This window comes from Xiphias gladius, chromosome 22, assembly GCF_016859285.1.
Source record: "Xiphias gladius isolate SHS-SW01 ecotype Sanya breed wild chromosome 22, ASM1685928v1, whole genome shotgun sequence".
Lineage (NCBI taxonomy): Eukaryota > Metazoa > Chordata > Actinopteri > Istiophoriformes > Xiphiidae > Xiphias > Xiphias gladius.
This window is the reverse complement of record NC_053421.1, coordinates 10,233,773-10,377,951: the sequence shown is the minus strand read 5'-3', so window position 1 is coordinate 10,377,951 and position 144,179 is coordinate 10,233,773. Positions and strand designations below refer to the sequence as shown.

The 144,179-nt window shown below is 40.0% G+C and overlaps 3 protein-coding genes across 3 annotated transcripts; all 3 read right to left on the bottom strand.

The window, feature by feature from the left end:
- Positions 1-37,573: 37,573 nt before the first annotated feature.
- LOC120784592 (eukaryotic translation initiation factor 3 subunit H) lies at positions 37,574-91,061 on the bottom strand. Its single transcript, XM_040118514.1, has 8 exons — positions 90,862-91,061; positions 83,319-83,475; positions 59,145-59,312; positions 55,371-55,470; positions 52,639-52,788; positions 44,274-44,394; positions 38,345-38,477; positions 37,574-37,873 (listed from the first exon to the last, which is right to left on the bottom strand). The coding sequence occupies exons 1-8, from the start codon at positions 90,961-90,963 to the stop codon at positions 37,779-37,781; spliced, it is 1,026 nt and encodes a 341-aa protein (XP_039974448.1). The 5' UTR covers positions 90,964-91,061; the 3' UTR covers positions 37,574-37,778.
- A 590-nt stretch (positions 91,062-91,651) lies between these two features.
- LOC120784728 (double-strand-break repair protein rad21 homolog A-like) lies at positions 91,652-99,619 on the bottom strand. Its single transcript, XM_040118769.1, has 14 exons — positions 99,491-99,619; positions 97,892-98,082; positions 97,350-97,479; positions 96,870-96,969; positions 96,559-96,665; positions 96,118-96,315; positions 95,864-95,989; positions 95,462-95,587; positions 94,743-94,966; positions 94,069-94,222; positions 93,748-93,893; positions 93,123-93,305; positions 92,761-92,844; positions 91,652-92,449 (listed from the first exon to the last, which is right to left on the bottom strand). The coding sequence occupies exons 2-14, from the start codon at positions 98,033-98,035 to the stop codon at positions 92,258-92,260; spliced, it is 1,914 nt and encodes a 637-aa protein (XP_039974703.1). The 5' UTR covers positions 98,036-98,082; positions 99,491-99,619; the 3' UTR covers positions 91,652-92,257.
- Positions 99,620-102,855: 3,236 nt separating this feature from the next.
- On the bottom strand, positions 102,856-142,763 carry LOC120784183 (exostosin-1a-like). Its single transcript, XM_040117725.1, has 11 exons — positions 140,700-142,763; positions 117,514-117,607; positions 113,383-113,490; positions 112,681-112,800; positions 110,548-110,680; positions 109,789-109,907; positions 108,637-108,732; positions 107,113-107,202; positions 106,738-106,898; positions 106,440-106,611; positions 102,856-106,256 (listed from the first exon to the last, which is right to left on the bottom strand). Exons 1-11 carry the CDS (start codon positions 141,650-141,652, stop codon positions 106,071-106,073), a joined length of 2,232 nt encoding a protein of 743 aa, XP_039973659.1. The 5' UTR covers positions 141,653-142,763; the 3' UTR covers positions 102,856-106,070.
- Positions 142,764-144,179: the final 1,416 nt, after the last annotated feature.

Here is a 144,179-nt window from a genome sequence, read left to right as displayed (position 1 = left end):
GTTGGCTATTTACACCAACAGGGAATGGCCAATGGCTCCCTAAGAGCTTTGTTTTTTCCCCCTCATCAGGCGTTTTTTTTGTTAAAAAACAGCGTACAGGACAGCACAAATTGTTGCATTGTGCCGTTTAAAAAACGCCTTACACCAGGTGGCGTTCTAAACATCTGCGGCTGTCAGGTGCATTTTAGCGCTGCTTTCTAGCAGAAAGGCTTTAGGAAGTCAAGAGTGACAAAGTCCATATAGGGAAGAGGTTATGGTGGAGGAATGGGTCAGACACAGGACTTTCACCCAGGAGACTGGGGTTGACTCCTGTGTGAATTTTTTGATCATATTCAGTTTTCAGTCACAGTTTGGAATAGTAACTAATACATATTACATATTAAAGTCAAATTACATTTTACTCCTGTTGGTTCACTGGTTTTACACTGAATATTAGATATTGAATTGTGGATAAGGTTGAAACAGTCTAAAATTGAATGGAATGGCATTTTCAGCCAATATTGAGCATGTCTGAATAATATTTGCATTTTAAATGCAAGCAACTATCAACACTGACATCCACAATAGTGAAATTACATTTTAATATACTGTATTACTTTGAAATGATTACATTGCACATTTCAGTACCTCCAGATTAGTATATAATGGCCTGTTAGAAGCTTGAGAAAATTTTTCATGGCCCAGTAATCTGGTTCTTTTTTACCGTAGCCATTAGAAATTGATATTGACTCCCCTTAATCCTGTGTCACGGCTCTCCTCTACAGTAGCCGCGCTGGAGGATGCTGGTGAAATAAGTTTGATGGAGACCTCCAAGCTACAATTTGTTCAGTTCATGTTGTCCATGTACCGAGTGATACTCACTGTATACAGGAGGAATTTGTCCAGCGGCAGCACTTTTCCTTTCTTGCTGATTGTGCTACCTGGAGAAAGTCTCAGGACAGATGCCATAACACAAGCCTAGATGCAAGCAAATAAACATTCACCATGAGTCCTGCACACACTACGACAAGAAAACACACTCACTGTATTTGTTATTCACATAGAATATTTTATTTCCCCAAAAATATGCTCCCCTGACTGCTATTACTTTAGGAAACTTTAGACCTAATGAAAATGTTATTATATTTGCAGTTTCCTGAATCAGGATGTTGAATGACAAAATTAATTTACATTGTGACATTTTACCAAGCGAATTATTTGAATGACAGGGATTTAATGGGATCTACCAGATAAACCACAATTATGTAAAATATGAACAAATAATACAAGCATATGTGGAGGTTTGGTAAGATTTTAAAGAATTTACCAAGCAGCAGCTTCCGAAGCCTCTTGTCTCATACCAAACAGAACCGTAGGGTCTGGTCTGGACTAATGACCTCAGCAGTCCTAAGATCCTGGCTGTGGCCTGATACTAAAATGTTTAAGTGCCAAAATCAACTAACATGGAGAAAATAGACTTTCTAAATATGCACAATTAGTAAACCTGTGTTCTGTACAATGGACCACCTCTCTGAATTTGAATCAAGAATAGATGGTGTCATATGCTGTACAGAATGTTTGTCCCTATTCTATTGTTTTATGTCTAGTCATATCTGCATGTGTGTATACAAGAGCACTTTCATATTAATTAGATTTAGTAGAACCATCTGTGACTGCACTGACTCTACACCTGTGCAGAGAGAGCTGAGGAGTGTGTGTGTGTGTGTGTGTGGGGGGGGGGGGGGGGGTTCAAAGAGGTGTTACAGAGAAATGGGAATGAGAGTGAGAGACAGACGGACAGAGTGGGAATGTGCAAAGGAGGAAAAAAGGAAAATGAGAGAGAGAGACAGGCAGAAACAGCGATAAAAAGAAGGGAAGTGAGAGCAAGACTGTCAGACACTGCTCAGGGCCATTGTAATTCACTTTGTAGCTGCAAGATAAAAGTCAAAGACAAATCAAGTGGGAAATTCCACTCATAGCTCTTATATTTTATTTGTGGTCACAGTGGAGCTGATGAAAACACTGTTCTGTCCACTGTTGATAGAAAATGGACAAAAGTTTCCTACTGTGGTGTTTTTTACTGCAGCATTGACAAGAGGGTAGGAGGAATATGCAGAGAAATGGACATTTTCCTCCCACTTCAGCTCATTGAAAGGAGCATTACACACATCTACCAGCATACAGAGGACACTCAGTCGACTGTTGATAGATTTTTTTTCCTCTTTGTGTTTGAGGGGGGGGGCAAGCATATTTTCAGTGAGCTGCTGTCTGAAACAGCCCTTCTCTACCTGAGCTGGCAGGAACAGATGCTTCATTGTACACAGAGAATCACTGAAATAAATCTCCTCTGTAAATAGCGCACAGACTCTGGGAGACAGATTGTTCCTCAGATCAAAAGAGGACCGTCTTCCCGGTGAAACAACAGCACCTCAAAAATGTTTGTTAGTCTCAGGCAGTTAAGCCAACCATACCTTTTGAACAGTATAGTTCAGGCCTAGATAATAGATAACGGCTTTGCATAGGTACTGAACAAACTCAGAACGGGACGGCATTTTGATAAAGAAAAATGAAAAACTGTACTTGATGTAAATTTAATAAACTTCCACTGTTGTGTGGCTGGTAAAGCCCCACAGTAGTCTCTGATGGGCTGACAAACATGTTACTGAAACTGTGTAATAATAACAGCCAATTAAAAAAAAAAAAAGAGACAATTACGTTGTTGGAACCATCTCACACCTGCCGTGGTTTACTTATTGATCACTTCGATTTGAGTAACCATAAACAAGTGAAGTCTTCTGGCAGAACTGCTGCAGTGATTTTTAGAGCAATCGTTGTGAGAGAGAACATGCTTCTGGCGATACTTTTTTTTATATTTCCCTGCCAGTGATCACATAGCAAGCTAGCCAGGATAACAAAACACACCATGCCGGCAATTTTTGTCACCTGCAGGGCCGGAGTGTGGGACTTTGGTGTTTAAACTGTTGAGGCAACACACACTCAAACACACACAAACAAGCTAATAAGCTCAACCAGTCCACCATTACAGAGTCACATTCCTCTAACGATATTCTGATGAGTCCCTCTCTCTTATTGCACCTATTTTTGTACTAAGACAAATACGCTGATGTTCTGAATTAATGAAGCTCTGCACTGTCTACAACCCAAGAGAAAAGGTAAACAATAGTGTTTTCACTGACTTTATAATATAGGCTACAATTTATATGCAAAAACATATCATTGCAATTTTCAAAAAATTATGGAACTCATCTGACAACCTAATTAGAATAATGTAGCCAAAAGTCTTTTCTTTGCTATAATGGCTCTCATTTTACATTGTAGCGAAATTCTGGATTCCAGTATTGTCTGCCTCCACAGCCCATCTGAAGAAGCCAAACACTGGATGATTTTGGCAGTTAACCACCCTTCTTTCTCTGCTGTATGTGCTGCTTCAGGGTATAGAAGACTGAGATCTAACAGCACTGTGATAGTTGCTGTTTTACAGAAGCAAACACAATAACACTGTGAAAGAATGGAGCTTGGATTATTAGTAGTAGTCATGTTGTTATTAATGTGACCTTTCATCTACTCAGGCTCAGCATATGTAAATGTGGCGAAAAAACAAAGCAAAAGTTGCCAGGAGATAAGCAAATGATGTTCCACCACTCCGCTGTGGATCTTGAAATGGACAGAAAGTGGGGGGGCGGTTCGGCATAATGATGACCTTCGAGTTAGCACTTGTTAGGGAATAATTGGAGTGAAGTGGACAGGGAAGCGTTGTGAGAACCTGGGTGCCATCTAATGAATCATCTGCATGAGAGGCTACAGAAGAGGAGGTACCTGCTCTCACACACAGACAACTCACTGATGTGAATTCTTATATTCCTATATGCATAAGGGCATGTGGCATGTTGTTAGAGCAACTTGTTTTCAGGCCATAGCAGCAACAAATCTCATTATTAACCAACTGTTATCGAAGAGTTATTAAAGGTGTTTCATTAAATGTGTAATATGTTAGGATATACAGTATCACTCAATGTGATCCTAGGAATGTGAACATAAAGATTTTCTAAAGTTGAATCATGATGTGTTCGGCTCATTGTGTATTAACTGAATAAAATTTGGATTTTGGGAATTATGACCTCTTCGAAAACATTTCCACCAAGGCTAACCAACATTTTGACATCCAGGTGATGGTATTATAACAGCCTCTTAAGCCACTATGTGAAAATGACATTCATCTGCAAAATATTCCATTTTGTCTGAAGCTGCTGAAAATAACAGCTAACACGCTAGCCAGCCAGGAACATGCTAATGCCAGTTAGTCACAATAGCTACCCAAGCCTCCTCTTATTTTCTCAGTATTATGCCTTTAACTCTCCTCTGGCAGTCTGTTCACAAGATTGTACATCATTTTATTCAATAGAAGATTCGATTTAAGAGGGGACAGAATCTTTCCAATTTAAAGAACTTGCTAATTGCTTGCTAACTGTCAACTGGCATTGGTACAGTTCATACAGTTAATTAAAAATATGGATTTCTACAACTCCTGCCTCATAACCATTCCAGTTTTGTGGAGTTTATACTCTGACAGAGAAGTGTACAGTAAAGGTTTATGGTCCAACACAACTAATGCGACACATAGCTTCCTCCATTTTGGCCTCTCCAGTTCTCGGTTTCCTCAAAGGTCAACACTTTCAATATGCAACAATCTTTCGTTTTCAGTGCTGGTGTGACCAGGCCTTTACAGAGAAGTTCTGCAATGTTTTAGCACAGTTAATTATTTTCTTAAATTCAGGCACCACTTTTTAATAAGGTACCTTTTATAAGGGTTTATAGGTTGAAATTGGGGATACATCATTTACACTGTATTCATATAACTGTTATTAACTTTTAACTGATCTTAATAATAATAATAATAATACAGTCAGTCAGAGGGATTTTTCTGAAGCTGGCAACCCAAGCTTTGCTCTTATTAATGGCTTATAGCTCATCTATAAAGCATTGCTAAATATTAATCAACCATTAATAAAGCAATAAATTACTATTTTTAAACCATTTATAAAGGATTCCTTGATCAAAACTGATACCATAATATCTAATTCAAAAATTCCTTTAGCAGTTCAGTTATTCCCATCACCACTAAAAACACTCTTCAGTTGGTGCACTGCCCTTAACTGCTGCCTGTTTATGATGAACCTTATAAATGTGACCCACCAAGGCAAGCCATGCTGGCAGGATATCACACCCTGACCTGAGCAAACATGCGACTACTGGTGTTAATCTCCCATCTGTGTGACAACACCAATCATGACAGCCTGACTCCATCTTCCAATGAGGAACAGTCAGCTCCTGTCTCAATCCTGCCTGAATGTCTGTGGAGTCTCATCATCGTGTCAATGGACTGTGCTGCTCCCACATGATTACAGGTGTGACCTTAGCCATCTCTCTACGTCTCCACCAGGGAGAAGTATGAGGCGGTTATCGACTTTCCTCATCCAAACCATAATTGCATGATTCAGCAATGTCCTCAGGTGCAAAGGCAGCGAGCTGTGTGGCAATTAATACTTTTAGGGTCTCCTCAGTGCAAGCATGATGGTCTCACGCTAGGGCTGGTGTTATCACTGAACTTAAGCATTTGATTAAACTCAGAATATGTCCACTTTGCTCCTCTCATTTAAAGTGCTTGAAATATTGACTTGCAAATGTTGGGACAAATTGTTGTTTAGTGGAAGAGATGAGAAACACTGTGAAATATAATATATTTGACACATGCACAAAAGCATAACTTGTGAGGATGTGATGAAATCCTGTGCAATCTATCATTATCACAGGCCAGCATTTTGAAGCACATGTATCAGGTCAATATCCTTCAAGTGTTTAAGGCTATATCTCATGACCGATGTTGTTGACATTTAGACAGGTTTTCTCTTGAAAAGGAACTCATTAGTAAAGCGATTCGAGAAACTCTTAACTGCTGTGTGCTGCACCCACAACATGGGAACAACTTTAAATTTTTCAGAACTCACAAATGTCTCAAACATCCCAACAAAACAAGTCTTGATAAAAAGAAAGCCTCAGGGATATTAAGTTAATGATTGGTCACTGCGTGCCGACCTTACACCTCTACACTCAAAACAAAGCCTATCAAGCTTGACATAGCTTAAGGTGGTGCAGTCAAAGGAAGATTTTATGCTCCAAAATTCACAAGTGCATGAATATAAAATAACATTGGGATGTAGATATTCATATATACAGTACGTGAATGATTGAGAATAACATATCCTGACAATGTCTGTGCTTCCTTCATGGATGTCAAGTCAGTGGGTATGAGTTTAAGGGCATGTGCACTGCAATCTTTCACATGTAAATTACAGCACTTTACTTAGCTGCAAGAATTTTTATGAAAACTAACAAAAGGTCTGCCAAATGGCACAAGGTCTTTATTATTCACTAACCTCCTGTGTGCTGTGTTATATCACAACTATGCTCTGTTGACAGTAAGCTGCTACAGTATTAAGAGCAACAACGTCAGATGACAAATCTTTCATCCAGTATTTCCATACAACCATAGAAAAACAAACTTCTTTAGACATTGTTAACCTAGAGCCATACGATTACAGGCGACAGCTGTTTAAAAGCAAGATATGCTAATGTATTCCGCTGGCATAGGGTGAGTAAAAGGTAGTGAACATGCCCAGTGCTGGTGGTGTCTTATGGTGATCAAAGCATTACACAGACAGGGAGCATTACTCCCCTGTAGGCCAAGTAAATTCGCCATTACTGGTTTCACATATGCAATCAGTTGAAGTCAGTCCAACTTAGGTCCTTTTGTAAAGCATTTTATGGAACAAACGTCTGTGCACCCAGAGTCCAGGCTGATTCTGGTGACTGGTAGAGAAAAGTTTCTCTTTTCTTGTGGAGTCTACACAAGAAAGGAGATATTTGTCTTGTGCTCCTTTTCGCTCAGAGGTTCAGTAATGTCCACAATAACAACAACCATTTCGACAAAAGCCCTTTTTTATACACTGCTCCACATTAGTGAAAAGTGATTAGCTGGCGCTCCAAAGACATACAGTATTAGACATTAGCTGGTCAGAGAAGCTATGGTGGGACACAGTCTCAAAAAACTGTGGTTTTCAGAATGCAGTGGTTATGGATGGTAGCGGTTGCCAGTAAGATTAGGGTAGCCCTTGTTGCCACTGACGACCAGACAAATAACAACTGATGATTAGCACTGGAGAGCAAAGTAACTGACAGGCTGGACTAAAATAAAAACCAGACAATTAAATGTGAAAATTATGAAAAATCTGACATAATTCAGTCACTAAAACTAAGTGTGAATAGGTAAAATAAAAAAAGCTCCACGTACAGGAATTCATAGGAACCACAGTTAGGGCTGTGTTTAGTTGGAAAAGCAGCTGTAGGTGGCAGAATGTGTGTTATAGTAGCTGAAGCTGCAATTTGGATGGATTTGACCACTTCTACAGGTTTTTGTTACTCAGTTTTGTCAGGCTGGGCAGACTAAGTGGTAGGGAGAAATTGTGGTATTTGTTTCTATGCGTTGTAAGAGCAGGTTACAGAGCAGAGTTTTGCAGAATGGTTGAGGTTTCAAAATGAAAAGAAAGCCAAAAGGAGTTTTTGTAGAAATGACTGAAAGCCAATGAGGGTTAAGATTGCCACTCGATGATGAGCAACAAGTGGGAATTATTGGTCATAATCTGAGTTATAACAGAGTAGTAGAGAATATCTTACCTTTTCAGAGCAGTGTGTGTGCATTTTCAGACAGGAAATCAGCTCTATACAGCATGTAGAAGACGATAATTCAGTTTTGGATCAGAGATGGAAGTGAAATGATTGATTGCGTATGCACTGAGTATGATTGAGCATGAATATTTCCATCTCTGAGCCATCAATAGAGCCTGCCAATCTGAGGTCATGTTTATTTATGGAAATTATACAATATGTATGACTCAAAGTTACTATGGTAATGTTTTATCAGGGTTAAAATCTTACACTGTAAAAATCTGTGCTCACCATGAGGGATGCAAAATGGCTTTTGAAATAGCTGAAGAAATTTCTAAAATAAAAGAACCAAGGGGGCATCAGGGTTATTGATTTGGAGGGGAAGAGAAACTGCAACACATAATTACAAGTCATGGACTTCACTTCCATAACTTAGCCTTTATGTTGATGTCTACTCGTCTTGAAATTGTGTTCAGCCTGCAGTTTGTGCTCTTATTTGCCAGTCCCAGCTTGTATTGCAGTGTCCCTGGTGGTGCAGTGCTACACAGTGCTAAAGGAAATTGGAAATGAAGAAGAAAAGAGAGTAACCAACTAGAGGCTTGCTTGACCTGAATTACTACTTTTACTGTACAAATGCAAGCTAAGTGACTTCTTCAGAGGGAGTTGGGTATCGTATTCAAGGAACATCTGCCTAGTTTTGTCATGATTTATTCACAGTATTTGTTTGACATGGCATAACAGTGATTAAAGACATTTTGCAGTGACATTGTACGCCAGGACATTAATTACAGACACAAACTGCCAGATAGAGTGTGACACTGAGTACCAAGATTCACTCCACAGTGAGGAGTCTGAATATGAAGGTTGGGAACACAGGAAGCCAGATTTATTGTTGTTTGAATGAAATATTTTAAAAAGAAGTTGGAAGTTAATTTGCTGTAGTGTGAGTGTTTATCCAACAGAGCTGAGAGGCTACACTTTTCCTCTTTTCACGTGGCCAAGCTTCTGTTGAGAGTGTCTTTCCACTTTGTGCAGAAGCAAAGGTGGGGAAGCAGAGAACACACAAATGTCATGCACCCTCATAAGATCATGATGGATGGGTGAATGTACTAAACCATTCACGACAAGGGCACACAAAGTATGTCCCATGATGCCACTTGTTGCCTCTGGCACAACACTCTGAAAGGCTATTCAACAGCTGCTCGAAGTGAACAAAACCTACTTTTAAAGTATCATGCACTGCTAAAAAAAAAAATTCAGATACAGAGATACTGTAGTAGAGGTTATAAAAAGATGGAGGAAGGCACTGAGATCTTCCCACAGTCGACTGGTAGAATGTCAGAAAGTAAACTGCGTCAATAACACAGATTGTTCCAGAGATAATAGAGAGACAGAGAGACAGAAAGCTAAGGGAGCAGAGAGAGATGCTCTAAATTTAACAGTCTAACAATGTCAGCAGGTCTAGTCTAGATAGATAGATAGATAAATAGATAGATAGAGAGATAGATAGAGCACATGTACTATTTTAGTTGCACTACTTTGTATCTCCAAGTGAATCAAATTAAATGTCCATTTCTTATGAAAGCATGTGAGATTGCAGCAGTGACATCAAATGAATGTAAAATAATACCACCTTTTCTGAATGATATGCCCTTTCAAAGGCCAAAGTCAGTGTGCAACAATGATCTTTTGTGCTACAAACCGAGAACAAATTATCATGCAAAAATTGAAATTGGTTGGAGGTGTACTAAAGCTTCAGGGTGCCGCACAGGCTATGACTACACAAAGTAAAAGGTGTGGGCAGAGGGGACAATCAATTCTGCCCACAGCTAACATTTTGAATAAAGACGTCCAGGATCTCAAACATAGCACAGAGAAGGACAGGGCCTAATAATAATAATAATAAATTCTATACTTTCATTTCCCCCTAATCCTTAATCCTATGATGGACTGCTGCTGTTTACAGATGTTTACAAATTCAGATTACTGATGACTGGTGCATTTTGTAATTGAAGGGAAACCTCAAATTGCTATAATGATCATTTTCTATTCTGTTCTGTCTTCCTCTGCAGCATTTGATATAATATTGTGGAAAACATTATTCTGATTGATACTGCCGTGGGTGTGGGTGCCCTTTAGAATAACATAACAAGTAGGGTGTGAGTGATGATTTCTAACGGAGTTGTTTGATGCTATTTAGTAGATTAATTTTTTTAACACCGTATAACATAAGAGTCAAAAAACATGACCACAAGAGTCTTATCTGGCTCAAAAAGAGCCTCATGGTGCCTTTAAACTGAATTGGGGCTGGCAATCAGTGTTCTTCAGTCAAAAGCTACCTGAAACAAGTGCTTCAAATTACCTTTTAAAAAATAAAATATCTCCCATAGGCACAAAGCCCTCCAAGCCCTTTGGCGTTTCATGGGATACGCTTTCATGTTAGGTTTTTACTCGTGTCCCTAAGAGTCTTTGCACAAAACTGTTGTAAAGAGTCCGACTCTGCTGATGAACCTCGTTCTCCATAAAAGATTCATGAAGAGTAAGAACAAAAGTTTTTGACTGAAAAAGGGGGAAAAAACACTTACTCATACCCCCTCCAAATCACTGTAAGTTCCATCATCTGGTTTGGATTTTTTTTTTACTTTTTCCATCAACAAGCAAAACTTAAATGAACAAAGAGTGATGAGTGATGGTGAAGAACAAAAAATCAAAAGGGGTAGGGAGTGATATTTCATCACCATGTTGGATAACGATTGATATACCGCAGTAATTAGTGTGAATTGTAATGCAAAGCAGAGCTAATCAGGGTTTTCTAACCCAGCCAAAAACCTGTCCAATATACCAGGACTGATAGGAAAAGGGGATCTCTATTATCCTGAGTATCTATTTCCCTGAGGAGCTATTACAGTCGTTAGTCTTATCTTATCTTTAAACAAGGGGAACTAAACGGTGCTCCCTCCAGTCCTATTCAGCCTGAGAGGAGGAAACTTCGGCTCTGTGCTGAGGCGACTTCAGTCACCAGAGACAGGGCCGGTGTCAGTAAGCCTGACGCACCTGGCTCATCTTGCCTGCTGTGGCTGGACAAAAGTGATGACTTTCAGTATAGCGGATTGGGGCTGAGTCATAATGGGCAGCGCAGTGGAAGGATCACAGGAAACACAGGGCTTAGCCACATCTTTCTCTGGGCATAGTGAAATGTATCCACCTACCAGCCTAATTACCACTGACTCCAGCTGCTGGAGTCATACTTCCCATCATATAGCAGCAGTCCACTACAGTATGGATCATCCCTCAGTTCTTGCCCCAAAATATGGATTTATGCCATTTTACACCAACATGTGCTATCCATTCTTTCAGCCTTGATTCTGATTGCATGTGAAGTGATGATTGTAATCAAAACATTGCTTTGGCAACTTATGGTAGTACTGCGCTTTCATGAAGTTGGTTTTTACAAGAAATAGATTTTTTAAAAAGAATGGTAAAAATTGATGCAAAAATTTTCCTTGGACCCTCTGTTAGTGGTTAACACCCATGTCTTTTAAACTGAAATGCAGTTAATAAAACAGGCTTTCAATCAAGTAATTGTCTCACACTTGACAAAACTCCTCCCGCAGTTTTGTCAAGACGCTATACAGCTATTTGAATCTTATGGGTATAATGGGGGGTGAGCTACTTTAAACCTGTGTTAATGAATCTTTTTGGACGCTTGATGCCAGTAAAACGAGCTATAAACCCAACATTGACATATTATCCCCTTAAATTGTTATAGCAAACGTTAGCAAACAGTTCCCTATTTATTTTCCAGCCAATATGGAGCAACATTAACCTTTATTTTGGGTTGTGTTTGACTGTTTGGTCATGCTTACTAGTGAAGCATGAGATCACCACTGAAGATACCTTTCCCAGTTTTGCAAGAAGGTCCAATTTCATGGGCTCTTTACAGTAATTCACATGGAGTATTAAGATGACCAGTGAGTTTCACTTAACGCGTTTCTCCGCTTTCTTGTCTATTCAGCAAAATATCAGTTAACTCTAATCTGATACAGCAATCCCATTTTTTCATGCACAAACTATATTGTGGCAGAATGAAATGTTAAGCACAGAGAAAGCAACATTTCCGCTGCACTAATGACTCTGACGTTAAAATGCAAACAAAAAAAAACATATTTACTCCAAAAAAGAAGCTAAAGGTCAAGTTGAAATCAAGTGTGAGGCAATCTCAGCCAGTTAAACTGTTCACTTGCTCTTGACCATCCCTCAATACCTTGGTAGGGTAAGAGAGCATAGTGCCACAGGGTAGGAATAAGACCCTAGGCTATCATCTGTAGCCCTCTCAGTGCTGTCAGTGGTGGCACTTGTGAGTACTTAATCCAAAGTAATGAGATGTCAGTTGCCTGAAATTTCTTTGTAAAATGAAGGTGTTTTGAAGTTTTAAAGTGCTCTCTGCAGCCACCAGCAGAAAGAGCCAGAGACAGTTTCCGCATGGAAAGAATGTAACATCGGTAAGAAAGCAAAATACAAGCATTAAACGTGGTTTTGGTTGCCCGCCAATGAATTATATTCTCCTTTCAATGTGCGCAGCAAGTGGGAAGTTCATTTGAATAATCTTAAATCAATACTGGTAAAATTTCTCCAAAAAATCATTTTGTATTGCCTCTGACTCATCATTTGGAGCCTTGGATGCATTTAGTGTAAGTATAGAAATGACACACAGCTCTAAATTTGGCAACCTATTCATCTTGTTAGGCTGTTTGTACGCCACCACACTGATCTTTGCTTTGTGCCAAGCATTAGAAACACCTTTTACTACTAAACAAATTCACTGAGCACAGCTACATTGCATTAGTACAATTAACTCCTGCACTCTAGCACACACTCATGTATTTGCACACATACCCACACACTAGCGTGAGCGGCTGATGTGATGGACAAATATCAAAGAAGCAAGTAGGGAATGGAAATGGCTGGGCTGCAGCAGCTCGAGCTGAGCCGCAAGGTGAGGGACAGAGTGAGACTAATGCAATGGGACGTGCTAAATGTGAGCTTAAGCAGTGGCAGGACGTGGAGCAAGACGGCTTCAAAGCGCAAGGTGGGGGTTGTTGAGCAGTGGAGGCTCTAATCCAGACTGACATTGTGTGAACTACAGTAACTAAACCACACATCAATATACAGCCCACTGACTCACTTCAAAAGGTGATCTTATCCTTTAAGACAGGCCAACATACACAGAGACAAAAAGAGACCTGGCATTTTAATATCCTCTCAATAACCATTTAATGCCCAGTTACATGAGGAATAAAAGATCTGTTATGAATTATTCAAATTCAAAATTCACATGTGACAAACAAAATCATTTCAACTCAAATGTCCAGTTTGAGTTGCCCTCAGCAAATTAGGATACTGTTCTCTTTGCTAACGCAAAACAGAGAAAACTAGCTAGCAGTGCACACTGTGACATTAAGAAGTAATGTGTGTAAGTGTAGCAGTTGTATACAAAGTGGAAAATGTATTCCTTTTAACATCTGAGTGATATTAAGTCCCCAACAGCCACCTTCATGGTAACAAGCTCCGAAAACATTTTAAAATTGAAGAAAAATAATTTAGCTAACTGCTGGTTAGCGAGCTACACCACAGAGATTCCTTGTCAAGCCACATGAGTCATGGAAACAATTAAGCTAGCGAAGTCACTTATGCTGTGCTCGACAAATTACTCAACAAGAAACACCCAGCCAACATTGTGACAACATGATCTCAGAGGCTTTTATTGTGGTATTTGTAAGCCCTTTTTATCATACAACATATATGAAACAATGATTTACCAACAAAAATAAAATAATTGCTGTGTACATACATCTACTGATGCCTCTGGACACATCATCAATGATGTTCCTGGAACCATCAAGTTATTTATTTCTTTCAGCATCATACACCCTCCTGCAGGTGACATAGCCAGGGCTGATCAGACCCCAGTTTGTGTCCAGATGGCTAGCTACTTACCTGACTACACAGCTCTCCTCTTTTGAGCCACGGCCATCTTGAAGCCCTCTCTGCTGCATTGGTGGTATCGTCCTCTCTCCCTCAAAGCCCAAATTGCTGAAGGCTCTGGCTAAAGATCAGGCTGCAAATCCCCTGCATCAAACCTCCACTGAGAGACACGTCAGTCTTCATTCAGCCTGCTGACAGTTGCTCAACTGTCCTGCATACTTGGAGAGCTTCCCTACTAAGGCCTCTTCCAAGTGATTTTCCCAGCTCCCGCTGCAGTAGCAAAGGTTGCTTGGTGGACTCAGACACAGTACTTGGGAACTTCAGCATTCAAGGTCCACCAACATTTGCCGGTCCCTTGCTGAGGTCAGGATGCGTGCGTCGCCTTTAATCCCCTCTGATGGTGTTCATTTGGGGAGTTGAAAAGGATCCTAGCCCACCTTGGCCTCCTGTGACGCAACCTTGCTTCTGCTTCCTTGTCCTCCCTTCCTGCCCTGCTTTAGCCACCTTCAGATCACTTGAGTCTCTGTAATGTACCACTTCTTGGCTTCTCTTACCTTGAATTCCTCCTCCAAGGATTTGAAGGGCAGTCGTAGATTGTTGTGTTGTCCATATAGTGCAATGCTGCTCTGGCTCTTTGGCAGCCCCAGCCATCTCCTGAGGTGTTTGCCTCTGAAAAGACCCTCCTCCTGAAGTTGCTTTAGTAATCGGTGTTGAGGTCTCTGATTCTGCTGGGGACAAAATATTTGGTCAGTGTGAAGTACACCAGCTTGTGTGGAATGGAGCCATATGCATTTGCCAGGTTGAGCCACAACACTGACAGGTTGCCCTTGTTCTCTCTGACCTCCCTGATGAGCTGTATCCCCACACAAGCTGGTGGGGACTAGTCCCTACTTCCTACACCCCTACTTCCAGCACCCTTGACCACACCCACCTTCAAACTCCTTAATTTTGATCTCAACAACACAACTATGAAGTTTGGTGACTGTATCTTCCAGAGTTGTGACACTATTGTGTTGACAAAATCTGTCCACAGATAGACAGACATATAAATACCTGCCAAAGTACCCCAAACTGCCTATGTTGTAGTTCCATCTACAGTAGGTGTCTCCATTTTGCCATAATCCCACATACACACACACACACACACACACACACACACACACACACACACACACACACACACACACACACACACACACAGGCTCACAAGGTGAAAACAATACCAGCCCCGCTGTTGTGGCTGGTAACAATAATCTCTGCTACAGAAGCATTTTGGTACCATTTTGATACCATAGATGGAAATGTCATGGATAAAGGTAAGGCTGTCTGACTTTGTCAAATCCAGCTACCTTATGGTAATATTACCACAACAAAAAAGCTGACCTCAACTGTTAGCTTGTCATCTGTGTCAGCGGAGGCACCACAATACCATTCAGGATTAGGCTATGTGTGTTGTCTTTGAAATCATTTGAATAAATTACATATGAGTTATCATTCTTTCAAGCTTTATTTTTTTCATTTAATTTTTAACCAAATGATTGTGTTACCTAACAGTGACGGGCACAATAGTTTTTAGCAAATGTTTAGTAGAAGGAGTAAATAGTGCATTGGTTGGGGACTATTTTCAGCTGCAGATAAACATACTTTAACTAAACTGCAAAGACCCTATTTATCATGATGAAGGAACGTGTCACCCAGTGCAACAGCATTGCTCACTGATGTGTTTTTAAAGTTTTTTGGACAACAACAGAGCTCTATAGCACAGAGGAATAAGATATAAAAGGCTTTGGCTTCACAGGCAATTCTTGTTAGTATGATTAGTTCATTGCTGTTTTTGGATTTTTCATGGAATTAGTTGACAATAAGAGAAATATAGAATATCCGCATTCTTATCCTTTAAAACTAAAATGCTGAGCCCATAGATGTTGAGAACAACAGGCAGAATTGGCTCTTGTTCAGTCCAGTCTTATTCAGGCCAATGCTACTCTGACATGCGGGAACACCCAAGAACCCAACCTGTTCACACACAATCTGCAGTGGCACAATCCCATTACTCAGGTTGTTATTGGCCCCTTTCACACAGTGCAGCACAGCACTGGATCAGTCAGCGACAGCCAGTCTCACTGCCTCTCTGGGGAATAGACTGGCTGCTTGATTTTCTAAGGTGCTCGTCTCACATTCTCTCCCTCCCTTACCCTCCATTGTCCTTACTGCTCCGTGCAGGCCGTCTGTCTTCCCTTGGTCCCTCTCCCTCCCCACCTCCCTGCCTCTCCATCGTTTTCAATCATTCTGTTCTGCTCTATGTTGCCCTTGGTCCTCCTCAGTATCCCTTGTCCCATCTCTCTTTCCCTCTCTCTCTCTCTCCCCCCTTGCCAGAGTTCCAGCTCTTTCTCTGAACAACAGAAGACCTTATTTAGCAGTCTGCTCAACACAGCCATGGCAAAGCTGCCAATTCACCTGCTAAAATTGCTGTACTCTCTACCCTATCTCCACAACTCATTGCAATTACAATCCCCGCATTAGTAAACACCTGGTAGACATCCATGTCTGATCAGCACCCTGTATCATATACACACCTTTCCCAAATGCTTTATTCTACCTGGTTTCACTACCAACAAACGCTGCTTTTAAAAAGCAGCCATTATATGACATCTGTTATTGAATCTCAGTGTGAAAGAAGACTGCACATTACAAGAAAGCAAGCTATTCTGAGCAAGACCTCCTGGTCAAAATTTCCCTGTGTATTGTCAGATTTTACATCCTTTACAATGCTGTTCTGTGCTTTGCTTTGAAACCTTTCTAGGTAGAGATGGGACTATCATCCTGAATTACAATGCAAGCATGGGCTATCTAATGTCACACATTTGCTTTACCAAGTACATTTTTGTTGCACTAAATGACAATGTTTCAATATTTTGAAAAAAAATGCCACTTAACAAAGAACAGGACAGAACAGTGTGCAAATGGCCAAGACTAAAGTTTTCAGGTTTTTTTAAAAATTATATTCTATTGATTATGAGACTGAGTAGTGCTTAGCTGCTGGGGGGTATGAAAAGATTTGAGGAGTGAGCCTATACCGGCTTTCCCCCGTGGAAGAGAATCACTGAAACATATATTTAATTCATGTGTTGAATTACAGCCTCAGTTAAAAAATCAGAGAGCTGTTTGTACAGTACATGTCTGCAGTGAGGATCTTGTACATTCTTCTGTTTTCCATTGTACGCCTTTACATTTAACATAATAAGCACCGTATTTCCTTTATTCTTGGCTCTGTGCAGTGTAAGAGTGTCTAGGTTCATTCCCAAGCCTCAGGGATTGCTCTGAGGTTCTCTTTCTGTAAAACAACATTCAAGGTTTGTGAGGAAATTGCATCACAGCCATTTAATGTAAGACAATTTAACTATGAAGACCCTTTCAAGTAGGAAAAAAAATAGGTGAGAATATTTTAACAGGTGGAATAAATTTCACAAACTGTTCGAAAACAGACCTTTTTTTCACAATTCGTGACTCTCAGGTCCAACCAGATTCAATGAATAATTGAAGGGGGCTGAAAAGAATTCTAATCTCACAGTGGTTGAAAAGGTGTTTAACATAAAAGCAATTTGATTGGAAGATTCGTCAGTTGATCAAAACCCCTCAAAACCTGCTATCACAGCCAGGTTCTGCAGAATGTACAACAAGCTCGACCAAGTCAAGCAACATGTAGCCACTAACACCATGGATTGAGACTGCTGTATTTCTGCTCAGTCTGCAAAAAAGTTGTTGAAGCGTAAAGACAGTAAGCCGAACTGGTCCTGCCTGTGCTGCATCATAGTTATTTTCAACATTACAAAACATCTAACTCATCAGAGTTTTATTATGGGTCTTTGAGGGGCTTTGACTTAAGAAAATAATGTTGAATATAGCTTTACAAATTAGGTCATACACAGGTTTAGGTTACACACATAAAAAGTACAATACTGGGATACAAGTGTGTTCCGTACAAGTGATATATACTGAGCAAATTCTGTCTCCCTGGGTGTGTCCATTTTAATACAGACTATGTTCATAATTTGGTCATTATGTTCTTAATCTAAATTTGCCTGCTTGAATATGAAAAAAAACAAAACCTTATGAGATTAGTTTTGACCTAAGACCTTCCATATCAAATTCCAAGATGTCTTTCTTGATTAAGAAGCCTCACTTTGGTGTCGATCATATAAGAGAAAAGCTTTCTGAAACATGAGCAGAATGCACGAATACCAGTAAGTATTAAATAGCATAGGCAGCCTTGTTCTGAAGACCACACTCATTGTACTCTAATTTTCAACAACTACAGATGCCTCTGTTTAACATAAGGACTTTGACTGACTCTCCATATTCAGAGCGATGAAGGCCAATTTACAGTGTCTCAACAATGCTGCTAACAGCCACCAACACAACTAATAACTTTCACACTCCTACAACATGTCAGAGAGATGAAAAGGACCTTTTCTAATACAGAAAATAAATTTTATTTGCAGAAGAAAATAACCCCACTGAAGGAGTGTTAATGATTTTAATGATTTTAATAATTTAATCATTTTAAGTTAACAATTTTCATGACAGTGTATGCAGCATGTGTGTATTCTGAAGCAGTTGTGTTGTCTGTGCCTAAACATGCATGTGGTTAATGCCTGCAGTTCGCTTATCAGTTTGTGTGTGTGTGTGTGTGTGTGTGTGTGTGTGTGTGTGTGTGTGTGTGTGTGTGTGTGTGTGTGTGTGTGTGTGTGTGTGTGTGTGTGTGTGTGTGTGTATGTGAACTGTCAATTGTCTGAGCAATTGAGTCTGTCTTTGATGTCCGCTTTGCTGCCATGCTGACCTTCACAGGGCTTGCTGGGAAACTGTGCAAACAGATCGGGGCAACTGTCATTAGAATGCACACAAATTACAACGTCTGCGCTTCCATTAGACTGTTTGTCTACTGGCCCTGGGAGGACAGGGACTCAACCTGAGGTAAATTAAACAAAAACATTCCACAAAGTTTATTTTAAAATATCTTGAAATGCCAGAAGAGCTGGCTAAATTCTTTGAAAATTAAAAGACCTGACAACTTGTTTTCTCTATAAGCTTCTATCATAAATAATGGTGTGAGTATGAGTCTGCGGTGTTCTGCCAAACAGTTTGGGTTATTACTTCACTATTTATTCTTCCTGTATTGGTGTTTTTGTCTCTGTTTTTACTCATTTCAAGTGGGTGGGTCTGAATTGGAAAGAGGTGATGCCACACACTTCGATGTACCAATCAGCACTAAACAACATTTGAATCAAAAAGTGATGACACCTGCGGGGTTGTTTGTTTATGTTACCATGCAGACCACTGTCAATCAAATCTGAACAAACCACACCCATATAGTCCTGATGGAGCAGACTGTGTTTTTAACTGTTAAACCTTTAATAAATAATACCGGAGGATGTCTTTGATTGTTGCTTATTTAACCATGGATATTAAATATTATAGAGAAACACTAATAAAATTCAAATTGTGATGGGTCAAAATAGTTCAAGTGGCCAATTAAATTAACTAAGTTTCCAACTTAAATTTGATGAACTTTAAAGTAGCTGGTGTCAGATCACATCTCATTCTGCAGGACAGAAAGAGATGAGTTAATTACAATGTCTACTGAGAGACTAAGCAGGCACTCAGGCTTGATGAACTGACAAACTCACAGGGATGAAAAGAACCACCTGAGGACAGTTGGAATTAGAATTTGCAATGGTGGGAGGGGAGAAAGAGCAAAAGGGAGCAGGTGAAAGAAGCAAACAAAAAGAGAAAGGACGAACAAGAACAGGATGACATGACACACAGCAAAATGGCAGTGATGACCGAGCCAAAGAAAGAAAAAGCCAACATCTGTGTCAGTGTGATACTGCTAATGAGGTGGCGCTGTGTTGTTCTGGATCTGAATCAGCATCTATGTTGTGGTCACCTCTGCCGCAACCGTCGGCTTCAGGCGAGTATTCATAGAGCATGTTGAAACATGCATAGGTCTGTAGTTGCAGTGAAGGTACAGGTGTGCAGAATAGCCATTTGAGTTAGAGGGGGCCTGTTCACAGACCAAAGCTGGTTCCCAATGTAACAGCGGAGTCAATTTGTTCTGTGTTGCAGAGGAGAGGAAAATGATGAGGTGAGGGTGGAAAGGATCAGAGTTGCAAATTAGTCTTTCTATCAATTCTGGCTTTTCCTTCCTGATTATTCTTTGTTTGATGGTGTATTGCAGACCTAAAAACTGTTCTGTGGCACTGCACGTTCAAATGATGTCAAGTAATACTAAAATAATAATAATCTTCATAGAATATCATATGTTGCAGTATATAGTCTGCTTACTAGGTCACTTACCATTAGCATTAAATGCACAATGGTTCACATAAACCCACAGGAGTCGACTTGTTAAGAATTTCAGTGTTGTGATTTGTTTCTCTACTTCTTTTTCCATTTCCTGAAATAGTTGAGGCTGAGGTTGAGGCAATGTGTTCATTTTCTTCTCTCATTCTTCACTCTTCACAAAATGGATCCGAAGTGGATGATGCTATTGTGTGCTTTCTTTTCCTCCCCGCTGAAGCCCTGGTGGAAGATTACTAGTCTTTCTGTACTCTGCAGAGTTCAGGTAGAGTATGCTTTGTGCTTTATCTCGCAGGGAGTGCGAAGCCCAGGAGATAACTTTTGACAATTTTCAAATTTCCATTCTACGCATTTAGCGGATACACTGATCCAACACAAGCATTTAATAAGCAGAATGCAAGTCGGACAAACAACAGTTCATGCCTCAATAGATGTATTTATTTTTTATTTTTCCAATTAAAGGATTAAATTCATTGTCCCTGTCTAAGGTTCAGACGAAGATTTTTATGCATGAGCCTTAAGGGATTTCATAAAGAATGGCAGTCACAATAGGTCAAACTAATCAATCTGTCATAAACAACACTCTTTATGAGAAGCTCTGATATAAAGCTTCTAATGATTATGGTAATTTGGAGCAGCAAAATGTCAAAGTTGATAACTCAAACTTTGGCTCAAACTCTGGGTATTGGCCACCGGAATTCAGCCAAAAGATTTCTGGCCAAACAGATGGAAGACATACTGTACTTAACAAACTCAGCCTAATTAGAACATGCACATCATTTTGATATGCTTTGAGTTGAGTTTCATTTCCCCATTGCTAATGGCTTTGGGCATTTGTGTATTTATCAAATTGTACCATCATAACTGGAGACATTTTTGGCAGAGCCTCGCAAACCTTTGATCAAAAGTGAAAAGTGCCTTTAATCTTGAAGAAGCTGAGCTCGGCGAATCACGTCCCCGAGGTAACAGGTGAGGGCGGCAAATGACTGAGTGGCAGTAAAGCCAGTGTCATCAATGCAGAACTGGGGCTCACTGATTCCTGGTCTTATAATACTCCATCCTGCAAGGCCTCAGCTGCGCTTGTTTTCCCCTCTCATCTTGTCCATCTGTGTCTGGGACTATGAGGGCACTCCAGTCCTCTACCTTCAGCTCTCTCTCAATCACTCTCTCTATCTCCACATCCACACCCTCCATCATTAGAGTCAATCCTAAAATAAAAATGAGCCCAGTCTCTGAGTAGATTATTAGAGATGTGTTTGAACTTGCTCAGGTGAGACATGCAAGAGTGTTATCGTGTCTGCACGTGATGTTATACCCATAAACTAACTCCATAATAGAAAAGTCACTGACAATAATAAGAATCAATCGTAAGAATCAAGGACCTGAAAATCCCTTTTTTCTGAGTCTCACTAAAATTTCAAAGCATCATAAACAAGCCATTGTATAGGGAACCATCCAGCTCCACAGCACTTTGCTTGGAGCTGTAACAGGTTATCAGTGGAGATTTTGAGCCTTGGCTGAGTTGGCAAGTGAAAAAGAGGTTAGTACGAGAGGATTATGACACAGGCACACTGCAGCCTGATATGTTGGCTGGCTTATCACGAAAGAAAAAAAAAGAAAACACTCGGCTCTGAATTTATCCTCGGGTAAACTCAGATAAATCAGAATAGTTAATTTAAAGACTTAAGACTCAAAAGTATATTAACTTATTTCACTTCACTGTGAGTAAAAGAAGAAGGCGTGTTTTATCATGAAATCAATGACAGTTAATGCTTTGTGTCATGTTTGTACTTTGATTTCAGCAAACGTGAATAAACTGTTAAAAGAAGTGAAACAGTGAATAATATAAAAATCCTGCCTGACTTTCCACCCACACATCACTCACCTCTCCAGATCAAATATTCACATAACTAGTTCAAATATTGGATCAGCTTGAACACCATCCTGTCTTAGCTTTCAATTCAAATTTTAAATCTCCCTCACCATAACAGGAGCATGATTCAAGAACATACATCTCTTTATTATTGAAATGAATTCCTATATCATTAGTGTGTGAGGATATGGTTCACGTTTCAAGTGCTCACCTCTGCTCATTAAGCTCACTTTTTTTATTAACTACCCATTAGCAGGGCTTGTTCTGAACGTGACCAATGTTAAGAACAGATACAGCAGTGTAATCATTTTCACTGTATCTCTACATGAATACCTATCCGTGCTCTGTGATAATTGAGCTCACAATATCCAACTCGGCTTAATTGCTGCATAACTTTTCAAGTGTCCGTGGTAATTACATTCAATGAACCGAGCACTGTAATGAGAATTTTTGCTTCATGTCTCTCTAATATTTGCCTTCTAGGTGATCAATGTGGTACTTGGTGTGTTGGCAAAAAGTCAGCTCGGTGCTGTTACGATATTGAAGGACCAAGGCAGCTAAGAGCAAATAATGGACTTGAACTTGGATTCCAGAGCTTGATTAAAAATGAAGAAGAAATACTTTAAGAATAATTTTAGGTGCTTATCGGGATTCCATCTTTACCTTTAGGATAAGGCTGAGTGCAGTTTTATTGCTTGGACCCTGAAGCCAATGGGTCCAGGACTGGCACGAACCAGCTATTCATAAATCCATTACTTAGTATGTGTGTGAAACCTATTGATTTACTGAGTTGGGTTGCACCACTAAAACTTAATAAATCTCTTAGCAAGTAAATACTACGAAGTAATTTATAAATTGGTTGCTAGGAAATATATGTTCTGAAGCACCGTCCAACCAACAGCAATCAACTATGTAACCAGGGTCACTGTAGCATAAGCTGAGACATGACTGCCAAAAACAACAGGCTAGCAAGCTAAGGTTAGTTTTGTCAGCTAGTTCTGTTAACTACACAACAGTTACACCTCACAGTTAATGGGTGTAAATATGTAGGAACAACTCATCTCCACGTACAAACTACTTTGTGCGATTCCACCCATTTTTATTTAGTGACACGTGTACACACTCAGTAAACACTTACCTTATAACTAAGCTAAATCTGAACCCAGGAAGAGCAAAAAATGCAACCAGCTGCAGGCACTGAAAGCTCCCAAAATGTCTAAGGATTAATTAACACCAACGACATCTGAGGCCTCTTCATTTCATCTGACAACGTCTGGCTGCAGCAGTGATGTATCTGAAGAATATACTTTGCTTCTAAATCATTATAAATTCTTTCTCTTGCTGGGTCATGTGGGTAGACTGTGGGTGGGGGAGGGGGAGGGTCATTATACTCAACGTAATGAAGGGATCTGTGTTAATGTCCTTTTGTTGGAGCATTACATTTTACCTCGTCCTCCTCCAGGACTCTATTCAGGTCCATTAAAGAGAATGGTAATTTCTTTTTCATGTCCTAATTGTCTTTCTTTTTGTATGCTTTTTATCAGAGACATACAGTCTCTGCTGCTCTAGTGAATTTTTGCCAGTGGCATAAGGTTCTATTACGTGTTGATCATGGCATTTTAATGCATCACTTGTGGGAGGTATGCACAGAATAATGCATTCAAATGAGGTAATTTCAGTTTGTCTGCCATTGAAAGGTAATTCTAGATGTCCTTTAGATAACTGATAGATGTTCTGAGTAAACTATCAACATAAGGAGTAAATAAAGGTTGTTTTGAATATGCTGAGCGATTTCCCTGATCGGTTGCTCTGTAATGGCTGCTCTTTCTGCCGTCCGCTGCTCCACTCTAGGGGCAAGGTCAATGTTTTTCATCACTACCATCATAATTTTGAGTAACCACCTGGAAACTCCGTTTTTATGTTGGCCAGTAAAAGCTTAAATGGGATAATATCTGGGTATTAAGGAGGGTGAGTGTAATGCTCTCACCTCATGATCAAGCAGTACAAACCATGTGTGAAATGTGGCAATGATATCTTGCAATATACCAGCCCTGATCTAGCATCAAATCTAATGTGGCTTTTGCAGGCATTTTCTACATCTGATTCCTGACGCTCCTGCACAGCAGCAAAATGAGAGCAACTGTAGTTGGATAAATGAGGCCCAGCTGTTAATTTAGCACTGTGTACAAACCACTGACTATTCATACATCATACAATCATGTACAATTATGCACATTTAGAGACTCTAGGGACATAAAACATTGCTTGCAGCACCAAAATTTGAAATCTGACATGCAAAAACCATCGCATCTTTGAGTCTTTAATTGAATCTCTGATGCAGCAGTTAACAATAATCATAAAGTAATGTATTTTAATTGGTAAATAGCAAGTCAGATAAAAATATCTATGGAATTCTATTTTTATTGATAAGAAAATAATGACTTGACATTTGTAATTTACCTTACAAATTATTGATAGCCTACACATACTTTAATCCCTTGTCAAAGCGTCTTATGTTCGGTTTCATGGCTGTGTGATCAGACTGATTAAATGCAGGGTGTATGTATGAATCAGATTCCTGAGTGTCCATGGGAGACTAAAATAATGAAGTGACTACGGCATCAATTAGCAACAACCATGAGGCAGTCTCAGATAATGCTTAGCAATGCATTCTGAAAAGTCAGCCAAACTAATGGAACTGAGCTTTTGTGTGTGTGTGGGGGGGGGGGATCCCCCACTATACTTGTGGGGTCTGACAGCTTTGTGGGGAGCAAAATGCTAGACCCCACAGGTTTAAATGGCTGTTTGAGTGTTAAGACTTGGTTTTAGGGTAAGGGGTAGAATTATATTTAGATAAGGGTAGGGGGTTAGGGAATGCATAATGTCAGTGAGTGTCCCCACAGCGATAGTGGAACCAGTCTGTATGTATAGAATTGGGTGTGTGTGTGTGTGTGTGTGTGTGTGTGTGTGTGTGTGTGTGCTGTGTGTGTGTGTGTGTTTTCGTGTGTATGATTAAAAATGAAACAATAAAATTAATTCTGAAAAGAGTTATATCTGAGTGAGTTCTGACTGAGTCTTGAATCTCACAGCAGAACTGAAAGTAATATTTTTCTTCTGGTAAATGGGCCTGTAGCTTGATGGATTTCCTGGCTTGTGATCGGTACCTAAAGGAAACTTCCTCAGGGAACTTAAAGCAACTGCCATTGTCACGTCAGAGGTAAGAAGCATGTAATAAAATTCATGGTGTGTCTGCAAGGTCGTGGCAACAAGGATGTGAGGGACTAACAGATTAAAAGCACCCTATTGCTGACCCCAGAGGAGCCTTCAAGGTGAGCTGCAATGACTTGTGCACAGTCTCTGTGGATGCTATATGTGCTCATTTTCTAAATGTTGCGACGCTTCCCCTGCTTGTAGCAATGACTTCACTGTGAATGAAGATGCTGCCTTTAGGATGGTTACAGGTATTTGAGCTTAAACATTCTCTGTTTTGGGCTCTTTGAGTTAGGAATTACACACACAGAAATTTTTTTTTTTTTAAAAAGGGATTCAATTAGTCATGACCTGTCAGGTTTTTTTTTTTTTTTAATGTGTGCTTCACATTTACCTTTTGTGTTTCTTGATTTAAACATTATTTAATGCAGAGAGATTTTTTTACTAAGCTGCTCAAATTCTAATAAATACCACACAGCGGTATACATTATAAAAATGATACCTCTGATTCATCTTACATTTGCACTGCAGTATTTCCCACACAGAAATCTTACCGGGATCAAGCAACAGTGAATTTTCAGGGCAGCAAACCCATTAAAACTCTGACTTTTAGCTATATTTGTCTGTAAATTTTTTTAGAGATTTCATTTGAAAAAGATTCTCAGACACCAAATCTGATTAGAAAATATATCAGTGTAGTAAATCAACTTGTGATAAGATGAAAACCCCATCTCTTTTTCCAATCTCAATCCTTTTTAGAAGACCATTCTAGACACAATGAACCTGCTTTTTGATCAGAGAATCACATCTATTTCATCTCCCCATGCTGCTCCAATTGCACTGTTACCAACAAATGTTATTTTCTCCTTCAGCTCTAAACTACTTCTGTTCAATGTAATATCCAATTAACTAACTCTCACCCTCGTCTGTGCGGTCTCCGATCCCTCTGCAGTCAATGAAGAGACTGCCTACAGGCAGACTGCATTGTTGGCTTTCTGGCTCTGATGTTGACTCAGGTTAATCAGCGGGGTTTTGTTTTTTCTGCACCAGTCCTGTCGGGCTTTGCAACAAGGAACTATATCAAAATGTGATCTGCTTCGTAGAGGAGCCGGCTTTGGAGGAGGTGGTGTGGTGGGACAGTGACTTGACGCTTCTCACTGCGAGCAAACCAACAGGAAACTGGCTACTAAGTGGCAGGGTGGGTTGGCGGTGGGTGTATGGCAGAGTCTGACCCCTATCTCAGGCATCAGCAATGAACTGCCAACAGCAGACTGCCACAGCGCCAATCACCCAGCCGTCTGGCAGTAAAAGAATGGGCTAAAGCCCAGGCATGATTCACTGAGCCAGCCAAATGACAGCGTGGTGGAGAGGAAATAAGTGCTTTCAGATCAGTATCACTCATATCAGTCGATAAACATTATAGGTTTTCATCCGCACTTATGCCATCAAATTTTCTACCACACCATAAAAGCACTTCTGAGCAGCTTGGTTCAAGATGGGGTTTTTTTTGTAGTTGACTGTTGGCAAGCAACAAACTTAAGGAAAAACAAATCATAGTGTACCACGGTGCCAGATGACAGTAGAAGTTAAATGAAAGTCAGGTGTCAGATTGCTTGACACTGTCAAAACAGCAAACGCCAACAAACCAGCAAGTAGGCTAAAGGGCTGTGCAAACTGTATCTGCTAATCACATGAAATGGTGCTAACCACAGCAGCTGCCGTAACCTGCACCAAATGTATTGACAAAGAAAGACATTGTTACAGCAGATATTAAAATTTTATATACTACTTTTAACTTTAACTCTTAAGGACACGGCACCGGCAAAGACTGACCACCACAATGATCTCATCTTATAGGTCATTAACCACTAACTGCATAACCTTTACCTGAGTCAAGACCATTATCAGTGCATTCAAAGAAGTTACCAACAGTTGAGCCATCAAATTCAAATATTTATTTGTCATTTTACAGGTGGATTAAACAAACACGAAACAATGTGTTAATTAGTGAGCTTTGAGGTGCTCGTAGGTCGGTTTTGTTACCTTTGGACAGAGAGGGGCTTGCACTTTACCGCTGTCCCAGGCTTTATACTAAGGGAAGCTCAATGGCTGCCAGCTCCAGCTACATGTTTACTGGACAGATGTGAGAGTGGTATCAATCGACTTATCAAACTCTTGGCAAGAAGGGAAATAAGCGTATTTTCGGAACTGTTAAACAACTCCTTTAAGAAGTCTAATTGTTGCTAGAGCATTTTGAAAAAGAGCTCCCAGCTTCAAAGTATTTTTAGATCTGCAGTTTACATTAGTAAACTGCAGATGTGTGCTTGGTGTCCAAATCATGTGCATGGAGTTTAAGACAGATTCAAGATTTCTTTTTCTACCATTCCATCCCCTGATGGACTCAATAGATATGCAATGTCAGTAGCAAGGAAATGAATGTGTAATGATAAACTCTGATAAGTGGTCAGTAATTCACGTGTGTAAATTGTATAAAATGGGCTTAAACATAGGCAACCAGTGTTATGGTACTTTTAGACGTTTTCATTATGCATAACAGTACAGACCATCCAGACAGTCAATCTTCTCAGTCAATATAAAGACTAAGCTGCCATCTTTTCCCTCTCATTCCTGTTACGAGTGATTTAAAGTCAGAGATGACTGGCCTTCATGTCAGGGCCAGTGTTAATGCAGATCTAACTGTCAAAGGAACACATGTCAAAATGTGATGAGCATTGACCCGCGGAGCAGCTAACTCTCACCCCCACACGTAACCCATAGCGTTCTCTGCACGGGCTCTTTCAGAAAAAAACCTTGTCCATATTCCCCTTTCAAATCTGAAATAATTGGAGACACAGGGGGGCACATCCTTGTTCTGAAAGGAAAGTGGTGCAATTGAAGCTTTTTTATGTGATCCTATACTTTTCCCCAAGTTATTGAACTCATAAGTTGTCATTCCAATCCACCCTTAGACTTGAAAATCTAACATGTCTCACATAACATTTAGCTTGAAATTCTTTCACTCATACAGTACAAAGGACATCCTTTTCCATGAAAGACATACAGCATTTCACTAATATTAATGTAGTGTCCATTTCTCAACACCTGTATCTTCTCTTTTTCTGTAAGGAGTTTCTTTGAGAGTTCATGTTAGATGTAATAACTGCAAGCTTTTAACAGATATTCTTCATCAGTCACTGTACCAATCATCTTTGCGTTGATTTCTACAAGGTCATAATCTGTCATTTAAATGATCCCACTTCCGACAATGGTAAATGGGATGTGAAGAATTTTAAACGTGCCCCGAGGCACATATTCTAAAATGTTACACAGGACGTGGACAGCAAGTGGAGATTTTACACCCACTTCCAGGGTACGTACAGTGGTACCCGTTTTATACATCTAGACTAGGCGTCCAGTTGCAGTGAGCCTGAACCTTTTTGTGCAGAGACCATGTCAAATCAGTTCTGTGCAGCATAACCAATTCTTACTAAATTTGGTTGAACATTCAGAAATGTCTTTTTCCTGTGTATATGGATCAGGTGAAAGGCCAAATACAGTGAGACAAGCCTATAAGCGGCATCCTCACACAATTTTTAGAGGCCCTGGAGTAAAGAGACGCACAAGGAATGACCAATTTCAGCTCTGAAAATTGTGTGAGAATTTATTCCAGCCAGGCCTAAGGTAGGCGATGTGGAAAATGCTGACACTTTGAGAAAATTTACAACTGCTTGGCCTTGGCCCATGCCTCTTTGGCAGAGGGTTTAGAGAGCATCAACCTGATTTTCTCTAAATCACTTACCTGCAGGCCATCATACCCTTACAAAAGCCTGTTATAGCTGCTATAAGCTTCCTCTCTATCACACTCCCACAATAACAGGCCAACAGTTGCATCCAAGTGGTGCCGCATCACCCTGCAAATGTCTTGGGAGAAATTGAACAAAGAATTGTAAAAGTGTGGTTCTGGGTGTTCACCACTGCCTGCTTTGTTTACCGATGCACCGATCATCTTTGTTACTGGTCAGGGTCTCACAATGAGATTTAGTCAGGCATCTGTGTATATGTGTCCTGGTGGTTTGATTTACACAGCACTTGTCATACATTGTGTTATGTGTGGTTCAGGTCACAGGTGGAGGCAGCGAATCAGTGTGCCAAAATAATGTGATTGAATGTCAGTGGGCATACTGCATCCCTCAAAGGAAATAAATGGACACCAAATGACGAGGTTCAGGGCCCAGGCATCAACATTTGTTACAGTCAAAATACGACAAAAATAAAGCTGAAGGGGAAAACTGCACTAAATCTAGAAAAATGAGTTTCTATTCATTTAATGTTTGTTGTAATCTGTCTTGCCAGATGGGAGATTATGTGATAGTTCATACTGCTAAAAGGTCAGTGACAGCTGCTATGTGTGCCTCTCCGACGGTTTGCACCTGCATTTAACAGTGTGAAACACATTTAGACACAGTTCAGTAGGCATAAATTTCATTTCTTCAGTGCTGGTGTATTTGAAATATTAAAAGCCAACTGTGTAGTTGTTTTTTGCTTCAGATAGAGGAGAGTTCAGAAAAATGGCTTCTGAGTGATTGCTCATGTTGCTTGTATAATAAACTGAACCCTAGTGTGATTAGAGTCAAAAATAGATAATAAGCTGAGGGAGAAAAAGACGGATTCAAGAATGGAGGAGGGGGGGTATGTACAAAACTGAACAGTTACAAGACTTTTACACTGAGTCTTGTAACTTCTTCAAGTCTTTTGGGGAATATCCACTTTTATTACCTCTTTGAAACAATTATCATCATTGACAGTGTCCTTTTTGAGTGGTTTGGCTGCAGTCTCAGAAAGTACCAGAGTTGATTCGGAAAGCTGTATTGCTGAAAGCTGAAGCTGAGACCTACAGTAGTTGCCCACAGAAAGTCTGGTGCAAACAAAAATAACCAAGGTGGCAGAGAAACATCTTGTGGCTGAACATGTGTCCTGAGACCAGAACAAATGGCAAGCAGTGTTCACAGGCTTATGTCCCAATGGACATCAAAGACAAACAAGTAAGTTGAGGTGGCTGTATGTGTGTGGCTACCAAGATATGATATCTGGGACAGAGCCAAATGAGAAGAATAAAAAACAAAAAGCAGGCAGAGAAGGAAATAAAGAAAACATTTTCCATTTTTCCCATATCAACTGCTGAATAATTCCAAAATAAAAGCATGATCAGTACATTGGTCCTACTGGTACACAGCATGAAAATAAACACACTTAAATTGGGTGGTGGTTTTCTCTGAGAAAGTCTGTGAAACAGACAGACTACACGGAACCTAGGGCGACGAGGAGTGACTGAATAAGTGAACTGAATGTTAATGTTTACCTGCGAGAAAGAAATATTCAAATGCACATCAGTCATTCTAAAGACACAAGCTGAGACCAAGGCATGGAGTGCATGATTGAATATCAAAGGGGAGGGTGCTATCAACATTTATCTTTGAGATTCACAGCTGGGAGATAAGGCATGCTTTAATTGTGGGTCTGTCTATTGTGGGTCACAAGCATCCCATCAATCACTGTACCCGGGGCAACCTGGCATCTCCAGACATAAAAGAGGGAGGCTGATCATGAATTATAATAAATGACTCTGCTTGGCATTTTCACATTTTCTCCATTAGGGGGAAAATATGATAAGCCAGCAAAAAAATGGAAAAAGGGCAGAGTCTGAAATTCAAGGTTTCACACAAAGATGATGGATAACAATACTTACAGTACTGAATACAAAGCAAAAAGCCCATTAAATCATCATAGGGAGAAACTGGAGGTCACAAACTGTATGTATGCATCGAAAAAACAAATTACTGCAAGTGCGGTTATCAACAAGAGGATGGCCAGTATATTTTCCCTAGTTATACAGCTGGGGTCTGATGTACAACCCCTGTTGAAAATGTTGAACAAGGAGCAGATCAATACTGTAGAGTCTCTAAACCCTGGGGACAGAATCCATATGACATTGACTCATATGTAGGTGCTTTAGAGGTGCTGGTAGGTGTATTTTTGAACTCTGGAGAGAAAAAGGCTACCTGTTAGCTGCTAAGCTAAGATAAGCTAATTGACTCCCGGCTTCACCTCAATATTTACTGAACGGGCAAGAAAGTGGTATTGATCTTGTCACCAAACTCTGTATTTCCCAAAATGTCAAAATACTAAAATCACACCAAAATCTACGTGACGACTTGGGCCAGAGAACGTTGGGGGGAGTTTATAAGAAGCAAATATACATACAGATTAGGTCAAGTTCTAGCAGCAAACATCTTTGAATCCCAAACAAACAAATAACTAATACACTACATAAATGGGCCAAAGGGCAGTTCTTTTACAAATCCATCTCGACCTGCAAAATAAGGATAAGGATTTTATTGATAAGGACATCAATAAAAACCCGATTTATTATTTGCAACAGCCAAGGCAAAATCTGAGTATCATTAGCAAAGAGACAAAGCCTAGAAGAAGATTACATGCAACATGTCATTGATCTTCAGAAGGACATCCTTTTCATTTGTCTCAGTGGCTTGGGGTTGAGTTAAGACATTAGTGATGGAGTGGGATCACAACAATGCACTGTAGCCTTGCCTGAAGCCCACGGATGCATGTGACAGACAGGGTATCATGCTCCGAAACCCTTCTTGAAAGGCTTCTGTTGCTGCTGTTGTGGGGATTAAACCAGATTCATAATGGCCTGTGGGATTTGTGCCACTGCAGACTGACAGCCGTCGAATTGGGTGGCAGGGAGAGACGTATTGCAGCTAGAACGCAACGCTAAAGCTATACAATGGCCAATCACAGTGCAGATCTATTGACAACGAGAAAAAGAGAGATAAGGCAAATATAGAACTCCTTTAATGACAGGTAGAGCATTGTTATGTGAAGAAATGTATCCAGACATTGTGTTGGACTCCTGTGTATAATCCCATAAATGCTAAATTCCCTAACCATACCCACACCTCTTCCTACAACTGCATCTGCCTTCCTTTCTGCTCTTGTTTTGGGGATTTGCAAGATTATTTTTCCACAGGAACAACTTTACATCCTTAACAGCTACTCCATACAGGATCCACAGTTGCCATGGCAATATCTGTGGCAGGAAAAAAAAAGAGAGAGAGAGAGAGAGAGAGAGAGAGAGAGAGAGAGAGAAAGAGCAAAAAAAAGGAAAAAACATTCAGAGTTGACAGGGAAATAACTGGTTTCATTATATTCAGCCAGCTGATTCTCTCTATCACCAATGACAGGGCGACGGCAGGCACGGTGAAAGAGCTTGTGTTTGTGTTTGAGCGGTAATAAATTACTGCTGGGGTCAAGGCTGTGCAGGCCGCACTCACTGATTAAATGAGACTAAACTTATATCCCTCTGACATCTCATAGCCTCCTTCTCAGGAATCTGAAGGTGCAGAGACAAATCCGATAATCCTAATTAAGTATTTCCTCGTATTGCAGCGTACAAAATGCCTGGCTGTTTACACAGCTAAAGCCCTTATTCGGTTCCCATGCTGAGTTCAAACACATAGTTTAGGGTAATCTTTGCAAATGCTGAAGAGAAAAGCGACATCGCAGAAAGTTACACAAAAAAAAATAATTGTGAGAGCAAATGAAATCACTGGAGGAAGAGGTGGAAAGTTTAATCGCAAGTGTTGCGTCAGCAGGCCACAGGCTCAGCTTCTTAACTGTCTGTGGGTGAAAAAAATTGTCTTGTATTCTAAGATGTCATTCTCATTTTCACTGACTCACACTAGTCTCACGGTCAATTTAGCAGGATGGCGTGGGAGAGAAAATCGCAAATGCAGCTGCTGCTGGTGGGTTCTGTGTGCCTCTTTTTTCTGAACGCTAACATTTCAAAACAAGTAGCACAATGAAGTAAAGACACTCTGCACCTCTAAATGCACATCAATACTTTCAGTGGGAACAAAAGGTGAACTGTCTGGACATATAGATTCTGTTTCAGCAGAATCTCTCTGTTGCGTTTCCACAGCACACCCTCAAGATGACATGTTGAATGTGCTCCAAAGAATAACTCTCTCACTTCTGTTGTGTGGCAACTATCATAAATAACAATTACTTTCAAATTAAATAAGTAACACTGAACTGCAACCCCCCATTTCTAAGAAGAATATAAAGAATTACAAAATATATTGCCCACTATAGTGTAGCTGTAAGTGAATATAATATTTTAAACTCGCCCTCCACACAAAACTGTATGTGGTTCATTGTTACTTCACTTGGATGTTTGAGCTTCACTGTGCAGAGTGATGTCTGCCCACCTCTCTCGTTTGACACTAGAAAACCTATTTTCACATCCATCTCACGAAGTGGGAAATTTCTCTTTGCTCACTGCAAAGTCTAAGTACGTACAGGTATGATTTGGTGGCATCACAGTGGGTCTGGAAGCCAATTGTGGTCCAATATGCAACAAATAATAAAACGCCGTTATAATTAAACAAAATGTTTTTGTATTCTATAGGAAGTTTTAATTGATCGCCCATTATTTATATTAATCATTCTAATATAACCGTGATTTATATTTAGTTCTTAATTCATTAATCAAGTGCTTACACTCATATTTATTAATGAGATATTTATTTCCTCACTTGCAAGACAACTAAGCAAAGTCAACCCACTGATGAAGGCCATGAGGTGCGGCTAAAATCTGTGGCAGATATCTAGAGATTGACCTTGAGTGAAGAATATTGTGTCTACTATTTCCAAGGTGAGGAGTTGAACCTTTAAGCTCAACATGACTTCATGAGTTTCGAACACAATTATGAAAGGTTTTAAACTTGCCTGTGACTGGTCTGCACATGTGCAAAGTGTTTAATGTTTAAGGACACACTGTACAGATTGGTTCATGTGTTTATGCGTATGTCATTAAATATGAGTCCAGCACAAAGTGTTCCCAGTAAACTAGTGACTGTTTATACAGTAATTACAAAGGCTTCATAGAAGTTATAAAATGTCCATATATCTGCTTAAAATAGCATTAAAGTGTGTTTAAAGCCGTTTATTATTCTTAAGTAAGCCACGAAACCGACTTTTAATCTTTTTATCTTTGCATACAACGACAGTCACCCGTAATGTCAGATGGATTTTTATGCCTGCGGAGTCACGTGGAAGCCCAACACCAGTTTGACTCCCATGCACCTCCAACTCCATTGCCCTTGAGCCCTTTCAGTCCCGCCTGCTCTCCGCTGCGACCCCGAACACTGTGACTTCAAATACCGGTGGGCCGAGCGCGGTGCCTCGGCGGTGCCTCGCACGGCGTCCGGAGCAGGGACAGGGGAGGCTGCGCCCCAGTCGGCACCCTACGGCGCTAGCTTCGAAATGACAAAACAACACAGATTCACCTTTTTGGCAGAAGCCCACTGCGCGAGAGCCAATCGACGCGCGCGAGGAGGAAGCGCCTCACGCCATAGGAACCATCCATCAGGAGCACAGGTGTGCCTGTCAAAGCGGCGGATGTCTTCATTAGTGAATATCAAGCGAGCCCTCTGTGCCGAATTAATACTTCCCGTCCCGCCAACATGTCAGGGAAACAGGTTTTGATTTGGGGAAGGAATCATTTCCGGCTCGAGTGTCGCTGCACCAGTACACGTTTGTCACGTCGGTTGACGTCTAACTATTGCTGGTGGCGATTCTGTCGACGACGAGCAGGAGCGCCACAAGTTATCAGTGGACTTGGCAAAGTTCATGACGAGCTGAATGACACCCTGCGCTGAATTAGAGCGAGCCGTTTAGCCACGGGTCGAGGAGGAAGGGACGGAGCGCGCGGCGAGGATGGAGCCGCAGAGCAGTTACCACACAGCGACCCGCACGCCGGCGGCGAGGAGAGCCGTGCCCCAGCCGACACACGAGCTGCGCTCCCGTGGCTTGAGGAGGCCGCCCCCCGAGACGCGTGATGCTCAGCAGGGGATCGACACCCGCACGCGCGGCCGTCGGTCGCATGTGAGGCATTTAGCTGACACCGTCACGCAGAGGGACTTCGCGGGGAGTGAGCTGGGAGGGTTTCAGTGCAGCCCGGAGAGCCACTTCGCATTAATGGCTCCTGATGGACGCACGCTGGGTGCTAATGTTGTGGTTAGGGATGAGTAAACGTTTGCTCAGGATCACGCTTTTCATCTCTTGGCTGAAGGGTACGGGATGACCAGAATTAAAATGATGTTATTGTTTCATGTTTCCTTTTTATCAGTTCATTTTAAATTTTAATTTCACTTCACCTTCGTCTGATTTACAGGGGGGCAGAGGGTGATGGCATAATGTCCACTGGGGATTAGGGGACTCACTTTTCACAATCCTCTTTTTTCCCCCCTATTATTTAGCCCGAGAAAAAGACCTGCAGACACTGCTCGGGGCTGTAAAACACCTAAAACTTCTTTTAATTATAGTATTTAATAAATAATTAAATGTATAAAAGTGGCTCCAAAAAGTCTTCATACCCCTTCACCTTTTACACCCTTTATTGTGTTGATTTAATTCTAAATGGATAAAACTGCCTTTTTTTGCCCATCAATCTACAATGAGCAACCCAGAGTGATAAATGGGAAACATCATTTTAGATAATTTTGCAAATTAATTAAAAATCAAAAAACTTTGGGTCCTCTTGGGTAAGTCTCTACGAGCTTTGGTCGCCTGGATTTGGGAAGTTTATCCCATTCTCCTGTTCTGTGGGGTTTAAGCCATGGCTTTGGCTGGGCCACTCAAGGACAGTCAGAGACTTGTCCCGAAGCCACGACCATGCTCTGGGTCACTGTTGTGCTGAAAGGTGAACCTTTTAAGTGGCGTTATTGTCTTGATAATACCGCAATATGCATTTTAAAAAAAATCAGACCACTATTGATTTGAAGAGCATGAAAGCTAATTCCACAACATGTTTGTTGGACTGATCTTAATATAGAAGGGCAGGCAATAGCATTCACATATATACGTTGTTTTTAGTACTCAAATGTTGACATGCTAACATACTATATTAAGATGGTGAACGTGGTGATTAAAACACCTGCTAAACATCAACGTGATAGCACTGGCAACTGTGAGTATATTAGCATATTGACGGTAGCATTTAGCACCACTATGACTAAAAACAGTCTCACAGGGTTGCTAGCATGGCGGTAGAAATTAAGATATTTACCCAGTACACTCCGGGCAGCAGTACTGATACTGATTGGATTATCCCATTGAAATAAAGTAAAACTCAAACGAACTGAACTAATGAAGCCGTACAAAAGCATAAATGTGAACTACGAAGAATTGAGAAGTTTACAGCAGAAATTACTTTTACAGATAAGTAGAGCATAGCAGTGCCCTGAAGGCAGCGGTGAGAATCTTTATTCCTCTGATGTGGTCACGTAGGTTCAATATGCTCGTTGCTTTCCTTATGATTTATCGGTCACAAAAAGAAACTCTTTTTGACTTCGATAATTATTGAATATATATTAACAATACTGATCAGGCTGTTTCGTTCCTTCTCCATTAAACCAGCAAATAAAATAAGAGATCAGGAGACTCAATAAAAGAACTGGCTGAGTTAAGTTTTCACAGTCTTGACAGTCTTCTCTGTGCCCAAGTTTCTTGTAAGAGCTGAAAATTCAAGGCTCTCATCATGTATAATGTTCTCTGTGATGTTTGTCTTAAACCATGACTCACACTCATTACCAGCAAAACAGCTTTGATTTATATCTCAATCTATCTTGCTGTGTGTTTTTATGAATAAACTTCAAAAACAATTAAATGGTTCCCCTCTTGGAAACGTCTCTAAAATTTTGTAGGATAATTTCTCGGTTGTGGCAATTACAGAAATAACTAAATGACAGTTTCTCTCTTTCTGTTATCTGGCACACCTGCAGTTCCTTCTTCAAATGTTGTCTTGAAAAGTCACAATTCTTTGTTGCCAAATTTCACTACTGGGACTCCCAAAAATAAACAGGTGCTAATTGCTACCTTTGTGGAGGACAGGCAAATTCTGCTGTATCATGTAATTTCACAAATTCTACTTAGTGCAGTGAGGCAGTGGGGGCCGAGTCATGTAGCTGGCATTTCATTTAACGCTCAACTTTAACTGTTACTTCTGTTGCAGTTCTGTTTACAAGGACATCATTGTTCCCACCATGTGAACCGGCACTTGAGCAAATCCACTAATAATTGGTTCCACCTGCTTGGTGTTTGAACTGCAAGACGAAAAGCATGTAGCAATAAAATTATGTCTTAGTACCATTCTAGCGTATAATTATTTTGTATTATGTGCAGGTTCCATTTCAGCATATTAATATTCTGAGCAAAACTAGCCATTTTTGTACAGCTAAGCACCAAAGCCTTGCCCAAGTCTAGAGTACTTTGAACTGCAGTCACCATCTAAAGGAGAATACAGTTCAACTGTGAAAACATACAAGGAGCCGGAGAAGATGTAGAGATGCAGTTCTTTTATTTAAATAAAAATCAATTGATCTTCAATGATAATTTTGTATAAAGGTGGAGTTAGGCATAAAAACAATGAATAAATTCTTCCAAAACAAACTCCAGCGCAGTTGTTGCCAAGGTGGTTTTGCATCTCTGTTATTTTTCTTTCTCTCCCTCATCCCCGTGCTCTCTCTTTCCTGCTGTCTCTCCTCTAGTTGTGGCCTTGGAGAGCCTCTGCCATGAACAGCTTCCCGAGGTTCTGCGAGGTGAATTCCTTCACGTTCTGGCAGTAGTTGTTAATTTGCCCTGTTGGATGGTAGCCACACGAATCCATGCACCCCCACACAAAAACACGCCCACAGAGACATACGTACATATGTGCATTCGCACGCAGGCATGCACGCACACAGGTGGAGGCGGGAGAGAGGGGTGGGGAATAAAACAGCAGCACAGTGGTACATCAAATTAGTGGAGAATTGAATAAACGGAAGGATCAAAATGTTGTCAGAAGGCGGAGGAGAGCTGAACAGCATGAAACAGCAGGGAAAGGGGCGTTAGAGTTGGAGATTGAGTCAATAAACTTTAAATGAATGTAATTTCAAGATAATGGTGTAGATAATTACAAAACAGAACCTGAGCTCCTGTGAGGGGAGCAGAGGCGGCTGATGGAGTGTGGCTGGGGTTCTCTGCTTGGAGATGTTGAGTGCTGTCTGTGCGTGGAGGTGGTGTGTTTGTGTCAGAGTGTGTGTGTGTGTGTATGTGTATGTGACTGCGTACCTGCAATAAGCAGCGTGTCCATGCGTGGTGGAGGCTGGGGGGGCTTGAACATTTTGCTGATGTCCTCCTCAGGCAGCGGGGGCTCCCCTCTGCTCTGTCGCTGGGCGTTCTCCTGCTGGCGCCTCTGGAGGTACTGGAGGAAGGGACGCAGAGAGAAAGGGGGTTGGCATTAGTGGAGGGGGGAGGCAAGAGAAAAACAAATATAAATAGCACTGACAGAAAGGAATGTGGAAAGGGAATAGATGGTAAAAGAAAGAATGGACAAGGACAAAAGGAGACGAGGAAGGCATGGGGGATGGAGGCGAGAAGAGAGATTGAGAATATGAAGAGAAAAAGGGTGAAACAAAGATGACAGGAAGGTGAGGAGTGGGAGTAAAAGTGAGAAAAAGGTATCAAGTTCGAAGTAAGTCGGGAACAGGAAAAGACAAGTAACAGGAAGGAGAGAGATACAGTGATGCAGAGAGCAGAGCAGCAGCGGCTAGTACGAAGAGTAAAAAAAACGGAAGAGGAAGCAGAAAGAGCCATGGGAACAGTAACAAGAGGAGTGAGATGTAAAGAGGCATGGTGATGAAAAAAGAGATGGGAGAGACAGAGAGAAAGAAGAGTTATAAGTGCTGACAGCAATGGAGTGATTGGTGGAAGGCTGACAGTCGGTAAATCAGTGAAGTGCCGGGTCTCTGGAGATCCTAAAAGCCTTGTTAATTTGGCAAGATGGAGGAGAGACTGACACAGACCGGTGGAAGGGGAAGTTGCGGGAGACGAGGAGGAAAAACGGCGTGGGAGCAACTTCAGTGCTTTCAACCAAACATCCCACAATGCACCTGTACGGGTGACTGAAGCTGACAAATATTGCTAAGATACATTAACAATAAAATAAAAATATTCAAATGAATCGTTACTCCTCCATTCAGAATGTTTTTTTCCTGTCAATGTGTCACAGCATGACTGTGCATAATCAGAATGCGAATGTAGAACTGTATGCAAATTGTAGAAACAAGCACTAGTTTCACTCTTGTGCATTTTCTACTGTATGTACACTACCAAAAGTCAAAAGTTTTAGAACACCCCCATTTTACCAGCTGTTCTTTAAATTTACATAATTCAATGTCTCAGTGTTTCTGAAATTAAAGCATAGAACAAATAAACTATTGGAAAAATTTTTTTAAACAAGGAATCGTTGAATCTTCTTGAATCTTAATTTAATGTAATTTTTTTGACTCATCAAGCAGCCGAACACACTAGTGGTGTTCGTTCTACAATGGAAATCAAATGTTGCTCAGAAAGTTGCACTTGTAGTTTGCTTTGCTTTCACCTTAAGTCCAGCTCATCCCAAACCAGCTTCATGGGGTCTAGGTCTGGAGACTGTGCTGGTCTTTCATCAAGTGAAGCAACCGTCTGGTTCTTTTCTTCTAATGTTTTGGGTCATTATCTTGCTGTAGGATGAGCCCCTGACCAGCCAGTCTGTCTTCCTTTGTTACCTGCCTTTTCCTCACCATTCTGAAAGCAATATACAGGACTACTTTCTGCAGTACAGTATCACCCTAATAATGCATCAGAAGGTGTAGTAACACAGTTTGTTCCAACACTGTGTTTGTACAGACAGAGGGCTTGTAAGTAATCATCAAAAGTAGGGGCTCTTGTAGGAATCGTTTGCATTAACTTTCAAGACTCGATTTACTTACACTGCTGCGGGAAAGATATGAGTTCACCAATTTCTTAATCCCTGAAAAAGGCCTGTTTTCTATTAAATTTAGATGATTCAGTTTTTGGAGACCTTAACTTGGGCAGTTTGTCACTTACCTTTGAACCATTTAAGGTTATTCACTGAATTGAGCTGCTTACATTTCATTAAAACTAGAAAAATAGAGGTGTTTTAAAACTTTTGACCGGTACTGTATAAATATAGACATACGATGCCTAAAGAGTATTCACCCCCCCTTTGGAGGTAAATGTCAAAAATCTAATTGATCCAAATTAAGTACGAATATAAAAGACCCTCCTTCAAGTCGGGATTTAGAAGAGGCACCTTTTGCTGCTATTTTTTTAGTTATTCTTTCCAATCTACTCAGGCACTGCCAAGTTGCATGGGGACTGTGAGGGAACAGCTGTTTAAGTCCTTCCACAAAGTCTGAATAGAACTGAGGTCTGGGCTCCTGTGTAGCTTCAGCTTTATGTTTGAGGTTGTTATCTGGCGGAAAATAATCCTGCCCCACGTCGCAGTTCTCTTACAGACTGCAGCATGATTTCTCTGTATTTTACTCGATGTATTTTATTCTCGACCCTCACAAGCCTTCCAGGGCCTGCTGCAGAGAAGCATCCCCACAGCATGCTACTGGAACCACCATGCTTCATGCTGGGAATGGTGTGTTCCTGGCACTGTGCTGGTCTGGCTGTAGTTTGATGGCTAAAAACTACCATTTTGGTATCTAGACTAGAGGTCTTCACAGGACCACTCTGTTCTGAAGAAGTGACACCCCAGCTGGGACCACACTCAGACTGGGTCCAAATTGTACTCCATCTAACTGGGTTAGGTCTCGTTTTATTGCTAAGTGTCAGGCCTGTGTCAATATGTCTAATATGTGAATGGATCAGAGCATGTTCAGTATCAGTTCTGGTCATGTGGTGCATCATGATTGCCATGGGAGAATATATTTTAGGAAATCAATACCCTGTGTAAAAAATGTATGCTATTAAATGATAATTACATTTTGGAATTCGATTCACAGATATTAAAAATAAGTTAGAGAATTATTATCTTCTGTCCTTCTATTATCCAGTTGGCTACAGATTGTTTTATTGTTGGTCCAGAAGGTGAAAATGGGGCTTCTAGTATTTTGAAGCATATAAACAGATCATTCTGGGAATATGTTTCTACAACTTTACATTCATCCTCAGCCGATCATTATTATATTGCGTTTTGTTTTCTTTTTTAACCACAACGGCTTGTTAATTGATAGTGCATCATGTTGCTGATTGTGTTGGTGTTCTATCACTACTATGGTCTTTTTTTTTCCTCGGGTCCACGAGTGTATAAATAAATCCCTTAAGATCTATTTATGCATGTCAGGTTCGAGTAGGTTTTCCGTGGGCCGGTTTTGGATTTGGTCCAAAAAAAAGACCTTTTTGTCAGACCATTAAAACTTCATACTCTTTCAGCTTCCTCAATGCCTTTTGGCACACTAGTCCAGATGTTGTATGAGCTTGTGGAGTTCAATAACCACAAAATTCTCAATGGCTATGTATCTATTTACCTTTAATGTGTTTATTTTTTTATTATTTTCTGTTTAATTTTTTATTATTTTCTGTTTAATATGTTATTGAAAATAATGGTTGGCTCGGAATTAATGACTTATTTCTGAATCATCTACTTTTATCTGATTTGTGTCATTAACCATAAATCATGATTCCTCGATTCATGAGATTAACACACCACTACTGGAGAAAAGAAGAAAATAGAAAATGAATTAATAGGGGGTAGTGAGACATAAATTTCCTAGTACAAAGACTAACTTGGCCAGAGATTGTGTCTTGGAACCTGCTATTTACCAAATTCAGAGAGCTATAAATGAAAAATGGAGCCCTCTCAGCAAGCCGTCTTTTTGCAACTTTCTATGATGATTAATAATGTTCCATTTGTCCGGGAAGCAGCAGGGTCAATAGCACAAGATTGCATGGAGCAAGTACTGTCTGAAAGGTGTAATAGAGGCTCAGTTTCTTTTTCTCTGTGTGCACTGTTTGTTCATTGTAGAAAATCCCATGAAACATGAAAAAAGTAGCCACCATTAAAGGGGCTGTCTGTATGATATTGTGTATGACATGAGTGTGTATGTGTGTGTGCGTCAGGGGTAAGGCTTGGGGGTTGTGATGATGAGAAAGTCGGTAGTGAAGGATGATGGATCATAATGGCTGCAGTGTGGGTGACTGGCCTGGGGATGTGTGGCTATGTAGGTGTGTGTTTCTTGCGGGCCAGGTTGTGAATGCCTTGTGTACATATGGAGGACTACCTGTAGTCACAGATGCAGGTTTGTTGTTAAGTCCGCTTAATGTGTGTGAACATAGCATTGGCTTTATCTGCTGTTGGCCGAGATGACGATGACTCAGCTGGGATCAACATTAATACTTCAGACGTTTCCTCATTTCCACTTGCAGAGAATAATGACAGAATAATGTAGCTGTTTGAACACAGGTGTGAGTTTGTGCGCACACTCACCACGCACATCAATGAGTCACCTTGTGCCTCTTTAATTCCATTTTCCTGACTATTGTGTGTGCGCGCACGAGTCTGTGACCGTTTTTGCTTTTTATGTGTTTTGCCGGATGTTTACGATGCTCTGGCCAAGGTTGTAGTTGCAGATGTTATGTGGCAAACTGTTTATCTGTGTATGTCTGTACGTTTTTGTTCTGGTCTTTTTGGTGCTTCTGGCTCAGTTTGTGCTTTTATGAGCTACAAAGAGTGTGTGTGTGTTTTACAAACTGCTGCTGCTGCTCCTTTTAAGTGAAGAGTGAGGTTGTGATGTGTCTCACTAGTACAGAAAAGAATAAAAACAGTCTTTTTCACTTACTCATTAAAACAAAAGAGAGACTTCATTTATTAATACCAGCTTTGTGTTCATATGTATCAGCTGCCCCTCTGTACCAACGGTAACTGAAGATTGTCTGAGCATGGCTCATGGTATTTAACCTTCTGAACCAAGTTTTCTTTACATAAGGATAAATGAATGACTGTATTGCAGAAGTAGCCCTTGTAGTGATGAAAACGAACAGTTCTTTAACAGGTAAAATAATGCAGCAGATGTAGGAGAGGCGTGTTTGAAATTCAAGTGCTGCTGATCTGCAGTGGGCGCGTGTCAGCAGCTGCAGTGAAGTGAGGGATGATAACACTACAACAGATATTTGAAGGTTAACATTAGTCATTCCTATCTCATTAGTGTCTGCTCAAAACAACCGAAATGACTTTTAAACCTGTGTCTGTCTTTGGTTGAAGTTACTAGAACTCATTTTGATGGTGGTGATTTGCTTGCTGCCCACTAATTTACATTTTGAAGTTAATAAGGCTTCTATTGTAAAATTATCAAGCAAAGCAGCGTTTGTGTTACTGTGTGTTTTTTGGCAGTTGTTTTACAGTGAGCATGTTTTTTTTTTGGTGGTACATTAATTAAGCGAGTGAAAAGCCAGCCAAGTGTCCAGATTAGAGGTCTTCAGAGAGATCTGATGCACAGACCTGAAACCTGCAGCAATACAACTGATCCCTACCAGACCCAGTAAGACTGAATAGAATTTGGAGCCGGCCCAATTTGGGTCCCCTATCCAATTAACTTGCCATTCACATCACTATCCCAATCATTATCAGATCTTTAAAAAAACTTAAACTGAAGTGAAGAACTCAATGTGCATTCGATCATCTGTAGTTTTGCGCTGTATTGACATAGTACTGAATGATTTCCTTTACTTAGCTAATGTCGGTTTCAGCTGTTTCTTACATTACAGAGTAGTATGTCAATGTATCAATGTGAATATAATTGTTACGGATATATATCCTATGCATATAGATGTTACTAAATGTTTATATATCTAACTTTTGCTGTTTACTGTGGTTACAGCTGAGGATTCTCAGCGGGTGTGTGTACATTAATGTGTGAACCTGGTGGACCCTATTTCTGTGTGTTTGTGCTACCTGGTGGTTCTGCTGCTTGCCTGCTGTGATTATAGCAATTGCATGTGTCCAGGTCTGAAAGAAATATGCCTGCTGTTTTCCTGCAAAGTTTGGAGCTGTAGGTGTATCTGCGTGTGAATGCCCCAGTATGTGTGTGTGCGCTTGTGCCTTTCTCCCTTCTATGCATGGTGGTGAGTTGATGTTTCTGCTGCTGCCTGCTTGTTGTTTTTGTAAGTGTAGTGTGCGCTTCGGTTCATGAAAGCTTGTGTGAGTTACCTGGTGCTTCTGCTGCTGTTGCTTACTCAGGTTACGGCTGTAGGTGTTGTATTTGACGATGTCTTGGCTCATGTCATCCACTCTGTCCATCAGAAGCTGAAGGCTCTTCTCCAAGTGATTGCTGGAAGAAAAATGTCAGCATGTCACTCATGTTTTTGTACTGCCATTAACAATTGTGAGCAGCAATGATATGCATTATTTTATTCACCCATGTGCCTAATCTTCTAAATACTGTACACCAAAATAACATTTTTTTTTTTTTAAGAATAAGGTAAAGATTGAACACACAATGGGCACCATGTATTAAGTGGTTTGTGTCTCATTCACACACACACACACCGATGGCAGCAGACTACCATGAAAGGCACTGGTCTGACCATCCTGATCAGTTTGGGGTCCACGGAAACTTTGACATGTGGACAGTAGAAGCCAGGCATTTAACCGCAAACCCTAAAGTCAGTGGACAATCGCCCCACCTTTGTCTTTACATCCCTGATCTGTTGCTCTTACTGAGGTTGTCGTTCTCCAAACTGAGGGTCTAAGACCTGTTGCATGGTTCTCGCAGCAGCCCGATCTGTCTGTGGCCACACAAACTGCACACAGCTCCTTTTTTGATGACTGGCTCCTTTGTCTCTGGTATCAATGAGATAATCACTCCCTCCTCTGCTTCCTCCCAAAACATGCTGTTGTTCAGATAAGCAAGGTATTTATAAAGACAAGAAGAACCAAAAAAAGCGTAAAAACAACTATGACATACAGTCACGTGAAATATTTTAACAAAGAACCATCACATCCAGCTTTTCCTGCTTCCTCTTCTATGGTGGCCTTTAAAAGCCTACAGAATGCCTTCTGGTCAGCCAAACCATATCACAATGTGGCAGTCTCATGTTGCCACCAGACTTTTTAGCCAGGTGCAAATGCAATATGTACAGTTTGATCACCTTCTAATGAAAAACTTCCACCAAACAAGTTAAAACTTCACATTACTCCCCCAATCTCAAACAAATCTAACAAAAATCTACAAACAACCCCATTCAATGTAAGGGAAAGCTTAGTAGAGCCCAGAGAGCAGCATCACTTGGCTTCACTTAGAACATGCAATATTTGTTGACAAGTCCGCCAGCTCTACCTTAAATACTAAAATCTCAATGAGGGAAGAACTGAGATAACAAGAAAGCTTAATAATGCCAGGTGTAAATACAAAAGCCTGTGATCAGATGTTATTACACAGATCAAGTGTTAATACCAGGTGTCGATGTTGTGGAGTCGAATCTCTTCATGAAACCCACTCTGATTCCCAGATAATGTCAAAAATGCCATCTTAGTTAGATTCTTCTTCCTCTGCCACTAAACCGCAAGACTCTCCTTTCCATCAAGTAGCAACCACCATGAATGGAAGACATTCTAAGCTTTAAGGTATTCCCTCAGAGACCTGTGGTTGCAGTATACATTGCTACAGCCACACTTTTCAACACTCAATGTTTGTCATCTACACTGACCTAATCTTTGACTTCACCTCCTACCAGATGTGTTGCTCTTATGTATCCTGAAAGATATCTTATATGAAACTTCTCTTCTGGGGTTTAACAGTACCCTGACCTGAGGACCCTTCCTCTTGTCACTCTGCTGAATCTCTGCTCTGCTCACATCCCCCATCTTTTCCCCAACACTGCTATGCTGACTATGTTGACAACACTCAACACACAACTCTATCAGCATTCCTCTTCTCTCTCCTCCCATGAGCCCAGTTTCTACTGCCTTAGGTTCAACCTTGGCAAGGCTACAATGCTCTACTTCAAGTCTTCTCCCTCTTGTACATTCCTCTGCAGAAAGGGTGCCAAATAATGCAGCATGTACTGTGGGAAAACAGATTCTGACTGTTTATTTAAATGACAATTGCACCCGCAAGGACTGCCAGCACTGTGTATGTTTTGGCCGTGCGTGCATTTGTGCTGATGTAACTGTTTTGTGCGTGTGTGTGTGTGTTTAATTGTTACTATGATTGTGTGGAGGCAGAGTGGAGGGAGTAGTGGGTGATTTTAGTTTACTTTTTTCTGTGCTGTGAGATTTTTCATCATGAATTTTATAAATCAATATTCCTCTCTCTCTCTCCCCTGGCTCTTCATGCTCTCAATTTTCTGTTGCAAGCTAAAAAAAAATCATCTTGTCAAGAAATAATTTACCCACCCTCAATTTCGTAGACTCTACAAAGTCTTAAATGAAAAAGAAATTCCTACCATCCATCTCCACAGCTGTTACCTCTTTACTTAGAAAGTATCGATTGGAATTATCTTTCTTACAGTATATTGATAAGCAGGAAAACCAAGATGAGCTACATGCATGCAGATAACTTTATGAACATTGCTGATGAACCGCTGTTGATTTGTTACACTATTCTCTCATGCTTTACAATCTGTTAACACTCCCATCCGCCTCACTGTCCGGTACCTGCGTTTTGTGTTTGTCAATGGAAGTGATGAAATCATCTACCACAATGCCTGTGTACAAATATTGCAAATGGGCTTTCGTCTACATTCCTTACTTACTTAACTGCTGGGAATACAAAAACAATTTTGAAAAAAAAATTGAAATATCTAGTGAATGGTGCATGATTTTCCATAGGTTACACTGCCTAAACCACTACCCGTACCGTCATGTTTGCCAACAATGACTGTTGTGTCATCTGTTTGTCAACCCTGCAGTGCAGTGTCAGAGCTGTAAACATGAAAACTGATGGCCCAGGACCAAATCTCTCACCATATCACTTCCCCACGGTGTCTCTCTGACTGTGTCGAAATTGATTTTCACTGACGAAAGCCCATATATAACCCTTTCATCAGGCAATGTGGAAGATAATTTATTTGGTGTGCATTTACAATATATGTAATGTAATTAAATCGAAACAGGATCCTTGAAGACATCTGTCGCGTGCATCAAGTGTTTGAGCTAGTGACTGAAGTGTGCGTGTCTGTGTGTGTTTCAGGGTACTGGATATTATTTTATTTTGTTATCAGTTTGTATTCCAAAATTTCTTTGGTAGTTGATCGTGACTTTATTAGATTTGGTGGGCTTGTTCACGTTAAGGCCTTGACACATGCTTGGTAATGAAAGGTTATATAAATATACTTGACCTAGTCATAATGTAATATTTTGGTCTAGCAAAATTGAACACAACTTTGATTGAAAAGTAAAAGGAAAATAAAGAAAATCTTAAATCAAGGTCCTCTTACTAACTATTACCTGTGCTTTCAACCGCATCTCGATGACTTCATCAGTAAAAGTGTTTGCTCTGTTGTTTATTGTGTTTGTTCATGTTTTGTGAGCATGTTGATTTGTTAATGTACGTTTAAAAAGTCTGATACTCCAAAGGTTTATAGAAAATTTTATGTTACCAGTAATACATGGTTGGTAAAATTGCACGCTAAATAATGTATTCTACAATACACAGCGTCTGGCCATACACATGGCCAGACACTAAACATAAAAGGGTTAAATTATTCAGACGGGTCAGCAAGCCTTCCTATCAATCCTGAATTAGAAATCAAAGTCTATTGAGGGACTTCCTATCATCACCGATTCTGTTTTAAAGTCAGGTTCAATGGCAACCTTCACTGTACAGTGGCATGAAAAGGTTTGGGCATCCCTGGTAAAAAAAATTTTTTATTGTGAATAGCTAAGTGAGTAAAAAAAGACCTGATTTCCAAAACGCATAAAGTTAAAGATGAGACATTTCTTTAATATTTTAAGCAAGATAACTTTTTTATTTCCATCTTTTCAAAATTACGAGAAAGGAAAAGGGCCCATATCAAAAGTCTGGGCTCCATGCATGGTCAATACTTAGTAACACCCCCTTTGGCAAGTAACACAGCTTATAAATGCTTTTTATAGCAGCTAAGAGTATTTCAGTTCTTGTTTGGGGGATTTTCACCCATTCTTCCTTTTAAAAGGGTTTTTATTTCTGTGAGATTCTTGGGCTGTCTCAAATGCACTGCTCTTTTGAGGTCTATCCACAGATTTCTGGTGATGTTTAGGTCAGGGACTGTGAGGGCCATGGCAAAACCTTCAGCTGGCCCATTTTGAGGGAGACCATTGTGGATTTTGAGGTTGTTGTAGAAGCCATCCTCTTTTCACCTTCATTTTGTTTTTACAGAATGTGTGATGTTTGCTCTCTAAACAATGAAATGTTGCCTGTGCAACTGGCTGTAACACAAGTCCAAAGCATAATTGATCCACCCTTTCTCCAAACATACCTTTGCTCAATGGCCAAAAAGATCTATTTTACCTTCATCTGTTCAAAGGACTTGTTTCCAAAATGCATCAGGCTTGTTTAGATGTCCATTTGCAAACACCTGATACTGATTTTTGTGGTGAGGATGCAGGAAAGGTTTTCTTCTGATGACTCCTCAATGAAGGTCACATTTGTGCAATTGTCGTTGCACAGTAGAACAGTGCACCACCATTCCAGAGTCTGCTGAATCTTCCTGAATATCTTTTTGTAGTCAAATGGGGGTTTTGATTTGCCTTTCTAGCAATCCATTGAGAAGTTCACTCTGAAAGATTTCTTGGTCTTCCAGACCTCAGCTGCCATTTCTTAATTACATTACAAACTGAGGAAACGGCTACGTGAAAATGCTTTGCTATATTTTTATAGCCTTCTCGTACTTTGTGGGAATCAATTATTTTAATTTTCAGAGTGCTGGCGGGCTTCTTAGAGGAGCCCAGGGCTGCTGATTTTGGGGACAAAGTTTGAGGAGTGTTTATAAAGCTTTATATCACTTGGCCTTTCCTAACAATGACTGTGGACAAGACATAGCCCTAACAACCTAATTAAGGTCTGAGACTTTGGTAGAAATGAGAGCTCAAATCTCTTGGGATCCCCAAATGTTTGTATGGTGCTCCTTTTCCTTTTTTCCCCCACTCTAAAATTGTACAAAACAAAAATAAAACACTAATCTTCCTTACACTGTTGAAAAGAATGTTTCATGTTTAATTTTATGCCTTTTGGAGATCAGTTCATCTTCTACTCACTTAACTATTCACAGTAACAGAAATTTTGACCAGGGGTAACCAAACTTTTTAATGCCACTGTATGTCTCTGTCCTAAATACTTATGTTCACACAGGACAAGAGGACAAAGTCCAAAACTGTACTAACGTGCGAGCAAAAATGGGCTGCCATTCAGTAAACTGAAAGGTCAGAGGGGAGTTGTTTAACAAAGCTGCAAAGGAAGTGACTTCCATTTTTACAAGGAGTATTAACTGTGATTGACCCTTCTTCAGTGATGGACTGGGGCACATTATAGGTTGCTGGTTTGCTACTGTTGCAGAGTAATGTGTTTTAAAGAGGACATGAAACCTCCAAAAATTTAACATTGTCCCAACATGTGTGTATAGTGTTATCTTGGTGAAAATAAAAGACGAAAAAGTATGCATAAAACACATTACATTTTTATACTATATTTTTATACAGATTCAGACAGCTTTCAGCTTGATGCAACTGAATACCCTACAGCACAGACATCATTATTTCATTAAGGAAAAGAACAAAAACTATCATAAAGAGAGCTATTATTGACCAGTGATCAAAAACACCTCTCCTCAAAGTCCATCTCTTTGGATCAAGTTTGTCTGTCAAGGGTCATTTCCAGTTTCCAGTTATTTCTCCTCACTTTCATCACCTGTCTCATTCCTTCTATAGTTGCAGCTCAAATAAAGTCTTACAGTTCTTGTTCGCTCTCCCTGCACTCAATCTACTTCTCCCTTATATGAAATCAGTGTATTCCTATAGACTAGAAAGCTATGTTTACATAGCCTTCCATTGTCCTACAGTTTCAGTAAAGAAAGCCAATTACACCAATTAAACAGTAGGTGATAGACTGACCAAGTAGACCCTTTACACTGCAGAAAAAAAAGTAAATGAGGTTTAAAGGATGATTCACAATGAACTATGTAGGCTGCTCCACAGTGGAGAAATGTTAGGATGGATGAAGACCATGTCAGATGGCCCACACATGAAAAGCTTTGTGTCCTAACATGAATATAGGCTACTTTGTAACATTGTAAACAAAGGCATTTCAAGACTGTTTGGGGGAAAAGCTACATAAATGAATTCACATTCATGCAATCCATCACCACGATCAACATCATCATCTGTGGTAAGAACAACCCTATTTTCTGGAGTGAAACTGCATTCACTCAGCCTTAGACGTAGATGACATTGACAAATGGGGCTGCAGATTGGAAAATGAGACAAAAGGAAAAAACATTAAATAAAACCTATTATCGTTTACTTTTTTGAAAGGGTGGAAATGAGGAGAAAAGGGTGGAGCTGTCAGCAGAAGATGTAGAGAGACAGACACTACAATCCAATACAAGGACAGAGCTGTGCAGCAATCTGACAACTTCAGGAAACAATTTCATCTCGCCAGACATCCCCTCGGCAGTCATGCCAGGAAACCTATGCGGAGGGCAGGGCTGCTTCTCCCCCAATCGGGGTCATATCAAAAGCTATGCGTCAACCTCTGAGTAGTCATTTGGAAAATGAAACAATATGCAAGGGAAGTGAGGTTTTCTCCTTCAGTCTATTTGACAATTTGTAGCAAATGACCACACACATGCATTCTACAGAGCTGTGTACATAGAACAATTCATTTCATTGTTGGCCTACTTGTGTTACAGGACACAGATGAAAAGAATCACAACAACTCCTGATGTGCTACACTGCAGTGTATAACTAAACACAGTGTATTTTACGTGCTAACAGTGTGTAAACCAACACTTTGAGTCGTTATTGTGCTAATTTCTCACACCTGCCCCTGGGAAGCTTTTTGATTAGCAGCTTCACAGCTGTTGCTCCACTTGCAGCGGTTTATCTCCATAAATGATTGCTGATTAATTCTCCCGAGACTTATGCTGAGGGCCTCTGAGATCTAAACGCAAGACTTAAAGGGCCAGGCTGAGAGTTGATATGGTGGGGTAATATTTGTTCACATTATGCTCATTAGTGATGGAAGAAAAAGTTTGTCGGCAAATACTGCTTTTAGAGACATTTCTGAATAAATATGCTTTGACATTTAGATGTGGCATTTACTGTACCTTGTTTTAGACTATATACTGCAATCAAACATCCAATACTAACCCAGAGGCACACCAGTAAGCTTCTAAGTCAGTTAAGTAGTCAAAAATGAAAAAGAACTAGAATTTGTATGTGGGCTCTTAGTTCTGTGTGTGCTACAGATCTCATCCAAACAACAAATGCTTGTTAGGGTTTGCTTTGGCTATATTGTGCATCTTACAGATAGTAAGATGCATGTATAGAATATACTATTCAGCTCACTTTTGTATTGTACTGACATTGCTTGTCCACCAAATCTGACCCTCTCTTTGTAAGTGTTGTCAGATGAGTATTCAATTTATGTTTAAGCTGTTTAGAGTAAACTACACCAGGCTGTGTTCATTACAATGAAGCAATGTTTAATTCAGTGTAATAATACATCTCTTTAAATTGTTTTAATAGATTTTAAAGGACAATGCCATACAAGCGTGAGCTCTAGCTACAAAAACAGTTCTTGTTTGTAAGAATTGGATTTGGTCTTTTCAAGGGATTTTGTGATAATAATAAAAAGTTGAAATTAAACCAGTTTTCCTAAGAAGTATTTGAATACAACACTAAGACTATATATGGTGGGTGAACAGAAGACAGATTACATCAATAGCCCTCTTATTTTTTCCTCCAATCTGGTACAGTTTCGAACAGCACAGAAGACACAGATTAATGCCCAGGAGTTCCCTAATGTCAAATCAGATTTAATTTAGAAATAGTTTTAATTCATGTCGGTGAAATTAGCCTGCCAGTTTAAAGAAATACCATGACGTGCTTTTAAAGAAAGCTTGTAAGACACTTTTAATAACTGACTGCATTCTTCAGTAGATATGTATTTTCTATACTATGCTAACCAAGTGCAAATGAATCAAATTAATTAAATAACACTTTGTTACGTGTTGGATGGTTTGGTTAGTGATGTGTACATACAAAATCGAGAGAGATCCAAATCCCTCCTGAGTTATACAGCAGAGAAATCTGTTAGATCACCTACGTATTCCATGCAATGCCAGTGTTAGGTTACAAAATTTACAGCGAGATTGAAGGTCGGGGGTTTTTACGGAGGACAAATGTTGATAAACCCACACAATTCCCCACAAGACCATGCATAAGCAGCTTGTAATTGTTGATCCCTTGAGGATGACTTGTGTGAAATAGTTAAACCATATAGCAGATGTACCTGCATTCACTCTTAACATTTTTACAAACAAGGTGTCTGGCCTTAGGCCATCTTGGTAAATGGCTGCCTGAGCTCACGTCTGACCTGCTTGAGAGGCTGAGCAGTTCATGCTTGTCGGCGACTGTGGACTTCTCCTCCAACTCCCACAACAGTACGCTGATGAGGTGGGAATTCTTGATGACAATAGGCACCTCCTCAAACATATGCTCGAAGCCGATGTTAGCCTTTTTTAAGCTAGAGAGTGAGGGATGAGACAGGAGAGACAAAGGCAGAAGAAGAAAGGTTAACACAATGTGCCTTCACAGCGGGGATGTAGACATGCTATCATAAACTGCAATCTTTGAGCCATTTCCAGTAAAACTGGAAAGGATATCTGTAACTCACATTCTGAGACTCTGGAAAAATCTCCTTCATATCGTGGTATAAATTACAATCATATTGTCCAGCCTTGAGTGACAGCACTGTTCTTTCTATTGTGTTGAAAAATAGCTATAGTGTACTAAAACCCAAGGGGAACATTATTCTCTGTCTGAGTCATTGAGCGATTTTAAGGGGAAAGCTTGCTTGTTTATGCAAAAGACTGCATGCATGACACAATACATGAGAAATGACTGTGAATCAGTGGTGGAAATTAGCCTGTAACAAACAACATCCATTCCAAGAAAACCCAATCTTAGCTGATTCTTAGCCATTTTGAACATGTTGTAAGTGACCAGAGAGTGGGTCTGTTAACATTTGGTCTACCTCTATGTCTGTTTTCTTTCCTCTCAGGTCTGCTTCTGACTTATTTCGGTGTTTTACTTCTTGTAGGTGTATGCTTGTTATTACAACACAAGATGCAATGGAGTATTGTACTGTTACAACTTGCCTTGTAATTCTCAGTAAACTGAACCTCATCCATATAAAAGCAAAATGAATAATAATGTTGTGCATGTTGCACTTTGATATCTGAGAATGGTGTTATACGATAGGATGTCCATATTGCCTACCCGGAGCAATGACTCAGTAGCCCAAATGACTTTTTTATGGGTTCTGCTGATAAGCTTGGAAAGCACCGACCGATTTTCAACCACCTCTTCTTGCTCTTCAGGATCTCATTCTCTGACATGGCCTTGTTAACACAAAATTGAACTTAAACTTTGCTTAATGTCTCACATAAATCCAATAGCATTGACTGACTGCCTTTGTTCAGCCTGTCACTTGTGCACACTGCATGAGCTACAAATTAATGTCTATATATGTCTAATGTTGGCTTGTTAAATGCATTGTGCTTGTTATTGGATCAATACGCACACACTTTATTAATCCACCATGTGCACTGTGCCAGAAACTGAGATGTTTATATTGTGCTTGTCTGTGTCATAAATTCTACTAAGGTAATTTTGATAAATGTTTTTTTGTATTCAAGTAGAGCATCACCTCAGGCAAACTTTAAGAGGAGACTCTGAGGCAATGGAAGTGGGCTGTAAGTGTGGAGGAGAAAAATCAGTATGGCTAACAGCAGTCTATAAGGAAAATCTATAATGATATGAATACTGTTTGTTATACATATTGGCACAATTATGCATCTGGAGTGCTTTAAAATATTTCCTGCATATTATGACCTTTTGAAAAGCCTGCAGAGTGATATAAAAAGGCATCTATGAGGAACTAGGACAGTACACTCAAGGCAGGACAAATTGCTCAATCCTACTGGACTTTGGCACACTTAATGCCATGCTCTTTCCAAGTTGGGCACTGCTGGACAAAGCCAAAGGTTGACTCAACAGGCTGACTAATTTCATGCTTTAGATTGTGTGCTCAAGTGGAGGCTATTGACCACTGCCTTGATAGTCCGGCAGATTTGGAGGGCAGTTCAAAGGGATGGGTCTATTCAGCACTCATCTGTCCCTGCCTTTCATTTCAAAAAGGTGCACAATATATGCAAGCTTATGTAACATCAAACACACCAACATGAAAGACACTGCTTTTTCCGCACGCTGTAGTGGGGGGAAAAAATGAAACACTTTTGAAGTTTTGCATCTTTGGAAAAAAGAAACATTATTGATATTCAGATTTCTAGTCTATTCTGAAAATAGGAGGGTAGAGAAAAGTTTTTTGTAATGTGGTGATATTGTCCTTTCCTGCCCTGAGCTGCCCATTTTCAAATGTGGGCTTATTGGCAACACTGATAGCTACAGATTGGAGCCATAATAAATCATAGGAGCTAATCAAACGCTGCAGAAATGAGAAGGATCCTGACTCTGGGCCAAACACATAGGGTCAATAAAAGAGTGGCTGGTAATATAGACACAGGTGGAAAAATGCAGACAGGAAAGAAATGGGAAAGCGAAAAGAAATGATGCAGTTAAGTTGACCCTTCTCCCTACAAATATACTTGCTTTTAGTGGATTTCAAAATGTATATCTGACGTTCTGAATGGACAGCAAATTAATGCCTCTGGGACTTCTTCACTGAGCTGTTAAACTGGCATTTGTCAATACATGAGTGTGTCTCTTCATGTGTGTTTATGCATTTGTTAGTTTGTGCACTTGGATTATCCTGAACTGCCTTTTTAGCTGCAATTTAAAAGCAATTATGATAAGCCTTGAGGTCAGAAAATGTGTAAACATGGTACATTTGTTTGACGGGCAAGGACAAGCTGATAAATCATCATCATCGGCATCCATCTCCAAATGCTACTAAATGCTTCCACTGTGGATCCACAATGTGAGCTAATTTGTTTATACTTATACACACACAAACACAAGACATGCACTTCTTTGTGATCATGAAACTCATCCACATAGTGTCTTTTTTGTCTATGAGCTACTCACCCCTCAGGCGTGAAATCTTTCTCTTTGCAGATCTCCATGAGTTTCGGAGTAAGCCTGTAAGCCTTGAGGGATAGGGAGCCTTGGGCCGTCTTTATAGGGTCTAGAATGACAAGTGAGAGAGATGAAAAATGACAAAAATGATTTGAAACTGTCCTTTGAATCTTATTCTTTGAATCCAACAAACAAGACTGGTGTTCACAACATTGTTGTCACAAATTTAGAAAATGAATAAAATTTCTTGTAGCTTTCTAAAAAATGTAAGAAAATGATGGTTTCGTAGGTTTTGTCTAGTTGATCCCAAATAATCAGTACCATGTAAAATTTTATGGTCATCTGCAGACATACACTGGAGGACTTGAGTGAGCACAGTTGCTCCAGTAATATACAATCACACCTTAGTAGTAAGTTCTCTAATGGCCTTGGAGTGTACTAAAGCAGTGAGGGGTTAAGTGCCTTGCTCAAGGGCAAATTGAAGATAACTGAATGAGTTAGAACATTTGTCCTTCAGTTTTTGCTGCCCACATTTTCATAGTCAACAAGCTTCTCATTACAAGCCTAATTTTTTTTACCTTGCCGGCAACTGCTTCAAACTGAACACCTCAAATATGTTAATTTGAAGCTGGTTATCAAAGTTGTTCCCTTAAAGTAACAGAGTGTATATGAAAAAGAAGAAGTATGCAGTGTGAATATAAACCTACAAATAGTCAAAAGGTAATTTTCCACATTCTACAACATCCTTATACAATGACTTAACAAACTCATAGTGTATTAACTTCAGAGTGGAGTGAACATTTAACTTACTTAAGATTCAGCCATTTTCTTAAGATGTTGTTTAAAGAAGAGCCTGGTAATGAAGTTAGAGAGATTTTACAACTTCCATTCCCTTTCTCTTGCCAATAAGCAAAGCTAAATTTAAATACTAAATCTGCAAATGGAATTTGCAAATGGAATCCACCACAAGCCAAAATTATAATATTGTCTCTAATTAAGAATGCATGTTGTCCCTACTAAAAATGAAAGCAGTATCCTGTAATTAAGAGTCTTTGTTCAACACTATACTCAGCGTGTTTTTTTTTTTTCATTTTCACACATGTAAAAGTGTCAAGTTAGTACCATATTTCCAAAAACAGAAAGAAATCTAACTGAGGCCTGTACTACAAAGAAAGTTCAACATACCCAGGAAATCTCTTCATTATCTGGCTTCACTAGGTTTAACAACTGTAATCACACTAAGTGGTCACACGACGGTGTTCATCAACTCGGTAAGTCAACCCAGGTTTTCCCCAGTGTGTTCAAATAAAAGGGGCAGTGTTTGCAGCATATGACCAATCGCAAACATGGACAAATCTACTGGCAACAGAGCAGCATATTTTACAAACAAAGAGCAAACTATAATAGTAGACAAATAGGAAGAAGTTAAACACATAATCCAGGCTAAAAGTAACAGTTGCAGCTGGTGAATAAAGGAAGGACAGCTGGCAAAAAATCACTGTGTGAATGTGTAAGTTAATAGGCTTATATCACTGGCCCATCATTAGGGCACAGGTAGATCTGACTATAATTATATTTGTGTATTCCATTACATTAATAATGTTGCTTAAATGTATTCTTATGGTTTGTATGACATTTTTTGCATATTCTTTGAGCTGCAACCCCGGCAGTGTCAAACTGACTTGGGAGCATCTAAAATAGATACAGAAGCATAATTCCAAGTAGCAAGTAGGCTTACTTTCATACCTTGTAAATACAACAAGTACAAAGCTTCTGTGCTTAAATCACTCCCTGTTGTAGGATGATATCGGTATACAAAAGCACAATGAAATGAAGAGGAGAAGAGGGGGCCCTCCCACTCTTGCTCTCCTAAAAGATCCTCTCGTGATCCACGCACCGAGCTCCATGGTATCCTTTACGAAATGGTGATGCCATTTTTTTCCAAGACAATGTACTGGTCAGTTGGCGGTGCTTTTACACACATTGATCTGTTATCTTGAACATAACCTGCTCTAGAGCAGTTCGGATGTGCAGCATAAGTTACAACGACAGTGTACCCCGTTAAGAAGTGAACCACAGTCATAACCCTGAAAACCCAGGGTTAAACGTGCAGTTACCTCGCAAACCCCAAAGGTGCTTCCTCAGATAATCAAGCAGGATATTAATTTCTGTATGCTGTTTACAAACAGGAGTTAAAAGCTTGCTACAAATGACGTTCTGTGCCTGATCGGTCATATTACATGTCCCTGACTTGAAAGCTTGGACCTGCATGGAGCTGTTTGAAGGTTAGCTCTGTGCCTGTGTCTTTTTAACTCATCTGTTCAACTCCTGTAAAAACTGTTGTCGTGGTGAACATATCAACAATTTGCTCTAATTCTAAGCTGTCACTAGACTGCTGCTATTAACTCGCCAGTTGGCCATCTGATTGATTCATCCATTGGCATAAAATGAGCTAATGACAAAGAGGACAAAAAGGGAATCAATTTTCTTTCCCTTTGACTTTACACAGAGAGCCATTAAGCACTGCATTATTGATTGACATTAACAGGAGACCTCGTTTAGAATGAGAAAGGGCTGACTGAGTGACTGCCTGAATTAGCCTACAGGCTGCCAGGACTAGATCAGACGGGTGCATATGTCAGATGGTTAAAATTAATCTTTGTCTATCATGAATTTGTACCAATCTGAGAACATGACAACCCTGAATTGATTCCTTTACACTCACAAGCACTGAAACATTGATGAAATTTAAAGCTGGTAATAATTTTTTTAAATGACAATTGCAGTTGCCACCTGTCTCTTGACTCAAAGTGGATAAACACTGAGCTATTTTAATGAAAGATAGTGACATCAAGTCAGCGAGCTTGTAAGACTTTGTGCCACCCTGGCTATGCTTTACTGTCATTTTTCGGTTCATAAACCTGAAGGAGGTAAACTCAGCACATCATAAAGTTTGCAATACAGGTAGAAAAAAACTGTCTTGATACCATCTGACATTTTGACAATGTCTACATTTGATTGTATGTCCTTTGCTTGTAAAAGTCTGATGTGCGAGTTGCATTTCAACACCATGTATATACGGTATACACGTAAAAGCCAGCAGTACTCTCACAGAAACCAATATCAGGTTTCAATTTGCTGATACGTAGGTTTTTTAAATATTTCTTTCATTTGAAAGAAAGCTCATGCCATCTGGGATGGCAAGTTGTGGTGCAGCAATTATGGGAAGCTCTTAAAGGTTTTTACTGTTAAGCAGGTGTTGGCACATGATGTCCGTAAGTTGTACGTTTGTTGCTAGCAGCTACCTTGTTAGTCCTGTCTATTTTCCATCTTGTCACTGCCTGGGAGGGTGGCAGACAGACATAGGCCTCCTCCACAACACACTGCAACATTTTTTGCACTTGCTGTTGATGATTTACTAGGATGGAATAACTCCGGGTCTTCGCTGTGTTATGCAGGAATTTACACCATACTACCTCTACACCACCCATGCATCCTTCTACCCTGATGTTTGATATAAACTGCAGCTTGACTGGTTTGTTATGTATTTGATTTGATTCCAAACCATAGAAGGATTAGTAGATCCTAATAATAATAATAATAATAATAATAATAGAATAAAAGGTTGTATTATTAACCTAATGGTGCTAGCCTGTCTGGACACATGGCCATCCTTTTCTTTAATCTGATGACCACAGGTCCCACCCAGAAATAGTGGTATACACTAGAAGAAACATATAATCAAAACAGTCTTTACACAGTCTTCTCTGTAGGTTTACTCACCATAGATGAGAACAACTGACTCTTCAATGGCATGCTGGTAGCTGAACTGGGAGTCGAGCAGCGCTCGGCTGACAAAGGAGCCATAGTAGGTGGACTGGTACCAGCCAACATGCAGATGGTCAATGTTGACGTGACGCAGAGAACGCATCATCTCCATCTGGTACTGGACTACAGGCGGAAAGGAAGGGGTAGGCATGGAGATAGAGGGAGGACATCAGGGACAGAGAAAAGGAGAGAGAGAAAAAATTAAGTTTAGAATGAACTTCACTGAAATCACCTTTTTTTTTGTTTTGGATCTGTGAATATCTAGTTTCCATCTGGAACTAGAGGTAGGGAGGGAGAAGATGTGAGAAAAAAAAAAAGCATGGATGTGCAGGAGAGATTCATTTAAACAGAGAAAAACAAAGGCTTCATCTTCTGTTATCAAGTGGTTGTGGTGGATTTTTTTAAAACAAACATCAACTGGGATCACCAGTCCCCTTTTCCATTCTTTATGTCAGTAAATATATCCTGGTAGGGAGACAACGGCTGGATAGATACACAGACAGGCCTCAGTTACTGGAGAGAAGGCTAGATACATTACTAGCAAAGCCATTTCATTACGCCAGACACATCCTAGGGACAGAAATACAAACAACCTGCCTCGCCGGCTGTAAGTAACAACCAAAGCAAGCAAGCAAAACAGCATCTCCATGCAGGCTAGCTGGGGGAGGTTGATAAATCAGGGTGTTAATGGGCATCTGTGGCCCACAAAACCCCAGTCTGTAGAGCACATCCTTCTCTTGCCGGGGCTGTTAACAAGAATAAACTGAAGTGGTGGAAAAGACAAAAGGTGGAAAGCAGAGAGAAAAAAAAGTGTAGATGTGAAGATGGAAAGTTTGAGGACACAGGCAACAGAGGAAGAAAGGGGAATAAAAGATAACAAATAAGTAAAAGAGAACTGTTGGAGAGGAGAACAGTAACAGAAAGGAAAACATTTTTCTTTTGGCTTCTTTCTAACGGCCTTAATTTGACCCCTGGTGGTGATATTATGTAAAGCAGGGAGTGCTGTCAGTCAAAATATATTAACATTTCTGTTGGTCACTTCTAGGCATTTGACATAACAGAGTTCATGTAGCACTCACAAAAAGACTCAGAGCTTCCGTTTGGAGATCAGCAGAGTCTGGAGCATTTTACGCAATACTTTCTGGTGTATCTGCATGAACTTATCCAGTCTTTAACCAACATTAAACATTCAACTCTTGCATGACTGCTGCATGGGAAGGAAGGCAGCACCGAGATGCCTCTTCCTCCGGACAATAAAATGTTACTGAATTTTAACAACATCTGGATTGGAGCACTGGATGGGGACAGTCGGGCACAGTGGCCCAACTCATCGCCCGTCCAGCAGGAATGGAGTGCATGTACCAATCTACCCTTGTAATCTAGCCTTTTATTCAGTGAGTGACATAGTCAGGGAGACAAAAGCAAGCAAAGCAGATGGATGGGAGAACACGGGGAGGGAGGTAAGGAAGTAGAGGAACTGAGGAAGATAGGGTATATGAGGGGGAAGAGAGATTCCAGACCATGTAGCAATTCTCTGGCACTGTGTGCGTTTTTCAGCGCTGATTCTTAGGTATAGTAGCACACCAACAGGAGAAATGTACGTATAGTGTATTTCACAGGGGAAAATTAGCTGTTGTGGGGTGGTCTGTAGTGTCTGTAGTGACGAATGAGAAGTAGATGAGAATTAAAACATGGAGTAGGAGAGACAAGTAACAGAAGAAGCAAGAGAGAGAGTATGAGGAAAGAAGAGTGTGTTCGTGACAGACTGAGAGTTAGTCTGTTGGAGAGTGGCTCTGCCAAGGGGCTGCCTAGCAGCAGAGTCCAAGACACACAGAGCTGAATGGAGAGAGAAGGCAGCCTGCCACCTAACTACTGTGTCTGTCTCTGCACTTCTATGCCAATCAGTATGGGTACTTACCTGTAAGGCGCCACTGATGCGTATATCTGCCCCAACACCCTTTCATTAGCAAGCAAATTGTGCACAAAGTGATCTGTCTCCAAGGTGAAAGCTGAGGGCTGGAGAATTGACAACAGAGGCAGGAAAACCAGCTCTCTCTCTTGCCTTATCCAATCGCCAACTCTCTTCCCAGTTCTTTGTAACCTTAATGTTTGGACAATATCTTTATATGCCATGTAACATCAGTGTGTTTTGTAAAACTATGACTTTTCTTTGAGACTCATCACTTATTACTAACAAAACAGATTGGATCTGTGTGGAGTTTTTGCCTGCATAGAAACTTCCCATTCACCCTGTGTCAATCTAAGTAGATAAAACGACTTTGTAAATACTGCTGACTCCCGTTTTGCAATGTGATTATTATATTATTGTAATTATATTATTATATAATTCATTTTATAATTATATAGATCCATTTTGTTTTTGTTATGTCTTGACCAAAGTGTAATCGCCAGCTAATTCATAAATTACAGCACTAGATTAGCTAATGATTGCCTCAATAGTTACGCAACTGAGGAACCTTAACTATCTCTCAGAGTAAGGATGGGATACTGAGGTTGTTTAACAACACATCAAAAAAATACATGCAACAACTGAGCATATTTTAATCATTAAATCATGCCACTACACAAGTAACAGTTTCCCCAGCTAACTAACCCACCCCTTTATAAACCTGAGTTGTGTTTAAACCTGAGTATCAGTTAATATGGCGATGCCTTCATAAGTAGCAATATGCACAACTCACAATCACTTGCCTTGCTTTTCAATTAACCTCCTATCTACAGTGATTCGGGAATACTTCAAAGTCAGTGACTCTTCTTTCATCTGATGTTAAGTTTAGATTTCGATGGATGTTGGTGTTTTTACAGCTGTCTCCAAATTCTTCTCAATGTCCTTGAGACTTCTTTACAACTGGTCTCATTCAGAATCTCTCTGTAGAATTCAAAGACTGAACTGTGAAAAGGCACGAATCTGGGGAAGGTTACGCAATCATTTTTGAGCTGCTGAGCATTTCAAAAGCGAAGAGTTGGCGCAAAAGGAATTCAAAGGTAGGGCATCTGAGCAGCCGAGAGCAACCAAGTGACCAAGATGCCACTTAGGATGCACACAGAGATAGAAATTTTTGGCAGAAATTAAAGAACATTATTCTGGGGCAGCAACATGTAGCTCTTCACAAATCAGTTTTTAAATTTGTTAGGGAAAAAGATAATGCAGCCAAATAGTCAAATGATGATGTTCCTCTGAATTACAAATAACATATTTGATTAACCAGATTTCCAGCTGGGTATTTTGGGAAAGATTTATGCTCTAGACAATTTTCACTAGTTATGCAGCTAAAGCAGACAATGCATTGACTTCACATTAATATTCTCAACTTTCACACATGTTCCAATTAATTGTTACACTTCATATTGTTTGTATCTCGTTAATTCTAATTTATGGACAAATACAAACACACGCACACACACAAATACACAAATACACACACACACACACACACACACACACACACACACACACACACAAAACGTTTCACGAATTTTTTATAGGGAAAAAAAACAATAGGGCTTATGAAACATCTGATATTTGCCATTTTTATTTTAAGGACTGAGCAATTCATTTTCATTGCTTTTGTTAATCACTGAATTGACTGACTTAAGAGATAATATAATGAAGACTGACAACAAAGTAACAATGATTTCCAGAATCAAAGATTCAAACATTACAAGGAGAGAGAAGAAAAAAAGCTTTCGAACATTCTGTACTTAAATATGGAGAAAAAGGAGGCATGTGATGGGAACGTAGCCATCTGTGCTCTGATTAATTAATTAATAATGTTTTCCATTCTTTTGACCTACGACTGATGTGAAGGTGACCTTCAGTAAAGCACCTAAACCTGAGTTTCAATGGAGCCACTCTGACAGACTAGAGAAGAATCAAGTTGTTGGGAGGGCATCTCAGAGATGTCTGACGTGTGCACATGTGGTAAATACTGACAAATATTCCTCAGACTATTCATCTTGAAAAAAAAAAAAAAAAAAAAAAAAAAAGGATACTATCAAATGTATTAAGACCGATGTTGATCTCTAACTCAAGCAAATCATAGTTGGAGGTTAGGTGCCAATGCATAATGTATCTGTACTTCGCCTTCTCCCTCCCTCTTTAAAACTATGTTAGCAGCCACCATGGGTCCCAGACCTGTTTCAGGAAAGTCCTCCCATGATCAAATTAAAACAATACCTTTGATATCTGATATCTAGATCCTGTCCAGGAACAAGACTCAACCATCCTAGAAAATGTACAGTGAATATGAAAAGTATAAATACCCCAATTAAAATGGCAGGTTTTTGTGATGTAAAAAAAATGAAACCAAGATAAATTATTTCACAACTTTTTCCACCTTAAATGTGACCTATAACCTAAAAAAGAAAAAACAAAAAGTATTTAGAAAAAAAACAACTTACAATTATAATTTGGAGTATGGTTGTGTACAGAATCAACCAATCGCATTCAAACTCATGTTAAGAAGTAGTTAGTATACATCCAGTCATCAATTTAAGTGACACTGATTAATCCCAAATGAAGTTCAGCTGTCCCTGTAGGATTTTACTTTCATCATCTTAGTTGCAAACTACAGCAAAAGCTATGGTCCACAAAGAGCTTCCAAAGCATAAATGCAATCTAATTGTTGAAAGGTATTTATCAGGAGAGGGGTTCAAAAGAATTTCCAAGGCATTAGCTATAGCATGGAAAACAGTGAAGACAGTCATCAAAAAGTGTAGAAAATATGGCACAACAGGGACATTACCAAGAACAGGACATTCCTCCAAAATTGATGAAAAAATTATGAGAAAACTTGTAAGAGAGGCTGCCAAGAGGCCCACAGCAAAATTAAAGGTGCTGCACAAATTTCTGGGAAGTACTGGTTGCTCCCTGCATGTTACAACAATCTCTCGTATTCTTCATATGTCAGGGCTACGGGGTAGGGTGGCAAAACGTGAAGTCTTTTCTCACAAAAAACAAAAAAAACCCCAAAACAGACAAATAAATGAATAAATCCAGGCCTGGCTAATTTTGCAAAAAACAAATAAAATAAAACAAAATAAGATGAAATAAAATAAAGCCCAAATCCATGTGTTATAGTCTGATGAGACCACGTTTGAACTTTTTGGCCATAATTCCAAAAGGTATATTTGGTGCAAAGAAGATTAAAGTTTTGAAATGGCCAAGCCACAGCCCAGACCTGAATCAAATTGAAAATCTGTGGGGTGACCTGAAGAGGGATGTGCACTGGAGATGCCCTCACAATCTGACAGATCTGGAATGTTTTTGCAGGGAAGAGTTGGCAAATATTGACAAGTCAAGATGTGCCAAGCTTGTGAAGTCCTACCCTAAAAGACAAGTACTGTAATAAAATCAAAAGGTGCTTCAACAAAAGTATTATTTTAAGGATGTGCACACTTATGCAACCAGGTTATTGTAAGTTTTTTATTTTTCATTTTTCTTCCTTAATGGTTTCATTTATTTTTTCCTTGAATTTTATAGGTTATAGGTAACATTCAATTTAAGTATGTCATCAAGGCATGGGAGACGGGGGGAGCACGCACCACCGTTTCTATTCCACACTCATTTCTAATGCCCTGCCGCCTCTCTAATCACTCAATCTGGGTCCGGAGGCCAAACAGGGAATGAATCTGCCCATTCCCTTACTACTGCTTGATTGTGAGTGTGTTTGTATGAGTGTGTGAGAGTGTGTGTGAGAGTGTGTGTGAGAGTGTGTGTGTGAGACAGAGACAAAATGAATGTGCGTTTAAAAGAGTATGTGTAAAACCACGAGTTCACTAAGGGAAACTGAAAATGAGAAAGGTAACAGGACGTGATGCTGAGTGAGAGCATAAAATGTGGGAGAGCAAGAATTTTTTTTTTTTTTTTTTACAAGAACAGGTAGGTGTGCTTAAATGTGTGGAAAACACACTGAGAAGAGAAAGTGTGAGATGTGTTTAACCTAAGGATGCAATGTACTGCATGCAGTACATCTAAAGCGAGTGTGTATGTGTATGTATGGTGGAGCGGAGGTATTTATCAGCTGGGAGCTAAACTCTACACCTTGGACAGTAATGTTAAGAGTCATAATCAACAAGGCACTACCAGTGTGTATATATGTGTGTGTGTGTGTGTCTTCGCAATGAACCAGACAGATAGTCCTTACTCTAATTCTCAATGACAAAAGAGGTGAACTGCATCAGACCTTTCATTCTGCTGCAGGCCACAACATCTCAACACAGGCAGTGAGATGTGTGAGTGTGTATGCGTCTCTGAATGCGAGGATGCATGTATCTGTGTGTCACAACACATTCTAATCACCACCTTGACAGGCTGATGGGGCCTTGCCTGGAAAGTCTGTTGTGGTTTCAAAACATACACATACCCACGCACACACGTGTGGCCGCGCATTAGAAAGGCACTTTCACACATGCACTAGCTTTAGTTTATATCCACTATTGTCAAGTTGAGCAGATGAATAGAATAAAGTAAGTAAGTAAAAATTTGTTAATATAGCACGTATATAAACCTAGCTTACAAAGTGATTTACAAAAGAAAAAAAGGTTAAAAGAACAAAAGATAAGTAAAAAGAACATTACAAAAGGAGACATAGCACAGTAAAACAAAAATCATTGTTTTTACATGACAAATCAAAATAGTGTATATAATAACTCAAGTACAAAAAAACTTCGAAAAAAAGATCTTAAGCTGTGAAATACAACACCCAAGAGAGTTTGCCGACATGTCTCCCAGGTGGAGGCTGTTCCACAGCCTGGGGACCCGGGAAAGCAAATGCACAGTTCCCTCATGTCTACAGTCTTGAGTGAGGTACAACTAGCAGGGCACGCTCAGAAAACCTAAGGGGCCTAACAGAAGTAAAAGGCATTAGTATTTCACTGACATACTCAACAGCAAGATTATTTGAGGCTTTATTGAGGAGGAGAAGGATCTTCAATTGAATCCTAAATTTAATCGGAAGCCAGTCTAGGGACATCAGAACCGGGCAGGAATAAAGAACATTGCAGAAGTCTAAGCGAGAGGACACAAAAGCATGGATGACCATTTCCAACAGCTGGAAAGAGAACAGAGGGTGTATTTTTGTAATATTCCTCAGGTGAAAGTAGCTGGACTGACGTTTTTATCAAATTTTGGCTGGTAGTCAAAAACGCCGCCTAGGTTTTTGATTAAAGATTTTCTATTAGTAGCTAATGAGCCGAGGTGTTGTTTGATATTAGTAGAGACCTGATCTCGGGCGAAAACCAGAACTTCAGTTTTACTGTGATTTAATGGAAGAAAATTTTGAGACATCCAGTTAGTAATCGAGGCCAGACACTTGTGCAGGGCAGTAAAATTTGAGAGGTCACTGGACCTAACAGATTAGTAGAGCTCTGTGTCATCGGAGTAGCAATGATAAAATAACTAAATTGTCAGATCAAGTGCCCTCAGGGAAGCATATATAATGCAAATAAAATGGGTAGAGGAATTGACCCCTGAGGCAAGTGTGGGAAACAGTATCAATCAAATCACTGAAGGAGATGGGAGAGCGTTGATCTGGTAGGATGGGACAGATGTGGGATGGCTCAGTATGGGAGCTAGAGAGGCTGAGGAGCATGTTAGATGCTCCTATTCTGTTGATTTTATCTGCAAAAAAGGATTTTTAAAAAAAAGTCATAATCCTCTAAATGTAGGGACATGCTGGAGGCTGGGTTATTTAAGAGACGGTCAATAGATTTAAAAAGAAACCTAGATTTGTGTTTATTTGTATACTGTATATCAGGTCATGTGAGCTCTACTTATTGGTTATTGAAATAACCATTTCGTGCATCCTCAATTTTTTGATTCAGCAAGACAATCAAGTCTTTCATTTGAGCATAGTTGTGAAGCAGCCATTGACTTTTCACCTAGGCTCGGCTTGTCTACATTCTCTCTTAACAGAGCGGATGTCAACATTTATCCAGGGAGATGAATTGGATTTAGAAACTGATTTAGTATTAAGAGGGGCAACAGCTTCTAGAGCAGATGCACATACAGTATATCATTAAAATGGCTAACCATGTCATCAATATGCAAAGATGATGACCCACCTTGATTAAACACAGAAAAACTAGAAGAAAATGTAGTTAAAGACTGACTATTAATGAGACAGTGCGCTTCTGGGTTAATAGGGTTGAAAGTAAGATAGTATCAAACATAATACATTTGAGATCAGCTATAAAATCATCAAATTTTAGAGAGCTAAGTGTCATATCCAAGGTGAAAAGTAGGTCAAGTTTATGGCCACGGATGTGGCTGGCCCTTTACATGTTGGAAAAAAAATTAAGAGAGACAGTTATATTAAAATCACTTGCTGGGGTACTGTTGCATCATCTACATGGAAACTGACATCACCAACTATAATCATTTTGTCACAGACAACCGCAGCAGCAATAAAGTCAGAAAACTCAGATAAAAAGTTACTGTTTGTGTAAATGACAATGCAACATAAAGGAATAGTGCAGCTGATGAGAAACACGAGAGCCTCAAAGCTAGTAATTTTTTATAGCAGTAAGAACAGAGCATTAAGTTATTTTTAAAAACCACAGCTAGGCCACTACCATGGTAACTTGGATTAGGGGAGTTACTAACTAAAATTTGTGGGGCATTGCTCCAAAAGTTGACTACATTCTACTTCCTTCAAGCCAGGTTTCAGTTAAAAAGAAATCTAATTTCCAGAACAAAATGAAGTTAAGACAAATGTCTTATTAGAGAGGGCCTTATTATTTACAAAACCATATTAGAATAAGTTTTGCATACTGCATTATAACATTTGTGTGGCCTATTATTATTATAACATGGATGATAGAGAGGCTACTGAAATGTCAATAGAATTATTTGGGCTATAGTTGGAGCTGGTGGTACAAACAGGAGATGAAGAGGTTACTAGGGACGAAGTAGAGCAATTAGTGACCGGATCGAGTCCAGAGCTGTTGTGGAGAAAGCACAATCGGATAGGGGTTCAAATGACAGCAGCAACCTGTGGGGGAACTCTCATGGGAAACAGTATTCTGCAGTTGAACTGTAGAGGAAGAAGAAGCATCAGGGGGATGTGTGTGAGGTGTAAACAGTCGATCACATGGGAGGGACTGCACTGTATGCTGCAAATTCTGCTAATAGCATTTGACAACCCCGAAGTTTGGGATGGACCCTGTCTCTTTTTAAGAGAGAGAAACTATCCCAAAACAAATTAAAATTGTCAATAATAAGTATGAAGGCTGAGGTTCCTACTACTGCAAAAACAGCCAGCTCATTTTCTACAGTTCTTTAAAATGTTAAAATGGAGGATAAAATTGTTTTTGGTGTGCTCAGACTCCTACACAAAGGGTTATGTCATTTGTCCCCACATGAATTATTATTCGCTTAATAGATGTCAGGATAGATGGCAGTAGATCCATGAGTTTATCCAGTATGTCAGAGACTGTGGCTCCAGGGAAACAGAGTGTAATAAATAATGTAGTGAGAGGGAAGAGGGGACGAGGGGATGATACGTGTGGGCTGCCTGGACCTCCTGAGCGTTTGACTACAGCCTCCTTCGGCATCTCACAGCAGGAGAAAGAGGTCACATCCTGGAGAGGGGACCACTTATTTTTCTTTCCCGTGGTGGAGTGACAGGCTGCCCAATCAACGCTGGCCACAGGTAGAGAAGATGCATTGGTGACGAGAGGTGCCACAACCAGAGAGGGGTACAGGTCAGGTGAAGACTGGACGGCAGGGAAATCTCTGGGATTGACCAGAGCCTCATCCAGCAGGATTGTGTAGCGGTTGAAGAGTTAAGCGCAGTTGTGAAGAAGCCCCAGGCAAAACTCTTGGGGCCGTGGCGTATCATTTAAGTGCAGGACAGGTGGGTCCATGGATCGGCTCGATTTGGTGTGGAGCTATAAAGCGAAGCCTTGGGCCTTGTTCCAGTGCAAACCCTTGGATCTTCTGGCAGCGTTGGGGTAACCATCTATCGTGATGCAGCTTCCAGGTCGAATGCAGGAGTGGTGGTGCCTGCTGCCCTTGCCTCCAGCATTCAGAGGACTAGCCACCCTGCTTGGCTAGTAGACCCTCCGGGCAGACCGGTACAGTGCCAGTGTGCGTACAAGCCAGTCAGAGGAGCGTGGCTGTAGAATCCTTCAGTGACATGGGGGGGTGGATGATTGGGCATGCTGGAACAGCAAGAGTGGAAGACTATATATACAAAATGAGCAGCAGCTACAGAGCCGTCAAGCAACTTATCCTTTTTTTTGGCGCTCTGACTCCACTGCGGTGAATATCATCCCTTACTTCTGACCAAGCGAGTTTGTAGTCCAGGCACACAGCCATAATAATAGTTAGTTTTCAAAGTATAACTCATAAAAAATATGATTGGTAAAGCAGTAAACTTAAAACAGCAAAATAAAAGTAAACCAATGATTAGTAAAAGAATAGTTTTAAAAACAGGTTTTATTTTGTAGTAAAGATTGTACCAGTATGTCAAGCCCTGAGAAAAATGGTGTCCAATATATGAAACTTAAATAAAACTCCTCTAAGCTTAGTTTTAGAACAAAAATGTTCAGGTGCGATTGAACTGCAATCCACAGACCAGCAATAGTGTTCAGCATGGTAAAAGTCTGGAGACAGGTTTGCTCTCTTACCTTAATTATCCTGAACATAGAAAATACATTTTTACTTTTTCATCACCCATCAATATCCTCTCAAAGTTGAAACTGAAAAACACAAAAAAATGGATGATTGATGGGACTAGTAGTTTTGCTGGATGCTCTAAATGACTAATTCCTCATATTTTTCCTGTGGTGCTCAGTGGTGACAAAGCATGCTAATTTTGGCTTTCATAAATACTTCACAGCCAAGAGAAAAACAAAACAAATATTTAGGTGATTTAAAAACACCTTATTCTACCATTGTTTTGTTCTGTGAAGAAGGGTGTAGTTCCACAGCTTCTGCATTTTTTTCATCTTACCCTCAGGATTCAGCACACCAAGTTTAATTTAGTCCACACTCCTGACCCATTCATTCAACACAGATGACAGCATACTTTTACTCTGCGATCTATTATGACATCCATTTACTTCTCGACACAAACTCCAAGCTGTTGTGTAAGGTAAAAACAGAGAGTAGTTTTTACTATCACTGTGAAAACCCAGTGTTTTGTTGATGTCCAATGTATTTTGGGTCAATATAGTGATTTTTGAGGAGAAAGCTCATATATGAAATATAGTCAGGCTAGAAAGTGAAAATCTCCATAATGACCAGAAAAAGAAAAAAAAAAAAGACGCAAAGTTATTCTCAAGAACACTTAAGATCTCACATCATCAAATGCAAAGCTAAGTCTGTGCCCTGCACCCTTGAGGTGAGACATTTAAAGGTATGCAACTGAGAAAATATTTGACATTCTCAAAATGCATAATGTCTGTATCTACCCCCCACCGGCCATGGGTAACAGAGATTTAACTTGATAAAGGCACTGATGAAAATTTCTTAAAATACTGTTTCCGCCATGAAATGCCAGTGAAGAGGAAACCTTCAACAGGTTGCCAGGTTCCTTCTAAGTCTCATTTGTTAGGCTGTACTTCTTTTGTGCCATTGATACAATACAATATGCCAATTAGGCCTTGAGTTTACTGCCGTTGCCCTTGAGTGAGCTCATATGTGCTTCCTACATGAAACTTGGATTTATTTCTGTTATTTGTTCGTAATCTCTCTGTCTGTCTCTCTCAAAAAACTATTTTTGTTTCCAGCCAGCGACACACACACACACACACACACGCGCGCGCGCAGGTACAGCTGGTTTGTAAGAAAGGGCTGACTAAGCAGCTGTTCTTAAGCAGGTAGAGCAGGGTGGTGGCTTCCAGGCACCACTTACTGCAACTGATAAGAACTCCCCAAAGAACTTCCAGAGAACTGTAAGAAAACAAAATTAACAGCAGAAACGGAACCACCCAAGTTAAGAAGCGGTTTCAATTAAGGTGCAGACCAGTGATTCCCAAATAAGGGTCCTTGTACCCCGGGGGGGTACATGGAAAGACTTTAAGGATCCCAATTTGCAAAAATAAAAATTACTATAAAAACAAAAAAAAACATACCGAGTCAGCTGTAACACCCTTAAAAGTATATGTCGTATCTCAAGAGTTAAAGTAAAGTTGAAAATAACTATTAAAAAATAATGGATAGTGAAAGGTTATGATTAAGTACTGTTCCCTTAATAATGATAGCTAAAGTCATGACCTCGCCAATGTGGTATGTCCGTGCAGTATGAACAAATACCTGACAACATTTTTCTTATCATGGAATAGAGGTAATTAACAAATGATTCTTATATCATTTTAGCAGTTTAAAAGTAAATGTTTGGCCTGAATGAAGCAAACATTGAACTAAAGTTTATTGTCAAAATATGACACCTAGGTAGTTTCTCAACCATTTTCATAACTATTTTCAAATCAAGTATACACACTGTTTTAAGCTAACTTTAATGACACTGTCTATTAGCATTTCACAACAGCACAGTACACAGTGTACTCCACTATGCAGATGAAAATAACAAATTCACTGAAAATCATTACTGTTCATTTTAGAAATTGATTATTAATATCACCTTGCTCAGTAAACATATTGCCAACCTTGTCTCACTTCTTTTCCTGGTTCACATGTGCCGTACATGTTCCTACAGGCAGGCTGCATCTGGGATACTACGGTCTAAGACATTAAGTTCAGACACATTATTTCCTTAACCTCTAAAGAGAAAAGAGAACAAACACTTTTTTTCTATGCATTGTCAAGGTCAGCTGGTGCTGATGTGAGAGAGCAGGTAGCTCATCCTCTTGTCACGGTATTTTGTCTGTCGGAGTGTTCATCTGTCGGAAGGAGGGAGCAGTGATAAATGTGCGAGTTGTTGGGAAGTAAATGGTGGTATCGAGTTGTGGTCTAGTCCAGGGTGTCAGGAGAGGCACAAGGCTAATTTTCAGCAGCAAGGCTATAATGGGATGTGTGTGCCTATTTGTGAGTATGTCTGTGTGTTTATGTGAGTGCCCCCACCGCGGTCCATGTTCCACCTGGCACAGTGGATTAGGTGCAATTAATCTTAGTTAAGCAAGCCCTGTGGAGAGCTGCCTCCCTTACACGTGCTTTCACATACAAACACAGACGCTAGGCTACAAACAGGCACACAAACACCCTCAGTGATGCACTGATGCACGGTAGAGAATGAGAGCACAGTGCAGCTGCTTTGTGTGCATAACACACTGATGAGTTCACCATATGCACATTTGACAACACCGCTTGTCACAGGGCTTTGCTTTTATAGTGGGAATGGGGAGATGATGTAGAAGGGGAAATGGTTACACGTGCTTGTTTGCCTCCATGTGTGCATATCCTAGTTTGTCTTTTTTTACATTATCTCCTTGTCACCTTTATTGAACAACATGTATGCTAACAACAGGTAGGAACTGCAAAGTTTGCATGTATAGTATGGGGGGTTCCATATTTTTACAGTCCTGTTAAACTGCATAAGCCAACTGTATACAAATGTGTCAATGTGCTGCACCAAATACTTTGCAAAACAATTCAAGAGGATTTGTACATTATTGAAACAAATCACAAAGTTAAACATACTTTTAACGAATAACCTTGTTTTTTTAAATCATTCTCATCAACTCCTACATGTCTTCTCACCCTTGTCTCCCCGAGTGCAGCAGCTAAACTCACTGCATGTATTCACAGGTGTAGCTCTCTTAGCCTCTCTCATATAGGGCCTCAGTATTTACACAGAGCTAATTGTAGTGCCACCCAAATCATGAGTCTCATCCACATCCCATGTGGCCTCAACAGTTTAAAAAACACCTCTCCAACTGTCAGACTCGCATGGGTAAACACAGGACCATCGGTGATTAACACAGCCCAATGGAGGAGCAAAGTGGGAGGAAGTAGTTCAGGCATTCGGGTTTCTGCGGGTAAAAGTCCTGTTCGTTTTCTGCATACACAATATTAGGTGACTGTCTGTTGGAAGACTGGCAAGGCTTGGGTGGGCATGACACAGTTAAATCCTTAACATACAATATAAGTAACTGTATTACAATATAAACTGTTGTTTTTTTTTTTTTTTGATAAAAAGTCAAAAGGACACCCAACTTCTTGCCAGCATAGATGTTAAAGGAGGAATTAAGCTCTTACTAAACTGGTCTCCTATTGATGTTTAGTGGTCTGCCACAGTGATGGAGTCATTTCTTCATTCCTCTATTTTTATCACTAATAGTCATGAAAATGGTTTCCAGCCCTCTTTTCTTTCACTGCCCCCTCCCAATTACTCTTCTTTGCCATTCTTCTTCCTCACCATCTTGCTTCACCCTTTACCGACTATTTCTTTGCCCCAGATTCTCTTTCACAGCTGTTTACTTTGGCTGTTTATCTTTTCCTGGTTCTCTTCTCCTTTCTCCTGCCCTAACTCTCAATCTTTTGCTTGCTGCTCTAATTTTCCCTCAGTTCCTTCTGCTTTTTTTCCCCATCATCTCCTCACCCCTCCACCTCAAACCTCCCTTCGCGCCGCCTGCCATCCTCAGCCTTTTTCTCCATTTCTCTCATCCTTGTCACATCTTTCTCTCCTTCTTACCTTTTACCCTCCTCCTACTCCCTAAATCCCACCAGGATTAGCAGCAGTCTACAGTAATACATTCTGACCCCACCTCCACACACGCAAAATTTAATGTGGGGTAGAATCGTGATAGACAAAGGAGTGGATGAATAAAACAGTGGAACTGATGGCAATGGTGATGGTACCCGGGGGACCAACACTTTTGATTTATAACGCGGGGTGAGCATTCAAAAGCAGATAGAGCTCCCAGCTCGCTGCTTACAGCCAGTCGCAGATCTACACCACAGTGAGAGAGAAACAAAAAACTCAGATAGAGATATAGAGAAGGGGAGAGAGGAAAGGTGATAGATTGGGGACAAGGAAAGGCAAAAGACAATAAATTAGAGTGTTTTTGAGCTTGGGAAAGGCACCCATCAAAATACCAATACATAACATTGCACATAATAACTTTAATGTTTATTTATTTCCCTTAAAAGTTGGTTGCCAAGTAGTTTCTAATTAGCCTCACTGAAGGAGAGCAAGGAAAAATGGAGGAAATCAATTTCCCATTTGGGACAGGTAGAGTGATCTATTGAAGGGCTAACCCCAAGGAAGACCTTATCAGAACGGGAGTGAGCCAGCTTTGTACAACACACACACACACACACACACACACACACACACACACGCCTCACTGCATACTGAATAGTGTATTTACAGCGAGGAGCAAAGAGATCTTGGCAGAGGTGAATTTTAATCCCCCTGACTTCAATTACCCCAACGTGAAAATGTCTGCAACAGACGACAATTAAAGCTCCCAGAAACGATGACTAACCTTGTGAACCCTACTGGTGGAAAATGCTGATGTAATTGGCCTTATTTAGTTATGTTTGTGTTTTCACTTCCATTTCTTTGACTAGGTTTCAGAAGATTAAGATTATTTAGTTGTTTTTTTTTTTAATCCGCTCCAGTGGACACTGGAGGCATGATCTCTCTGTAGACAACAACTTTCATTATTGTTTTCCAGCAAGACTCTATAAAGACCGTTGGAAAAGATAAGACTACATACAAGAAATGTCATTTTTCAACCTGCAATGTTCTTTATGTGTAAAATCTGAATGCCTTCACAACTGCAGCACACCTTAGTTGTACTTTGAGAACACGATTCATTTGTTTTTTAATTTTGTGATCACTTCACTCTTAATCGAGAGAAAAATTCAATATATTCACTCAGGGGTAAAAGAAAAAAAAAATCCTCTCTACAGGTGAGCATTAATCAAGCCTTATGATAAAGGTGCCCCACTTCAGAAAAACAATTTTCTAAAAACAAATGTCTTTTTATTGAGTAGTACCAAATTATTAAAAGCAAACATTTCTTTCAAAATTTAAACAAACATTGTTTTCCAGCATAACGCTGACAAGCACCTTTGAACTATACATGCAGCAAAACTCTGCTGGAGCATGGGAACAGGTTAACTCTTGGCTAAATATAGTTCAGGCTGGCCTAGGGTCCATTTCAAATTTGGATAGCACAAAGAGCAAGGTAGCTGGTTCATAAATAATAAAAACATCTGCAGATCGAAGGGGTCCATAAGCAAATGAAGGGAAGTAGGATAAAAAGAAGGCAAGGAGACTGCAATCCACGAAAATCTCAAGAGAAGTAGAATGTTCAGTGGGGGTGTCAAGGACCATTGGTTGGACAATGATGGATGGAGGAGAGCCACAAGAATCCGAAGCAGGTGCTGCAGCTTTCCTGCCAGACACAATAAATGCAGAGCAGATTTCGACGATACTAAATAAGAGTTCCTTCCACCAAATGCTGTGATTTCCTCTATCAGGGCAATATCGCTATTACAACATGGACATTTACTGGAAAACTAAGGGGAAGCTGTGTTAAAATTAATTTAATTGAGGCAGATATTTAATGAAGACTATGCTTGCATGACCAAGGTATTTTGGTACATAACAGCTTTCATCAATCGACTAGGCCAGGTAATGCTTGCAAGCTAGTATAACATAAAGGTTAATTAATGTTCTTATCCTAAAATTCTCATAATATTTTAGTATTTCTCACAAGGAAATGTTTCAGCAGCTTAGATGTTAGTAAAATAACTACCTCACAAATGATAGCCAACTAGAAAAGCCTGGCAGAGGGCAATAAGCCTGTGTCTGCTAAAAAGTGCATCATAAACTCATGTCCAAGAAAAAAATAAAATTAAGAAATTTTTAATATCAATTTTTAATTTATTCTATGGCTTTGAAGTAACCTTTCCAACCAGAAAATTGCTTTTGTGTTTTCTAAGACAGAAAGGTCATGCCACTTTCACAGTGCCAATACCAAGTAATTTATTGAATAGATCAGCCAACACAAGTACCGGTGAGAGAATCACTAATAGGAATGGATACTCCCCTTACTTGAGGTGTAATTTTGTCTGCCAGTGGTGTGACGGGGTTGCTTCACCCAACACTCACTACTGTCACACATATTTTTTTGATACAAATATGGCTCATTTAAGTTTGCACCACTGGCTTGAGCCTCTGCACCACATTAATAGTTACATCTGGGGCTCAGCATAGTTGAGAAATCAGATGCTGATATTTGATAGCCACAACTGCTTTTTGTTTTTGTAAATGTTCAGTTTTTGACAATTTAGGGTAAGTAAGCATTTAAAAAGGACATGGCATGTAACATGATACATTCTGTTTTTGCAAGATATGTAAATTTTAACATTTTCAGACAGACTGCATTGTCATTATATTATGTGTGTGCACTAACATGATCCACATTGTAGCACCATCAGAAGGATACCAGTATGCAACAAAACACTTCGATGAAGCAGAGACTTAGAAAGAAAACAGAATGAAACAAAAATCACAATAGCAAAATGGATGGCTGGCAAAAAAAAAAAAAAAAGAGAATCATTTGGGAGGGAAAAACCAACATCACAAACTGTTAAAGATTGCAGTAGATTTATTATTCTTTGGAGTCATTTGGCAGACAGAGGTACATGAAGAACAGACCTTTCTCACAGCAGATATTTTGACCTGTCACAACAGGACAAGCACGGGTATAACTAATTAGTTCATAACACTAACGACTGCTCTGTTCCATTTAGGTTACAGTACACCATACCAGTGAGCCAGCATGCAAAACTGTGGCGTCTTGGACCTGGAACACCTAGAAATGGAATGCAGCTGTGATTACTGTTATTAGTTACACCTACGTTTAACAAGTCAAAATGTCTGCTTTGAGAAAGGTGTATTGTTCAGAGAGGAAAGAATTACTTAACATATCCTGGTAATTGATTTCAAAGAGTAAGGGGCTGAAACAATGTTGGATGTCGATGATCCTAAACACTCCTCCAAATCAACTGTTTCAAGTCTTGAGATAAAAAAGTAAAAAAATCTGCTAGAGCTCAAACTCACAGTGCATGTTACCTGACAACCTAAGAATGAAGTTCTTTTGAACTAAATGTGTTCTACAAGCACGAGCGGGGTTTAAAAAGAAATGATCCTAAAGTAAAAACAGAAAGACTGTATAGGTTGTGAGAAGCAAAGGCCGTGATTTTCCCTCCAAGTTGTTAAATAAACTAATTAAGAGCAACTGTGTCATGTTCATGTTTTCTGCAGAGGTTGTGTTATATTGTTTGTAAGCAAAACATACCATGTGTAATGCGGATGAATGCAAAGGTTTTACCGCAACTGGACAGATATAACTCTAACCTGATATCTTATCAGGCAAAATATGTGTAAAACCCGCTGGGCATGTAACATAGGTGTGTAGGGCCATTAAATGGAGCCGTTTCAAGGGCCTGAGACAGTTTCAAGAACACAGGCTACACAGTTCCACACATTTGTGAGTCTGGTACCTTTTCAACATTAGATATCATTAAATGAGTAAATGATTGCAAATTTTAAAAGGGCCTACTCTAGTTGTTCACTTCCTTGAAGTGTGTTAGTCTCAGCAGCCTGATTTCCATTGCAGGGAGGCACTGTCTTTATCTCACAGCCCAACCCTATTCAATTCAATCGAAAGTTGTGTGGCTAATTGGTTTGCTGAGTATTTAAAGACGTGGCAGCAGGAATGACATAAAAAACAAATAAACTGAAAAGAGGGTGTCAATCAACAAGCTCAACCTCGCTAATCACTACAGGTTGTTTATACATCAAGAGTAACTTTATATGCTCTTTTTAAGTGTCTTGTTAGGACTGGAGTAGCAACAACCTTGTTATATGTTGTCATGTCGAATATCTAAATGAAATGCTCCTCGGCTAAGAAAAGACTGTCGTGTTAATAAAATAACAAACAAACAAAAAAAAACCCAAAAAACAACCCCATCTCTAATTACTGAATCAGAAAACATCACAAAACAAGCTCCCTTAAAACTTGTTTGTTTCACCAGTGTGACAACTGTTACCATCCTCTGGGCCAATCAGTAGCATAACATGAGCCCAGGCAGGGTGCCTGGCAGCCTTTACCACCTGTGCTGGGCAGAGAGCTAGTAGCTTGGCATGAGGCAGCATGATAGCCAGAAGGAAGTGCCGTGCAGTAAAAAAAAAAATACTTTGAAGAGGAAAAAAAAACCCACACACATTCTATAGGTACACAAACGTACACATAATATATAATATGTACATCTTTTATATAACTCAAAACACTCACCAGCCTAGTAATATAATAAGGCTACAAATGACCCATAATAAAACTCTGTAAAAGGCCGTAGTTACACTGGTACTCTCCATTCAAAAAGGATATCTGTTGTAGTGAATGAATATGTAATTGTCTAGTCCTCAAATATAAGACAACACACACTTTTTTAAACCTACGTTTCAGGAGAAAAAAAAAAAAAAAAAAAAAAAGTCTTATATTAGGACCAATACAGTATCCTCTCTCTCCAGAGCGGTAGAGAACTCCCAGAATTGTTTTTTCCGTTCACTTGGCTCAGACACGCAAAAATGCTTAGGTGCTGTACCTCGATTTTATAAGGGTAGGGAAAACCCTGGTGCGTTTATCTTCACTCTAGTGGGGGGGTATTTCCTCAAAGCAGAGACTCAAAGTAATAACTCCAAATGTGCAATTCTCTTGGGTTGTCATTGATGCATTGCTCCCTTCACAAAAAGACAAGATGGCTATTTGAGTACATTATTATCATAAAATGAACACTTCATTCCCAGGACATAATTAACAACAGGACATTGGTTGGCTGCTTAGATCATTTCTGTTTCCAACAGTATGTTGCTTAATTAATCCTCCTATGGTTTTATTAGGAACGGAAGGAGGATCTGGGGGTATAGGGGGTAGATCGAGCAATGTGGGAGAAAACGTGGGAAGTGAAAGATAAAAGAAGGGATGGCGAAAAGTACTAAAGGAAGGAAGCAGCATCAGTGATTGCTGAGAAGGAAGAAGGGAAATGGTGGGAGAGAAAGTCAGAGGCAGCACTTTTACCTTACCAGTGAGTTAGAGAAAAAAGGTAGGGGAAAGAGTAAGAGATATTAGAGGGTGAAGGGAGGAAAAAAGAGCAGGCTAATTTTGTTCTACCTTCAGGATACCTTTTCCTACTGCCTAATACTGGTGACATGGGTTGAATATCAAACGTTACTTCCCAAAATTGGTATGGAGCAACAGTTAGTTTGATACATTCCTTCCTTACAAGTCAAACAGGCTAACCCAATCATGCTTTATAAGTTTGTGAATTGCACTGAGCCACATTTCATAAGTTGTTTAATGAACTGATATTAACAATTGTGTTTTTTTTTTTTTTTTTAAATTGTTCAACTACTTTTAATTATGCCATATAAAACAGAAAAAGATTTGTGATTCACTGTATTGTATGTGTTGACAGAGTACAGAGGTTGGTAAGCGCCATGGGAGTCCACCATATGTACTGGCACAGTGAAACAAAAAGCAGAGATAGGTGTTGATTCTCACACAAAGTTTAATGTTGATATCTAACTATTGCTTAATGTAGCTTTAGGCATCATACAAAAGGCTGACTTACTTCTCTTATGTAAAAAATCCTTTTTGCAACTGATGCACACAAATCCTGAGTGTGTGTGTGAGTGTGAGTGTGAGAGAGAGAGCGTGAGCGAGAGCGAGAGAGCGAGAGCGAGAGAGCGAGAGCGAGAGAGCGAGAGCGAGAGAGAGAGACACCATTACTACCTTACAAGGTGTAATGCCTAGACAATAAATACCAGTAGCTCTACACATCTCTCCCCATAAATTTTGTCAGTGAGACAAGAGACAGAATATGCAAGGACATGGGCAATGGGAGGGTTGGGGTTCAGCCAAGGTTTTTTCTTTTTTTTCTGAGGTTGATTCTGCTGTGCATGCTCGAGTACTCTTTTTCGCTATCTTTTTCTCGCTTATATTGGTCACATTTGCTGCCATGGACTGTCCTGCAAGTACAGCTCCACACTGGCACCTGTTGAGAAAAAAGCAGCATAACACACACACACACGCACGCACGATTCCACTCAAACACAGACACAAACACGCATAAAAAACACACACAGTCATGTGGCTGCCAATCCTGTCCATCTTTCCTTTAGAGATGGATTGGAGGACTAATTCTGATCTGAGGGGCCTCTAGCAGGCAATGAGTCTGTGTAAGATTTAAGTACATACACACAAACACAACATTGGTTAAGGCAAACACACAGCAGGGAGACAAATATATCCACACATGCGGACCATGGAAACTAAACGTGCTTGGGGTGTCTGATTGGAGGGAAACAGAGTACATGCTGCTCTGCTCAGTCTTTCTACACCTAAATCTCAAGCTTTATCTAGGGTGAATAACAATTAACTGATATGTATCAGAAAGTCAATACAATAGTCAGAGATACGACTACAGCGATACAAAAAACACTGATCAAACCAAATTCAGTGAAAAAAAATCTTCCAAAAATAGATACCAATGTCGAAACCTGATTCTGGCCAGATTTCCTCCTGTGACTCTAGGTGTGTCTGTGCGTGTGTATGTATGTGCGTGCGTGCGTATGTATGTATGTGCGTGCGTGCATGTGTATGTATGTGCGTGTGTGTGTGGGTGCGTGACCCTCCCCTGTCCTGCAAAGTTTCCCCATCATATACCTACATCAGGCCATCCACTTCTGGGAAAAAAAACCTAGCATGCAGAATAATAGAGGGCTCACTGAAATATTACTTCCACAAGCAGTTGAGCCCAGCACAAGTTACAACAACGCAAGTGAGTAACTACTTCCAAAGCACACTGGCAAGGACATACAACCATCTAGCAATGCTGAAAATACTGGATTTGGGAAGATGACACTGACCCTGTCCAGTCTGCAGTATTTCACTGAAAACGGGTTTCCTTTTTGGGCACTGTCCAAAACGTTACCCAGAGTATCACTGCCCATTGTTTGTCATAGTTGATGTGGCAACAGACATTTTTTAGGAAGCATGTGGTTGCTAGCCAACAAATTAAATTTGAATTGATCATCCAATTAATCAAAGTATGCATGGCATGATCTGAGAGGGGTACATACAGTATTAAGTCCATGTTTTGGCAGTTAAGCTCTGGATCTTTAGTAGAATTTCAGAGTCTCCGAGATTAAGTTTGCAGATCCTCCCATAGAGACATGACTGTTTCCAAGTCCAATTCACACTTCAACAAAACTCTGTTGTTCTATGTGCTGTTGCATTTGCAGTGGGTTGAGGCAACCCGCCCCGACATCAGCTTAGATGAAACACTAACTTTTAGTTACTGCAGGGTAGATGAGAGGGAGAGAAAAGAGTGGTCTATCTGGTCAGCTATGTGAGTGGGTAGACAATTCAGGCTGAAGTATGAGAACAAAATGACCAAATGTACATGCATAAAATCCATTTTTCAAGTTTTGCCTGCGTGGTAATTTTACTTCAAGTATCTCTCTTTCCTTAGCTGTGCTTTAGTAGATGAAATCTTGAGCGTAGCATGAACACATTTTGTGAGCAGAGCAAAAGGATTCTGCAGTTTACAGAGTTGTCTCCTCTATGCTGTACTGTTTGCGATCCAAAATAGAGTCAACAACAAACTGCAGACAACATGAATGATAACCAACACATTTCCATTTGGAATTTGGTTCCGTAGTGACAGATAACCTGAAGTCTGTCACCTTTTGCAGCTGGAGTAAAATGCCTGTTGAGAGGAATTCTGTTGTAGCTCTGTAAATTGTTCCAAGGGTTCAAGGCAACTGAAGCCCTTGTTAACTTAAAGAGAGTGACAGGCAGAAAATCCAGCGCATCAAAAGCGAACAGCACAAGAAGCCATGACACTCATCAACACAGACAAACAAACAGAGTGAGCTGTTCCTGACTCTAACGACCTTTAACCACCAGTGGCACTTGTGTGTCTTGCAGACTTTTCGACAGTTGCTCGTTTGCAGTGGACGCCTGTTAGAGCAGGATTTTCTCCCCTTCCTTCGTTCCCTGCCTCTGTTCACCTTTCCCATCCTTCAGCCTGACTGGTAACGGATTTCTGTGCGCTATCAAGGATCGGGTAACATCAAGTCTAGATAGGGCACAGGCTGAGGTTACAGGACATGGCGTCCTTTGATATGAACGCTGATGGGAGGCAGGAGGTGAAAAAAAACACGTATGTGTGGAGATTAAAAAAATAAATCAAACCCTGTGTTCGCACCGCCCATCTGAAACCCAACGCTGGTGCCATTCCATTCCTGCAATACTGCCCTCACACATCAACCCCGGCACTGAGAGTGTAGGACGCCCAGCACCTAGTTAGCTTAGTTAAAAGTCAGCATTGTCCTTAACATTGTGTCTGGGGAAATCTTTAACACGCACCACTAAGAAAACACGATGACATTCATGATTGTACCTGGACTCCTAGCCTAAATAGTCTGTTTCTTTAAGGACTGTGGAAATTTTAGTGGGCTCAGAAGAGTGTTCCCAAGCCTATCTCTCAAAAATACATCATGTGAACTAACACACAAGTTAGCATCGTACTGTATAGCTTCCCGTCAAATTTTTAGGTTGAGGTAACATTTGTTCTGAGCCACAGTTTTGGTCTATTTCAAGAACCAGTTCCGGCAGAGTTCAAGGACCCTCTGATCATACTTGTATGATCTCTTCTAAATAATAAGTTTGATACAGTGTCTGAAATTGACTTTTCAGCCCACCTGCCCAGGACAATGTCAAATTAAGTAAACCAACTAACTAAAAAAGTTCTCTCAAAACAATACAAAATTTTCCCCAAAAATGTTTCAACTTAATAGTTTTGGTGCATTTTGGTATATCAATTCAAGTACTCAGCGGGAATTAAATGTTATAAACAAAAAAAAAAAGCCATCTCTAGTGGAGTTTCAAAATATGAGAAAAGCAAATACTAAAGGCTCCCTTTTACCGAACCATTCAAATATTATCTCTTAAATCTACCAGCCATCGCTCTATCACTTAAAGACATGTTTCACTTAACAGGTATTCATTTCAGACTCTGTTGTGATGTTATATTGAGTGTGTGGGTGAGTGTTTTTTTCCAGCTGCGAGACAGATCAATAGAATAACAGAAAGGGAAGACTACTCTCAAGTTACCTTCATCGAAGTCTGCATCATCCTCGGTGTGCTGGGGGAAGGGGAAGCAGTTGGTGATCTCCAGCCGGTCGTCGACTACTAGGCCAAGCAGGACTCCCTGAACCACCTCACTGCCCTGGCCCTCTTCCTGGTAGTGCTTGATAATCTTCAGCACCACCTGTGAAAATAGAAAGAGCAATATCACTGATGTATCGAACTACCGCACCAGAACAGAGGAAGAGAGGAAGCAAAAGAGGCTTCACCTTCCTTTCAATACCAGTCTCCGAAAAATGATTTTATCTTTGAAACCGGAGTTAATTTATTTATCTTGCCTATTGTTTGTGCATTTTGTGGCTGTTACAGAATTTCCCGTTATAGTATTTTGTCATCCTTTGATTTATGTTATTCAATTCAGTTGTGTCTCTGCTCTTCGTGTTGATTTGTGTTCATTAGTTTGTGTTGGGGTTAGTTTTTACAAGCCACTTGGGTTTTTTCATTCCTCCCGCAGCACATTTGTGGCTTTTCTTACTCTGTTCTTTTACACATTATGTTTTATCACAGTACAAATACATTAAACTATTTAATTAATACCAATGGGGAAATATGTAGACAAAAATAATTTTTTTTCTCTTCTAGTGTACATTCAACTTTATACTAATGCAGAGAAAAGCATTGTAGATAAGATAATGATGTTGATTTAGAACTTGATTTTAAAAAAAATAAAAAACAAAAAAAAACAGTATACGTTCTTACAGTATGTGAACATATATAACAAGGAAACTTTTTGATCAAGAATATTTTCATCATGATTTTACTTTCCTTAACATATTGCAGAGCTTAACAGTGACAACAGGCTTTAGTAAATTTTACCACAACATACTAGAGAATAAATACAATTAAGTAGGAGATCAAATGATGACTAATGGTTTCACTACCTTTAACTTTCAGTTTGTGCAGTGGGGAGCTTCATCTCTCTTACGGAGACACCCAACACACTCCACTTTATAATCACCATTTGAATTATGAAATACTTCTGTGGCACAAACATGTTAATAGTTTGGTCTCACTATCTGGTGGCAGGTCTGTCCTGCAGTTCACAGAATAGTGATGTGGTTAATGTGCTCTGATGTTATGGCTCTTAAAGATGAACAGATGTGCAGAGGTTACATAAACACTGCTGCACTGTATTGGAAGTAATTAGATATTTCCTAGAAATGACCATTTGCCTGTGTTCAGCCTCTATAGCTTCTGATGCTTACGAGGTTCAGCCCATCCTTAGCTGGTTCACCATCTCCACTCTGGAAACCTATTATAAATTAGCTCCTACTCGACTTTTTTTTTAAAAATCCAACAATTTCAGTCACAGTTTTGTAACATTTCCTGTCTGGTGCCCGATAACACTGCAGCTGTCTGCACGGGACACTAGTAAAGTCACCAGATTGCAACCCAGTTGAACACCTATAGGAGATTTTGGATGGACATGTTAGACAGCACTCTCTACCATCATCATCAAAACGCCAAATGAGGGAATATCTTTTGAAAGTATCGTGTTCATCCCTTCAGTAGAGTTCAAGAGATTTGTAGAATCAATGCCAAGGCGCATTGAAGCTGTTCTGGCAGCAAATGGTGGCCCAACACCTTACTAAGACACTCTATGTTGGTTTTTCCTTTAATTTGTCACCCGTCTGTATATCCTTGATGTTTGTTCTGCCTCGTGTTAAAATTGTAATTACCAAATCATATAAATTTAAATTTTGTTTATGTTTTAACTTCCAGTGGGAATCAGTGCTAACATTAGCAAGCTATGCTAACCAACATCCACTTTCCAAGGGGAAGCTAATGTAGCCCGAATGATACTGATTTCTGAGGCCAATAACAAGGATAAAAATAAAAAAAAATCTCCCTCTTTTTAACATAAACACATAAAGAACAATCTTCATTCAAATATCTTTGATTTATTGAAAAGGTTTGTTATGTTAAGAGGAAATTCTGGGACAAGTTACTCAGGCAATCGCTGGCTGTGGTTGAGTGGTAAGCACCACAGTCTGCAGGCTCAAAACCTGGTGCATCACTGATCTTGACTGTGTACAAAAGGCCAGTTAGTAGTTAGCACAGCTTAGCAATTTACACTGGAAAAAGAAGAGGTGGCATACATGGAATGGTGGGAGGGTATATTTGGACTTGTAGTCTGATATCCCACATCGTCATGCCTCATCTGGACAGTATCCATGCATCATCATATGCGTTTAATTTTTAATAGCAGATAAAAATGGGCCAAAAGGACAAGCCTCCAATGATGGAGGAGTTGGGTTAAACTCTATTGCTGCGTCACCGTTACCAAGGACAGCACAATTTCTACACGCACACAATACGTAGACATGGACAAACTCACACACACCCACACAAACACCTACCCGTTATGAGACGTATTGACCAGCCAAAAAAGAAAACAGCCAAGACAAAGAGTGGAGAATAAGGCAAAGCGTCTAAATGAACAGGAGCAGGACAAGAAGCTGAAAGCACCATGTGCAGTGGGAGAGCATAAATCAAGCTGATAACGGTGAGGGCAGGTCAAAGCCAGAGGCATTAATAATACACACATACACGCGGGAGCAAGGTGGCAGTCCTGGAGCCATGCTCATAACACAACACCCATCACCACCATGAGGGAGACCTTACTGATCCTACTAGCCCACACATACACATGCATGCACACACATGCATCTGTCTTAGGAGATGATTTATTTCAATGGAGAGTGCTGGACCTGTCATGCAACAAGTAAAAGAGCTAGGGGTGGCAAAAGGGAGATGATATGGGTTGGAGTGGGGAGAAAAACAAATCTCATCCTCTGTCTGACTTCCATGTCCTCTCTGACTGAGAGGGGAGGAAGGTCTGGGGGGAGTTAGAGAAATGGAGAAAATGTAAGAGTGAGAACATGATAGGGAAGTTGGAAGGAAAGGAAAGGAGGAAAGGCAACAGTGAAAACGTGAGACAGGAGGATAAAGATAATGATGACAAAAGAGAGCATGAGGGGACCAGGTGAGAGCGAGGAGAGCAGATGGGTGAACAAATGACAGCGAGGGAGACCGAGGTGGGAAGAAAGGGGAAAAAGAGCTACAGTGGAAGTCCTCAGAATCAGCAGCGAAAGCTGTTTTACAAAGCCCACCTGCCCCCCTTTGAGCTTTGGCTCGTTTTTTTGCCAGCAAATAGCTTTTCTAGGCTCCCTCCATCAGTAGAGCAGATAGCAGAAAGCATTGTGTATCTGTGCTATCTAACTCTTGGCAATGGGTTCATCACACACTTAAATAGCATCCGTCTTGAAAAGGAAGAGGTGAGAGATGGGACAATTGGCCAAAAACAACTCCAGGAAGGTCAAATAAATGAAACGAAATTCGAGCAGGGCTTTAAGTAAAAACTCCCAAATCTACAGAAATGCTTTAAAGGAGGGGAACTGAATAAGCATCTGCACTAAAGAATGGGAAGGAAGGAAGGAGGTTTCAGTGGATTTGTTGTGCTGGCTTCCTGGTGTTGAGTAATTGCTATCAGGTAGTGTAAGCAAAGCCTGGAAAGCTCCAAGTTTGTACAAGCATTTATGAACACACACACACACACACACACACACACACACAGTACTCTCTCTCTCTCTCGCGAGAGAGTACTGTCTTTCCCTACTACTCTCTCTCGCTCTCTCTCTCTCTCACACACACGCGTACACACATTGATCTAGCTCACCAGCAGCTAGCCCAGTGAGTTCAGCTCATGTGGAGAGGCCCAGGATTGATATGTGGACAGTGCATTATAAATCAACAAGCTTAAAATTGAATTGTGCAAAATCAATTGCGGTCCAAATCCCCCACTGCCTGCCTTTAATTCTTATCATAAATCTTCTCTTTTACTCACACAAAAGGGCTCATATTCCCGACACAACGGGGCTCAAGTTATGAGAAAGTACAGCAAGAGAGACAATACTGTAATGAGTTTTCTTTCTTGTGCAGCTGATGTGTAGACAAAATCTACACTCAACGTTGGCTGTAGTATACTTGACGGAGAAAATACTTTTGTGTGGCATGAGTCATCTGTTGGGTTACGCCATGGATGAGGACCACTGCAGATTCCCACTTCATCTGCCAGGTTTTTCCTGCTGGCCCGATGATCTTTTGAAACGTGTGTAATTTTGCTGGGCCAGGTCAGACTCGTAGTGTTAAGTCCAACACTGATATATGATAGTCAGTGACTCTGACAATGGGAGGTGTTATTACAATGCAGGGAAGGAAATAATCAAGAAGTAAAGTGACATTTAACGACAGCACCTGCTCACAGAAAATATTCACAACTCTGCTTACTCTTCTCTTTATTAGCTGCTACTCAATTTAAGTTGCAGCAATAATTCTCCCATTACACATAAGATGATTCGTTTGGATTAGTCCACGTAAGTATGCACTGACCAGTTAAGTCAAAGATTTTTCATATAAAATTCACTATTAATGTTTTCCATCTAAAAGTTAATTTATAATAATTCTAAAAGAGTTTCATGAAAACATCAATTTTTAGTTATTAGTTATCATTGTTAATGGTGGAGTTTGCCATTACAGCATTGGATTAAAAACTGCCTTTGTTTCTTCAAAGGAAACAGTGCAGCATATAATATAAGCACAATTAGTGTTTGTAATTTCATCTCATTAATAGCAGCCTCATTGTTTACTCCTCAGTCTCCTATAGCCATATCAGAGCTGTATTTAGTTGATGTTAATGCAAAAAATATTCCTACTGCTGCTGTTGCTTCACATTAAAAACATTCAACTGGTGAAACTTGGGGTGACTTTTATTGTGGGCACAGCATACACAAACCGCGAAAAAGTCATTTTCTTGTTTTGTTTTTTTCTCTATCGGTAAATAATTTTTAATATTTTCAAGGCAGTAATTGAACAAGAAGAAGCAGCCACAGCGAGGTAACCAACTTTACTGTGACCTGCTGTTGTGTGGAACTTCTTGCAGCATGAAATCAGATTTCGGCTGCAATTATTTTTGACTGACTTATTTATTGAAATAACACAAGTTTGTTTGGCTGTGCTGTAAAAGCATATACCAGTTGGTCTTCTGTTGTATTTTTGCCAAAGTATCTGCTCAAGGAGTGTCTAATGTAGTATTAAAACACACTTGCTGATACCTACTACCCAGTGTTGCCAAATCAACCAAAACTTAAATCCTGAGGATTACAACTTTAAGATACCAAGGAAACATAAATTGTAGATTCTGTATTATGAAGAAGTGATAGAACAGACACAGTATAGAGTAACTGTACTGGACAGATGGAAACATATCTTTCAACAGTGGGTAGCAAGTTATCTCTTGCGTCTGTGTGTTACAGATGATCTGCGTCACATGACATAGTGTGAAAGCCTTCCTGATGAGCCCAGGCTTATGGACCTGAGTGTTAGTGGGAAAACCTCAGAAGGGAGAAAGGGATTGTTCGGCCACAGTGTTTTACTCACTCATATATTCTCTGGGGGGAAAAAAACAAACAAAAACAAAAAACAAAAAACAGAAAATATCTGCCACTGCTAAAAAGGAATGTTAAAATTAAACTAATTTTGACATATTTATTGTCTTTTTTATGCACCTGAGCTCTCTTATCACAATGCCAAAATGTGCTGCACAATGCACTCTAACTTTCCTTAATTCACGGTACATGAATAAGACCCGTGTCTGATGAGCATCATACGTCTAAATGAATAAATAAAGTATTTTTCAAACATACAGGTGATTGTGTGATCTCAGTAGGTATGTAATGGAACCCATCGCTGTGCAGCACTCCACTCCCGTGGCAACATCTGCCACTGAAACCTCCTCAAAAGCAAGGAAACAATCCAATTTTACTATAAAGCAGTGGTGATGCTGTCTGTGGGCAACCCTCCAGCTAAATCTCCGACAGACAGGTCATGACGCAACACAGCAGCAACTGCTGCAAATCAGTGCACTCAGGTGAAAGATGTTTCATAACTCTACCTCAAATAGACACCTTTCCTTCAGCAGTCTAAATCCAAATAAGGTCGCACACTAAACTGCTCTAGACTGTTTTTAATTTAAATACCACAATTAAAATGTTTGGTTGATAAGACTGAAAAAAATGAATTAAGAAAATCTTATTAGAGGTCTAAATAATACACACCGAGGTCAAACACTTAGATTCGAAATTAGGGCCTGAGACTCTAGGGCAGTTTTAATGAGCAAGATAAAAAGGAAGGCAGCAGCTGGCGAGTTAAAGTCCTGCATTCAGGCACACCACTCAAATGAGCTGCTTTGTGTCCACTGCAGTTAAGTGGAGGGAGACTGTAAGTGCATGGCAGTGAAGCAAGTTTGTCCTCTGCTGTTTATAAAGTGGTATTACAGAATATAAAAATGTTCAGTGTATAGGTTATTTGAAGTTCAATTTCAACATGTGCCACAATAGGTTTTAAGATGCACTGTGTGGCAATAGTTCAATCAATTCTCAAAATGTTTAATTGGCTTGAGAACAGCAGCACTGAAATGGAGGGGAATTTAGACATTCAGGAGAAATACCAGTGCAAACGTGGTTTGATGTTTCAAGTATATACCAAGGGCCAAAATGCAAACAAGCAACTTTTCTTACCACAAGTGAAAAATCTGACAGAGGTACATATATATCATAGCAGTCGAATACATTTTGTATGAAAGGGTAATAAGACAGACCAGAAATCAAGAGTTCATTGATGAGCTACCTTGTACTGCAAGGGCATTATGGAGTAAGGAACATACACATCACCTGTTTTGTGACTTTTTTTTTACATATAATGACGTACAAACATTTTTGTATTCATTCCTACCATTTACGTTTTAATCGCATGACTGTTACCATACAGGGACTAATAAACACATCTGATTATTTAAAAACCTAGAATTACTCGAAAGGCCTAACCTAGACCTCACAGATTTTGTTTTCAAGGTACACAGACACTTCTGAAGTACGCAATTGCGGACATGTATATCTTGTTTTATGAATTCCTTACGAGGCGAAGTAATTGAAGCCCACTCTTTTGAAATGTAATGCTTGTGACAATGAACAGTCACCAAATGCCTCCTGTAAACATTCTTTTGTGGGAAATAGCAACACTTGTGTGAGGTGGAGGCAAGAGGTAGCAGCATCATTATGCTAAGTGGCTCCGTTAACCTGACCCCCAGGGAGATCCTGCTTTTAAAATGAAACGCCTCTGTAGCTTACTGAGAGCTAACACAAGCTAACGCAGAAGACAAGCGGAGCTGCCCTGTCATTAGCCTATCAGGCAGGATAGGGGTTACAGACAACAAATATTATCTGTTTGGCTGTTCCCAGCCTGTTTTGTAAGTAACGTACCGGATACACTAAAGTAAGATAGGTTAAAGGCACTGGTTAAAGTGCAAGAAACCGCTTCCCATTATCTGTCCGCCATGATAATGCTCACACTTGGGCTAGCATCCACATCGGCTAACACTTGGGAACCGGTTTCTATCACATCCACCACCGAAATTTTATATGTAGCTACACAAAACCATAGTGACACTTACCAGCCCCTCAATTTGGATCTGTTTGACAGGAGAGTCCAAAGTGCCGCCCGTAGAAGCCATCACGGCGCTAGATACTGAAGCAGGCTCTTTACGTGCAGCCATCTATAAACGTCCACACGCGGGTAAAGGAAGGACTGTTTTCATTGACGGACGTTTCCGGCAAAGATTTGTCCGTTTTTCCCGTCCGTGTAGAAACCAGGGCTAAGTGAGTAGGGTGTTAAATTTTATTAATTAGACCGTTGGCATAGGAACACGAGTGCTAAACACTACGTTTCGTACTAAAAACCCCGGTTTGATTTTGTTATTGTTTTACAGACATATATAGCTGGCTGGGCTGCAAATGAAGACTAAAGTCTGTAATCAAACACTCATCTATTTCCACTCTGTGATTCAATCAATTAATGGTGAACCACTGGAATAGTATAACAAGTGTTTTCTAAAATTATTGGCAACCACGTAAAACAGTAAGACCTGCAATGAAAAGGCGACTGCTTTAAATTACTGGTCAACAATCTTATCAAGTAAAGAGTTGAGTTAAAATTATCATTATCAAGAAAAAGAGAAAAAAGACACTATAAATTAATTAATAATATCCAGTTACCAAGTACTTAAAACGCTTTATTTCAAATCTTTACAGATGTATCACAACTAGAAGTTACCAGAAGACTAAAAAGGTGGGATATTGAACTTAACTGTAACAAGTACATTACCTAGTTACATAATGCAAAAAGGTGAATAAGCATAAACGTAAAAACGTACAAAAAAAAAAACAAAAACAAAAAAAACCCATAAAACTTAAAACTTGATAACCTGCCGGAATTATACATCTGAAATATGATATTTAATGCCAGGTAAGATTTACCAATATTTTGACAAATTAAACTTTTTGTTTATCATGAAAGAACAAGTGCAACATGGAAAAGGTGGGAGAGGTTACACTTTTGAGCAATAAAACAGTACCTTTCCAGAACATATAAAGAGTTAGTTAAGTATTCCATGTGAAAATACAGGGCTCTATATCTAAAATCTGCAATATTTCCGGTGTAAGAGGGGCAATGGTACAAAAATTATGGAATGAGCAGACAATGGAAATTTAACTTACAAAACATAATGAAGCAAAGCTTACAAATCGGTGACTAAAAAAAGGTTGCTTTATAAATATAATTGTTACACATTCTTCCTCACGCCATCTGAACCAAATGAGTACTGCATGATTCCATCTGTAGTACAGTAAAATCCATTTTTAAAAAGTTTCCAACCCGTTCCCCACTACTCCCGCCCCTTCCCCAGAAACATAATGGGCTGACAGGAAAACACAAAATAAAAAGGCAAAAAACTTGAGTAATTAAAAAAGTATGTCTGTTGCAAGCAGAGTGTTTGTTTGTTCTTCCAATGTCTAAATAAGGTGGAATCTTGGTCCAGCGGTGGCGATGATGTCACTGTAGGGCTCAGACTGGGTCACTTCAATGGCTTGCTGCTTCTTAAGGACCAGGAAACTGTAAAACTTGGCAGCTGCCTGCTTCCTGTTGTTGTTCCGGCACAAGTCAAGCAGGCTGACTGAGTCTGCACCAGTCTTAGCCATGACGCGCTATGGAGACAGAACCACAAAAAGTCTAAAGCAAAGTCTTTTCATTTGACCTGAGGTCATCAATCAAATATAACATGCGAGTGCTCATCTTTCCCCTCCTTTCACCCGAAGGGAGAGAAAAAGGTAGGCGAGGAAGCTGGGTTCCCAAAGACAATGGTTTTCTGATTTATACATTAAAATATGTCTTGCACATAGCAGACAAAAAAGTAATATCACACAATCAGAACTTTACAAACAAATACTGTGGAAATTATTTCAGTCTACTTAAAATCTGTTTGACACAATATGAGTAAAGTAACAGCTTTTTGTACCTGGAGACCGTGCAGCATCTGCTGGGTTCTCTTGTTCCATCTCTTCTCCTCCTGATCCTGGTCTCCAGCCTGACCTTCCTCTTCCTGAGGACCATAGACAGAATCATCAGCATCAGCTGGCGCAGACTCATACAGCAACACGTATAATCAAATGAAAGTTTTTGTCTACAGAAAGGCACTTCATTTACACTGCTATATAGATTACCAGGAACTTACTTGTTATTGGGATTTCTGTTGTAGCACTTTAGGCAGTTTTCAAAATAACTGACAAAATGCATCGCTATTCAATGACTACTACCAACTACAAAGTTTCCAGCATACCAGGAAAAAAAAAAAAAAAAAAAAAATTATTTTCCCCTCACCTCTTCTTCATCACTTTCATCCTTCTTGTCTTTGCCCTTCTCACCAAGGAGGTCAAGCTCAGGGACGAGCTGGGTGAGGTTGACGCTGCTCTCCTCCGGGGGCAGATCCACCTGAGGCATGTCTAATCTCTGAGACAAGACTGAGCGGTCAGCCACCTGTTGCTGCTGCTCCAACGGAGCCATCTGAAAGAGAGAAAGCAGGGTGCAAGTCAGGACCAAGCTAGGACACACTGCAGTCAACTGAATTCATTAGGTTTTGTGTTTCTCTCATTTGATTGTTCAGCACTCCCAAATTTTAATGCTTTGGAAAATTCAAACTACAACAATCCTCATCTGGTTTATTTCTTTTCATTAGATAACAACTAAGACCAATGTGACCTGATTATAATACAATCCTTAAATGTGGTCTGAAACAGCAAGCAGTTTAAAACTTGGCAATTAACTTGTCATGTGTTATGGCTCTGCTGCCTAAGCACAGAAATCGACTACCATTAGAGGCTTTTAAACAGCACTTTTGAATTTTCTACATTCTGTCACCTCCCCATGAAATGCTGAGGAGAAAATGTGCAACCTCAATTCCAGTGTTTTGACAGAGAAAAATAAAAGTCAGGTGACAATTACTCACAGGAAGGGGGCCCTCTTTGTCGAGAGTCTTGCGTTTGACACCGCGGGGGGTTGAGGGAGGAGGCATGACTGTCTCATCCAGGGTCGTCCTGCTGCCCTCCATTGCAGAGGCTGCCAGCATACTAGGCTCCTCCATAATAGTCTGGTCTGAGAAAGATTTTAATAGAACGTATAAAATAAAAATGTGAACACAGCCTTATTTTATTGACTGATGGTGTTTTAGTTAAGACTTCTACCATCAGCCTCTCTCTTCCTCTCATGCGATTGATGACATGTGTGCACTGTGATATGACCTCCTCTCATGTCATCAAGCATGACTTACCGATAACATCCCTGTGCTGACTCAGGACCTCCTCTCTAGGCACCTCTGGGTTCTCCAGCTCTTTGAGGAACTCATCCAGACTGTCTGCTTCGCCGCCCTTTCTCCTCTTCCTCAGCTCGTCTGGCACCAGAGGCGTCAGGCAGCGCGTGAACATCTGACATCAGAGATTTAACAGTTCAACTTTGAGAAGTTTTATTCAAACTTTACTTTATAAGTTAGTACCAATATAAAATGTAGGGACTGTTATGGAAGACTGATGCAAGACAAAAGAAAAGTCTGCTAAGTTATGCATCAACGCATTTTCCATTCAGTATTCTGGAGGAGTAACATGTAGGTGTGAAAGGATACGGAACTGAGAAAGACAAAACCAATCACTTCCTCCACCTCCTGTTCCCTGAATGTTCTCATTTTAAAAATTCTACAACCTGAACAGAATGTCAATGAAAGGTACAATACTATATATTCCATTTCGATTAAACAGTATGAGTCTGACCCATTTGGAGAATAAGCCCTCAAGTGTGGCTTGCTCATTACTGTGCTCCAAATGGTAATATTGCCTGTAAGTGTTTTCAGGCAGAAATCTGATGGTTTGAGTATGTTCTCAAACAGTTAGGAGTGGACTTGTGTACATATTCATCCACAAATAGATGCATATTTATTACAAACATTTTTACCTTGAGCAGCCTGGCGTTCCACAGTGGTTGAGCAGGCAGAGAGAATAGCTTCTCCACTCCTCCAGTCTCCTTCCACATCATAAGCTTCTTAGTGGGAGGGGCGAGGTCCAGGGTGGTGACAATGTCCGAGTAGTCAGACAGCTGGGCCCTGATGGTCTTACTGTCCAGTTCCTTCACGCTGTCCACAATCAGCTTCCTCTTACGCTTCGCCTTGGTCTCTTTCACTGCAAATGATAAGATGAAGAAAAGAAAAAAAAATAAAATAAAAAAATCGATTACTTCTTCACCATTAAAAAGGTAACGTTTTAGCTTTAAACTATGGTTGACAAACAAGGCAAGGGCGTATTGGCTTCATTGGTCAATTTTATATAGTAATGCTTTTTTGCAAGGGATGGCTACCTTTAAAAAGGTATTGCCAAATCTCTACAGGTTGACAAATCTCCATGGTCTCCCAGTGTAAGGCGGTAATTTTGTCGTTTAAGGCAATCCTTGTCTTGAGCATTCAATATGCACAGCGAAATGTTTGTAGGGAGCATTTCCTATGAGTTCCTGCATTAGCTTTGTTTAGTACAATTTGAAACAAACTGAGGCATTTATAGAAAATACTTTCCACTAAAATTCTACAAAGAATTAATACAGAATTTTATGCAAAAATACAAATAAAATATTTATTTAAATACAGCCTTTCATTTCTAAAGAAAGGTGAGGGAGAGTCTTACCAGTAATGTCAATGGGCTCCAGGGCAAATGCCTCCTCCTCATTGTGAACCAGAGTAGTCTGTTCTGTCTGATCAGCCATTGCTGGCAGTGGCTCTGCTGGGCCGGAGTCAGGGCTGTCTGGACCCGCTACACACACACCCACACCCACACCCACACACACACACACACAAAAAAATTGTATTTCCCCTTAAATAGGCAATGACACTAATAATGGCATGTGACTAAACACGTTTTCCAACTGATTTCTGCAATGTTCTCCACAATTACATGTACTTTATAGATCAGTAACGCTATTGGAGATTAATGGAGACAAACAGAAACAAATTCAAAACAGACCAAAAAACAGATTTTCCTGTTGTATATCCTTTGCAATAAAAGGCAAATGAGCTTTGCTTTACTTACGTGACTGGAGGTTGTCAAAGTCATCCTCATCATCTCCATGATCTGGAGGCATCATGACACTCTCTGTGATTGCTGGAGGATCATCAAAGATGCCGCCTCCGTCTTCAGAACTCAGCAGCTTATCAACTATGAAATAATAAGGGGATTAACTTGACAATCATTCTTTGTTACTTTATCATAAATATCTCACAGACCAACTTTAACAGTAATCCGATATAGTAGATGAGATTAGAGAAATAATTAACACTGCTCACCCAACATTCCCCCATCACTGTTGCCCATGGAGCCGTCCCCAAAGTCATCATAGTCCATGTGGTTCGACTTGTCAGGGAGATTAGCTGGACCAGGCTCAGCCTCCAGCAAAAGGTTAGAGGCTGTGGCACCGTGCATGATATCCTCCTCAAACGTGCTGGCATCACGCATCATTTCTCGGTCGTCCATACCAAAGTCAGCTGAAAAGTACAGCAGGTTGTTATAAAATATGAACATGGTGATTCTTTTTTTCCCCCTTTTTACATAACAATTCTATTATTCTGACAGAATTTAAAGTCATATCTAAAATCTATACCATCTAAAAAGGATTCTCTAGTATGATACACATGTTGAAATCTATAATTACATAGAACCGACTTTATCTACTTTCATATATGTAGTGGGAGGTATGAGTGTATTTATCAGTATATACAGTGTCCTACCAAAGTCATTGTCCTGCAGGAGACTGAGGTTGCCAACATCTTCCCTCATGGTTATCTCTTCTACTCTGCTCTGGTTCAGGGTGAACTGCTGGGCTACATCTATATCACTGTTTGAGACAAAACAAAAAAAGACATCAGGGTTGAGTGCAACATAATAGTTGGTGCTTGAATGACTTGAATAACTGAATCACACCAATACTAATGACAGGAGCAGGTATTTCACTATATAGAGCAGTCGATCTTTCAATTGATAAAAGTGCTTAATACAGAAAATGAGCAGATGAAATCAGAAGTAAATGTCATTAACTTACTCCAGATCAGGAAGTGGCTGGTCAAAGTCATGGAACTCCTCAGGTAAGGTGATGGCATTGTAGGCTGCCTCTCTGTTTTCCTCAGGTAGATCCACCACACCTGAATCCAAACACAAGTCGTAATGTTGTTATAATACACAACTGTACTCTATGATTGTATGCCTCTCAAACAACATCAAGTCATTACACTGCAACAACAGAAAACAGATGATTTTGTTTGGAAAAACAGATCACAGATTCAGATGAATGTAAAGATGAACCACTTAAACAATCTAAAATATCCCTGCTGGTTAAAGACGGAGGAGGAAGAAAAAAAAAAAACAAACAAACAAAAAAAAACAGACAAACACTGGACACTTCACTCCCGCAGCTTTTCTATTTTGCTCTCAGCCTTGTATCTTTTTCAGCAAAGAAAATGCACGAGCTCCTTTTTTGAAAAGAAAAATCTAAGAACTTGTTTGTCTTAAAATTTCTCCTTACCTGGCCTAAAAGCCATTTTGATCTTGATAAAGGCTTCATTACAGTCAGCAAGCAGGTACTTGGCCTTCCTGTGGTAGATTCTCACCACCCCAAGGAGCAGGTGGCCTGATGTACGCAATGCCATCTTTACCTAAGAGGAAAAAAGGACCAGAAAGAAAAAAAATGAGTCACGTGGACGTGGTACATTTTTCTTGTAAAAGGACTGAACTGAGTTAACAGTGCATGAAGTACAGTAGGTCAGTGCAAAGACAGTGAAAATAAACTAGTCAACACTGCAGTTGGTTGTTTTAAATGAAGCAAACACTTAATTGTGACAGATGAAGGACCAATTCTGCTCCAATATTTCCATTAATTATTTATTTACTCTTCTTTCATAGCAAACATTTTAAATATTCCTGCTTTAACTTATTGGGAGGTAACAAGAAACACAGGACAAAGACAAGCAACAACTCAGGATCTGAACAGGACTCAAGTTTGCAAAGTGAACACAGGGCCTGCAGCAGGTCCACCAGAATACAGAAAATGCACATTTGTCTTGTTACCTTGGGTGAAATGATGCTCTCCACACTGCTCTCTAAGTTGCATTCAAACACATGGGCCTTGGTCAGCTTCTTGTCCCAATGGGCCGCTAGCCAGATCTTGGCCAGCGGCCCACGTTTGCTGAGGACAAAGTGGGCGTAGAACATTGCCCTGGTTGCCCTGGCTCACACACTCACACTGCGGTAAGATTTACCTGGAAGACATAATTGATTAATTTATATATAAGGAGAAGCAATTCTTAAAAAAAAAAATAAAAGATCATGACAGTTAGAAAAAAGTACCAAAATCCAAAACATGAACTAGCAGCGCAGGACCATCCCCCAGAAGTGTTTGAGAAACAATGCTGACTCAGCCAACTTCAGCAAAACTAGACTCAAAATCTATGACAGTTCATGACATGGGGCAAATATAATAACGTTTCATAAAGTGTAGCTTGACTGCTGCACTGAATCAATGATTAGTAATCATTAATAACAGGATGTTTTTACTATACATTTTGAAATAGACCAGAAGTCACTCTTAATGGCCAGATAAACCAGAACAAATCTAACAAGTTTACAAATTGTACTATTTCTATGCAAAGTTAGGGATCTATCCTTATTCTAAGCAAGTTGGTCAACATCACAGAAAAGAAGAGACCGTGTAGGCCAATTTCCCCTCAGAATGCGGATTGGTTTTATTTTTTGACAATTTTGCTTTTAAGTAAATATTAGCCTGCTAATTATCTGACAAATATGAGAGTCTGCTGTCTCTCGAAGAAGCTTTTAGACAGTAACGTACCATGCCGTTCGCGGATTTTATGTCGGGGGCTTATGAGCTAACATATATCGCTAACATTGACCCTAAAATCGATAAAGCTCCCTCGAAGCATTTTCTTTATCTGTTGTTATGCTTGATTTAAAGTAGCTTTTACCATTACTCACTGTCAGTAAAATAACACCGCAGTGCACTCTATTTATAAAAGGAGGTTTTAACATTATCAAAACAAGCGCTGACTTCATTCAAGTTCCGCCTATTTCCCAGTCACGGTCACGGAGGCAAACATTGGAAATGCACATGTCTGCCCACGATAACCGACACTTTCCCGTACTCTACTTGAATGAATCAGGAATTCCTAACTAGCACAGACACTTAAATTATGTAAAAATAAATTATGCGTGCTTATATACACACACATAGTAGAGTGTATTAAGAGCGCCAAAGGGTTGGTCAACGCCAGTAAATAGTCGGCGCCATCAAGTGGGTCAACTAAATTAGCCGCCAGCTAATTCCAAAGGGAGCAGGGAAAACGAATGATGTGCGTGTGAAGCAAAAATGCTGCTAGCAGCAAAAAAAAAAAAAATATATATATATATATTGCTTTTCGAGAACTAAGACTACAATTCGCCCACGAAAAGGAGGCAAAACACACAGGAGCAGGGCGCCCATGAAAACCTGCTCATACTTTTTTCCCTCTACCAGTACAACTGTATCGTTAGCTGGTGGCTAACGGCTCCTTGTACAGTGAAGGCCGCAGCAAATAAAGACAAACGTGCATGCTTATTTCGTCTCCTACATTACACAAAACAACGCGCGAATATTTCCGCTACAAACATACTTACCAACAGTACCCCGTCTAGAGTGAAATGCCAATGATTATGTTATTTCTCCCAGCGAATTCTCCCCTGTTGTACTCATTAAAACAGCCAAGATGGCGCCAGTCGCCTTCCTCCCGCTCACCGCTGTCCTTTTAAAATCGGCAGGATGTTTACAGTCAAAAATGGCGGAGGAGGAGTCTGCTGAGGCTGACACTGACAGACAGCCCGCTGTGAGCGCTAAGTGGAGATAGGGGGCGCTGTGGCACAGTGTTTACCAGACGCATGCATGGTGAATTGCTAATAAATCAATAAATATGATTATGAAAAAATACAGTGCGTTGTGTTTTACAAAGTTAGCATGAAGACGATAATAAACGAATTAATTATTATTATTATTATTATTATTATTATTATTATTATTATTATTATTATTATTATTATTATTACTGAGGTTACAAAATGTCCAGTAAAGTGGTTTAGAAAATGTGTATGTTGTTTTCCTACTCTGCTCCCATCCCCAACTTTCCCATCTAGTTCCCAATCTTTTTAACAAATCCCATGTTGCAACACTGGCTTTGACCCATCCCTATTGTGACTCACAACCTGTACATCGGCAGAGTAGCTTAAAACCAACTTTGGTCTCCCGGTACAAGTTTCTCAAAGATTTTGACATGTTTTAGCAGGAAAAGCACAGGTCCAATTAACTGCATTCCATTCAGGGATCTCATTTGCGGGGCCTGTGGCTTACTGGGACACTTACACGGAACAGAGCCATTGTCAACATTATTAGGTACACCTGTGTTTTCCTGCTAACAAAGCCTTGCCAAATCAAAATGTCTGCTGTGAGAAAGGCCTAGTAATGACTAATTGAATCTATGTTCAACAGATCAATGAATCAATCGATTAAGGTACATCTAAAGAAAAATTTAAAGAGAACAACTTAATTGGTAACATGATATTTACATGAGAAGAAAACAATCTGCAGCCTACTGAACAAAATCAATCCCTTGAACAAAATCCTCAGTATGCAGGGAACTGAACATTCATGCAGACTACAAAACCAATTTCCAAACAGAATATTAGATACAGCGATCAGGAAGAACATGCCTTACAGAGAGACTGACTCATCTACAATCAAATTGCAAAATTGGTATGCAGTAAAGAGGATTTGTCTCATAGGCTAGAGCATCTGTTGCAGTAGAACTGCTGCCAGTAGAGCCTGTTTATGATTTACCAGCAGCAGGGCTCCATGGCACTGCATAGGGGTGGATGGCTGATAACTGCGGCAGCACTCACACATCATTAATGTAATGTTACATTTAGTTTTTATTAAGAGCATGGTTTGAGAATTGATTTTTCAAATCATTTTAAGTCACATGCAATGGACATCCATGATAAGTTGCACATCTTAGCTGCCTGATAATGCATTATAAGTACACTATAATAACACCGAGAGTTTTAAGAGAAGTAATTCCCTAAATTTATTTAAATGTGTGCAGATCATTGCTTTCATACACATTTCATCATTTCACAGACAGTCTCATTGTGATATTAACAAATTTTTGATCTTGGCCAAATGACTGGACACAATTCTGCAGTTGAAAGCTAGAAAATGTAAGAGAAATTTAAAATGGTGTTAAATTTAAAATTGGAAGGAATTTCAAAGTGGTGAATCACTAACTTACGGGAATATTAAATCAAGCCATTTTTGTATAGATATCTACGGCTTTGTGCAGCATGCACAGAAATTGGTGTATGGCACATCATAACACAATGTTGCACAGCCATGTCTGGATGGCGACACAGTTTTGTGCTCTCTTCTGTTAAACATGATAATTTTATCCAGATAGCTGATTGCTGTCTACTGTTATCACGTGACAGATACATCCAAACAGCCTCAGAGAAACCAGCCTCTCCTGTGCTATTGCTTTCCCACTTTAGAAAAGCTAGAAGAGCCTGAACATCCAATTATCTCTACATACAAAAACAGAAGTATATTATTATCTGCACAGCTGTATGAAATAAGTCATCGCATTCTTTGGATTTACTGAAGCATTTTTATATGCACACATTAAAAGACTCAGAGGAGATGTGGGCTAAAAGTAGAGACAGTTTTTTATCTAGGCAAATACTGATTGAAGAATTAGATTCCTTTAATCCTGTAAAATTAGTTTTTTCTGGCTAATAGTACAGCAATGGGCCTAATCTAAATGTATTCAATTATGTTGCCACAAGGAGCGCCTTCTACTCTTCTGTAACGTAACTTATTTATGCAGTGCTCCAAAAATCGACTCAACAGCAGAACATGTGGCGACAATCATTTATCGTGGTGTGTTTTTAGTTGCAATGTTTAAAATGATTTAGCTCAAACAGAAAGATGGCACCATGACAACATCATTTCCCACAAACCAAGACAGCAAACGCAAAGCCAAATCTGTAGAAAACAGTATGAATTAGGAGACCGAACACAACAGAAAAAAGAAAATCCTTCTTCACTTGCATACAGTATAGCGTGTGTATCTTCAAACATTTCAGTTAGGATGCTGCAATGATATCTGAAGTACAGATGATCAAATTTAGCATACCATTGAAACATACAAGGAGACTTCTACCGCTGGATAGGCCCCCTGGAAGCAGGGAAACTCTCCAACAGTAGTGTCTGGTAAATTTTGCTCCTCAGTTCACTCACTACACATCTGGATCTCATGGGTTTTTTTTTTTCTGTTTTGGTCAACAGACCATACAGAGTGGATGTGGTCTTGGTATAACTGTCCAAATGGGTTTCGTTTTGGCGTGACACTAGATCATTTATCCTGTGTAGGCCCTGATCCAGCTTTTACACACGGGACATCTTTTTGCTTGACGAGTTTTGCCCAGTTTGGTGTCTATGTGTTTTGGGGGTAGCAATCTCTCCTGTAGCTGTTGCTCCAGCTAAGTTGGCAGCTCTCAAGCACCATGGGATCATCCTGGATAGATGATGTTATTTATGCAGCGTGTCTAAACCAATCATCCTGACGCAGATTTATGTAAACACAGCAGTTTCTTGGCATAAGATGAGGTTCACATACGCACAAGGAGGAAGCTTAAGATATTATTTAGTTTGGCTCTCCCTCTGTGAGCACAGTGCAGCAAACTAACACGCAATATGTGTTTGGGAAGCCAGAAAATGGGTTGCTAGCAGGTCAAAGAGGAAGAGGGATGGCAAGGTGAAACGGGGGAAAAGGAACTGTACTGTACGTGTAGCCAGGTGGCTATTTCTTTCACAGCACACTGTAGATCATAGGTATGTAATTTCAATACATGAGAAGTCTAATTCACATTTTATTTGGAAGACCAGAAAAGAGACACAAAGAGACAGTCAATTTATATCAAACATTTTATTTCTTGATTTTTTTTGTTTTGTTTTTATAAAATTCTTTTAAAAAACTGTGATTTTTCCTCTATCTTTCCATTTTCAATCTCTATAAAATTAGGTCTGCAGTTACAGAAGAGAATGAAGGAAGCAGGCAGAGATTCATTTGGAACACAATCCTGTCTGATAAATACTACGTATGTGTGTGTGTGTGTGTGTGTGTGTGTGTGTGTGTGTGTGTGTGAGAATTCTACATATGTGCATTACATGTATTACTATACTTTTGACAACCAGGAAGAGGGGGCTATTGGGCCCTCGCAAGTATAAGAATACAAGGCAGTGCATTTGTCAGTACGAGTCCAACAAGACCTTGAAAATGTTCCAATAACAGAAAAGGCAGGAATGTCAGTATAAGAGGTGTGGTGATAAGTCTTAGTAGAATTCCAGTGTTAAATTAACATAATTTAGGGGGCCATTAACGTGTTACTGGATATTGATAAAGAAAAAAAACGAAAAAAAAACCTACTATGAAATGAAAACAGGGACTTGTTTGGTGCACAAGGCAGATGGGGGGGGGCAAGGGATAAGTGTATTTCTTCTGAAGGCACATCAATATACAACTCCCTGCCCTCTGAAACAAGCACACAAGGGAAGAGAAAAGAAAAAGACAAAGAAAATGTCATCTTAAATATTGCACCAAGTTCATTTCTGAAATGCTATTCTGTTTACGACCATATTCAGTTCTGCTGATAGCAGTGTTTAGTAATACTGGGATTGTTTATTGGCTGTCAGACTGATAACACATTCTCAGAAGTGAAAAACACCAAGCAGCACCCCTCTCTGCTGATTTTTTAGTCTTTCGCACATATACTCTTTCATTCCTTCTCCCCTCTCTTTCTCACACATTTTCTTACTTTCCTCGACAAATGGAAAATACTTTAATGAACCAAATAATATTGGAATGCATGGCATTCCTCATATCAGATGAAAAAATACACAAACAAAACCATAAATGATCTAATGGCACATATTGGGGTCTGTGAAGGACTGTGAAGCTCACCAAAATGATTGATTGTTTTATCTCCCTCAAAAATGAAGCTGAAGCTACTGAAGGAAGAGTCAGGGACAGGTGTGGCTAGATTTCTACATTTCTTATTGAAATGCCGCTGGCCTTTTACAGGGCCACTTCAAGGACAGAAACTTTAACTTGATGACGCACAGTGATTTAAAAAACAAAGGTGCAAAATTCGAGGTGCATCAAATTACATTAACATTTTCAGCTAATCTGATATATCAAGACAAATAAAATGAGGCTTGCCTAATTATGAGACCAAACACATAGAAATTGTTTAAGCCAATTAGCCTACTGATCCACCTGCAAAAACCCAATTTCATGTTCCACTGACACTTGGCAGTCAATGAAAAGATTTGCAGCAAATGAGATATGTGTCTCTGATTTAGAAGACTATCGTACAGAAAGTGATAAAGATGTAATTTATGAGACATATTGAATTATGGAACATATTTCTAAGCATCCTGGTTTTACATTTTGCTTCTTGAATGTGGCCCATGCACAATGGCACATTGCCAATCTGACTCTCTCAGAGATGATTAGCTGTTACAATCTGAGATGATCAAAGATACCGGAAATTGAAAGGCTTCTAATTAGATGTATTTAAGTTAAAGAAATACCACAAATGAGAATAATTACTTAATAGAGCATATCTCCCAAACGATGCAAAATGTCTTCCCTATGACTTTTAACAGTATGACAAATACTTGGTGGGAATTCCTGTCGATCCATAACAAATGGGGAAAACACAGTAGTTTACTTAATATGATGCCAACTCTTACTCTGACAGATGAAAACAGTGTTAGCCTGCGTCAAGTACTTTACAGCCTTGGCTACTGGCAAACTTGTCACTGGACAAAATGAAATTCGGTCTATGACAGAGACAATAACCGTGTATAAATATCCCTTGCTAAACGAGCTTGAAAAGATCCATTCCCTGGCTTTCAGTGTGGTTTGTGTTTTAGACAGACCATTAGTTGCCTCAACTGGCAAGCTCAGCCTCCCTTGACCAAGGCAACTCATATGATGCTATATTGTTCTTCAGGCCAGCACATATTCAAGTACCGATTCTAGTTTGGCATACGAGCCTTTACAAATGAATAAAAAGAGACATGAAGACTTCTTGCTAAAATGAAAATGGAGAATTCCATTGAATTTTGTTTGCGCTTGTGGATATCTATTCCCACATAGCACGTTTTCTGAAATCTAATGGGTTGTGTCAGTCTGTTGTATTTTTACCATGAACAAAAAGTTCAGAATGGCACATAATGACAATTTGTTTGTTCAGTTGAATAAAAATACATTTTCATTATACTTCAGCAGAGAAAAAATGTGAATGCTGACCTGAAAAATTTACTACAAGATCCATAATTTCATCAATTATAAAGTAAATCACAAACCATGAAAACAAAAACAAAACAGAAAGCAGCAAGATCAAGGTGCTTATTCTGCACCGTGCCTTTCTCTCAGACTCCCACATCCCAACGCCGTTAGATAAACCTGAGGCACTGTGAATATCAGATCAACGATGGTTGAGGGGTTGTCATTCCTCTTTTCACCCAACCTGCTACTGGTTTTAATTAAGACAATACAGAGAGAGTAGTAGGCCATTCATTCACTGTATAAAAAAACATAGCTAAACACAATCCAAAATAGTGTTATCCTCTTCATAGTCATAATTATCAATAATATTCTGTCATCAAAAACTTTCAGGAACCTGTGCATAGTGTACAAAGTAGAACAGGCAGTCTCTTTCAGTGGGATGGATTTGGGAGTGGTTTGCCACTGTTGGGAAACTGAAGCAGCAATCTGATTTGCAACTCCAGTTCCAATTTAGTTCAAAGTCGAACACTTTATAAAGTCCTCAGGTGTCCTTCAGTTGTTGGTAGTTGCAGTGTATATAGTGGAAATTGGGTGCTCAGCTATCCCCCAATACACGTAAGAGAAAGGACAGAGAAGAGAAATGGAGGAAGTACAAAGGACATAGCGGAGGAGACCAATGGATGTGCTATTCTCCTCTTCTGCTATAGTTTCTTTTCCTCCTCTCCCCCTCGACCCAATCCCAGTTGCTTCTCCATTGATCTATCCATGCAATCATGGAAAGGTTCTGCATCTCTCTATATGTGTTCGCCCCCTCGCTCTTTCTTTGTTGTGTCCAGAGAGCGGGGGGCTGTGGAGGGTTATAGTCTCTCGATATCCCTGTACTTCTTCCGCAGTATGGACACTTGGTCTTTGAACAGGACAGGGTCCAGTCTCATCTGAGAATGGACCAGGGGCATGTTGCCAAACCAGCTGGCAAACTTGTTCATGCAGGTCTGACGCTGGGCAAAATGGTCTGGGTCAGCCCAGCGAGACGCCCGGGAGCTCTGGGGGTGGGAGGGTGGGAGAGAGGGAGAGAGGGGGAGAGAGAGAGAGAGAGATGAGCTAAATTACATCTCAACATTAAAAATTCTCCTAGGAGATGAATGTTATGGATCCCTAAATAATCACATACAAGTCTACAAATCTAAATTAAAAAATTAATTTACAGCATAATTATTTTGAATTACCTGTCCCATCATGGTCTCCTTGTATTGTTTCTTCTGGGTGACCTTGATGGGTGGTAGTTTAGAGACTGACGACACCAGAAAATTCATCAGAATGTCCTCGCAGTTTGACATCTGGTCAACCATAGTCTTCAGACTGACTGGAAGGTAAGTGGTGTACAAATAGTGGTAGTATCTAAAGGAGAAAGTGAGAAGGAGTTGTGTTAGTATTGAACTAAATGGAAAAAAGAATTACAGTGGAGAGGAATAAGATACAACACAGAAGCAGAAAGAAGTAAAGAAGAAAGTAGAGCATCAGTACTTGTGATAGATGGCAGCCCCAGTCAGCACCATGGAGTAGTCGTTGGTCCATTTGGAAGTATAGCCCCACCGCTCCTTGTTGCTGTCCCAGAAGTGGCTGCGGGCAGGGTAACCAACAATGCGGTCTGGGAAACTCTGCCACACTGTGAAGGCAAAGTCCACCTGGACCAGGATCAGAGAGAAACAAAAGGAGACAGAGAGATGGAGAGAGGACATGAGGCCAAGAGATCAGGAATAGCTAATTCCAGGAAACTGTGTCTAAAAGATACACAGATACATAATATTGAATATACAACTTGTTACCAAGACTTGTCCAACATGTACTCTAGATTATGAATCACTAAGATGTTTGCTGTGGTTTTTCTGGCAGTCTGACCTCTGTGGTGGAGAGCACGGTGTCCTCATCCAGACTGAGTACAGCATCAGTGGGGATGGTATCGTAGGGCAGAAAACGACTGCTTATCACCTGGTTTGATTTGCAAAACACAGAAACATAAGAAAATTGTGACTGGGTACTAAAAGGGAGTAAACACTTTTACCATACAGCTCATTGACAACAATCAATGTATAAACAGGGCTCATATGAACACAAGTGAGCTACTGTACATCTGTATGACAAGCAGCACTACCAGTTTTTTCATGTCTGTGCTACAGAGTTGTGTCATCTTCCCGCTTTAACAGCAGAGTCTGCCAAATATACAAGCTGACATAATGTCAGCAAAAATGCAACATGGCACTGATGAGCTCAAACCACAGATAGAAATCTACAAGCAGTGGAGCGTGTTTCGCTCCCTCACGAGCCCTACAGCCTCTGCTTTTTGGCATCTATGCAAATAACTGTATAACAAGTGCATAGAAAGTGGTTTTCAATTTTAAGAATATGTGCACACTAACCTAACTGCCAGTTTCAATTGAAATATAGCGTGTGGGTTTCAAGACAGCAGTGACCATGGTAGCCACATCAGCATTCAACCTAAAAGATCTGCACTACATAAAATGAACACTAACAACAGTAACTTGATCCAAAGATGGTAATCTTTAATGTAAACAAGTCAGCGTTGCAATCTCCAAGCAGAGTTACTAAGCCCCTATATACTGCATGTCAGTCACATCCATATATTTTAAAATAAATTCAACATTCAACACCCACGTACCCTATCAGAGTGCTGATTGACAAATTTCTTTTATAGCTGATAAACGCTGATGATTGGCAGTGAACTACCTTTGCAGCAGCTTTTGTAACTGTGCTCAAAATTCAATTCTCATTTTCATCTTTAGTCTTCAGGACCATTTGGTCCAACCTTAATTTGTTTGAGACCTCATTTACTACATTCAGTAGTTAGTAAATATATTGTACTTTTAGCTGATGGGCCCATTTTTGAAAATGTGTGATGCGCTTCTCATCCTCCTCACGATAATGTCATGCTATTATTATACTGAGTCATTCATAGTGAGACAGGTAGGTTGTGGGTTTAAATGAATAAACAATGAATGAGCAGGTTTTTATCACATACATTATTTCAAAAATTAAGCAAAGAAGTATCAAAAGTTATATATAGTAAATTAAAAAGCTGTGATGTCTGAACTCCTTTCAGTAAAAATGGACCTGAAGCTGGGACGTGAAAGAATTAGATGCCTGTTGTTTTTGCACTGATGCTGTGATATGGAGAGTTCAAAACTCAGTATCTGTTATTGCCAATTTTGAAAGAAAAGAAAAATATTGGTTGTTCAAGCCACTTAGAGACAGGACAGATAGAGCTGGATAAACTTAAAAACTTTGGGTTGCCTACTGTTTTACATTTTGTCTCAAACTGAATTCAACTAAAGACTTTCAGCACTGAATGTGAAATGGCTGCATTAACATTGCCTACTGGGAGAAGAACCAGGTTAAGGTGTTTACCTTGCTTTCCCCTTCTATAACAATGACAGGGACCGAGGTGGCAGGCCAGCGGTGCTTGGAAGGAAGAGGCTTGTCACAATTCCACAGTACTATCACCTGCACAAAAGGAATACAAGTAAAGCTTAATCATCATTCTGAATTCAATGTTCATTCACCTGTATACCTACACCTATCAGCCACAACATTAAAACCGGTAACTGGTTTTAATGTTGTAGCTGATCGGTCTATGTTAAAATACAAGTTTAATGTTTGACAATCCTGTCTGGCTTAGCAATATATGTACAGAACAAAAACCCACAATAAGGACCTGTCTCAAGTCAAAGCCTATTTTTATTTACTCCTTATTTATGTGGAAGACAGCAACTTCCTCATGCCACCGCAGATCTATTTTCGGAACTGTCACATTGCCTAAAGTTACGTGACAGCAACATGCCATATTTCTGTAAATGCTAAAACAAAATGTGCTGACATTTTCATGATAGCTGTACAGTCCTAGATCCAGGAAAAAACAATTCACATTTTTGTGAACTTGCAAAATGCCAAAGTAGTGGGTAAAACAAAATCCAATGCAAAAAGACAGGGTTTACTGTACACATTAAAACCATTGCTCCACAATATACAATTGAGACCTCAATGTTGTATGTCAATGTCAACATTAATATATTCGAAAGCTTTATATGTGTGAATACACTCAGAAATTACAGTTAATATATACAATTTCGATGTTGGACAGCTGTACATTACATGGTTCTGCAGGTAACAGTTTCTTCTATTCCCTACCATGTGCATTTGTATAGTATCAAAGTATCTGCAGAGAGAGTGTTAGAGTGGATCTGTTGTGGCAGCGAGGTTAGGAAATTATAAGGACAGCCTCCCTTAATCTCCAGCATGAATAAAATACTGAAGTTCAAAAGTATTTAAATGACACTGACATGAAGATAAACTGACCATTTATAACCCCAAAGAAGCTTTGCTCACTTCTCTTAACCTTTTAACATTTTAAAACATCTTAAAACACTGTTAGAAACATTTTACTGATTGTATAAATGAGTTACATAATAATTAAGGTTCCATGGAACATTTACTCACATCACCACTGTGGATCAGGTTTGAGGTGAGTAATGTAGTGCTGTATGTTGGGTTTTTCATTACCTGAGCACAGTACTGGGATTTGGCCACAGCCACAAGCAGCTTCATGACTGGCTGAGACTGGGAGACCAGTGGGGTCACCACATGAATGATCGCTGTAAACTTGGGGTACGGCTTGATACCTGGATAGAGTTGGACACATCAAAGGCAAGGAAATAAACAAATTAAATCTGTCAATTAAGATTTCAATCATAAGAATGACCTTCAGAATCAAGTTCACAAAAGACAGTATTATATATCACTTGTACATGAATTAATGATGACAATGATAGAAAGTCAGCTGCAGTTCTATGTTTTATTAGTAAGAATTAGAAGTAAAACGTTTTCATCAAGTAACATCGCTTTGACAGCTTTGAGCATCTCTTTGTTTGTGCTTGTTTACTTCAAGCTGTGTTTATTTGACATACAGTGTAACTGAACAGGTTTAATTAGGCTTGTAATGGAAAAGGTGCCAGTAAACCAAATCCCACAGTCAACAACAAGCCGCATATCTATCCAATTAACCAAGCACAAATAAAGCATGGCAACATGGCAGGTCTAAATGGTGAGCTTCTCTGAGACAAATCATGAATTTGTAAAGATATACCGCATAACTTGTGGCCATGTCACTTACTCACGTTAGTTTACAGGTATTCAACGACTGCTACACACCAGCTGTTCCTCTGTTGTCTCTTAATGAAGATGAGTCTATCAAACCTAAGGGCGTGCAATTAATGTGGTTCTTTGCGTAATGTATACTATGTGCATGAATAATTAACTGACCCAGCTTAGCGTAATAGAAAGGGAAGTCTCCCAGGTATGTTGAGTATTGTGGCAGGGTGAAAAGACCTCCAGGCAGACTGTTCCACATGGGGTTACTCCTTGAGGTGTGCTGCAGTACCCGGTCCTGGATGATCTGCACATATACAGAAGCAAAGAAGATCCGAATGTATGTTTTCTGTGGATTTGTCAATTGATCAGTCAAATGCTCATAACACAACATGTTGTTCCTATGGACTGTCAGTAAGGATGACAGTAGGAGATAAGCTTTGTTCAAAGATTTTGGAAGATTTATATCAATTCCCCTAAAATTAAAGAATAATTATGCAAATCTTACATGCTATTTGGAAAATTAGATCTATATCTGAATCTGGTTTTGCAAGTTTTATGAGCTGAAAACAAGATTCATAAACTTTGGGAACAATAATGCAAAATAATTAGCTCTTATTTTATTTGGACCTGGATATAATACACCAGTGCAAAGGAAAAACAAGCCTAAATCACCTATATTGGCATTTTAATTTTAATTACTCTGGCTTGGAGCCAGTGAAACTCCAACTTGGTTAAGAATTGGGGGAAATGATTATACTCATTTTTCATTTACTTTTTATAATGGGTAATCAGAAAGGAGTCAAAATACAATTTAACAGTAACATCTTATCACTTAGTTTTGTTAGATAAAGTGCACTGGTATCAGCTGTTCCATTATTCTAAACTGAATTTTACAAGTCAGTTTTGTTCAGCCCAATATCACATACATTGTGTCAGCAGCCTTTACCCAAAGCCAAGACCCTCAGGCCCAGAGCATCGACTTTTTCCCACTCCACCAAAGCTCAAAGGTTGTTACGCAGTGAGATGACACCTTAATAAAATATTAAACATTCTTAGAAGCTATTGGGTAGCTACAAAGCAAAGTAAACCCTGTTTGCTTAATGTAGAATATTGTGATTATAAACAGATTCTTGAGCTGCAACTACACCTTGTTCACAGAAAAATATCTAGAATACCTTGGTAATGGCAGCTCACTAATAGAGTACATTTGTAGCCAAAAACCCTAACCTCTTACCAGTCTGGTACTGTGGTATGTCTTGGAACAAACAGGGTTAAGACACTGAGAGTGTAAACAGATCGAAGATGAGCTCCTTGGGACTGTAACTCTACCCTGCTGACAGAGAAATCCTAGCTCTGCCTTCCTATCTGTTGGGATGAGACCTCTGTACCACTATCTAAGGACAGCAACTAACAAACTGTAGAATACAGTTGGCAATAAGGCTTTCAGTATATGTAACACAACTGAAAATCAGCAGTACTTTTTACAAGCAAAATGCTGATACATTTATTTTCTCTACATGCAATTCTAGTAGATTGCCAGCCATAATTTAGAGATCTACTGCTGTCAAACAAAAAAGTGATAGAGGCCTGTGAATTTGGAGATGCACAAATGCTGAGCCATGTTGTGAGCATGACTGCAGCAAAAAAAAGAAGGGAAAAAAAAAAGAAAAATCTGCCTTACTTACAGCTTGCCTACCACACCCATGTCAGTTTTTCTGTCTTGCTCCCTTATCCATTTCATTCCTCCCTGCTCTCATCTTTGCTTGTTTGTAATTCTAGCCCAAGAGCAGTATGATGGCATTAAGAATACAGATAAATGGATTCTGACAGGAACAATTGACATGACTGGCGTGACTGATAGCAAAGCCACAGCAAGAATCAGCCTCAAAAACATGACAGTAGTGTTTAACAATATAGATCACGGCTCCTTGTTTTCTATCTAGTCTGGAGCAGTTTCACTGTAGGTATTATGTCTGTAACTACACAGTCTGTACATGTAAAATGTCAGTACAAAGTCAATATTTGGGATTAACAGAATTGAGTGACTTCAAAAATTATTTGAAAAAAATAATTAATGAATGGATTTATGCCATATTAGCATTTTCATACTTGTTATACCTTTGTGTGCAAGAAGCCGTGGTTGTTTTTATACAACACAAGCAGGCAAATCGTGAGCATTGGCATCTGATTTTGATCCCCCCTGATTATTTAATGAAAAAGGATGTACATACTATAAAATATTAAAAACTTGTAATTAAAGTGTGTGTGTGCAGTTGTAATGTATGTATGACCATGTGTGTGTACCTCCAGTGTGGTCAGCACTATCTTCTCCACAGAGCTGAAGTAAGCCTCCCATAGGAGCTGGGTCTGCTGTCTGAGGGACAGGATCTTATCTTGGTGGATGGAGCGCACTGTTGTGGGTATCTGGGACAGAGGTGAACACATATTGACATAATATAACAAAACGGTGATCTATACACGATACATTCACTTAATCCACAAAGTACACTGCCTTTAGAATAACTGCAAGATCTGCCTCAATAAATGCAGGGGTTGAGTCTCAGCTGTCATACACAGTAAATCTGATATAGCTTTACAGTAGCTTTAGAAGAGAGTGGTTCACAAATATACAATCCAGGACTTAACAATGTAGGTAAGGCACATATAAACCATGTCCTTAAATACAATAGCATGTATCAATTCTGATTTCAAGTGAAACAGACATCTATAACTACTCAAGCTGGTTGACAAAAATGCTGACAAGATTAAGAAGCAAAGAACACCTGCACACTGCTGCTTTGTTACCAAGAAAAGACCTGATGAAAACATTCTGTGGTCCAAAAAGCTGTCATGCGCAAAAAAAAATAAAAATTAAAGAACTGGCAATGTGACAGTGGTGTGCAGATAAGAATTTTTTTGTTTTCCCAAGTAGCAGTGTTGACAAAACTCTTATGTAAATCAACTTTAGATCTGTATTAAGGTTCCAGAGTAGTGGAAGCTGTCTACCTGTAATAGCAGCCTTTCATCCCCAATCACAGCTGCCGTATTCCAGTCGATAATTTCTGAGAAGGGAAGCTCCCAGCCATTACTTAGCATCACGGGCACACAAGCTGCCTGTAAGAGTAACACAACACCAAACACAAAATACACTGTTGGTTAATGAGATGTACTGTTGAAGAAAAGTTGTTCCGTGGAACCTGTGGTGCATGTGACACCCACAGTATGGAAATATTGAATAGATATAACTATAAAATATAATGCATGAATAAATAAATGTATTAAATCAGTGGTGTGGAGAAGTTGAATTAGAACTATGTGTTTGTCAGTGCCATGTCCCCTGCGGCATTAGTACAAATTTTTATATTCAAAGGGAACAACCAGGGATCACCTTTGTGGTATAATTTCTATTTGTACAGGCAATAAAAAAAATAGCAGAAAAGAAAAGCAAAAAATAATTTAAAAAAAGGTTTATGCTCTACAAACTCATGCCATCACTATACAAGGTCCATTTCCCAAGCAATCAAATCCAACAATTTAGGGACAACAGATCTTCCAACATATTTCCATTCACTACAGAACTACTGCAGTACCTTGATGACTACTCTCAAAGCGACTAGGCAGTGCGGTTTCATGAAAATGATCTTTATTCCCATTGGAAAAGAAGATACTCTTTAAAATGTACTTGAAAATGAAAGCCTGTTGCTGAGAGATTAATGAAATTGCGTTGAAATGTGTGTCCATATTTGTGTGTGTGCACGACCTTGTGTGCATGTCCATTCACCCATTTGTGTGTGTGTGTGTGTGTGTGTGTGTGTGTGTGTGTGTGTGTGTGTGCGTGTAAATGTATGTGCATGTTGGTGCTGTAAATTTAGGTCTGTGTAAGTTTGCGTGTATTTGTAAGAGTTGGATAGTACATGCAGTTTCCTGCCTGCTGTGATGGGCCCTATAATCTGTTAAGCGGGGTACCATTCACTGATTGGCCTTGGTTGCTACACATGCACACACATGTTCAGGCACATACGGTCCCGCATCAGAGTGCTGCTGTCTAATCTCCTTGGAGTCATTAGCAAAAGCAGCAATCTGCTGAGCCTACCCCTACCTATCTGCTTTCATATATCAATCAACTAGAGACCACTTTTAGCTCAGGCCTAACCCAAGTCATCAACTTACACACGTGCACAAACACACACGCGCACAAACACACACACACACGCGCGCACAAACACACACGCGCGCACACACGTACGCGCACAAACACACACACACGCACACAAACACACACGCACGGGCACACACGCACAGAACACTCAGTCATTAATTTAACTCACTGCTGTGAACTCTCTAAAGAGAATCCCAGTGTGACTTGCACTTGTCACATCACATCCACAGGTTTGCACTCTAAAGCATTTTCCAAATTACTAAACTCCTCTTCAGCAACCCAGCTTTTCATTAAATCATGTGGACATCTCCACTCTGGACTACCACACTGTGTCCTACATGGCCTGTTAGAATACTGCACTGAGTCAGTGTAACTAATGCAGCATGCTAGCCCGCCTAGCCGTCAACTTCCCTAAATTCCCCAATTTCTGCCTGCCCTAGTCAACTTCTATGCTCCCGCATAAGGCTGTGTTTGGATAGAGACACAAATACCTGCTAAATGTGGTCAAGCCCTACACTCCATCCAACCTCTGCTGCTGCACTGCTTTCTCCTCCTGCGTCGACCTGGTCATCAGTCTACTGTCTCACCTTGCCTCCCCCCTTGCTCCCTTGTGGTGTAATTATCTTCCCATTTCAGTCCTTACATATCCACTGCCCATCTTCTACTGTAAGCTCAAAAGTCATCATTCTTATTCTTCTTGCTCAAAAATATCTCTCCTCTCAAACTACTACACTAAAGATGTAGTCATCGATTCTAATCCAGTAAACTTTTTGTCAATTTCGGTGAATAGCTCCTCACCGTCTGCTAGCTATCCATTCGGTGTGGATGCTGGGGAAAAAAAAGTCATGTCCCTACACAGCCCAGGCTCTGTAAATGGGAAACAAACAAATTGACTTGGACCGAGCCACACAACACTATTCTAGCCAATCAGCAACAGGGGATGTTCGTGCTCGTGCACAGGACAAGGGAAAGAGGAAGAGAGGAGGGGAAATGTGGGAAAGGGGGCAGTGGTAACAGGAGACGGCAAATCTGGCACATGCTAACAAATAGTGCCAGTTCAAGGATTACCAAGGGAAGGAAAAGGAGCAGTCTACCCTTCTGTCGCCAGACCATGTGAGGCATCGGTGAGGCTTTCCAACAATGGAAACTGCACGGTTGGACTGGGAAAGAAATCAAGCCCTGGATTTATCCGCTGGGACTGGCCTGCACCCCAAACGACAGGCACACAGAGAAGGCCAGTAAAGAAGCTAACGGGACCCGTAAAAACTGTAAAAACTTTATTTGTTTTTATGGTCCAAAAGCCCACCAATGCGGCGGCCCACTTGACGGTCCACCGGCCCACTTGACGGTCCACCGGCCCACTGATGCTGCAGCACACCTGGATTTGTCCCTGGTAGTCCTGATGGCCAGTCCTATTATAGTGGAGAGATCTCAGAGAGTTGAAAGGCATGATGATGGATGGGGATGTTGCTCTGTACCTGCTTGACTTGTGGGTAACATTAGTTTTGCTTTGTTTCACATAGGCAATAGGTCAGTATTGTTCTGTCCTGTTTGTGATTGTTTGTGAAAGCTAATCCCAACTGGATAGTTAGAAAGCAGGTACTGTTGTCACGTCTGTGTCTGGTAACTTTAAATTACTTGCCCAAGGACATTCAGCCTACTTTCTAGTTTGCCAAGATATGTTGTTGGTGTGACAATAGCTAAAGTGGCAAGAGAGTTGTGAATATCTCTGTCTGCAGCTGGTGTGCTGGCTCTGGGAAACCATCTCATCCTCTCTGCATGTTAGTTTAGGAATGTCAGCTGTAGCGATAGTTTGCTATCTCCTTGTTTGCAGTATATCATGGTATTTGTCCATACAACGAGCAAAGGGTTTTATAGCCACCAAGACCTAAAAACACAAGTTTGCTAGCACAGTGGATTTATTTTGTTGGATGCATAATTTGAAATGCTATGCCAGGTGACATTACCCTCCTTGTGAGCTTAGCTACAAACTTACAGTCCTCTCATCTGTCACTGTAATTTTGTAAAAACAATATAAACAACAATTCTCTCTAGTTTTTACTCTGTTGTGTTTTCAATGCTGTGATTGTGTGCATGTCGTTTGTTTGATGACGTTTTATATTATAAGGTTTGTTGTGCTTCAGCTATGAGAAAGAGCATCCACTTTCACTCCATATAAGACAGTGGATCCTGCCACTGTGTCGTTCCCTTGGCAATGCGTGTCCATGAATTTGGGGGGTGGAGCTTCTGATAGAGCACTGAAGGGAAGGGCGTATTTGTTTTGCTGTTGAGTTCACGTATCAACAATTTTCCTCCAGAATCGCTTACTCCACCTTTAAGTGAGACTGTTCATGAAAATAAATGTAGGTATTCTTTAACCATATCTATGTTCTGAGCTGAGAGCCCTGTCACTAACACTGCAGCATCTCTGTACACCTACAAGTAGGCAGATTGTGTGAGTGAAACTGTAAGTGAGATGGGCTCAGGACCATTGGGAATTAGGGTCACTTGAAGAGGAAGCGTAAGTACAATATTTCTAAGGCCAGTAGAGTACAGAGTGTAAACTGTAGGGGTGGAGAGGATAGGAGAGGTGAGGAGAAGAGACCTTGAGAAAGAGGGTGAAGAAACTGAAAGGACTGACAAAAGTAGAACCAGAATTGAGAACCACGAGAGAGAAAAGATGACAAGGACAGCAACGAAGACACTGATCAGCTGAAGCAGCACTAGCTGCACAATAACAAAATGACTGGCAGTGGGTGAGAGCTTGGGGGAGTAACTCAGTACATCACTTTTTCCATTCTATACCACTTCTTAATGGCTTTATTGTTTGGTTTCTTCTGGAGGAATAAAACCCATAATGTTGCCGATACATTGTATGCATCTTCTGAAATACCGTAGTACACCTACTGTAATGGATTCAGTTTTAATGACAATTATGTCTAGAAATAATGAGCAGTATCTATATTTGTGTCCCTGACCTGCAAAGCCTCTAAGAAGCGAAAGGAACCCAGCCGTCGTCCTCGAGGTACCAGACAGAATGTGGAGTTGTATAGCATCTCTCTGTAGTCATACCTGCAGGAAGATAGCAAAGATGAGAAAACTTCAGCAACTAATTAACATATTAAACAGCACAATCTGCACTCATAGATGCAGGATACTAACACATAATTACAGAGAATGTGAGCAGTCACACACCAGAACGAGAATTACTTTCCATCAGTGGATTAGCTTATATGGTTCATAACAATATCTTGACTCTAGGGAAGCAGCCAATATCAGGCCCAAGCTTCCTCAAACAGTCTCAGTGCAGCAGAAGATGACAGAATAGAAAAGTCACCTCTTTTTAACAATGGAATACCTGGTAAGCACTTCAGGAAAAATCCCATACTTTGATCTTGACTCCTCTCCCTTCCCCTCTCCCACCCATCTTTAAACCCCTTGCCCTCTCACCTGCACATCTCAACATCTCTCGTTTCTTCCTCGCTCCCTCCATCTAATCTAAGCCTCAGTCAGCACTTGCTTGGATTAAGGGGCTGCTTGGAATTCCTTCAGTGTCAATATTATATGCATGCAGGAGAGTGTGTGTCAGAAAGTGCATTTGTGTGTTGCCAGGTCGTGCTTTACACTGGGTTTTATGAGATAGGATGGGAAGTGTACATATTTTATTTCTCAGTGTTATTTGTAAACAAGCATTCATGCAAAATTGTGCTTGTATTTAAAACAATTTGTGGTCACATTGAGAATGCAATGCAAATATGGATGTAAAGGTGAGGGTTTATTTGTGTACAGATAATGTGTGTGCCTGGGGCTATTTCCTACCCTCTCCTTCATTGTATATGTGTGTCTGATTTATTATGCCTTTGGCTGCACTCCTGTCTCTCTCTCTGAGTGTCAGTGTTATGATAAATTCCTCTACCACTTCAAAGCTGATGCCTAACAGGTCGGCTTCAACTTTACAGGTCACTGCAGAGCCAAGACACATGTCCGTTTTATGTCATGTACATGGAGTAATGGGACTGCGCCAGAAGGGATGCTGTACCTGGTGGACATCACTCTGAGCTATATTCTAAGTTAAATAACAAATATCTAAAAATGGTATTTGAGCAATATAAAATTGTTCTTTTTAAATCTTCACAAGGTACTGCACAAGGTAACCCATTAAATTCAAATAATAGAGGAATTTACATCAAACAAGTTCAATTAAACATAGTAGATATCACTGATTTCCATCATTTCTAAGCCATCTTACAAAGTTAATATATTCAGCAGCTGCTGAAAAGCATAAATGAACTACAGAGCTGCCATTTTTACCACATATTTGCATGTTCCATGTTGAAATCTGCTTGGTTTGTTTTTGCTAATGAAAGCCTGCCTAATGTCAAGCAAACAAGTGGTTCCATCTATATCTCCTTTCATTCAGCAAAGACACAGAATGTCAAGCCAGCTGGATATCAAGTTCTCAAAAGCTTTTACATTATAGTGGGAATGCATGATTAGACTGAGTGACATATCAATGACACTTTATAACACCACTTTTTAACATCAGAGTGTTGTGGTGGTGTAGGACTGTCGGAACTAAGAGGCTAACCAGACAAAATATTTAATGCAAACATTGACAAATTTCACTTCACTCTTGGTTTGGTAAGGTTCACTGGAATTTATTGGTTTGGAGTTGTAAGCAATGTAATGTATGTGCAACCAAGTATCTTTGTAAGAAGATGGCCTCTCTCACTTTTGGCCTAAAGAGCACATGGTTTAATTCTGTTAGATGTCATCCATTGCAGTAACCATTACACAAGATCATCAAACACAAAATCTTGGTCTTAGTTAAGTGTTTATGCTACGTACTTACGGTACTATCATATGGGGATCACAAATGAGTGCAATGTGAAATACATACTGCAATGTTGAATTAATTTAGGTTATTATGTAATATATATCCAGGTAATCTCACTTTAGAGTACACATACCATTTGCAGTTAACTGCCACTACAGCAACTTCAGAGAAGATTAACAGCCACAAAAAGCATAAAGCCTACAGTTAAGCCTGATGCCATCTATTGTAATACACTATAATGTACACAGAACTCCATTATCAACCCAGCACATAGTAGTAAATACTACTACTGGCTGCTTTTATCTGTGCATACATTATTAAACCATGACTTGATTCATCAGTCTAACTCCATCACAGATATTCTAGACTATCATTAAGCATGACAAACAAGTAATCCAGCCAGAGGCGAGTAATAACTGACCGTTTTGCAGGCTTATAAAAACAAAAGTATAGGTCCATATCTGGGCTTGGCTGGGTGTAAATCTCCCATCCATTACATTTCCTGTCAGTGCAAACTCAGAAAAGACCAGATGTTCATCTCCCTACATACCTCCATTCTTCCCCACTCTTCCAGATGGCTGCCTGTGCGGAGGAGCAGTATCACAGTTTGCTATCACATGTCAGTGGAGATGTTACAGATGAGTGCTCAAAAAACATTTTCATCTTCATAAACCAGCTCCTGCCTAGGTGTGCATTTTCTGTATTATTTGTCCCAGATTTCAAATTGTGATGCATTTAGTTGTTCAACAGATTGGTCTCATTGTGGAAAAAAAGGATAGATGTCAGTGAGCAGTTAGTCATACCCTGTCTCTTGCACAAATGTCAGAAATTAACTCTACATGATACGAGGTAAATCCTGCCTTGTCCCATATTTTCAGGGCTCCAACATGCAGATGGCTGCTGGTGAGCATAGCAGTCTCACAGTAACAGATTTTTTTTTTGTTTTTTTTCCTCCAGTGATGCCAGAACAGTTGAAGTAATGAGCTTCAGTTAGTCTTTTTGCTACATCCATATTATGATATGCAAAATACTAGAATAAATGTTATGATAAAACTAAAAATTACTTATAAGGCTATTATTAAAACTACAGGAATAAGATGGAGATAAACTACTGTCCGACACTAGCTTTAAAAAATGTAGCATCATCATTCATTTCAAAAATAGGGTATTATATGCAAATGGTACGCAAATGGTGAACAATGTTGATATTACACCAATTTGAAATTAATAGCACAGAAATTCTTCCGGAGTATCAAAATCTGTTTAAATATGTATCAGCTTGATCACCCTAAGCGTGAAATAATAAATTGGGATACTGAAAATAGTCAAACCAAACTGCAAAACAATATATCCTACTGTAAGGCTGTGTACAAATCTTCAAACTGTGAGAATGCACATTCAATGAGGTTTTAACCTCAACCAACTGTTGAACCGGAGTGACCACAGCGTTCAGATTTACTGACCATTCTACTGCTCTTGGTAAGAAATGACCATCTTTTAGAAATGACAGTTCTTTCCTATGAGCACTCTGTGTGTGACTGTGAGAGACAGAGGCACTGAGACGAGTTAAAAAAAACAAAAAAAACACCTTTTGTTTTCATATACTGTGTTAACTGGAAGTAGTGGTTATAATGTAGTAGAAGTGTAAGGTCTCAAAAATTATTCTAAAGATTCTACAATTAATTATTATTGTTCAACGAGATGAAAAGACTAGTTGTGAATATCTCCACAGCATGCAAGAGAACCTTAACAATCAGCTCTTGCTATGCACCTGTAAGTAATGAGTGTAAAGTAGATTGGCATTGCCACAGAACTTTCAGCTGGAATATATATCAAGTAAGAAGGTACATATATGACATTTGGAGTCTGAATACAACTTGTTCTGCAAAAACTAGAAAAGTTATATCCAAGTAACTTCTATTTATTGACACTGTGAAATAATGGCTTTATGAACTTCAATGCTTTGAGAGATGACCAAGATGAAGACATGGAGGCTGACTCACAGTGACTTTTTGTTGGCTATAAATTGGAGCATAGTTTCTACAGACATGGGGAATGTATGTAGTGACCAAATTCTCATTTAGATGTATTTACAGGAGGAGAGATGAGTGAATAAAATCTTAAAGTGTATAAATGCAGCATCATCACTTCAACACCATAACTCAGCTCAATAATGAAACTGTCTATTAATGGAACATGCCTCAATTTTACTAGGTGTCTTATTGGGAAAAAGAGCACGGACGCGACAGTAAAATGGCAAACCATCACCTTTAGTTCTGTGGGAGATCTACTCTTATGCCATCTTTATATAAACCTATTCATTCATGGATATAATCAAATGTCATTCATCAATATTGCAGGAAAGGAACAGTTTGATTCACAGAAAGAGAAAAGAATAACAGGAGGTTAGCTGGGTCAAGCAAAAAAAAAATCATCAACCAGTCTCCTAGCAATGAGAATGGATGGAGTTAAAAAGAAATGCATGGCTCATTCTGTCAAGTGCCTGAGGAGCCTCAGAATTTGCGCAAGAGACCACACACATTTCTAACGTAAAAACTCACAAAGGACCACAATCAAAGGAGGCACTGCTTCAACTGATAAATGACAAGTCAAAGTGCTCATGTGGGTTTCCCCCAAACTGTCTTCTGTCCTGGGACAGCGTGTCAACAGGGAACTATGGGTGCATCTACTTTAATTTAAGAAATTATTTGTTCATCCACTACACACCATGAACTATATCATTTGATTTGTATGAATTTTGAAGAAATAATGCATCTCTTAGCAAATGATACAGGCCCAGTTGGTGTGACAGGCCCACAGAACGATTGCTCCATTCATGGGGAACAACATGATTTCTATGGCCCTGATTTTGCAATCCTTATCCCCCCATCTGCTTTTTGTTCTTTTGAACACTTAGAACATCTTATCATGACCCATGACATACAAAATAAATTAAGAAATGAATATAAACAAACACTCAAAAATGGCATTTCCTTGCCTTTTTTGCAAATTTTAGAGGTAAACCAACAGAACTAATAACTAATGCTATTACAATTAGATCAAAGATTTAAGTTCACTAGATCACGATCCAAACTAGAGGTGAAACGATAAGATGATTAATTCATCACTCGATCATCAGAAAATTAATCAGCAACTACTTTTGCTGATTACTACTAATTGATTAATTGTTTCTTTTTTCAATCAAAACCCCCAAACATTCTTCAGTGAAATTTTCTCAAATGTTTTTTCTTTTTTATATCATGGTAAACTGAATAAAAGTGGGTTTTAAACTGTTGGTCAGAAAAAATAAATAAATTGAGACCTCCCATTGGGCTTTGGGGAACCATGAAGGAAATTTGTTGACATTTAATAGACTAAATTATTAAACAAGAAATCATTTAGAGGATTGATCTCTATGCTAAATGCTACTGTAATATGCTTGCACCTGGATAAGGATACTCAAAGTTGTTTTATAGTTCAACAAATGAAAACATTTCTTCACTATTGGCAAGCTCCGCTTTGGCCTAATTTATTGCATGCTTCTGTGCCATGACTGACAGAATGCAAGTCCACAGACGGCTCTTAGCAGTTTAGTTAGGTTAAAGAATGTAAAAAAATTACATAGGCATTACTCTTTCAAATACGCTGCCTCCAGTTCATTGTGTAGCCATCACTCATCTTGGTCAGAATCCTTAACAAGAGAGAACTGCAAACTTAAAATAAACATAAGAGGGGCAAATGAAGGCAGCTCCGGTACTATCCCGCACTTTCACCCGACTCCCATCCCTTACTGACTTTTTAAATCACATTTTCTGCTTTCTCTTTTCTGTCACAGCTGAGTCAAGTTGACGGGCAGTTGGCTATTGCCAGGACCAAATTTGAGCCAGAGGAATTTCAGCCTGAAAGGCACTGACTAAAAGTTAGTGTCATCAGATGAGAAAGAGAGGGAAGAAAAAAAAAAACAGCAGTTGACAACCGCACACTGTATCAAAGCCCCGTGCAGACAGCACCACCAATGTCACACAAAACGCAAACACACACATAAAGCCTACTTTTGAACTCAATACACATCAGAGCGGCTTCAACAGTTCAAGACACTGCGACACCTAGCTGCTTTGTTTCCCCTGACAGGACTGCACACCAAGAGGTAGACATGTACAATGCACAGTGATAGGCATGGGGGGGGATAAAAATAAATACACTCTCTTTGTGGAAGACTTGCATCAGACCTGCAAATAACCTGTAAAAAATAAACACACATACACTGTGTTCTCAAGTTTGTGAGCAATCATTACATGATTCCTTTCATCTCCACAGGGCGATCAAAAGGCCGTTTATAACAAGGGGTTAATGAGCACCCCTCATACGCATGTTACGTGTGGTTAATTATGCATCAGAGATAGATATTAGAGAGAAAACTGGCCTCTGGTATAGGGAGAATGTATTACGCTTCTGTAGAAAGTCATCCCTAAGGAATGTGGAAACATTGGACATCAGCAGTGGTTTTATTGAGCTTGTAGGGATCAGGTAACACCAATCCAATGCAAGATGGAATGCTTGATTTGTGTGTGTGTGTGTGTGTGTGTGTGTGTGTGTGTGTGTGTGTGTGTGTGTGTGTGTGTGTGTGTGTGTGGATTTAAATTACACTGGGATAGCTATTCCAGCAATGCAATACAGACAATACCTAAGAACTTTAAGAGATGAGGACACATAATTTAGTAGCCAGGATAACTGAAGAGCATGACATTAACTTGCCTAAATTAGTTATGTAGCTTAAAATACTCCAGTGGCCTCAGGATTGGGGCATTACAGATTAATGGCTAACATTATTATGAATGACATTCAATGCACTATCTTGTACTTAATGGGGTAGTTAATCTTGACTGTTTTACCTGCGGCCATGATAGATGAGCAACTTTTTTGAAGTATTGGGGCTGGCTAACATTACCTTGAGCAGGGTTGGGGACATGATACTGGGCCAAAAAAAGTGGATGGCAGCGGAGCTTCAGGGATTTAATTGAAAAAAACTACACATTGTCACACAAGCTTGGCTGTGCCGTGACATCTGAAGATGATGGTGTATAATTAAGCATTCTACTTTTTTACTATTAAGTAATTCACTGGTGAACACATTTCCTGTGGAGGAATATCCAAGTCCCATAAAATAGGCTTTATTTCAGAGGTTGTTTGAAGGAAAAGGACCAAATAAATTTAACATACCTCCCTTCATGGTAAAGCTTGAACCACAGTAGACTACATCATGGTTGTGGATAATTTGTCTACCAAGAAAATTTAATTGATTGTTTGAATAAACACAAGGTAAAAGAAAAATACATAGCAATTGAACGCAGGGATAATTGTTTAATTTTTCTGAGCCCTATTTGTCACTGAGTAGCAATACGTCACATAATTATACTAGAATCACTGCATTTGTTTGTTTTAAGTACACACTGAACAGATGAAAGTTCATTTTGTTACACTTAAAAGAAAGAAGACACTTTTCCAACAGTCAAGAACCAAAATTGCTGCTTTGTAGGGTTTAAGGAAAGATATGTGCTCCACCCTGAGTCAATGCAGTAAAGATGATGTTAGCACTAACATGGCTTTTTGAAAAACAAAGCCTTTACTCATTTCCCCAAAGGCACCTTGGGCTCACTCATCTTCCCCTGGTTAATGAATTCAAAGACAGCTTTATAAAACATTTACAGACACACAGAGGGGGGTCTCAGGCTCTACCAGTTCTACATGACCCCAGGTTAATTCACCTAATTACTATGCTTTGAATCTTCTATCACTCTTCTTTTTCTTTTTCCCCCTTCTCAGTCTCCATCCATCTTAAGCCCCTCTCAACATGAGAATCAAAAAGCAAAAACCTTTCATCTCTACACATATCCCTCCTAAAAATGGAGTCATACACGCCGTAGAGTTAGCTCAACGCACACTGACCAAAACATGCACACTTAACATCCATCCAGAAAATGTTTGTTATAAATGAGCTGCTGATTTTCACTGACTCCCTTAGGAGTTTGGAGGAAGCCTTGCCCACTTCTCTAATCAGCCATCCATCAGCTTGATGAGGTTGATGGGAAAGATGCTTTGAAGTGCTCTCCTGGTACCATAAACCAGAACAGGGGAAGTCTTGGAAATAATGAAATGACTGTTAATGGAAAAGTCATTAGTGGTGGAATGTCAGGTCAGGCTTGTAAAGTCAGGCAACATAAAGATGTGAGAGAGTGACAGAATAGACAGTTCAGGGTCAAATTATTTGACTGCGGTGACGACAGAGAGACTTGCTCTCTGTGGCAATAGGTGAGAGTGATTTTGAGGAATATAAATTAACTTCAAATTTCCAAACATGACATGGCCTGAGTAATATAGCCTAATCCTTCAATTTTTTAGACTGCCATTAATTCAACTATATCTCAATTTTTTTTAATCATTCTGGATAAAATTAGGTCACTAATCAACATTTTTGGGATCTCTTAGTCCAGCTATGAACCAACAACATGGTTGTGGTTAATGACTATATGAATGAATGCATGAATGAATATATACACATTACAATGGCCAGTAAGTGTGTCCCATTTGGAACAAAGTTTGAAGTTCAGCAGATTAATCTGAGAGGGCCCTGATCTATGAAAGAATGCTGTCAAACAGCCAGTAACTGACTTCTGCTGGAAAAAGTGCCTAGCTGGTGCTGCTGCTGTTGCAGTGGCTGCTCTGCTAAAGAGATAAATCCAGGTCAGGAATGTCTCTGTGCCTGGGCCAAACAGGGACGAACAGAGGAAGAGATAGGAGGAGGTGATGAGGGAAACAGTGATGGAGAACAGAGAGGCATTGAATGACACAGAGGTAGAGGGTGAGGCATAGGGAAACGGGAAAGGAGAGCGTGATTAATAGATGGGAACTGAGGAGGGGGAGGGAGGGAGTTAGGGAAGGAGGTAAAGGAAGAGGGAAAGTGGTGAAGGGTGGGATGGGCACATTGGACAGATTAAAAGACCGATAAAAAATGTAATCAGTAAAAAAAACAAAAAGAAGAAGAAAAAAAACAAAAATGTATGAAATAAAATGAGTAGTTGTGTGAAACCACAGGAGTACCTATGTGAGTTCTGTGAATGTATCAGCATGTGGAAACTTTTTCTGAACATCAATTGTTTTTTTGTTTTTTTCTTTACAAGGGTGAAAAACCCTGTCAACTCACAGAAAGCCTCCTCTCTTTAATGGCAAAGCAACTGTGACAACAGACATGATACGGAGAAGAGGGCTTTGTAATGTCTCTTTTGGTTCAGTATATGCGCTGCTATCAACTGAGTTTGCTATCAATGCACCATCAAATGGACTTGTGGGCTGTGTCTGATCTGATCCAATATCCACCATGCTGAGAGAGGGATTTAGATAAAGCTTGACTGCTGAGGCTAGGATCTGCCTGGACTGAGAAATCTGTTTTGAAGCATTCTGTGTTTGCGTGTGGGTGTGATTTGGGACAATATCTGAGGGGTAATGTGATTGCTGAACTGCAAGGACACGTACATGAGCATGTGCATGTGTGAATCTGTACAAACATGAGGTTTTTTTATTTTATTTTGGGACATACACATATGCAACTGTTTCAGGGGAGAGGGAAATAGAGAGTGATTAGTAGAGGGAAGGAAAAATTAGAGAGTTTATGCTATTTACTTGTGTTAGCCATTTATATCTCAATCGACCTTTGCACTCTTGGACTGTAAACGTGAGTGCGACCACGGGTGTGTGTCCATGTGACAGTTATGACCAAGGACACCACAAGGGATAATGCAAAGCTGAAAGCTGAACATCCAAGGGGGCTTGGCTGAGGTCAGGCTGAGGGGCTCTGGATGATGCACGGCAAAACCTGCATGGATTATTTTAAGTGTCCTCACCAAATGTCACAAAACCCTGTGCAACAAGTCAAAATACAATTTTTCTCCCCAAGTTCAAGTTCAAGATTGTGAAAAGGAGAGGCGCTGACCTTGAGACCTTACTGAAACCATTTTATAGGGCACTAAATGGGTAGCCTTGGCAAACAAAGCAAGCAAGACATTAACAAGAGAGATATTTTCTCAGTTGCCTTTCTTGAAACATCTTTCTCTAAGGGTTCTGGCTTCACCTCAATATAACGGAAGTGAATGGAATTTCATTTGAGGTGCTTACAGAATTTTGGAAAAAAAAAAAAATAATAATAATAAGAAGAAGAAAATAACATTGAGACATCGGCCTCATTACTGTGAATAATCCACAGAATATATTTTCAACAGTCTTCCAGGTTAGGATTTCTTCAGAAAGTGAAAGTAGTCCCAGTTTAAAGTGTTCAGTTGTAGTTCATTCAAAGTAACTAATGCATTGTTTCTGTAAACAGATGTTGCTGCTAAATATTTTAAATGTAATTTTTGTTTTTTACAGAAACAAATTGCATTTACCTTAATTATATTGGGTAAAGATATCTTAAAACTTAAACAAATAAAACCAAAATGGATGGATAGATTCCACTATAGTTAAGTGAGAAAATATTTAATTTTTTTTATTTAGGTTAGCGTTCCCTTTAAAATCATCATATGAAAGAGAGAGAAAATGAAGTTTATCCAACCTGCTGATAACAACCAGCCTCAAATGCACTGAGAAAAGAATGGCTATGTGTGCAAGGCCAGTGTGAAGTAATGAGAAGAGCCGCTTCAATCTACTGGTGAGAGAGTAAATTAGTGTCTCGCCAAGTCAAGCCGCCAAAAACGACATGTAAACACAGTCTTTTAGCTCTCACAAGGGGAATGATGATTACCTCACAATTACAAGACCAGAGAGGAGAGAGAAGCCCCATTGCCTCAGTGACAGAAAGAGAGATTACAGGTTGGTGGCTGTACTAATGTTGATGGGGAAAAGCTAAAATACTGCAGTTTATCCCAGAGGATACACAAAATTGCAGCAACTAACAGAAATTTGCGGCAATTGGCTAACGCACTGGCAATGCTCTTCAAAATGAAAGTTGAAGAAGGAATTCTTTATGCTCTTTATTCTGCTGAGTCAATCTTTTTTTCTTAGAGCTGTGAGAGTTCAATATCCAAAGAGGCATTCAACAGGTTAGTATTTCAGTAAAGCAGCACTATGTTGGACAGCAGCCAGTGAATGTCAGAAACATGTCAGTTCTACAGGGATGAGTCTACTTTTTCCGCCAGCGGATACTATTAGGCCTTTCAAATTATTTAATAATCAAGTTGTCTAGCACAACTAACATGTTAAACCAATATAACTGGCTAAACACAAACACTTTTGATTGAATGACACATGTACAACGTGGTATTTAGAACTCACTCTGACATCTCTATACCATGGTCATTCTCACAAAGGCTTTAACTGAAAGAAGGGCTAGCGCTACAATACACCACTGCCTAACACCCCTCATATTTTAAGCCATCTAATAAATCCTCACTCACTAATGTGATGACTGTGGGGGAGGGTGACCTAATCCTACGCTGATACCATGATATTCCACAAACACAGACCTCCACATCTACCGGCTATCAGTGATGCCAAATGAGACCCTACTGAGTGCACAAGCTTAAGTCTTAAAACCTTTTCATATTATTACACTGATTACAGAAAGATAAAATATATGAAAGTAAGGGGATAGTGCAAAACTATAGACAATTTCTACTGTGCAGAGTTTAGCAGACCTTCAATTATTTTACAGATAATCACAAAAATATTCAAAAATGAAATGTGATTTTTATAAAGTTCTATAATATAACTAAAAAATATATACAAAAACTGTTGTCATAAAATGGGTGGTATTCTCAGCCTTTTAAAAACATTTGAGGTCAAAAGGAGGATAGAGGGAGGATTAGACAAATGACGAAGGTTGTAATTACTTTGAGTCACTAAAAACATTGTCATACCCTGTCACAGTTATCACCTTTTATTCAGCAGGACATGCACATATTAGCACCATGCAAACAGTGTTGAGGTCCAACTGCTTTTTTTAAATGTCATGTTGTAACTGTTGAAAGTCTTTACTACTTTAATTATTTATTTTCTAACCTACATCTATGTCTCTTCTCCATGACTCATACTCACAGCGTGTTTCATGGAAAGAGAACGTTCAGGCATAATGTTACATAAAGCTATGTGAATACCAGTGAAAATTAGGTCAATGCAATTGGATGAACATCTCGTGAGCCCATCTGACAAGCATTACAATGTATACTGTATAAAGGTTAATTCAAGCTGTGTCTGAGTGTCCGAAAGGGTCCACATGACGTAAATTTTGTCGTCTGCCCTAGTCCATGTGCATCCACAAAATTTGAGACTGTCCACACTGCAAGACAGGTAAACTAGATGCTTGTTTTGTGCACGTAGTTTATTTCTCATCCTTGGTCCAATTCTTGTTGAGATGCTGCCGACAGTGTTTTCTTTTTTTGACTTTTTCAAACTATGGATCAGTAAACTTCTGTCAGGAGGTTGATCATGTTTTCTAGTGTGAATGAACAGAATGTATCTGCGTGTCATCCAATTGTAGTATGAAAGACATTCTGTCCAAGAGCAAGCAGATACCAAGAATTGGCCATAAGTCTGAGAACAAATAAATCGTCTTTCCATATCAAAAAAAAATCCTCGACAGGCTGCTTGGATATTTTATTCTAAACCTAATCTCTTCCACTCTGGCCAATACAATTACTACTTTTAGGTGGGGTAGCCCACCAAATACTAACATCCTCTGCACATCATCACTAATCTGTCAATGTTACACACAAGGGCAAGTTAGCCTGGTCTCAGAGTGGAATTTAGACTGCATAACAGTAGCCTATGAGGGAGCTAAATTCCTCTGTATCCTCGCAGACACACTGGCCCAGAACAAATTTATCGTCTGTTAATGAATTCCACAGCCAGCAGTGCTTGCTTCTGAGGGCAGGTAATTAGTTTGAACAGCAGGAAAGATCAAAGACAATGCTTCCTGTCTTGCCCTCTGGTTGTGACCTCACAAGGGGAAGTCACAGATTTCACCAGGTGAGAGAATGAAAGCGACTCTATGACGCTCAGCCAACAGGCACAAAATTACAGGTCCTGTTCATACCCTGCATTAACACGTGTCTTGGGGGATCCAATCGCAAGTGTACAGCTCTAAGTACAGGTGTGAATGCACCCAAGATCCATTGAGATCTGATCACTCAGCGTGGGCAGCATAGGGCCACATTTTTTAAGCAGTGTGTATGCGAACTGTTGTCCTCTACGTAAGCAAACGTACATTCTCATTCGCAAACAAATACAAGTTGTACAAACTGCATAAGCTGGCTTTGTCCATGGCGTCGTAAAATTTTGAAAAGTCCATAGAGATATATTACAAGTGTATAAAACATCTTGGGTGATTTGGTTTGTCCAGGATTCGCCAATAAATAATCCAGGGATTTATTCTTTTGATTTCTTCTTTTTCTTTTAATTTCCAAGAGACTAGGCAGGTGAAGTGAATTGCAGCCTCCCGCCGGTTAGAAACAACAATGCATTTGGTCTTTGCAAATGGAATTGATGTATGTGTGTACTTGCACATTGAGCAGGGAGGTGTGATCTGACCACAAGTGGTCACTTGACAAGCACGTGGAAAGGCATGTTAATGCCAGGTATGAACAGGGCCATTGTACCAGTGAAAAGTTGTTTCAGTTTAGTCACACCAACCTACCTATTTGGTAAATCAGAAAGCGGTTTATAAACAGAACAGTTGTTGTCAGTCCTTACTTGTTTGCCATCAATTCAATCATTTTTTTCATTCAACTGTTCTGTTGCTTTTCTTCTTGACATAATTTGGTGACTTTAACATTATTGCGAGTCTAACTTAATCTGTTATGGACTGCGACAAAGAACAGACTGAGTAAGGCCATCATTTCACGGAAGAGTTAAGACTATAAAATACTCAGTGTTATCATCATGTGTGCTGGTGCTTCCCTTCCTCTCACAGTGCTGGCTGAATCCCTTATCTGACAAAGTGGAGTCCAAAGAGGACAGCGCGAGATAGCATATCTGTGTGTGTGTGTTTGTGTGCCAGTTTTATCTGATGATTCAAGCCATTACCCATCCAAGCTCTACAACATGATGGTGCATGATTTTTCGATGTTGCCAAGTGTGGTTACATTACCACAGCATAACATGGTCCCACATGGTGGTGATGATACATTGCCAGAAGTACCTTTGAGAAGATACATGAACAATCACTCTCATGTGGCCCACCTCCCCAGGATATGTCAGTCAGTTCCTCTATAGCAACCTCATAAACAGAAACAGTCTTTAAAACTATTTAAACTGTACAGTAATCCCATCCTCCCTTCCTAAAATAATACATGAAATATTAAAAAATATTTTGTGGCACAGAGTCAAGAGTTACAGACATTGAAAAATGTCCGTGGGCTTGGCAGGCATACTATCCACACTAACTGAAGGATTAAAAGCCCATAGGATTTGGCTGGCTTTGGTTTTAGAGTGCTGCTTAATTCTGCATGTAGCTCTCACAACATATTTCATTGTACATGAGGGATAATTGGGAAAACCCCTGTCATGTTGAGCAAACAACTTATCTGAGTGTTTGAAAGGACTGTAAATGTGCCTCATGTGTCATGCAAACACTGGCTTGCTAAATGATGAGTCAGTTCCATAAAGTTACATCTTTGTCCCTAGATCCTCCACCAGTGGTACTTTAGAGGACTCTGCTAGAGAAACATTATATATATCAGTGAATGGCTTGCAGAAAATGGACCACAGACCAATGGTTTGAGGTGGACCAAAGACAACTTTTCTGCACTATGCTACGACAACAGCTTTAACTCTTTAGCAAACATAGTAAAGAAAACCTGTTCCAATCAGGCGCAAGTATCATAACACCATAAAAATTGATTTTAGATGAAACTTTCACAAAGGTAAGCCTGTTCATCTCCATCATCATAAAGTGCTGCATGTGTCTGATTACTATTTCTGTTTCACTTTTTCCACACCCTAACCCCCAGATCCCCAGATCCATCTTTGCTTGTCAGCAGCCCCTACTTTCTGCCTTACTGTTTCACCCAGCTAGACTTTATCACATCTGTGAAGCAGCATGGAAATGATGATGTGTGCCCCTACATGATGACTGAAAAGCTTTTTCTGGATTGGACCACACTCTGTGCCTGGCATGTGGACATCCTGTTCCTTATTCCACTCTCCCAGCATTCCAAGTGAAATACATCACCTGCACATTGCTGCCAAGGACGAGACATACATCATCCTGTCAGGACAAGAGCCGAGCTAGAGAGGGAGCATCGCAAACAAAATGCACTGCCCTCTGTCCTGAACAACCAGCCTCCAATGAGAATGAGAGTACAGCTAAAACCCATTCAAGCAAATAAAGCATATTTGAATTTGAATCGGAGAGCGGGTGTGAAGAGAGAGAGTGCAGAAAACATCTGCAACCAATCAAGCACATGCTCAAGTACATACGACTAAGATGCCTACAAATAATACCTCAAGTTGCCAGGTCACACCAAGTCATTGGCCAAGAGCTAAAGTCAAGGTGAAGTAGAGCTAGCTAATTCACAGGCACCGGTAGTAATGAATTAGTGATGAGACGTGAACATTGACGGTTATTCCCTTTGGTCACCCTTGACCTCCCTCTCTATAAATCCTGGCAGTGAAAAATGAGATGGCAATCAATTGAGAGGTGAGTAGGCTGAACCCTTCTGGGAAACAATTCACTTTCTGCGGTTTCCAGGATAAAGCAGACATATGTGCATGCAAACATACATAAATGCACAACACATAAACACACATTATTAGTATACTTTATATGGAAAATTACGATAATCTATTCTTTAGTAAAAGCTACAGTAGAAATTGATAGGACGGTAGGTCATAAGACATTCTGCACAGGTAATCGGTTTTACTCAAATCCATAATGTTGTGAATAAACAGGATTAGCTTTGACCTGATAGGTCAGCCCCATGTACCTCTGTCTGCAGTAGGAAGTCACTTTGTTTAGTCATTTTTACATGATATGACACTTTTATGTACAATAACAATGCCAGCCATGTGATAGCCCAGCTGCTGAGGTATCCACTTTCCTGCATTTGTTTCCTTAGCAATCACTTACCATGGGCTAAATCCTTTTACACAGTAGTAAAAAAAAAAAATCTCAAACCAGTCATTTAGAGGAAAGCTCCGTGTGTCATAAAAATAAAAAACTTGTTCCCAATAACAGCATTCAGAGGAGCTCATCCCCACTCATTGTTGTAATGTGAGAAATTTCCTTCTATGCAGAGAAACCGCACAGCCAATTCAGGTGTGAAATTAGCAACGTAAATTAAACTGACATAAAGAAAAATGTACTTCAGGAATGGAGAAAAGTTCCTCCAAATGAGACATTAATTTCAGTCCAGTGAGAACACACTACCAAGTGAATATGGCATCTCCTCAGTCACTTTACAGCAGCTCATTGATCTACTAGCCTGCCAAAATGGATACTGTATGGAAATGAACAATGACGCAGGATGACAGAAAAAAAACTAAAAGATCCAAACAGTACAAACGATGTTTTCTCTTGCAAGTTTTAACAGAAGACATGGAATAATACAGTGTTTGATCAGTCCACCTTTGCCAACGCCAATTCTTCAAGGTTTGCTTAGAGTCAGGTCCCTAAAGGTTAATTATGCTTCCATGTCAGGGTGTTATGGAGGCTACAGGCATAATATCTGTGGCTCTGTCTGAGGTACCACTGGAGCTGATGTTTACCTCCTCCAAAATGTATCTACCTACACATCAGGGCCTTGGGAGCTATGGAGATACCACAAGGAGACTGCGAGATTTGTGATTACTGAGAAGCCGTTTCTGACAAGTTTTTATTGTCTAATACCTTTGTTGTATAGATAAATACTTATTGTATAGCAGTTGTTGCTTTTAGATGTGCTTGGCTAGAGGCACTCTTAAGAAATGTGTTAGACTCTAAACAAGTACACTATGAGCTTGTTTAAAGGACAAACCTAACTGCTGATCCAATGTGTTGAATATTTGAAAAAAAGGCATTTATAGTTACTGTGCAAGAACTCAGAGATCGAACATCCTCCCCCAACGATTGTCATTTTCCCAGAGCTCTGCAAAGCCTGAATCAAGTTGGCTAGCAGCCCTTTGCCAGGGGCTTTGGCCAACACTGAGGATTAAAACCCTGCAAGTCTATAAATACACCTAGCAGACCAACGTCAGCACCCAGCCAGCTATTGCACTCACCTCTAGCTGCTGGATGGCTGGCATGTGTTTTTCCTCTTTTCTGCTTCTCACTTGCTTTTACTTTCTCTGTCAGTCTTTCAGTTTCTCAGACCCTCACTGCTCTCTCTCTTTGTGTTCCTAAAGTATTTTCCCTCCAGTTCCCTCTCTCAGTTTGTACACTCTTCTGTGTCTCATACTCTCTCACTTGGCAGGGCCTCTTAATTGGAAACAAGCCGTGAGAAGGCTTTCAGTTTGAGGTTAAAACTGCATCTGACCTGCCTCCTGCTGTATCTTTTCTTCTCTCCTTTGGCTCTATTACAGACTTGTAGACAGTGGCTGAGAGCAGATGTATGAAAGACAGAGTATGGTGAAGAGGAAGGCAGAAAGTTCACTCTGCCCACTGACTGGAAACAGCAGAGACATGACAGGTAAACAAGCCAAATGGAGAACATATAACTTGGTGTTTTTAGCCCTTGAACAACATATCCAGCTCAAATAAGATATACATAATCAGGTAGCCAAGAGAGACTGGGGAGAAGAGAAAAAAAAAAAAAAAAAAAAAAAAAATCACACCTTATGGAAACACATTCCTTTTGTGAGCCCCAGATCTTTTACAAGGCAAAACATGCAACATGTCTCCTGACAGAATCTTGTTCATCTATTGCAGCTTAGCTAGATGGTTGAGTCAAAGTTCCTATCACCACTAACAGAAAGCTAATGAGACACATGGAGATATGAGTAACGAAAGACTTTAGTTAAACTTAGCTTTTTTGAACTTAAGTTTCGGCACCTTATCCAAGCTGATAAACGACAACAGTATCGCAAGGTTGGACAACAGAGCTTTTAAATATAAAGCACAACCAAAAAATACACTAAACTCGCAACCAACAAAATACAAATCAGACAGTGTAGAATGCAATGCCCTGTCCAGATGTAACGGATTTTTTTCCTGCAAAACAGGCGACACGTTCCCATACAAAGTGCTTCAAAATCCTCATACCATACCAAGCCAACATCTGGAGCATAAAGTCTCAACTATTACACAAAAACGACCATGGCCATTACATGGTACTTATAGTGAGAGGCTGCATTCAGTCTGTGACAACTTCCTTGTTGTCAGTGGGAGAGGATAAAAGGGATTTGTCGCACAAAGGGCCACAGCCAGGCACAGAAACTATTACTTCCACCCAGTTAGACCACAGACTGCACTGTCTGACCGATAGGGCTGTGTAACAGGACAGTACAACTCGGTCACAATCAAATATCTAAACCTGCATAGAGAACTCAGTACAACCCAAAGACGGTGCAAATTAACATTTTCATCAGTTCAATCTGAAGATTGATTTTTGATCCGTGCTTTATGTAAGTGAGATGATTCTGTATGGAAAAAGCATAAAAGTGGCACACCAACAGAAGTTAAAATATGACCCGTTAACAAATTGGCCAATGTCTTAACCCACGTCTAAATCTGTCTGTCTGGCAAAATGCTGCCTAATCCAGGGAGATATTTTTGAGAGCTCAGCTCAATAATAATTTCCAAATTTGCAACATGCCACAAGCAGCTTACTCCAGTTAGTGTGTTGTTTACAGCACAGTACAAGTCAGGGACACTTTTCATTTGTAAAGCTGAATCATGACCCGAAAACAAATATTGATCTCCTTGGCAACTGCCTTCCTTGCCTACTGTTCCACCCGCATCTTTGGCCCCTCTAAGTCTCACTCCCTTGGAAAGCTGCGCACAGCTGGGTGCCAGACCAGGGATATAGAGCTGGGCTGGGTATGATTACCAGCTAAAAATGATTCGGCTTTTGGGTACTGATGAATCAGCCTCGTCATACCTAATGTTAACCATTTGGATTTCTGCCAGAAAAGGCTAACTCCTCACCCAACTTGCAGTCCAAACAGACTCCATGAAAAGCTTAATGTAATGATAGGACCAATACAGCAAGAGACCCATGAATGTTTTATTTTTAAAAAAGCAGCCCATAGTGTGCACAGATGACGTGCACTTACACCTCAGTGTCAAGCATCTTTTGGAGGATCATTCAGAGTGTTTACACTTGTTATTATGAGTCCCACTCCATCTAGAGCATCCTTAAATGATCCTTTACGACAGAAGAATAAGAATATGAAGGGATAAAATATGATTATTTTTTCCTTTGTCATTTGGATTAACATTGCACACAGGCAATAATGCCAAGTGATCTATGAAAAGACTGAATTCAATGAATTCAACGTAAGATCATGTTTGATAGATAGCATTCATTTCAGACTGTCACAACCTTTAAACAGAACAGGTATAAAACCCAAGTCCACTGAATGAATGTAAGAATAGATAGTAGGGTATTATTTCACACCAAAATAAAAAGACAGTGAAATGCAAAAGATGAGTCCCAACAGTCTAAAACTGTGTTCTGTAAAATCGCTATGCACTTCAAGATATTTTTACCAGATCCGTTCCAAACAAAATTCTAATAAAAAAATGCATATCTGGCTGAGAAATGCACTTTTCACTTTGCTTCCTCTACAGTGCAATCAGAAAGTATTCCGACCCCTTAGTTTTTTCCACATTTTGTTATGTTGCAGCCTTATGCTAAGATAGTTTATAATAACGTTTCCTTTTCCTTCATCAATCTGGACTCAATACCCCAAATTTGTGCAACTTTATTTAAAAGGAAAATTGAAATATCACACTGACATAAGCATTTGGGCCCTTTACTCCATACTTAGTTGAAGCACCTTTGGCAGCGATTACAGCCTCAAGTCTTCTTGGAAATGATGTAACAAGCTTTGCAAACCTGGATTTGGGGATTTTCTGCCATTCTTCTCTGCAGATCCTCTCAAGCTCTGTCAGGTTGGATGGGGACCGTCTTTGGACAGCCATTTTTAGGTCTCTCCAGAGATGTGCGATTGGGTACAGGATATCGCTGTACTTTGCGCTGTTCAGACTAGAGAATCTTGTTTCTGAGTGTCGTTTTGGTGCTTTTTTGCAAACTCCAAGCGGGCTTTCAAGGCTTCTTTCTGGCCATTCTGCCATAAAGCCCAGATCAGTTGCAGTGATGGTTGTCCTTCTGGAAGTTTCTCCCATCTCCACACAGGATCCCTGGAGCTCAGCCAGAGTGACCATCGGGTTCCTAGTCAACTCTCTTACCAAGGCGCTTCTCACTCAGTTGCTCATTTTGGCTGGGCGGTCAGCTCTAGGGAGAGACCTGGTTGTTCCAAACTTCTTCCATTGAAGAATTATGGAGGCCACTGTGCTCTTGGCAACATTTAAGCCATCAGAATTTTATTTGTAACCTTTCCCAGATCTGTGCCTCGACACAATCTGAAATCTGCAGGCAGTTCCTTCTACCTCATGGCTTGGTTTTTGCTCCGATATGCGTTGTCAGCTTCAAGACCCTATATAGACAGATGTGTGCCTTTCCAAATCACGTCCAATCAATTCAATTTACCACAGGTGGACTACAATCAATATGTAAAAAAATCTCAAAGATGATAAACAGAAATGGTAGACACCTGAGCTAAATTTCAATAGTCATAACAAAGGGTCTGAATACTTATGTCAATGTGATATTTCAGTTTTTCCTTTTCAATAAATCTGCAAACACTTCTAAAATTATGTTTTTGCTTTGTCATTATGGGTAGCTGAGTGTGGATTTATGAGGGAAAAAATGAATTTTAACGGTCAACATAAACTGTGAAAACAGTGAAGGGGTCTGAATACTTTCTGAATGCACTGTATGTACACAAACCATGGGAAATTTGAAAACTTTGCCTTTTCATTTCAAACTTGAGATCTAAATTACTTGACATGGGGTTCTGGCAAACCAGGTCATAATGCGTGTAAGACCTGCAAGCTGATATGTTCCACCATGATAAAATTTACAGGTGGGCTTAGATGAGGAAGAGTGTCAAGTTTTCTATTTGAAACTGTATATAATATATGCTCCTCGCTATTTAAGTGCAAGAAATTTTTGTATCAATATTAGTTTTACTGGCATACAGACATTGCTGAATGTTGGGGCTCTACCAGCACATGGAGGAGGTAAGGCTGAGATGAGTAAATACATTATATATAATTTAAAAGGAATTCTGCAGTGGACTGGGGATCACGCCAAAGCCTGTTGAATGATGGTGGTGTGGCTTACTGAGGATATACTGACTGAGAACCATTGAACGTTCTTTAGCCATTAAATGAAGCTAAGCTGACGAGGACCAATGAGATACCCAAAGCCTGTTTCTCCCCCAATGTTACTTAATGACAGGAGGATTAATTTTTCCTTTAGGTTATGGCTCTGATGTCACCCATCTTACTGTGTGAAATCATTCCCTGGCAGCACTTGGCAGCAAGCAGTCAGCTGGCAGAAAGAGGCAGAGAGAGAGCAGATAGCTCGTGTCTTAAAAGTGATATGAAGAATGTTATTCTGCTGAGCCAACGAATGAACCACAAAAACTGATACTTACCTGCAGGGGCGCGCACACACACACATCAGAGGATTGATGCTAGGCAAACACATTTGACATCATGATATGAAAACACATCAGAACCAGCTCATGATTTAAAGGACAGGAAGAAAACAACTCTCACTCATTTCCATTAGAATATATGTTGCAGCCAGGTGTCATAGCTGACCCCTTAACATACTATGAAATGGTCTGTCACCCAAACTGACAAAATCATGGTAAAGAGTTGACATGGGGGTCACTCACTGCAGGCCCCAAAACAACGGAGGGGTCACGCAGGACACGGATTGGGGCCAGGGCATTCCTGGCTGATGTAGTTGGGTTTGTCTGGGAAGTGACTGAGCAAACAGGGGCCAGAGTGGCTTCCCCTTACTGGCACCAGCGCTTTGTCCCTGTTAATCCACTCCAAAGAGCCACAGTCAAACACCCAGCGCCATATAGTCACCAGTAACAACACAGCACAGTCTGGGGGGACATGAAATGAATCCCACTGGCCAAAGTAGGGAGACAGACGCCAGTTTGCTCATCAGATTTGGGCACAGAAAACAATATGGCTTAACTGTAGGACTGGATGATGATAACAGAGCAACTTTTGAGGCAATGGGGCTGTGCAATATTGCTTTCAGCAGGGATGGGGATAAGTTACAGAGACAGAATTATGGAGCATTATTTAAGTTTTCAGCTGGGTAGGATTGTAGCAAACATACTCATTTATTTGCTCATAAACCCTGTGCATCATGATAACTGGTAGCAGAGCGTGTGCATTTTTAAATTAAGTGAGCTTCACAATTTCTGCCAGAGAGTATCAGAACTCATAATACACTGACAGGCAGAAAGGTGGAGTTGTCAAGAGCAAGACAAACATATGTATTCACTGCTTAATAGAAGGCTTTATAGATAGATGGGAATATCAATTGAATTACATTAATACAGTAGCTATTGTGGCTGATATTACAGCAAATCTACTTATCTGTGCCCTGTGATGTGTAATTTGGTAAATAAAATCATATGATGTGAGGACTATTTAAAGTAACAAATACTGATGTTCATTTAAGTGTTTCTATTGCTGTTGGGTAAAACAATAGTGCAAAATGTTATGGAATCAAATGCGGGAAAAATGGGATCTTGAGAGCCCTCAGCCCATGTTGCATTTAAAAATACTCGCATCACATTTCCTCATGTCTGGGAAGCATAATGACACTTTATGTCCATGACATCCCAGATTTAATGCTCTAGATCCAAATAATAGAGTAGCTTTCATTTATACAGCCTGAAAGAATAAGAGGAAATAAGAAAAATATAGCAACATAAGAACAATACCAATAAAAGCCATAATTTGAGCAAACTGGAAAACATTAATTGTAACATATGTGTGTTGTTGTGATATGAACACAGTCAGACCCCTCCTCTTGGGAGGAAACAGGCATCCTGTCAAAACCTTCAATACTTAACACCTAATAAGAGTGGATTTTGATACAGACAAAATAAGGACAAGATTAAAATACAAGACATAGTGCATTCATCATCTACAAAAACATTAATTAACCCTCACACCCTATACAGCTACTGTGTAGTGTGCATCAAAAAGGTCTGAATGACTGTCTTGAGGTACAGTTAAACACTGAATAATTGGGTACTCACTTTTCATATTCTGCGTTGTCTTTATCACAGCGTGCATCCTTGTGCTTTTGCCAGTCCTTCCCATGCTTACAGGTGGTGAGGAGGACCACATCCTCTGAGTTATGAACATGGTATAAAGCGTTCCTAGTGTCCGAACCTATTCCAGTTAGGTACCTCTTCCCCTTAAAAACAAGCATGTACTTCCTATAAGGGGGAATGGTGTTATGTTTCAGGTAGCCTCTTTCCCCTCCTGTCCTAGGGTGGTCTTTAGAGAAAAGAGGAATAGAAACGTCAAAGTTAGGCCGAAAGTTCTCAGTGCTGATGCTGGCCTTGGCCAACATGGCAAGGCCGATGTCGAAGCCAAGGTCTTCTGTGTAGTCTGGCCAGGTGCCAGAGTATAAATTGAAGATGATGTGGTTTTTGCCCCCATTCCACAGAGGAAGGCTCTGGATTTTTGCTTTCAGGTTGTGCACATACTGGGGTGAAAGCTGGTCCCGGTCTAGTGTGTCCAGACTCAGGACAAACAGGCATGCCTGTCCTGAGTCAGGTGTATAGAACCTGGATCCTTCAATAGAGGACAAGATGTTCTGATAACTCTCTGACATCTTTTCCCCTTTCTGCTGGGGGTAGATGTAAACTTTAAATCCATTCCTCTTACACAGGGAGAAATCAAAACAGGACTCCATTCTGCAGCGTTTTCCAGTGTAAACGCCTGAATTAGCGTCCCTCTTCTCCCTAGGAGATATGTGTTCATTGTGATCATCGCTCCGATCTTGCTCCCAGGTCCTGAAAGGCTGCAGGTACCCTGGGAAGCGACGCCACCTAGCCCCGGGGTGATAACCGGTGAGGCTGCGGTCATCACGCCGGCTGGGTCCCCGTCTGGATAGCGGGACTTGTATCCCCCCCAAAAAAAACAACAGAATGAGACACGCACCGGCGGAGAACAGAATTAAGTACCGTTTTTTGGCCTGCATGTGTCCTACGATCTGAGATAAAATGTCTGGCGATAAATCCAAGAAGTCCCAAAGTTTTGGCTTCACCACCTCCTGCGGGAACGCTCCGCCATCTTCCCCTGGGCTGCAAGGGTTGTGCGCTCACGTCTCCCACCTTCTGCTTCAGATGCCGTTCATAAGTCCGGGAACTGATCCAACGCATGTGGGCGACTTATAATGTTCATCCAACTCGTCTCCTCGTCAATAATTGTATCGATTAACTGACAACAAGTTCTCCTATACAACGGGGGGACCCGATCCACTACAATCTGGGCATCTAAAGTGGCACCCTACTTTCCTTTGTATAAAGCTACCTTTACTTTGCTCTAAACGTACATTTTAACACAGAGCCTTACTTTTCTACATAACCAGTAACTGATTTTAAAAAAAATGCACAAAATGAGTACAAACTTGAGTCTGTTTAGCAGCACTGTGCACCAGACTTGTTGCCTGGACAGTTAACTATTGTCCCTGCTGGAAATTAGCTACCAAGCGGGCACCGCAGCCCTAAACATTCAACATACAGTCTCCAACGTTGCCGCAATTCTTTCAGGAAACATATCGAAAGATACAAGCATCATTATAACGGTTTGCCAAATTTATACAGCGAATTTCTCCAGCCGTTTTAGCTAGCCAGCAAGCTAACTACCTGGCTAGTTTCTGAAAACATTCCCAGTTAGCTTGTTAGCTAAGCGGTCGCATCAAAGTAGCTTTAACGCTGGTTGGAAGTACGGACAGCCATGCAGCCCCTCTTCTCCGCCTGCAACCATGTCTCTTCATTCGTCCACAACGTATCACTCGCTCTCCCCACGAAACCAACAGGCCAATTTCTCCGCAAATTTCTCCAGCGGTGTAAAGTGTTCTTGCGGCGGCGGCTCACACACTCTCTCTCTCTCTCTCTCTCTCTCTCTCACTCACTCACTCTCTCTCTCTCTCTCTCTCTCTCTCTCTCTCTCAAACACACACACACAAACACACATACAAACATACATACATACATACACATACACACACAAAAACAAGAGGTGCTGTAGAGACTACAAGCCAAGCAGAGGAGCACGGCAGTCCCACCAGGAAGACTGCTGATGATGATGTGACGTTCTTCCACGGCGCACGGTGCGTTATCATCGGGCCCCATTACATCCGAGGCGGGCGGGGCTTCCAGTGTACCCATTCACATCCAGGGAGAACCGAGCAGGAGAGGACGGAAGAAGAGTTTCCACGCTGACTTCACCACAGAGGATTGTGAGCTGAGAGTCCTGGTTTTGCTTGCTGAACCGTATCAGACCGTATGAGATGTTGAAAAGTAATCTTCGATGGAGATGTCCTTATCAGTCCATGATTGCTAAGTTGGGAAACATCAGGAGCAGTCTTTAAAGTATAAAACAACTACTGTAGTGCAGTAATATACGAAATAAATTTAGGTCCATTTAGCCTAAGAGCTTGTTCTGGAGCTTTTGATCAAATCGCATGATCTTCATTAGCAGATGGAGTCTGCCCAGTTGTCATGTGAACTGTAGATATCAAAAATCTTTTTTTTTTCTTTTTTTCTGAGCACTTCAAGGAATTATCGAGCACGTTAGCTTGAAGGATAACTAATAGGTAACTGTTATTTCCAAAGCCAATAATGAAATCTGAAAGAAAAATAACAATATTAGTCATGCAAAATCATATCAGTGTAAATTAAATCACTCTTGGACTATTATAAGCGTTATTTTGGTGTTGCTTTTTAGGTTGAAAAAGAAGAATTAGATAAGTAAATGAAATGCCCCAAAGACATACTAAAAGGCTACAACACTAAGGAATATTATACTGTTTCTTCAAATATTCAAGGTCTATGGCAAAAACCTAAATCAAAACAGCCCTATGACTCCAAATGACACTTCACTGGAGTTAAGTGTTGTGAATAAGGATTCAGGATGTACAAACAATTTTGTCTAGCTCATCAATCTATATTCCAGTGTTTGTTGTTTGTTTAAATTTAAAGACAGACGACTATTAGCACTTGAAGCACTATCCATTACCGCATGGTTACCGTAAGCCATCTTGGCACAGGGCTGGTGGACTGGGACCATGCTGAAAAGAGGGTTTCAGTTCAGGTCTCTGCATTAACAAGTGATTCTGCAGCTGAATCACTGGCTATGCCGGCTGAAAGACCAAAGAACAGGATGTCTGCGAGGTTTGGGTGTTGGATTCTAAGACTTTCTGATGCTTTCTATTGGACAGTCGTTCCTTCATTTCTTAACAGAAATAGAATGTAACAGAAAACATTAGGTAAGAATGAAAAAGAATTGGCCCTGAGAGGAATTACACCAGTGAATGTGGACCAGCAGGACAATGGTACTGCAGTGCATTAGCCAGGACTTTTCTGGCATGTAGGAAGCCATGATGTGTTTTCACAGCTGCTCTGGTCTGAAAGACTAGAAGAGATTTTGCAGAAGCAGGGAAAGAGCAAGGAGGAATGTGAAGCTGCGTTCCTCAGGAGCTGTGGACCAGTTATCTGCACTGC

Coding starts and splice junctions, on each gene's coding strand:
- LOC120784592 (XM_040118514.1), bottom strand. CDS start 90,963: ATGGCTGCACGTAAAGAGCCTGCTTCAGTATCTAGCGCCGTGATGGCT. Junction 55,471..59,144: donor GTCAGTTGTTCTCATCTATG/GTGAGTAAACCT, acceptor TTGTCATTCTAG/ACCCTATAAAGACGGCCCAA. Junction 52,789..55,370: donor AAAGATTTCACGCCTGAGGG/GTGAGTAGCTCA, acceptor CTCACTCTCTAG/CTTAAAAAAGGCTAACATCG.
- LOC120784728 (XM_040118769.1), bottom strand. CDS start 98,035: ATGTTCTACGCCCACTTTGTCCTCAGCAAACGTGGGCCGCTGGCCAAG. Junction 94,223..94,742: donor GGAACGCCAGGCTGCTCAAG/GTAAAAATGTTT, acceptor CTCTGATGTCAG/ATGTTCACGCGCTGCCTGAC. Junction 93,894..94,068: donor TCAGCACAGGGATGTTATCG/GTAAGTCATGCT, acceptor AATCTTTCTCAG/ACCAGACTATTATGGAGGAG.
- LOC120784183 (XM_040117725.1), bottom strand. CDS start 141,652: ATGCAGGCCAAAAAACGGTACTTAATTCTGTTCTCCGCCGGTGCGTGT. Junction 107,203..108,636: donor TTATAGAAGGGGAAAGCAAG/GTAAACACCTTA, acceptor AAATCAAACCAG/GTGATAAGCAGTCGTTTTCT. Junction 106,257..106,439: donor AGGAGACCATGATGGGACAG/GTAATTCAAAAT, acceptor TCCCACCCCCAG/AGCTCCCGGGCGTCTCGCTG.